Raw genomic sequence first — 136,556 nt, 5'->3', positions numbered from 1 at the left:
GGAGAGAGTCAAGTGTGTATCACCGAGATAGGACACACACGGACCAAAGACAGCTTCCATCCAGAACAGCTTTGCAAACCAATGATGCTTTAAAATCTTCAAACTTATTTTCCTGAAGGCATTTTATCTATCTATATCTATCTGTCATCTATCTATCTATATCTATCTATCTATCTATTTATCTATCTATCTATCTATCATCTATCAATCTATCTATCATCTGTCTATCTATCAATCATCTGTCTATCATCTATCTGTCTATCTATCATCTATCTACTATCTATCTATCTATCTATCTATCTATCTATCTATCTATCTGTTTTTATTTTGAGACAGAACCTCTCTGTCTAACCCTGGCTATTCTAGGACTTACTGTAGCTCAGGCTGGCCTCAACCCTCCTGCCTCTGCAGTACAAGGAATACGGTCCATGCAGAGCTACATCTCACATGGTCCAGCGTGTCCCTTGGAATTCCTCACAGGCGCATAGGCTACTCAGGCAGCTGGCCCACAAGGCAGTTCCACCCCCGTGTCATGGCCAATGCATCGACAGTTGTGTCACCAGAGTCCCAACCGCGAGGCAGCAGTGTTCCTCTCGTGCACCCTGCACACCAAGAGTGGTGCAGAGAGGGTGTCCAGTGCCATGGATGAAGACCTCACAAGAACTCAGTGGGGTAAGGGCTTGCATGCAAGCATACAGACCTGAGCCTGAATCCCCAACACCCGAGTTAAAGGCCAGACATAGTGATACACAGGGAGAGCTAGGGGATGGAGAAAAGGAATCCTGGGGCTCACTGATCAGCAGTCTAGCAATCAGTGAGCTCTGGAGAGGTGGAGAGACTGAGGAACACAGCTGCTCTCAGCCTCTGGCCTCCACACGGAACACACGTGGCAAAGGGAGCTATGAGCCATGCAGCCCCACCCCCTGCCTCTGAATATCTACTCGAGGAGGGCATGATGGCCTCCACAATTGGATTGGAATAAGACCCCCCCAGAACAAGTAAAAGCTTTCCCCCAAATCTGACAATATCCATTCGTCATCAAGTTGTCTCTTGGAAGGTCGGAAGGGCTATAGATGGTGGCTCCTGAGCCGGTTTTTCCAGTTCTCCAGTTCCTCTCTGAGAGGAGGGGTGGGCTCCTACAGGGAGCTTTAAGAAAATTACACTCCAGCCGGGCAATGGTGGCGCACGCCTTTAATCCCAGCACTCGGGAGGCAGAGGCAGGCGGATCTCTGTGAGTTTGAGACCAGCCTGGTCTACAGAGCTAGTTCCAGGACAGGCTCCAAAGCCACAGAGAAACCCTGTCTCGAAAAAACCAAAAAAAAAAAAAAAAAAAAAAAGAAAGAAAATTGCACTCCACAGGCCTGTGTGTCTTGAAGGACACTCACAAAACCCAGGCTCAGGATGGTGACATGAGACCACCCCTATACCCAAGCAAGACGACATTGGTGAGTTATCACCCATGCCCATATGGGCTGTCAGGTTGCCTGGTCCCCAAATGCTCCCGTAAGTAGCCCCAATATGCTGATTTGGTCTCTACACAAATGAGCAAATAAATAATGTAATAAGCTGGGCGGTGGTGGCACAGCCTTTAACCCCAGCACTCAGCAGAGGCAGGCGGATCTCTGAGTTTGAGGCCAGCCTGGTCTACAGACTGAGTTCCAGGACAGCCAGGGCTACACAGCAAGACTCTGTCTCAACAAAAACAAAAACGTAATTAAAAGAAAAAAACTTTTTGAGACAATTTCTCACTCTGATTTGCTGGCTGACTCTGAACTCACTACATAGACTGGCGTGGCCTGGAACCACCTGGGGTCTTCCTGCTTCTGTCCCCTTACATCCTGGGATTAAAATCATGTGCCACTAATAAACACTTAATAAGTGTAGTAAAAGTCCTTTTAAGGAAACAGATGTCCTAGGATCAGCAATACCAAGTCCCCTGACTCTGACAAAGACCTCCCCAACACAGCAGGCAACTGTCACCCTTTTCATTGCCAACGACATGCTATCAAACATCACCCGGAAGTGAGGCTCACTGAGGGATGGTCTGGATCTGGCCCACCTATGGGTGTTGTTGTTCTTTCTGCGGGTTGGAAAGGAAACATGAGACGCACGGGGGTCCCACGTGGGTAAACTTTAATGGGGGGGGGTGACGACAAGTGAGGGACCGGGGTGAAGAGACGAAAAAGGGGGCGAGTTAAGGCGTCCCCCGTTTTTAAGGGGGATCCAGGTGCGTTGGGAAAATGCCCTGCGCATGCGTGGCTTTTTGTCGAATTGGGAATTGTAGTCCGGTGGGATGCTGTATCCTCTGCTGCCTCTGGGAATTGTAGTCCGGTGATCCTTCTGCGCACGTGCGATTTTTTTTCACCAACCCCCCAAAAGGAACAACAGGTGTGTCCTTCAGGGAGCCTCCGGGTTATACTAACAGACATAGAGATCCAGCCCACTACCAGCGGAGTCATTCCCTAAGCAGGTTGGCCCTGAGCTCTATAAGAAAGGACAAACTCAGCTGAGGACCCTGCTGGCAAGCCTTGTTCTCTGACTGGATGGTTGCTTCAACTTCTGTTGCCTTAAGAACCCTGCAGTGGGCCGGGAGGGAGAGGCGCACACCTTTAATCCCGGCACTGGGGGGCAGAGGCAGGCGGATCTCTGTGAGATTGAGGTCAGCTTGGTCTACAAGAGTGAGTTTTAGGACAGACTTCAAAACTACAGAGAAACCCTGTCTGGAAAAACAAACAGACAGACAGACAAACAGAACCCTGCAGTGATGGACTGGAACCCGGAACCAAATAAACCCTTCCTCTGTCTGCTGCCTTTTCTCGGGGTCATTTATCACAGTGGCAGCAAGGGAATTAATACACTGGCCAAGGATACAGGCTGATGAGGAAGGTCCAAAGAGATGAGAAAAAACTCTTCCTGTTGAAGGGCAGGGTCATGTGGGCAGGGGTGTGTGGGGGCCGGGTGTCCTTGGGCGGGTTCCGCTCTCTGCAGGACACACGGGGCCCTCACCTCGGAGCCAGTGGGGTGTGCTGTGGAAAGAGTGAGGGAACGCTGCTCTGGCTGAGGGCCTGAGAATGCACCCACTCACTTTTGCCGGAATTTATCATTCTGGGAAGAACTCCAACTTATAGGTGGCAAAAAAACTCTCCCTTGTTCATGTCAGGCTATACCAGGCCAGCAGCGTGTGTGAGGTGTGAGCCGGGCCTGCCAACAGGTGTCTAGGGTTGGAACCCGTCTCTTCTTACCTCACCGACTGAGCAACCCTGACCTTTCTTCTCGCCCAAAGAAAATCTCACCCATTAGGGGTACAGCCTTTAAGGATTTGTTTGGGTTTTTTGTTGTTGTTTGTTTTGGTTTTTGGTTTTTTTGTACCTCAAGGGATGGATGGTCTTGTGCATGCAATGTGGGGTAACTCTACCCCAGACCACGCCCACAGCCCCTCACTAGAGATTCTAGGCGGGGCTCCACCCTGACCACGCCCTCAGCCCCCTCACTGGTTGATTCTAGGCGGGGCTCCACTGACCACGCCCCAACCCCTTCACTGGGGATTCTAGGCGGGGCTCCACCCTGACCACGCCCCCAGCCCCCTCACTGGGGGATTCTAGGCGGGGCTCCACTGACCACGCCCCAGCCCGTTACTGGGGGATTCCAGGTGGGCTCCTCTCTTGGCAGGTGCCCTCTGTGGTCACAGACACTGGATTATCATTTCCCGGAGCTTGAGTGAGTGCTTGTAATAAAAACTGTGTCCTCTCTTGCAGTGACCAGTACGGTTCACTGTGTTGAACACGGTGACCCCGCCCCCCATCATCTTTCACCTCCCTCCACCCTGCTGTCTCACTGTCCTCACAATGGTCCTGAGGTGGAGGCAGGAGGACAAGGAATCTGAGGTCATCCTCAGATTCAGAGTGAGTTTGAGGCCAGCCTGTTTGAGGTGGACCAGAGCTGACTTCCGCATCTGGCTTCCTCTACACTTCCGGTCGTTTTCTCTGAAGATGCGCGGTCTGGGGCCCTGCCAGGGCTGCGCAAGGTGCTAGTTTCCTTTCTCCGAAGCCCCTGCCCTGGTGGGGATGGCAGCGGGCCTTGGCGCCACAAACTCCCTCCCGTCCTGCTTCCGGGAGCCAGGCTCTTTGCAGCTGAGGAGCAACTTCAGGGGTCTGGGTACACCCACGATCTGGGGGCTGCTCAGGAGCCAGGCTAGGGACATTCTCAAAAGGCAGGGCAGATTAGCCAAGGAGCCTCCTGGGATTACAGGTGTGTGCTGCTGCACCCGGCTTTTTATGTGGGTGCTGGGGTCCGAACTCACAAAGCAGTGGCTTTACGGATTCAGCCATATTGCTGCCCTCCCCAGATTGTTATTTTCATGGGATCATGGTGGTGCCCTTGTCATCCAGGCACCCTGGAGGTAGAAGCAGGAGGCTGGCCACAAGTTCCAGAGTACACACGCGCTCTAGCCGCCCCCCCACCCCCAGCAAGACTGTCTCGAAATAAAGCGAACCGGCAGTTCTGCGCATGAACACTGAGGACAGGTCCGCCACCACTTACGGCAGAGTGAGCTGGTGGCCACGGGCCTCTGCTAAGCAAGACCGCATGGCTACAGAATGACCAGGACAGCCCTGTCATATGGTGTAGGTCACCACCAAGGGCCATCCAGGAGCATGTGCTGGCCTATGTGTCACCAGTCATGAGACCCTAGGAGCCAATTCCTGGGCCTCAGCTTCCTGCTCTGTGATATGGGCTTGATCCCATCAGCCTCACAGATTAGTGAAGCTGGGGAACCCCAAATGATCCCCTCCTAGCAGCTTCAGGTCTAGGTACTTGGGCACTGGAACTCAGCTGCACTTCCTAACTGCATCCTGCCTAAGCCTCTGGCTCAGTCCTCCACGTGAGTCCTATCCTAAGAGAGTCACTGACAAAATCAGGTCATATCCTGAAAAGAGGCCCAGAGAGGTGAAGAAAATATCAAGATACAGCATTTAGAAGTAGGGTGGGTGGAGATAAAATTATATCTCCCCTGCCCCATCCCCCAACTTCCTCTATGCCTCAGTTTACCCTCACCATGCAGCCCACCTATAGGGACAAGGTATCCCCAAGTCAAAGGAGATGTTGGGCATTCTTAACAACCCCAGAATTAGGTGAAAGGTTAGAGCCAGGGGAGCCCCGCCCTGTCCTGGAGGCGGATTTTGGGTGTGGGGTGTCACAGATTCCTGGAGGCTGGAAGGCCTTGCTCACTGGGATCCTGGGCCTGCCCCTCCCCCCCCAGAGAACAGCATGATGTCCCCTCCCTGAGGCTGGCAGCAGGGCAGTGGGGCTGTGAGACCAACCTCGGGTCAGCTGGCTAGGAGAGGAGGAGGAGGAGGAGTCATCAGCTAGGCTGGGTGGAGGAATCCCCAAAGAAGCTGAAAATAGCCATGGGAAGTACTACGTGTCTCCAAATAGAAAGAACCAGCCTGGCCCAGCAGAAGGCCAGGGCAGGCTGGAGAGAGGTGCCTAGGGGAACCTTCCACCAAGGCTCTCCCCCACCCTCTCCCTCCTCCAGTCCTTCACAGCCCTCCTCCCAGAGCCGGCTGTCCCCAAGCCTGCACAGAGTTTAGGCACCTCAGAAAATGAAGCAAACCTCCTCCCTTCCCCCAGGTCCTGGCTGGCCTCAAGACTGCTGACCTGGGAACTGGGAGGGCCCAAGCCGCCCGGTCTAAAAGTAGCTCTCACCTCCTCCCAGGCTATATTTAGAGTCAGCAGGAGCCAGTGGGCACACCCACCCGACCAGGCCAGCCAGGCATTCTGGCTCCCATGTGGGCAGGGCCTCAGGCCACAGCAGAGGACAGCAATCAAGAGCAGTCAACACTGGGTTACAGGTTTGACACCGGTTGTGGTGTGTGGAGCCCTGTCCCCCAAAGACCCTCTCTGAGCCAACTTGTGCAGAATGCAGGATGGGAGGGAGGGGCCGGCTTGCAGAGAGCATTAGTGTGGTCCTTTGTAGCCCAGGCTGACCTCAAACTCACTGGGTAGCCAGCCGAGGATGGCCTTGAACTCCTAACCCTTCTCACTCTCCCAAGTGCTTGTGCCACATCCCCGGGTTATGTGGGGTGCTTGGACGGAAACCCGGGCCCTGTACACTGAACTTCAACCTCAACCCTGGCTTTTTGTTTCCTTTTGTTTTGTGTTTTTGAGACAGGGTCCCCTATGTAGCTCCAGGTGGTTTCAAGCTCAGAGCAATTCTCCTGTCTCAGCCTCCTGAGCTGTTTGCGTGAGAGTCATGCATCACTATGCCAGCAGGTTTATGTTTGCTGAGGGTGGAACCCAGATTTCTTCAGCCAGGAAGGCGCTGTACTCACGGAGCCCGGCCCAGTCTCACCTGCTTTGGAATAAAGATACTTCCAGCCGGAAATAAGTCTGGATCAGGTGCCAAGACCCCAGTCTGCAACTCTGTTGCACAGAGATGAGCTGCTAAGGCAGGCAGGACAAGCCTCGTTTTTCCCCATATGTAAAATAAGGATCACATAGCATAAGGCCAGACCCATCTTACTTACTCAAATGCACAAAAGCACACACAAAAACACAATGGCAAACCCAGGGACACTTTTTATTTCTTTACCATGAGCCCGGCCTGCGCAGAATCAAACGTAGGGCTGATGTCATCCGAGCCCGGGTCCAGCGTGGCCCACGCAAGCCGGCGCCACCGCCACTGGCGTTCTCGGCCAGGGAATCCCCGCCCGGGTGGAAACCCGTGACGCCCTCGCAGATCTTCCGGCTCCTGGCGCGGCGGGCGTGGCCACTGGCCGGGGCGTGGCCTCGTTCTCTAACAGCTGCAAAGCGGGTGCCCCGTGCCTGCATGCCCGGGGTGAGTGCAAGCACCCGTGGGTTTGTGGCATCCCCGAAACTCCCACGGGCTGTGATCCCGCGTGGAATGCACTGTGGAATTAGAGTCTATGCACCCGCAGGCTGTGCGAGACCCGAACCATGGCTCAGTCGATACTAAGCCCTGAGTACCGCCCTCAGTCAGTACCACCACATAAACTGAGCCCGGTGCGTGCCTGTCGTCGTCGTCCCAGCACACGGGTACTGGGCAGGAGGGTTAGAAGTTCAAGGTCATCCTAAGCTGTACAGTGAGTTTGAGGCCATCTTGGTCTAAGTGAGACCTTTCCAAGACCTAGTCTGATTTTTCAAGACCTTCAAGGGGGCAAGAATGGAGAGGAGGTCCCCCAAAGTATTCCCTCCCCTGACTGGATACGTGCGTGCACACACCCTGCAGGTGCTCCAGGCCTGTGGGCGTGGGGCCACCACTATGACTGGCAAGCTGTTCACTGTCTCCCCACCAGTCTGGGATCTAATTACGGTCCGGGTGAGACGGACTGGCTGGAAAGATGAACACATCCCAGTATGTCTGCAGCCTGTCTGGGTCTCCCTGGCCCTTCAGAGTCAGTTTCCCGGGCTGTGGGGGAGAGGAGAGAGTGGGTGCGGCTGGAACGACCTTGGTGTGGTCACTTGGAAGGGGGACCTTTCGTTTCTGTGTGGATCCTAGAAGGTGGGGCATCGCTGCCTGACCTGGGCTCTTCATCCACTGAGGGTGCATGTCCCCGGCAGGCAGATGGAAGGAGCTCAGCATGTTCTTATTGATAGGAGAAAGCCAGAACCGGCTCCCACAAGTTAGTCCTCTGTCACCCACATATACTCAGTGACACCTGTGCATCCTGCCCAAAATAAATAGAATTAAAACCATTTTTGTTTTTTTTTGTTTTGTTTTTTTGTTTTTTTTTTTGGTTTTTCGAGACAGGGTTTCTCTGTGGCTTTGGAGCCTGTCCTGGAACTAGCTCTTGTAGACCAGGCTGGTCTCGAACTCACAGAGATCCGCCTGCCTCTGCCTCCCGGGTGCTGGGATTAAAGGCGTGCACCACCACCGCCCGGCTAAAACCATTTTTAAGGAGAAAGGAAGACAAGATATACTTCTGGGTATGTGGATGGATGCCCCAACTGCATCCTCTCAACTCCACGCTGGAACTCAGCCTCCTCCTCCCTCAGGGTCTCACTGCTGTCCTCCCAGCAGGGTCCCTGCCAGTGGGAGAGGGAGACACTCCCCTCCTGGGGCCTTGTTTTCCCACTGTGAAATGAGAGGCTTCTGAGGGTGGCTGGATGTCAGTTTCCCAAGACAATGATTGACCCCTAGCCGACTCTGCCACCACCATCCCCGCCCATGCTGGTTGTTCTTTTCTGGAATGTTCTGCAAGCAAAGGAAATCTCAAATCATGAAAATACTTGTAGGGGTATGGGACTGACCACACCCTAGATGTCCCTCCAAACCCAGATCTGGGTGCCCCAGTGGCCTTGGAGGGAAGACCAGGGGAACTGTGAGCCAGGAAGGTGAGGGATGGAGCATTGGAGAAGATGGAGCCTTGCGTGTCCCCGGCTCTAATTTCTGCCAGGGAGAGAGTTGAAGTGTAGGTAGGTGCTTACGTGCGCAGACTGTTCGTTCCAGAGATTTTTTTTTCTTGTTTGTGATGTACAAGTGCCGGTGCATAATTACTGTGCATTTACAAACCGAAGTGTCTGTGTGTTCTGTACCGGTGCATTTAACAAATATGTACCGGGTGCTGATAAGTCACCCAGAACTAGGGGACCTACTAGTTTCTCCCACATATACAGACGTCTCTGCCCGGGACCCACAGTTAGTGTACAGCTAGGGGTGGCGTGCACACTTGGGCATCGGCTTTAGGGTGCGTGCGTAGCCTTCCCACCCTGTGGACCCTAGAGTGTACACACGCAGGTCCGGCCTCTGTGTTTCTTGTGCAGACCTGCTCAGGCTGAGCACGGTGCCTCTTGGATGCCAGCCTTCCAGCCCCACCCATCTCCGAGAGTGCCCCGGGCCAGGTGGGGCTGGGCAGGCCCCGGAAACCTCTCCCAGCTGCTGTGCCCAGTTTCAGGGAAGCCAAGGACTGGCACCTTGCCCACGGAGACTGTTTGCCCTTGCACTTGCCTCTGGGGCTTCCTGGAAGAAGCCTGGAGGCCCAACCCCCACCCCACAGCCCAGCGTGCCCGACCCGTGGGGAAGCGGCGCCTCATTTCCAGCCACATCTCCAAGAGTAAGGTGCACCCCTCAAAGTTAGAACCAGACTCAAGCAAGGCAGTGCTCTCCAACGACAGAACCCGGAAGTAAAAACACTACCGTTGTTTTTATTTTCCTAAACTCAAGGGCGGCCTGCCTGTGCAAAGGCCACGTATGCTTCCTGCGCTACGCCCCAGCCAGATGGGATATTTAAACTTAGGGACATCTGTAACTCGTGTCCTGGGTATTGCACGTGGTGCACACACTGGGAGTTTCACACAAGAGCGCTGGCTAAGGCAGGGATTTTTGGCGATGTAGGAGGCTCTGCAGGTGGCTGTCTGGTTCTGCCATGCCCAGAAACAGAGCTTCTAGCTGTGTGTCTGCTCTCTACTGGTGTTTGTATGTGTGGGTCCTGCACACCGTGTGTAGCCGGTCAGTGAATGCACACAGTAGGAGCCGAGTGTGGCATATGGGTGGCTGCACACAGTAGGCTTCACGTGCACACCGAGGGCTCTGCATGCCCTCAAGTCATACACAACAGGCGAGTGTGTACACACAGACAATGGGGCTGCACATACTAGACGCTGAATGTGCTCAGGGACTGCGCACAGTAGGTTCTGCAATGCTCAGGGGGCCATGCACGGTTTTTTCAGGAAGCAGAAGCTGAACACAGTAGACTGTACACGAACGGGGTGGGGGGAGGAGGCGGGCAGTACAAGGCTTTATCACTTTAGACATCCTCAGGAGTTAAACAGCAGGCTCGGCAAGCATTCAGGGGCTGCACTCAGTAGGCCCTGCATTTGTTCAGGGGTTGCACAAAGTAGATTTTTGCATTCCGAATGCACTCAGGAGCGGCACACAGTAGATTATGCACGAGTAGTGGGATTGCACACAGTAGGCTTTGCACTTTAGCTGCCTAGGGGCCTGAACATAGTAGGTTGTGCATTACACTCAGAGGCTGCACACAGGTTCTGCACAAACTCAGAGACTCCACACAGTAGGCTCTCCAGGATGGCCCCGGGGCAAGCCAAGCCGCTGGGGCTGCGGCACGCGGCCCAAGGCTGTTCCCTGCGCTGGCTCCCTGCCCGGCCATGAGCGCCAGGCGGCCCAGGGAAGGCGCCGCTCACAAAGGGAGGGTCTGTGCGGACGCCCCGCCCTCCCGCCGCCTGGACGGACCCCCCACCCCCGCGGGCCGCAGACACCCGGCCTGGCGGGCACCAGAGCGAGGCTGGCACCGGCGCTCTCTGGAGGAGGTCGGCGGCGTGCACCTAGGGCGCACGCGAGACGGGCTCTGGAGAGGGTCGGGGTGACCCCAGGTTGGGGAGCTAAGCGCCTGCACAATCGCCCACTAGCACTGTGACTCCAGCAACCGCCTCTGTCTCCAATTATCCAATTTAAGGACCAGGGAACCCGGGACTCCTGCCTGCTGGGGAGGGAGGGAGGGAGGGACGTCTAGGGTCTGGGTCAGAGACCCACTCCACCCCCCAGAATGTCTGGTGAGAGGGTGGGGTGGCTACAAGCTGTAATGAGCGTTCTGGAAGCAACTCGTTTTTTTGCTGAGCTCTCAGCAACCCACGGAGTTCACCTTAACCGTGGGAGGGCCCTTGCACTTTCCCTTTTATGGGTGGGGAAACTGAGTCACAGCTGGCTGGACTCTCCTGGCTCTAGTAACCCATCAGTGTGCGGCAAGAGTCAACTGGCCTTCTTCTCCTGTAGGGGTGCTGAGCTCTGCCGCCTTGGAGCCAGCAGAGAATGGCGCGCCTGCTGTGTACACGAATTCATAAACGTCACTCCCACGCACTCTACGCCGGGTGATCTCAAATTTGGCCTCTTAGGTGCATGCGTGCATGCGTGCGTGCTCGGGCCTGGAGCGCGCACTCCACAAGAACACTAAAGGTCTTGGTTTCTGCCCCCGGAAGCTGCTGTCTCCACCCACTCCCAGGGTCCTGGGAACCGCAGAGTCGGAGAGGGGGTGGGGTGGGAACAGTGTAGGAAAAGAATAGGGACAGCAGAGAGAGGAAACCCTCCTGTGGGTTCTGCAGATGTGGATTGGTGGGGGAGACCAAGCCTTTTCGGTCCCCGGTGGAGGAGCCATTTCCAGGTTGTAGGCCGTGGGTTTGGGGGAGAGATTGCTTTGGGTATTTGGAAGGAATCCTGGGTTGTCAGGGTCTCTGGGGAGACTGATACGGCTTTGGGCTGGAAGGTGTTTCCCAGTTTGAGGAACCCCAGTTGACCCAAATCTATCTCTCTGAGCTCTTCTGCTTCTTGCTCCAGGGCTGGGTAACTCCTAGGGACCGGATGAACAATGAGGCCCCTGCAGTGGTGGGGTGCTAGGAGAGAATTGATCTCCTCTGTGGACCGGGTGGAGCCCAGGATGACGTTTCCAGAGCTGAGGGCGGGAAGAAAGTTCTGAACTGTCTGGGGCGCAGTGACACACAGCCTTGGGATCTCAGGATCTGCAGGGACTTTCAGGCCTGTCTGACGACAGCGTGGGAGACGGGTTTAGAGGGTGAAGGGGCTTGTGGCCAAGCTTGAGCACCTGAGTTCAATCCCAGGACTCACAGCGAACCAACTCCCCAAAGTTGTCTTCTGACCTCCACATGCAAAAAATAAATAGAATATATTTCTTAAGAAAAAAATAAAAAGCTAGTTTATGACGGCACAAGTGTGCTGTGCCAGCATTGGGGATCTCTGTGAGTTCGAGGCCAACCTGATCTACACAGCAGGTTCCAGGTCGGCCAGGGCTACACAGAGAAACCCTGTCTCAAACACAAAATGAGGGGCTGGAGAGAAGGCTCCACGGTTAAAATCAGCTCCCGGCACCCATATGGCAGCTCACAACCAGAGCACCAGGAACACGAGTGGTGGGCCTGAGGATCACATTCTAGAAAGGTTTAATTGGTCCTGAGACTCCCATCATCGGAAGCCCTGGGCTAAGGCCCGCCCCCTTTCTAGCCACGCCCCCGCAGCCCTTTTGCGCTGAAAAAGGCATATTGAATCGTGATACTTCTGGCCTCTTTGCTAACTGCACATCCCAGAAGGGCAGGAAAGGGCAGAGTCACATAAAACAGATGCAGGTCACATCAAAGAAGGGTTTGACGCATAGGTGACTTTCTGTGTTCCAGCCTCAGGACAGACTGTTTTGTCCCTCGGGGATTCATGTTAGCCTGCAGCTTGTTGTGTCCTTGCCAAGTCTTGTGAACTTAGCTTAGGGAACCCTGTCCTGTGGAGGTGACCAGTCACAGGACCTTGGGCAGGTGGCTCCACCTTCTTGAATCGCTTCTCTGTGAAATAGGGACACTAATCCTGATGCCTATCTCCTGGGGACGTCCTGAGCAGTCGGCTAATTAAAATTGAATAGGCTAGTTGGGCTGGGGGCGTGGTCAGGGTGGAGCCCCACACAGAATACCCCCAGTGAGGAGCTGGGGGCGTGGTCAGGGTGGAACCCTGACTCGAATCGGGGCCAGGGGCGTGGTCAGGGTGGAGCCCCGCCTAGAATCCCCCAGTGAGGGGCTGGGGGCTTGGTCAGGGTGGATCCCTGCCTAGAAGGTTCCGGGATGGTCTGGAGGCGTGGCCAGTGAGTGGACCCACCCCCACCCCTACCGCCTGGACGCCCCCAGTGAGGGTCAGGGTGGAGCCCAGGGAGCAGATCATTTTCAGACCCTGAATTCTTCTCCCTTCCACCCCTAGCACCACCCTCACCTCGGACCCTTCACCATGCAAGAACAAAATCAAATATAAAAGCAGCTGTGTCGTATTCTTTCACCCAGCATCGCTGTGTATTCGATCCGCCCTGCACCTGCCCCAGCCTGCTCCTTCAGTACAGCTGAACGGGCGCACAGAGCCCTCATCACCTGTGCCTGGAAAGAGGGGCTTCAGGGAAAGAGCTAGAACCTCGTTGCTACTGAGGTGTCACCAGGGGTCTGTCCACCAAGGCTGAGTTTCAAGGGATGCCGGCCAGGGTGAACACACACCTGTTTTACCTGCACGTCACGCAGGAGAGCCAGCTCAGAGAGATGGAGCAACTCGGTCAAGAGGAACAGGAAGTGCCCAGGTGCAGGGGTTTGTGTTCCTATAACCGAGTCCGGGGACTGCGTGTGCAAGCGTGCGTGTGCGTGTGTGCCACGCCCATCTGCCTGCAGCCCGCATTGCCAAGTTTTTCCTGCTTAACCTCCAAGGAACACACCCACGTTTCCTGGCACACGATGGTATCCCTAAGGGGACCAGCAGCCCAGAGCAGGACCGTAGCTCGGTGACCTGGGACAGCTTCTCTCTATTGACTGAGGATGGCTCAGTCTCCCCTCAGCTGCCTAAAGTTTTCCTCTCTTCCACCCATAATTCCAGACTCCAAGCCAGGTTGTGGCTTCTCTTCTTTTTCTGGGAGCCAATGAGGCTGGGGCAGTTTTGAGCGTGGAATGAAGACCCTGGGCTGGTATGGCAGAATCAGGGGGCCAGGTATTCAAAGTGATTCCACACCAGGAAGACTTCAGAACCTTCAGGTCCTGGCTTGAGAGCGCAGTAACTCCTCCCTCAACTCACTCCTGCTGGTCGGGGCCTGTCAGTCTTGTGGACACCTGGGTAGGGAACCCAAGAAGCCACCAGGTCAGGGAAGGGACAGCAGGTTCCAGGTCCAAAGAATAGAGCAACATAGACTTGCTAGGGGCCACTGTCTGCAGGCAAGACTGTGTCCCCCGCCCCAATATTCCCACGCCAGGGAAGCCTCACCCTGTGACCCCCTGGCTCTCTGTCCCTCAGGTGCCATCTCAGGGCCCCATCTCCCTCCTACCCCTTCAATCTGTTTACTTCTCCACCCAAATGCTTCTGGGTGCCCCTGCCATGGTGACCTTCCTCCCCCCAGGTGTAATTCAAAGACTGTTGAATCTATAGCCTAACTCCTAGTCCTCCCCACCTACCTGCATCTCCCCAAACCCGTGACTACCCTGGGCCCCTCGCGCCAGGGCTCTTGTCGTGACCTCTCATCCCGGACACTCTGCTCCCAGGTAGCCTTCCCCTCCCCCATCCTCGGGGGACTCCCCTCCTGCTGCTCCCCCGCCCTGCGCGTGACCCCCAGGGCGCCCCTGGGGATTTCCTCCACCCACCAAGTGCTCGGTGGAAAGGTCGCGGCTGCTGGGAACGGGTAAACTGAGGCCGACAGGGTAAAAGAGCCCTGGGAGGAGCCGTACGGTTTCGGTTTGGAGTGAGATGCAGAGCGTGATAAGGGTTCCAGGGTGTTTTCCTACCGTTGATTTTAGTTCAGGGGAGAATGAAAAAAAATATATTCTTTCCCTTTTGTGCATCCACAGGGCCCATCCCAGGAAGGAGAGCTTTGGTGCGTCGCAGGGGAGGTCGGGGATCCCCCCACCCCCACAAGGACCCTTGGTGTGTGACCTCAGGTGCCCTCACAACCTCCCTGGTCTCTGGGCAGTGGCGGTCGGCTGGGAGGGGTATTGCAGCCACTTTCCGGTGAGTAGAGACCCAGGGCCTGGGCTCCAGCACAGCGGGTAACAGGCGGGGCGGGCTGGGCCGCCAGGTTTCGTAATAAACCCGCCTCTTAATTGCTGTGATGCAGCAGGACTTGGGTGGTGGCGCCTGCAGCAGAGCAGAGGTGTCTAGAGCTGCCGAGCTCAGAGCTCCTGACAAGGCTGGGTGGCCGTGGGGCGACATAGGGGGGCACCTGGAGGGACCGGTGGAAGGGGGGAAACACAACAAGAACCCCGGAGGCTTAACAAGTTTATTTGAAAGTCTCTGTACTAGAAACTTTAAAAAAATAAGCAAGCAAGCGACCTGTCTTGCTCAGCACAATAACAAAATAGATTTGTATCAGAGTAGCAGAGTCCCGGGCTCGTCCGGGCTCCCGCGGCGACGGTCGCCGCTCTCCTTGTGCACAGTTCACTGTCCTGCAGGGTCGGACACCTCGCCGACCCTGTGGCGTCGAATCCAGACCCTCCGCGCTCCTGGCTGAGGCTGCATGCAGAGGCTGGGCTGCAGGATTCCCAGGCCTGGACTCCAAGGTTCCGTCTCTTCCGGCCCGGGGTCCCCTTCTTCCTGTCTCGGCGACCACCTGTGGTGCTGCTCCGGGTTCCACCGCGCGCCTGGGCGGGCAGGCGCACACTCCCCTCTCCTCTCGGTATCAGTGACTCCGCCCCTCCCGGAAGGTCTCACGGGTAGGGAGGCTTTTGAGGGATTGTTCTTGGGGATGAGGGAGGGTCAAATATGTATTTTATTTAACTTTTTTTAGGGGACAGCAACTCAACAGCTGCTTTAGATGTTTGGAGAGGGCCTCAGCGTTCTTCTAAAGAGATATAGGGGACCCATTGGTTATTTCCCCTGCTCTCTTCACAATAACTGGCCACCTCCACCAAGCCTTGGCTTTTCCAGGTATCTGTGTGACAGTTCTGTGAAGGGGGACAAAAAGGAAGGGTTTAGTGGGAGCTCTAGGAGTTTGGTACGGAGCCTCCCTCCAGCGCCCTGGGGCCCCTTTGGGGAACAAACAGGCTGGCTCAAAATAGCTGCCAGGGTGACGAGGCAGCCCACGGGACATGCCGAGCATGGCTGGGCAGTGAGCTGGTGACCGACTAGCCAGCCCAGTTATGTTGACAAACTCGGTACCTAGGTGCCCGGGGCGGGCGGGGTCGGGCAATGAGCACACACACACACACACACACACACACACACACACACACACGGCTTACCGTGACCAGAAGACAGTGCAGGTCCCTGGCCTCAGTGGTGCCCAGTGTCTCTGCCGGTTCTCCCAGGAGCTGCGCCAGCCTCTGCATGCCGGATACCCTGACGATGTCAATGTCATTGTCACAGCAGAACGACTGGATCAGGGTGAAGTGGATCTGCAAGGCGATGTCATCCTCCTCCTCTTCATCTATGGCGAGGAGGCACAAGACCACGCTGTCAGGGTCCCTGCAGGAGAGAGGGGGTGTCAGGGGGAGGCTAGACACGGAGGGGATGGCACCGTGCACGAGCTCGGGGACCACAGGCGGGAGAGAAGTGACAAGACCCACGGTGCACCAGGAGTGTGCAAAAACAAGTCCCCCCTCCCCCCCAGCTGCACGGTTGCCAGGGAGGCCGACTATGCAAATGCTGATGGCAGTGGGGGAGGGGGCGCAGGGTTCAGAGTTAATGGGGTTGCCTTGTCAAAACAAAAGCCACAAAACCTCAAACTTGCAATGTCAGGGTTCTGCAGCGAGTCTCCCCCCCAAAAAAAAAGAAATCTCAGAGAAATGTCACCCTCCACTCCCCAATACCGAGAGCACTGGGAAAGCCCCCTAAGACCCGTGCCCTACAGGGGTGTTGGGAGCGCGCGTGCATCAGAGGGGCGCCCCCACCCACGCGCGAACAAGGGGGGTGCTGACTCACACATTCATCAGTTTAGCCGCCTCGTACACCCCCACGGTGAGGCGATCCTGACGCTGCGCGGCCACCAGCAGCTGCTCCACCGCGGCGGTCACTGCCTGCATCCTAAGAGGTCAAGGGAGAGGAGGCGATTAGCCGATGACAGCCGGCCGACCTCAGGCGGCGGGTGGTGAGACCTCGGGCCCCGTACTCACTTCTGAGCCGCGTTGTCGCTCGCCACCAGCTCTTCCAGCGTCATGGTGCAGTCACACTCCACAGCGGACCCTCACGAAAGATCCCCAAGGGCAAAAATTATGCGTCCAGATCCGACTCAAGAGGAAAAATACCTTCCCGGGCGATCAGAAAATCCAAGGTCTTCCAAAGGCAGTGGGACTTCCCTTCCCAAGAAAAAGGCAAGAGAAGAAAAAAAAGAAGATTGCAAAAATCCTCACGAAAATTAATCCAAGAGTCCCAAGGGTGAGCGCAGGTCCAAGGCTGCTGCGGAGTAAAAGCGCGGCCGCCGGGAGCCACGTATATAGACTCTCCGAGTGGGGCGTGGCCTCGAGGGACCTGTGCCGCACTCCCATTGGTGGGTACACAAAGAGACGAGTGGCCTGTGCTGCGATTGGCTGGTAGTGTGGAAAGGGCGGAGCTCAAGCGCGGGCTGCCCCACGTGGGGACTTGGGCTGGGAGGAGCGCGTACCCGGGAAGCCGCGAGTGCCAGAAAAGCGAGAAAGAAAAAAAAAAAAAAAAAAACCACACACACAGACCCAAAAAAACAGAAGTTTCTCTCCTGATTTCCCGGCAGCCGCGCTACGCAGGCCGCGCGCGGGGTTTCCAGCGCGCGAGGCTGGCCTGGACTTTCGGGGAGGGCTGTCTGGAATCCCCTCCCAGTCCCGGGGAGAGTCCCCAGCCTTTCCCAGGCTCAGCCCAGGGAAAGGCTGTGCAGGCGCCCGGGACCTCGGTCTGCAGCCCTAATCTTCCCAGGATGGAGACTTTTTGTGGGTGGGGAGGTCCTGCCCATCTTCGGAGACCCCAGACCTTGAGTAACCGAACTTCTCGCGTGAATGCAATCCCGGCCTTGGAGGGTTGTACAGTGTTCTAAATCAGTAAGCGCTTTAGTAACTTCGAGGACGCTGGGATTCTCACCGCAAAGTGAGAAATACCAAGGCACCCACCACCGCCACTGCGACGGTGCTTCTAGAACGCAATGCCCGCTCCCGGGGGTTGGGGGTGGGGGTCTCACAGAAAGCTACAGCTATCCGGCGGTCTTGGCAGATAGCTTAGGGGTCTCCCCGGAGGCCACTGCTGCATAGCACCAAGGGATTGCTGGGGGCAGATCAGGAACCCTTTCCCCCTCCCGGCACCCAGAGAGTTTCAGGGTGGGGTGCGCGTGGGAGGCGCAGGTGAAGAGAGCTGCAGGCTCTGCGCTGCGGCCCCGCCTCCTGCCTGACGGTCTAGCCTCGGACCGCTTCCCTACACCTGACCTTTGTGGTGGGACCGACGCAAAGCGAAAGTCAGCTGCCCCTGGGACAAGGTGCATGGATGGCAGCCACTCTTTTGTCACTAGCATTTTTGCAGTGCGCAACATGAGCCATAGACCCTTTCCGCCACGCATTTATCTCGTCCACCCTTTGGCTAGCAAAGGGACTAATAATCTGCATTACACAAAAGGGAAACTGAGGCTTCCGAGGTCGTTAGTGGCTGCTGGGGGCAGAGCGAGACAGCAAGAACACGAGGCGGGCGCGCGGGCAGACCCCGCGTGGGGCTCTCCCACGGTCCACGGGGGCTCCTGGTGACTCACACTGCGTCCCCTCCTCCGCCAGCCTGGGTAGCCTGGCCCCGGCAGCGCAGCACGGTTCCCCCGGATTCCCAGCCCCCGGGTCCAGTGACGCATCGCGCCTCCTCCGCGCCGCCCACCGAGAGCGCGAAATGTCCCTGGCGTGAGAGGCGCGCTGGCGACACCTGGCGGCCTCAAGAGGTCTCTGCGCGCGCAGCTTCCGGAAAGGGAGGGGAAGAGAACACTTGCAATAGGTTTTTGGGTTTTGTTTTGTTTTGTATTTTCCCGATGCTGGGAATGAATCCAGGGTTTCGTGATGCCAGGCATGCGCTCACCACCGATATCTGTATATACTAGATCCCAACCCGACATATGCTATACATACAATATTTTAAATATCAACCATGAAGGGCGGGAAAGATGGCAGTAGGGAAAGGAGCTCGTTGGCCGGCATGACTTTGATCCGCGGAACCCACAGGGTGGAAGAAGAGAACATCTGACCCCCATAAGTGCTCCAAGGCGTACTAGTGCCCGCACACACAAATGACTTTATTAGATGCTTGTTTGAATTGGTCTCCCTACTGTGGCTGTGGTTCCGTGGGTAGAGCACTCCCGCATGCCCGAGACCCTGGCTCCCTTCCTCTGTACCACATGATATGGTGGTACACACTTGTCATCCTGGGATTGACAATACTGGGGACGCAGAGGCAGAAGGATCAGTCAGCAGTTCAGAATCACTCAGGGCTATGCAGTAAGTCTGAGGCTAGCCTGGGCTTCGTGAGTTTCAAAGGGGGCGGGGCCGGAGAGGCAGTAGCTAAGAGCACTGGCTGCTCTTCCGGAGGACCTGGGTTTAATTTCCAGCACCCACACTGTGACTCCAGTCCCAGGGAATCTGACGCCCTCTCCTGGCCTCTAAGGCTCCAGGCAAGCACCAGGTGCATAGGCGGCACAAAACCAATAAATGTACGATTTTTTTAATTAAAAAAAAGAAAAGTCGGGCTGGAGAGATGGCTCAGTGGTTAAGAGCATTGCCTGCTCTTCCAAGGGTCCTGAGTTCAATTCCCGGCAACCACATGGTGGCTCACAACCATCTGTAAGGAGGTCTGGTGCCCTCTTCTGGCCTGCAGACATGCACACAGACAGAATATTCTATACATAATAAATAAATAAATATTTAAAAAAAAAAAAGAAATATCAAGAAAAGTCAAAGTAAGAGTAGGGGACATGCGTTTAATCCCAGCAGTCAGAAGGCAGAGACAGCCTGGTCTACAGAGCGAGTTCCAGATAGCCAGGGCTACACAGAGAAACCCCGTCTTGAAAAACAAAACAAACAAAAAGCCCAGGAAGATGCCTTGAATCAGAGCTGGGCCACACCAAGACCTAGCATTTGGGTTCTAGACAGAGAAGGATTGGGAGGGGCGATCCGAGTCTATGCCCACTAAGGAGAGGCCTGTGGGATGAGCTGGGCTCTCAAAAATCAGGACCAGCATGAGGGCAGTGGAAACTGCTGGCAAAGGCCAGGCTCCCGGGAGAGGCTGTTGTGGCTGCTGTCAGGAAGCACCAGGAAGGGCCTGGGCTCCTAGAAACATCATGGTGCTTCCCTGCTTTCCCTTCTCCTTCCTGCCTTTCTTTTCCTTTTTGTTTGTTTGTTTGTTTTGAGACAGGACTCATGTAGTCCAGGATGGCCATGGGCTCCTGACATTCCTGTCAACATCACAGCTGGCTTATGCCATGCTCCAGCACCTTGGGGACACTAGGCCAGCGTTCTACCAACTGAGGCCCAGTCAGGGTCCCCCACCTTGTAAGATGACAACCAGTGTTAATGTCAACCAGCAAACTCTAGAATCACCTGGCATACAGGGCTGTGGGGTTGCTTGTAGGACACTCTTTTGCCTGCGTTAATTGATGTGGGGAGATGCCTCTTAATGTGGGGGGCACCATCCCCCAGCTGAGACCCTGGACTACAGGCCTACAGAAAGCCTGCCTGGACTCTCCCACCAGGACCGGCGGTCTCTGGGCCTGTGAGCTCCCTTACTGCTTGCCCAGGAGAGGACGAGACAGTGTGTGCACCAAGGACAACCTGTGTGCTCTCCTGTGCGTCCTTCCACATTGTGCTGGCTACAGTGCCTCACAGGCCTCACAGATCCCCCGGCTGGCCAGTGAGAGACAGGATCCCTGCTTCTGCCTCCCTTCTCCAGGGCCCGGGGCTGACAGGCTGGGGAGGACCAGCCCCCACATCGGGATGCTTCAAACTGCCTGTCACTCCAGCTCCTCTGGGCTCCGTGGGCAGTGCACTCACACACACATATACACACACAATTAAGATGTCTTTTCAGACAGGTTGTGGTGGCACAAGCCTTTAATCCCAGCACTGTGGAGGCAGGGGGATCTCTGTGAGTTCAAGGTCAGCCTGGTCTACAGAGGGCTACATAAATAAATTCTGTCTTAAAAATTTTTTTTTTTAAATTATGGGTAAGGATATGAGTCAATTGCTGAGTTCAATCCCAGGAATCATCAAATAAAAGAATCTTAAAAACCAGAAATCAGAAATAAAAGCATGGTCTTAATTCCAGGCATGAAGTGGGCAAATTCCTTCTCTAAAAGGTCATATGCCAAAAAAAAAAAAAAAAAAAAAAAAAAAAAAGACCATGTTTATGCAAAGGTCCTGCCACAAGGTGGGGAGCTATCAGCTGACCTTTGATACTCCTGTGGGTGATGAGGTCACGGCTTTGTCAAACGGTGCAGTCATGGTGGGCTCCCTTAAGGAGGTAGCATCTAGCCGGGCGGTGGTGGCACACGCCTTCAATCCCAGCACTCGGGAGGCAGAGCAGGCAGATCTCTGTGAGTTCGAGGCCAGCCTGGTCTACAAGAGCTAGTTCCAGGACAGGAACCAAAAGCTACAGAGATGAGTTCGAGACCAGCCTGGTCTACAAGAGCTAGTTCCAGAACAGGCTCCAAAACCACAGAGAAACCCTGTCTCGAAAAACCGAAAAAAAAAAAAAAAAAAAAAAAAAGCTACAGAGAAACCCTGACTTGAAAATCAAAAAAAAAAAAAAAAAGGTAGCATCTAAATTGAGCTTGGAAAATGAAAGCGCCAAGAAGACAGAGCAACCTGTACAAAGGTCGTGCAGGCCAGAGTTTGGCGTGTTGGGAGAGCATCCAGGAGGTCTGTGTGATTAGAGCCGAGGGAGGAGGGAGGCAGAAGGGGGGCAGCAGGAGGGAGGCAGAGGCCATTCTGGGATCAGGGACTCGAACTCTGAACCAGAGGAAGGTGGCAGCCCATGGGCAGAGGCAGTCAGAGAGAGCAGAATGGGAGACAGGGAGCCAGGCCAGCCAAGTGGCTCTGGATGACCCCGCCCCCACGGAGGCCAGGAACTTGAGAGCGAGGCTCTGACGTCACGTTTTCTCACAGGGTGCAACAGGACTCTGGTCCTGTCCCCAAGGAGAATTTTCGGGGCAGTGACTCAGGCTCTCATCCTCTGAGCGGCCAGACATTTGTAAGACAGGAAACAGCCGGCAGCAGGTGGGGTTGGCGCAGGTGCGGGCGACACACAGAACAGCTGGGGGCAGGAGGCCACTGTCTCCCTACTTGTGGGGACAGGACATCTGACGGCTTCAGCTTCCCAACTCTCCCTGTCTCAATTTGGGAAGAGATTTCGGCCCTGCATCCTCAAGCGACTGGCCTGATCTCTCTGAAAGTCTGTCTGCACCGAAAATCTTTTCTCAAAATGGTTACATAGGCTGGGCTTGCAACAAAACGCCATTCACCCCACACCTTCCCCACCTCACCTGCAGGACAGTCACCAGGTAGCCCTCCTTCCCCGTAAGCTTTATTGTTTTGCTTTGAGACAGGAATTCTGGACCCAAGATAGTTTCAAATGTATAATCCTAATAATTCTGCGTCTCAGATTCTAGGTTAGGCTAGATTATAAGGAGGTCAGCCTGGGTAATAAACGGACACACTGTCTCAAAAAAAAGTGTGTGTGGTTGATGTGTGAAAGTCTTTTCTAGAAGCCCATAGTGGCTCATGGGTGGAGCACCCCCAAAAATCCCACAGGGAGGAGCTGGGAGCATGGTAGGATGGAGCCCTGCATAGAATCCCCCAGTGAGGGGGATGGGGGCGTGGTCAGGGTGGAGCCCCGCCTAGAATCCCCTAGTGAGGGACTGAGGGCGTGGCCAGGGATAAAGAACTTTTTATTATGCTCCAGGCTTTGGGTTTTATCTCCAGTAGTGGGAAAACAAAATAAGGGAGGACAAGGCTTAGTGGTTAGGTGCCGGCTGTGAAAGACTAAAGAACTGCAGCACTTGATCCACAGAACGGACCCACGTAAAGATGGAAGGAGGTGAAGTTACCCTCTGATGACCTCCACCAAGGTCATGTCAAGGGGCTCTTGCATGAGCCCATACTGTTGTAGGAGCCTACCGCTGCTTGTTGTCCCGGCCGGCTGCCCAGAACCAAAATAACCTCACAGAAACTTTATTTAAAACACTGTTTGGCCCATTAGCTCTTCTTTTTTTAAAAAAATATTTATTTATTTATTATGTATACAATATTCTGTCTGTGTGTATGTCTGCAGGCCAGAAGAGGGCACTAGATCTCATTACAGATGGTTGTGAGCCACCATGTGGTTGCTGGGAATTGAACTCAGGACCTTTGGAAGAGCAGGCAATGCTCTTAATCACTGAGCCATCTCTCCAGCCCTAGCTCTTACTTCTTATTGACTAACTTTCACATCTTAATTTAACCCATTTTTATTAATCTGTGTATTGCCACGTGGCTGTGGCTTATCATCTAAAATTCTGTCTGGCTCCGGAGGGGCTACATGGCTTTTCTCTTTTTTTCACCTCCCTTTTCCCAGCACTTTGTTTAGTTTTCCCTGCCTAGCTCGGTTCTTTTGCCCCATCAGGCAAGCCAGTTTTCTTTATTAATTAACCAATCGTATTCACAGCATTCATCAGCACAGCTCGTGTAGAATGCACACGTGTACACACACAAAGAAAGACACAATTAAAACAAAATTTCAGTTAAGCTTTGACACTGCCCCCATGCTGGAGGAAAATGAATTTCTGCCCTGGATGCACTGATGATGCACCTGATGCAGCACCGGAACCCACTCTGCTGCACAGTACAACTTTCCTACACGTATGAAGTTAGATTAATTTCCAGGGCTGGTGCCATGGCTCAAAGGATAAGGGGGCTTGCTGCCAAGCCTGTTTATCTGACTGAATTCAATCCCAGGATCTGAACAGTGGAAGGCAAAGACAGAGAGGCTCCCTCTGTCTTCTAACCCTCACTGTTACACGGGTACAACACCCATGCATATTAAAATAATTTCAGATGTAACAAAAATTGTAGTTTAGGGGGCTGGAGAGATGGCTCAGCGGTTAAGAGCACTGACTGCTCTTCCAAAGGTCCTGAGTTAAATTCCCAGCAAGCACAGGCAGAATATTGTATACATAATAAATTTAAAAAAATATTTTTTAAAGATTTATATATTTATTTAGTTAGTTAGTTATTATGTATACAGCATTCTCAGTACTCTGCCTGCATGTATGCCTGGAGGGTACCAGGACTCAATACAGATGGTTGTGAAGCCACCATGTGGTTGCTGGGAATAGAACTCAGGACCTTTGGAAGAGCAGGCAGTGCTCTTAACTGCTGAGCCATCTCTCCATCCCTAAAAAAAAAAAAATTTAAAAATTTTAGTTTAATTCCTAAATTGGGGATAGAAAAAGATTGTTGAGGACTCCTCTTAATAAGATTGTAAATGTGGTCTGTCTCAAAATATCTCCTTTTTTTGTTGACAGTGGTATTAACATAACTGTTAAATATTCAATTAAAGTGTATATATTATATTTTGTTTTTTGTGGAGGGCTTGTAGGTGTGAGGTGCGCACGTGCTACAATGTGGCAGTCAGAGGCTCCCAAGTGGGTCATCAGGCTTGGCAGCCAGTCCTAAGTGTATGTTTTGAGAGGGTGTTTGTTACACAGCAAAGCTGACTAATACCTACGCATATCTTTTACTCTTTATTTTTACCTGTTTTTCTGAACTTGCCCAGTGGGACTCCTCAGGGCCGGCTCCTTTTAGTGCCGATTTAGCACCTGTGCTTCTCCTCCTCTGTCCAGATAGGTGCTCTGTGGACATGGCTGCCCTCCCAGTGCCCACAAGGAAGCCTCCCCACCCTGCTTGATTCACCATGAAGCTCACGGTGTTCTAACCCACTTAGAACTTATCCCTGTTAGCTATTCTCGAGTCTCTGTCCTCTCTAGTGACAGACTCACAGAAAAATGTCCCCATCTGTGGAGCTCATTGTCCAGTGAGTGTCCAACTGACCCCAGGATTTTGTTCTCAGACAGGGTCTTCTATATCTTGGTTGGCTTGGAGCTCACTATGTACACCAGGCTGATCTCAGACTCACAGAATCCCCCTGTCTCTGCTCCCCATCGCCAGTCACAGTCACAGGCTGTTAAATTATACTAGAGGTGCTGGAGAGAAGGCTCAGAGGTTAAGAACACTGACTGTCCTGAGTTCAATTCCCAGCAAACACATGTTGGCTCACAACCATCTGTAATGAGATCTGGTGCCCTCTTCTGGCCTGCAGGCATACATGCAGTCAGAAAACTGTATACATTATAAACAAATAAAGTCTTTTAAAAAATTATGATAGGGCTGGGCGGTGGTGGCGCTCGCCTTTAATCCCAGCACTCGGGAGGCAGAGGCAGGCGGATCTCTGTGAGTTTGAGGCCAGCCTGGTCTACAAGAGCTAGTTCCAGGACAGGAACCAAAAGCTACGAAGAATCCCTGTCTCGAAAATCAAAAAAACAAATAAATAAAATAAAATAAATAAAAAAAATTATGATACTAATCGTAGGTTGAGTCCCCAAATTCTGGGAGTGAGCTTGGCACAGCTCCAGAATCGAAATTCCTAAATAGGCCTCTCTCAAATACAGAATTCAGTACCCAGTCTCCCCACCAGTCCAGAAAAGACAGTTTACACTCCAGATTCCTGAATCTAGCATCTGGAAATACAGAATTCCACAATTTGGAACCCAAACTCAGGACCAAAATCTTCCTGAAATCCAGGCTCCGAATTTCACCTTCTCCAGAGAGCCAAGCTCCGGAATTTCGAATACAGCCCAATGGGCTAGAAGCCAGCCAAGTCCTTTGGAATGCAATTTATTTATTTTTATTATTATTTAAAACTGGCGCCAAAATCCAGCCTAGGCGGGGACAGTGGCGCCAGGATATGGAGGGTAGAGGGATGGGCACAGAGCAGTGAGTTCCAGGGCTGAGGGTCCAGAGGTCCGGATTTCCTGTTCACAGCCCTGTACCCCCAAAGCAGACAGCAAGCAGCCACTTTGTAGCGCCCCAGGCACGGGGGCGGGGATAGCCCAGCTTCGTCTTCTGCTGTTGGAGGGGTATTCTCCAGGCCAGTCCTCGATTAACATGGGTCTCAGTTTTCGCTCCTGGAACCCCGGGTCCTCTACTCCCCATCCTCTGTTTTCAGAGCCGGTGGGATGGGTAAGCCAGCAGGTCCGGGCAGTGAGGGGACACCTCGGCTGCAGCTGTCACTGCAGCTGTCACCGCCCCATCCGCTAAGCGCCAAAATTTGAAAATCGCAGGACAGCTTCCAAAGTGCACGTGGGAGGAGAGGGTCCCGCCCCATCCAAGGCACCGCGGGGTTTTCTGGGACTTAGAGTCCAGAAGTGCAGGGGTGGGGTGACCCAAGAACCCCGCCCCGTGCTGAGAGAAGTCAACCGCAAGCCTTGGCTTTGCAAAGTACAGCATGCCAACAAGTGGGGGGAAACACACTTGGGAGGGAACAAGCCCTGAAGCTCAGAGTACAGCAAGGGCCGAAATGGGTGAGGGCCCAGTAAAGAAACGGAAACGGCCGCTTTGTGTACGGAAAAGGAAAAGTTTATTCCAAACTGTTTCTTGGGCTGTCACCCAAAGAAAGCAGAGAGGCGCGACAGGGGGAATAGATCTGAAGGATTACAAAGAGAAGGGGTACCAGGAGAGGAGAGGGGCCAGTGAGCTCGAGGAGGAGATGAGGGTGGTTGGAAAAGTGAGTGGAAGCTGGGAGAGTCTAGAGGCCGTTGTGGACTTTGATGTGTTGTTAGGCACCACCGGGAGGTATTAATTGGAGAGCCACATGTCCCTTCTGCCAGAGACAAGGAAAATTACTCCTTTTGGCAGATGGGAACAGGCTTCAGAAGTTCCTGAGAAATGCTGGCTTTTCATCTAACTGCCAGAAATCCCCCTACAGCTCAGGGTGAGGTGGGCCTAGACTCAATTTCGAGTCATTGGGCCTGTCCTTTTATTGGAGCGGGGAGTTGGGTCGCCATTCCCTTTGGGTCTGAGAAGAGGAAATGCATGCAGGCCAGTGGGAATCAGATAGGAAAAGAAAATGTTTTGTTTTCCAGGAGATGAAACCTAGAGCCGCCCATTGCTCTGTTTTTGCTTTGCTTTTTCTCTTTTTCTTTTCTTTCCTTTTTCTTTCCTTCCTTTCCTTCCTTCCTTTCTTCCTTTTTTTTTTTTTTTTCTTTTTGAGAAAGGGTTTCTCTGTAGCTTTGGAGTCTCTCACTAGAACTTGCTCTATAGACCAGACTGGCCTGGAACTCACAGAGATCTTCCTGTCTCTCTCTCCTGAGTGCTGGGATTAAAGGGGTGAGCCACCACCGCCCGGAGGGCCTACTGCTCTTTAGGTAAACTCTCATCTACACTGGGGCATTCTAGGAGAGGCTTTACCCTGACCACGACCACTCCCCCAACCCATTTTTTTAATGTTTTATCTATCTATCTATCTATCTATCTATTTATTTTATTTTTAGTTTTTTCGAGACAGGGTTTCTCTGTAGCTTTGGTGCCTGCCCTGGAACTAGCTCTTGTAGACCAGGCTGGCCTCGAACTCACAGAGATCCGCCTGCCTCTGCCTCCCGAGTGTTGGGATTAAAGGCGTGTGCCACCACCGCCAGGCTATCTATTTATTTTTATGTTGATTGATATTTTGTATGTATGAGGGTGTTGGATCTTCAGGAGGGAGTTCTGAGCTGCCACGTGGGTGCTGGGAATTGAACCCAGGACCTCTTGGAAGAGCAACCAGTGCCCTTAACTGCTGAACCTCTCCAGTTCCTCCCCTAGTTACATTTTGCAAATTAGTAGCTTTAATTGTAAAAAAATGAAAAACAGTAGCAGGTCCTTTGACACTAAGTAGCTCTTAGGCTAGGTGAGCTCAGGGCTAGTTCTTCCCGTCCTGACTTCAGAGGCTGGCTGCAGCTGAGCCTGCTAGAGGTGCACAGAAACAGGCTGGGCTCCTGATGGTGCCCTACAGGGGACAGTAGGACTGATTGGAGAAGAGCGGTACCGTCTGAGTCACATTCATAGCCTTGCTATGCTGTCTTCAATCCTCCTGTCTCAACCTTCCCAGTGCTGGGAAGACAGTGGATATTTGCTTTGAAATGGTTCTTTCAAGTTTTTAAAAAATTCCATTTCTTTGTGTTTCTGTATTTGTGGAGGTCGGGGAACAACTTGTGTGAGTCAGTTTTCTTCTGTGTAGACCGAGGGATTGAGCTTTGATCATAGACTTGGCAGCATGTTCCTAACATCTGAGACATTTCGCCCGCCCTTGCTGTCTTTTTGTTTGATTACTTTGCATTTATTTAATTTACCATTTATTTCTGTGTGTGCGTGTTACATGCGCTCATGTGGAAGTCATAACTCTGAACCCATCCCCTACAAGGGACTGAACCCGGAGGCGAGGAGGCCGGACCCTGGAAACTACATCTCCTGGCATGCCTCGCACGCAGCCTCATAGACTACCTCTCCCAACGTGCTCCGTGCCCGGGAGAAGACTACAAGTCCCGGCGAACCACGCGCGGCGGGCAGCGGCGCCATCTTCCGCGGCGCGGATTGAATGAGCGCGCCGCACCGGGGCAGCCGAGGGGATCCGCGCGCCGCCGCCTCCGCCATGGCGTCCCTGCCTCCCCGCGCAGGGCCCGCCACGCCGCTTTCGCCCGCGCGCCTGTCTCGGCTGCAGGAGAAGGAGGAGCTGCGCGAGCTCAACGACCGCCTGGCGCACTACATTGACCGCGTCCGCGCTCTCGAGCTGGAGAACGATCGGCTGCTGCTACGGATCTCCGAGAAGGAGGAGGTGACCACGCGCGAGGTACGTGGGTCGGCACCGGGGACGCGGGGAGCCGACAGACGGATTCCGGTGACAGGTGCAATAAGCTGAGCCCTGCCCACCGGGGACCCCAGGGACGGGTGCATAGGGCTGAGCCCTGCCCACCGGGGACCTCAGGGACGGACGCGTAGGGCTGAGCCCTGCCCATCGGGGACCCCAGGGTGCATAGGGCTGCACCCCGCCCACCGGGAACCTCAGGGACGGACGCATAGGGCTGAGCCCTGCCTATCGGGGACCCCAGGGTGCATAGGGCTGCACCCCGCCCACCGGGAACCTCAGGGACGGACGCATAGGGCTGAGCCCTGCCTATCGGGGAACCCAGGGTGCATAGGGCTGCACCCCGCCCACCGGAGACCTCAGGGCCAGGGCCTGATATCTGAGTCTTGACCAATGCAGATCCCCTGGGGCAAGTGCAGACAGCCAAGCTTTGCCCACGAGAGGACCTCAGGGACAGGTGCATAGGGCCTGTCCATCAGGAGACCCCAGGAACAATTGTAGAGCGCCAAGCTCCGCCCACTGGGAGTTGGGATGGAGACGCCTCTCTCACTGGTGCAAACAACTAAGCCCCACCCACCAAGGGACCGCCCAGGAACTGGTGCAGACCGCTAAGTCCCGCCCACTAGGAGATCAGCAACTAGTGCAAACAGCATAGCCATGCCCACTGGGGTGGGGGAGTCGGGTATGGGGCTGAGGTGGGTGTGGGGTGCAGATGGGTCCAAGTCCCTCTCAACTGAGGGACATTAGGGACAGGTGACAAACAGGTGTAAACAAAGTTAGTCCCCGCCCCCTGAAGCTCCATCCACCCTGGGACTATTGGGGGACAGGTGCTGATGGAGTTAATCCATTCCCTCTCCTCGGGCACCCTGAAAGACAAGTGTAGACTGAGCTAAGACTCCCAATAAGGGGTCAAGAGATTTAGGGGAATGCTCCGCAGGTGGCCTCAAGGACCTTGGGACCCCTTCACAGTCAGGAAAGCCCCGCCCACCCAGGGTCTTAGGTTTAAAGGACCCTGGGTGATTCCTATGACTCCCCAGATATATATGCAGAGACTGAACAAGTCCCCCCGAATTAGGGGCTCATGAGACCCTTGGGGACCCTAAGTCAGTGCTGACTGGAGGCTGTCCTGGGGGCCTTTGGGAGAATCCCTTAGGGACAGACTCCACCTACTGAGGGGTTCACAGGTCTCTGGGACCCCCAGTAAGGGATCAGCTGTAGATTGTTCTGGGAACCTCTGATGAACAACTCCACTTTAGGCAAAGCTAGCCTTAATTGGAGTGTGAGATTCGGGGCCCCCGGAGGAGGGGTGCAGACTAAGTGAAGTCTTTCATCCAAGAGATCCTGGGAGGGAGTTTTGATGAGGGACCCTGAAAAAGAAGTGTCGGTCAGGGGTCATCCTTCAGAGAAATTCAGACTTTTGGGGACCCACTGGGTAAGGGCACATTAGGCGCAGTTCTGGGAGACCCCTGAGGAGTGCATGTTGGGGGGCTGTCTGGGGTTCTAGAGTTTGAATGGTGGAACTGTTGCTCGGGGTGACCATTGGACAGGGTTAGGGGCTGGGCAGGATCCACCCACTGCAGGGTTCAAGGATATCTTGGGGTGCCCCTGATGAAGGGTCCAGCAATGAATGGCACAGAATGAGCCACCCACCCACTTAGAGTTGCTAGGGTATTTGAAGGCACTACAAGGGGAAGTATGGGAACCAGTGGCTGAGGGTCATGATGGGAGGACCGGGTTTGCCTCAGCAGTGAAATGTCTCCCACCTACAGGGATGGGGGGATGGATATGGGGATGGCCTCTTGTCCTTGTGTAGGGTAGGAAACTCAAGTCCACTAAGAGGGGGTGAGGGGTCTTGTTGGGGTGTCTCTCAGACAAATCATGGATGGGTCCCAGGTGGTCAGGGATATAACTGGGGTAGGACAGGAACCGCTGTGTCCCTCCAAAGTCTGGGGTGAGGGTCTGAGAAGACATTCTCATGTCTTAGGAGTTAACAGGATGCCCAGAACGGGGGTGCTTGGGCTGGGGTGCTGTTTGCCAGGTAGGCTCCAGATGTGGGGGCGTGTTGTATAAAATCTACTAGGTATTGGGGACCCTGGAAGCCCCCAGGACTTCACTCGCTCAAGAGACAGGAGGTTGTTTCATCAGGACCCCTGGTGGGTGCTTGGACCTGGGGATAGGACCCTAGCCTCAGATAAGAACTTCTAGTGGTCAGGGTGGAGCTCCACCTAGAATCCCCAGTGAGGGGGCTGGGGGTGGTCAGGGTGGAGCCCCGCCTAGAATCCCCAGTGAGGGGCTGGGGGCGTGGTGGGGTGGAGCCCCGCCTAGAATCCCCAGTGAGGGGCTGGGGGCGTGGTCAGGGTGGATCCCGCCTAGAATCCCCAGTGAGGGGCTGGGGGCGTGGTGGGGTGGAGCCCCGCCTAGAATCCCCAGTGAGGGGCTGGGGGCGTGGTGGGGTGGAGCCCCGCCTATAATCCCAAGTGAGGGGCTGGGGGTGTGGTGGGGTGGATCCCGCCTAGAGGTTTTGTCATCTATGCAGTGGAACAGCAGTGACCCTTAGGAGTGTCACCTGCCTGGACAGCACTCAGCATTCTAGGATTAGGATGGTTGATTGATGCGTGTGTGTGTGTGTGTGCGCGCGCGCGCGCGCGCGGTTGTATGTATGTGGAGACCAGAGGTCAATTTTGGGTGTCTCTTCAGTCATTCTTTTTTGTTTTTGAAGATCTACTTATTTTAGTTCTTTGAAACAGGATTTCTCTTTGTAGCCCAGGCTGTCCTGGAACTCACAGAGATCCGCCTGCCTCTGCCTGGCTTCTTCCCGGTTTTGTTTTGTTTTTAAACACAGCTCAGTGGCCTAGAGCTGGCTGATTCAGCCTTGTCGGCTATCTCAGCTAGCCATCCCGCAAGTCCCAGCTGTCCTCCTGCTTCTGCCATTGCATTGCTGAGATTAGAAGCGTGTGCCACCACATCCAATTGTTTTTTTTAAAGATTTATTTATTTATGTATACAACATTCTGCCTCCATGTCTGCATGCCAGAAGAGGGCGCCAGCTCTTATTACAGATGGTTGTGAACCATCACGTGGTTGTAAGCCACCATGTGGTTGCTGGGAATTGAACTCGGGAGCTCTGGAAGAGCAACCAGTGCTCTTAACCACTGAGTCATCTCTCCAGCCCCCACATCCGATTTTTTATGTTGGTGCCGGGGATCGGAATGCTGGTCCTCAGACTTGTGTGGCAGACGCTACTCACTGAGCCATCTTCCCGACTCTGGCTGTTTGTCCCACAGACATCTGGAGCTCCCGGGATCTGCGAGCATGTGCGGTGCCCGCCCTAGTGGATGCCACCTGTCCACACATGCCACTTCAGTTCCTCGGTTTGCAAACATGGTCGGAACACAGGGCTGATTTTGGACTTAAGTGTGAGACAGCGTGGTAGCAGCAAGTGTCAGGCACACCGCCCTTCCGGAAGTCAGCCTGCCTAGTTTCTCCGTGTCATGTAGCCTGAGGACAGCTGGCTGGGTGGCCGGGCGACAGGGGGTGGGGGAGGAGTGGTTACAAAGGACACCCCCAGGCAGCACAGGCCCACCTGTCAGGGTTGTCTTCCGGGCAGCTTGGCAAGGGCAGGGACAGCTGCGGTTGGAGACACCACTGGCACTTAGTGGGCGTGCCCGGCGGGGCAGGCGCAGAGATGGGGGATGGCGGGCACGCGAGGAAGGCATTTGAAGGTGCCACTGAGGGCTGGTAGCTGCTGCCTGCTGGGCACGAGGTGGCCTTGGCCTTCCTGCCCCACTTAGGCCACGCAGGCTAACTGGGGCCACGTGTGGCGACATTGGTGTCTGTGGGGCCGTGGACAGTGCGGTGGTGTGTGGGTGGGGGACACTGAGCTGGCTGTCCAGGGAGGTGGTGCTTGGAGAAAGGTTGAAGGAGGGGGATGCAGGGAGGCTGCACCGTGGCCTCTGGAGGCTGGGGTATAAAGTTCCCCACAAAGAAACTCAACCTCACTAACTTCCTGCCCGGTGTCCTATTGCTGGGCTAGTGTGTCTTGGGGACAGGGAGCCCTGGAGGGGCCAAACTCTCCCATCAAGGGCACTGAGGCGATGGCAGATGTGTGGCGGAGTCTGTGGCTGCGCACCGCAGCGTCCCCACAGGCCCAGTCTTCCTGCTCTCCAGGCACGTGGCCTCCGGCTACACGGGGTGGGAGGCAGCGTTGCTGAGCCGCACCCACCTGAGATGACACCGCACACGCAGTTGAGCACACACAGTTGACCGTGTGCCAGGGAAGCTTTGTTGAGAATGCTGTCAAGTTAGGCCACACACCCCAGCCCTGTTCAGATGCTTCCAGATCTAGAAACTGCCTTTAATCCCAGCAGTCACAGGAGGCAGAAGCAGGCAGAGCTCTGTGAGTTCCAGGACAGCTGGGGCTGCACAGAGATACTTTGTCTCAAAAATAAAAAATACAAATGCAGAAGCCATCTTAGATAGGTAGTAGGTTCAGCAAGGGTTGCAGGCCTAGAAGAGACCAGGCTGGTCCACCCATGGGGTCCAAGTGGAACAAGGCGTGGAGCAGGCCCGTGTTGCATGCTTTCGCCCGATTCCCCAGTGTCCTTTCTGCCCCACAGCCCATCCAGGAACCAGCAGGATTTCAGCTGGCGCACAGGTGTCTGGTGTGAACTAATCCTCCTGCCCTGAAGCGCACATCACTGTCACCTCACCCCACCCATTTCTCCTTTGACATGTGTGGCAGCCCAGTGGTCACCTCTGTTGCTAGCTTCATGGAGCTGTTGTATTCTGCTCCCCTGGGTGCCTAGCGAGTGCTCACCTTGTAAGAAGTGACCTGGCAGTAGGCGGGGTTTAGGGTCACATGTCAGTGTGCATGCGTGCGTGCCTGTGTGTATGTCTGTGTGTGCATGTCTGTGTGTGCACACGCATGAGTGTATGTGTGAGCATGTATGTCTGTGTGCGCACACATGAGTTGTGTGAGCATGTATGTCTGTATGTGCATGTATATGTGTGTGCGTGTCTGTGTGTGCGCATGAGTGTGTGTGTGTGCACGCGCGTGTGTGTGTGTATACGTGTCTGTGTGTGCGCATTGAGTGTGTGTGTGCATGTATGTGTGTGCGCGCGTGTGTGTGTTGTCTATAACACCTCTGCACCTGCATCCGTCGTAGAAAATGCTGGAGTGCACACTTGTGAAGATGGAAGATTTATCTGGGCTGGAAGTCTTGGCTTTGGCCTGAGGTTGATTTGGGATGTTGGGGTACAGAAGGGTCACGTCTCAAGCTGTCTCCTTCAAGGGCACTCCACACACTAGGCCCTGCCTATCCGTTCTGGGGTGAGGGGAGGTGGCAGGCACAGCCCAGATGAGAGGGTGCATTTTATTGCCCCCACACCCTCCTCACCCCAGCCCGAGTGGCAGACTTTACCCGATGTTCAGAGTCCAGGGCAGGGGCCGCCATAGGCTCACACGCACAACACGTGCGTCCCATTGTGCTCTGTGCCCCGAGTCCCACCTCCACTCGGCCATCTCTGGATCGCTTTGGACATTTCCTGTCTGTCTGGGTCCCCCGACTGTCTCGTCAGGGTTGGTAATAGTCCAGCTAAAGGGCAACTGGTAGCTTGTGCTATCCTTTGCCTGAGTGCTGGGGACGCTGGGCTGCCCCCTAGTGTCGGCTGGTGGCACTGTGCATGATGTACGGATTTCCATGGGAAGTGTGGTGCTGGGTCAGGCAGTGACCCTGGCTGCCTTGGGAGGCTCTGTGATGCTGGGGTCATGGGAGGTCCCTCCTGACCTGCTTGTCCCTCTGACATCCTCGGGTGTAAAGAGCTGCCTCCCTGCCGTCTGTCCCCACGTGTCGTTAAACACATTAAACTCATAGAACAATAGGAGGGAAGAGGGCCAGGGAGAAATCCGACTCTTGAGACCCCCTGGTGTGTCCTGGGCAGCTCTGGGTGGCATGTGGGCAGCAGGTGGCAACCATCTTCACAGCGGGGTCAGTGGAGAGGCCAAAGCACATGTGCACCAAAGAGCCCTTGCTAGGGATGTGGGGGGTGACCCCTGTGGATGTGGGGGGTGACCCCTGTGGATGTGGGGGGTGACCCCTGTGGATGTGGGGGGGTGACCCCTGTGGATGTGGGGGGTGACCCCTGTGGATGTGGGGGGTGGCCCCTGCGGATGGGTGAGGGGGGTGACCCCTGTGGATGTGGGGGGTGGCCCCTGCGGATGGGTGAGGGGGGTGACCCCTGTGGATGTATGTGGACAGCTGGAGGGCCTTCATCTCCCAGCCTTTGTTCTCATGGTGCTGATGAATAGAAGGCAGATTCAAGGGCTCCAAAATTACCATAATAGGGACAGGAGTGTGACCCTGCGGAGCCCCAGGAAGGCTCCCTGTGACCATGTGTGAAATGATCAACACTAAAGAGGCCACAGCTGTGGCACTGGCTCAGTGGGGAAGTGCCTGCTGGCACTGGGCACCTGTCATCTCAGAACTGGGCCATTAGGGCAAAGAGAACACATTCAACCAGGAATTCTAGCCTGGGTCATGGGGTTCTGCGTGCCTGCTGACCCGAGTGAGGCAGGGTTGTCCCACAACAGAATCCTCTGGCCCCGAGCCGATGGTGCCCAGTGGGCTAGCTGGCTTTGGCTAGATGTTCCCATCCAGGCTCAAGGGTCTGTGGCCTGTCCTTGCCATCCCGATAGGCTAAGCTATGGAGAAGGGAAAGTCCTGACTCCTTCCGGAAAGAGCCCGGACTCCTCTGAATATGTAAGACGATGACATGGGGTGGGCAAGGGCAGTTCTGTCTCCACCGTCACCCCCCGCCCTGTCTCCCCAGGTGAGTGGCATCAAGGCCCTGTATGAGTCGGAGCTGGCTGATGCCCGGCGCGTGCTGGATGAGACAGCCCGGGAGCGCGCACGGCTGCAGATTGAGATGGGGAAGCTGCAGTCTGAACTGGACGAGGCCAGGAAGAGGTGGGGACCCGGCTTGGTGGCTGAAGTGCTTGTCCCACAGGAGTAGGATGAGTCTGGATCCTCACAACCCACTGGCAATGCCAGCACGGGGATGGGTGAACCTGCCTCCACCAAGAAAGTGGGGAGCGACTGAGGAAGGACCCCCATGCACACGCATGTAAACATGAGAACACACATCAGAGGACACTAGAAAGGACAATGGTCATGCCTCGGGTACACAGGTCCAGTAGACCTGGCCCACAGCGGCCAGGGATGGGATGGTCGTGGGGTCAAAATGGAGCCCCATGTCCGCCAGCCTGGAGCTGCTGCAGATGGCCTGGCATGGGCACATGCGTTTTCTGACTGGGCGCCTCAGGACAGGTGAAACCCCTCTGAGGCTCTTGAGCCTTCGCAGACATGCTGCTCAGGAACAGCAGGCTCAAGCCTCTCTGCTCTCCTTAGCCTGTGTGATTGTCCCCTGTGGTCCCAAGTGTCCCTCACCAGAAGCCCTCCTCTTCCCTGTGCCCGGCAGCCCCTGGCACTCCACACCCGGGACTGGAGGTTCACCCAGGATGGTGGCGCAAGGATGAATTGCAGTCAGTGTTCTATGGCTGAGCGGCTTCCTGGGCCCCAACCAGAGCTGGCTTCTGGGTGCTGCACTTCTGTAGGCAACTAGGCAAGGTGTGGGCACCTTCAGCCCTGACAAACACGGCTGGTGTAGCCCACTATGGCCAGTAGCTTCGGTAGGGTTAGGTTTGGTTTGAGTTTGCTAGTTTTGTTGTTTTTGAGACAAGGTCACACTCTGTAGACCAGGATGGTCTCAAACTTGAAGCCATCCTCCTGCCTCAGCCTCCCAGTCCGCCTGTAGTAACTGACAGGGACCGTGGTGATGTTACACTTGGCCTCCCTGGAGCTTCTGACCGCTCACCCTCCTTTCAGTGCCAAGAAGCGGGAAGGTGAACTCACGGTGGCCCAGGGCCGCGTGAAGGACCTGGAGTCCCTGTTCCACCGGAGCGAGGCAGAGCTGGCCTCAGCCCTCAGTGACAAACATGGGCTGGAGACCGATGTAGCTGAGCTCCGAGCACAGCTGGCAAAGGTGGGTCTGGCGATGCTGATGTCCTGCTTCCCGGTTGACATGGAGAAGCCCAGGTGGCATCCGAGCCAGGTGACTGTCCCCTCAGTTTGCTGCCCTGTCTCTCCCAGGCAGAGGATGGTCACGCTGTGGCCAAGAAGCAGCTGGAGAAGGAGACGCTGATGCGTGTGGACCTGGAGAACCGCTGCCAAAGCCTGCAGGAGGAGCTGGGCTTCAGCAAGAGCGTGTTCGAGGAGGTGAGCATGTGTCAGCTGGACAGACACCCTCCCCAGCTCCTGGAAACCACAGGGCTGCCTCTTGGTGTCTGCTCCAGTGCTTCCTGTCCCCTGCAGCTTCTTACGGATTCCCTCTCTTGGGTTTTATTTGGTCGTTTTTGTGTTTCTTCGTTTCCTCTGGGGTGGGAGGAGGGCTCATGTAGCCAGAATAACGCAGGCCTTCAGATTTGGAGCAGCCATCTTCACCTGAGGGGCCATCTTGCCAGCCCTGGGTCTCTCTTGACATTGGTCACTGGGTTTCCAGGCCATCTGAGTCATCGAGAATCTCATATCAAAAATGTGAAACTTAGTTGGGTACAGTATCGCATGTCTTTAGTCCCAGCATGAGGGCAGAGGGCAGAGGCATGCCCGGGGAGTTCCAGGACAGCCGGGGCTCTTGAAAGACTAAACAAACAAACAGACCAAATCCAGCTTAAACTGGGTCAGCAAGGGACTGGAGAGCCAGCTCAGCAGTTAAGAGCACTGGCTGCTCTTCCAGAGGTCCTGAGTTCAATTCCCAGCAACCACATGGTGGCTCACAACCATCTGTAATGAGATCTGGCACTGTATCCTGGAAAGTGTATATATAATAAATAATTAAAAAAAAAAAAAACTGGGTCAGCAAGATGGCTCAGTGGTTAAAGGCGTGTGCTGCCAAGACTCACAACCTCAGATGAACCCCCAGAAACCACATAGTAGAAGAAAACTGACCCCACAAATTGTCCTCTGATCTCTACAGCCATATCCTGGCACAATAACACCCCCACAAATACACACTCATAAAAATCAATGTCAAAAGAACCTTAATTTAGCCTGTCTACTTAAGGTCACCATCCCAGGTCTGAGGAACAGGAAGTGACCTTGATTTATGAAGACCTCATTCAGCCAACGTTGGGGTCTCACCCTAACCTTCTAGCACTCTGGGGTGCTGAGCATGGTTGGAGTGACCAAGCCTAGATGCAGCTCTGCCCCACAGGCTCCCAGGGACCAGCCATCACACTGCCCATTGTGTCATCACAGCCCAGAGCAGTGGCCCCGGCCCTGCCTGTGGTCACTGCTGAGGAAGAGCCTGGACAGGAGACATGCCTGTGGAGGTGTGGGGCCACAGGCAGTTCTAGCCAGGGCCAACCAGAGGGGCCGCTGCCCTACCATCCCCAGAGGCCGTGTGAGCTTCAGTGGGGCCCTGTGAGGGGAGCTGGAGAGGGACCTCCGAGGGTGTTCACAGACCACGGCCCTGTGACAGGACCCAGGAGACAGACCCAGCCTGCAGATGGCCCTAAGAGGAACTGCCTGACGGCAGCCAGGCCTTTGAAGGAGACTGTGGAGAGCTGTGGGAGGGAGCTCAGCCCAAGACCACTGAGGGGGTGCGTGAGGCAGAGCCTGAGGGGGCTTGCGAGGACCCCTGGGAAGACACTCTCAGAAGGAGCCCTAGGGGCTCCCAGGACTTGGAAGAGACACCTCCAGGTCCCTGCGAGAAGGCAGATGAGGGGTGCACAGCCAGGAGCCGCCTCTCGAGCAGCCGTTCGGGGCACCAGGAAGGTATGTGTTCTGTCCTGAGAAGCTTGTGGGAGGCCGCTTCATCCTAGATCCCTGTGCTAGAGGCTGTTTTGTAGGGAAACTAAGATCTAGCCAGGCGGTGGTGGTCACACCTTTAATCCTAGTAATTGGGAGGCAGAGGCAGGCAGATCTCTGTGAGTTCCAGGATAGTCAGGGCCCTGTCTCAAAAAAAAAAACAAGAAACAAAACAGCTCCACCCAAGTTGATCCCCACCTTCCCACGTCAGCCGTCTTCCTGTGGACGCTGCTGTCACGGCACGCCTCCCCACTGTCCTGCTGTCTGGGGCCGCTCTGCTCCCAGCTGGATCTGGAACTCCAGGCACCTGGGTAGGCTCTGTCATTGGCTACCTTAGATGTCTTATTATCATTTGGAGGCAGGGTCTCACTATGTAGCCCTGGTTAGTCTGAAACTTAGCGTGTAGACCAGGCTGGCCTGGAACTCACAGAGATCCGCCTGCCTCTGCCTCCCGAGTGCTGGGATTAAAGGTGTGCTCCCTCACCACCCAGCTCCTGGCATTCTTTAAAAATTTTTAAGATAGGCTCTGCCTATGACTATGAGCCCAGGCTGACCTTGAGGTTGCAGCCATCTCTTGTCTTTGGCTCGCGAGTCCTGGGATCTCTTGACCTTTCATGCCCGGTTCTCTCTCGGCACGACCCGTTTCATCAGGGTTCCTCCGTGCTATAGACTGTATCAGAGCCTCGCTCCTCCTGTTCATGCCTGTATACTCTTCCAGTGTGTTCACGGCCCAGGCTGTTGTCCATCGTGGCTGGGGCATCCACACGCTTGATCATTGGTGAGTTGCATGCAGCCTGGCACAGCCGGGTCATCTCCTTCCTGCTCATAGGAGGTGCGGGAGACCCGGCGGAGGCATGAGAGGCGCTTGGTGGAGGTGGACAGCAGCCGGCAGCAGGAGTACGACTTCAAGATGGCGCAGGCCCTGGAGGAGCTGCGCAGCCAGCATGATGAGCAAGTGCGGTTGTATCGGCTAGAGCTGGAGCAGACCTACCAGGCCAAGGTACAGCCATGGAGGAGAGGGAAGGGGAGCCCGATTCTCTGCCACCTGTGCTCATACTCCCCAACTTCTCCAGCTGGACAATGCCAAGCTGAGCTCGGACCAGAATGACAAGGCGGCTAGTGCGGCCCGTGAGGAGCTCAAGGAAGCCCGCATGCGCATGGAATCCCTCAGCTACCAGCTCTCAGGCCTCCAAAAGAAGGTGATGGAACCTAGCCCTGCCCGCCAAGGCCTCTGTGACTCCATGACTCTAGTCCTCCCCCATCCTGCCCATCCCGTCCCTCCACCCACCCTTCTGGTCCCTCACATCTGAGGCTGCAGAGGCCACACTGTGACCCTGCCACACCCTTCCCCAGGCCAGCGCTGCAGAGGACAGGATCCGCGAGCTGGAGGAGGCCGTGGCTGGGGAGCGTGACAAATTCCGCAAGATGCTGGACGCCAAGGAGCAGGAGATGACGGAGGTGCGCAACGCCATGCAGCAGCAGCTGGCTGAGTACCAGGAGCTGCTGGACATCAAGCTGGCCCTGGACATGGAGATCAGCGCCTACCGCAAGCTACTGGAGGGCGAGGAGGAGAGGTGTGTGACACCAGGGGCCTGGAGATGAGGGGAGGGGCCAGGAGAGTGGGTGGAGTTCCTGAAAACTGGGGGTGGGTCTGGCTGGCTGGTGGTGGAGGCCTGGAAGTGGGCGGGGCTCCTCAGGCCAGGCCATGCCTTGCCTCCTGGCTACTCTCACACTTCCCTCCCTGCAGACTGAAACTGTCCCCTAGCCCGTCTTCCCGGGTCACCATCTCTCAAGCCACGTCAAGCAGCAGCAGCAGCAGCGGGGTTGGCATGTCTGTGGGGCGGGGCCGGGGCAAGCGCCGACGGCTGGAGACTGAGGACACCCAGGGTTCACGCAGCAGTGCCTCGGGCGTGGGCGTGGGCAGTGGCTCCCGCCTGGCACAGCAGGCCGCAGTCACAGGTGTTGTGAGCATTGACGAGGTGGACCTGGAGGGCAGGTTCGTGCGACTCAAGAACTCCTCGGACAAAGTGAGTGAGGGGCTGGGTGGCTAGGGCCCACGCTCCCATCCCGGAGGCGGGGGTCAAGAACATGCCTGGGTTTCAGGACCAGTCTTTAGGGAACTGGAGGATCAAGAGACAGGTCCTGGAGGGTGAAGACATCGCCTACAAGTTCACGCCCAAGTACGTCTTGCGGGCCGGCCAGACAGTCACGGTAGGTGCCAGGGAATTTGGGGCTTGGGTGGTTCCCAACACTGAGTCCCACGGTGGGAGGCATTGTGTGAACTCCACCTGTTCTGAGACCAGCCCCGTGGCCACTAGCTGCCATGTATGACTGCCACACCCCTCAGGGTACCTTACTGTCCAAATGGTATCCTGTGTCTGAGGCCTGGCAGTTTAGTTTGGGGTGGAACATCTGGGCCCCAAGGTACTTGGGATTGCAGTGTGGCTCCGCAGCCTAGTGTCTGGGCCACTGTGAACCTGTCTCTCTGTCCACGTCCCGGGGCCACTGTGAACCTGTCTGTCCATGTCCTGGGGCCATCCTGCAGGGACAAAACCACTGAAGGGCTTCATTGTGTACAGCCATTGGCTGGCCCAGGCCCTGAGGTGTCTGACAAGGGCCATCTTGGGTCCTCAGGTGTGGGCAGCTGGCTCAGGGGTCACCCACAGTCCCCCATCAACCCTTGTGTGGAAAAGCCAGAGCAGCTGGGGCTCTGGGGAGAGCTTCCGCACTGTGCTGGTCAACGCAGATGGAGAGGTACGAACATGGCGGGGTGAACTCGGTCCTGGCGTCCCCTTTCCCTCACGGCAGCTGTGACTGAGCTGAAGCCTAGGGTGGCCCCTAGCGGGGGTATCCAGCACATGGCAACCCTTCTGTAGGAGGTGGCTGTGCAGGCCGTGAAGCAGGCATCTGTTCCGGTGAGCGAGAATGGGGAGGAGGAGGAAGAGGAGGCCGAATTCGGTGAGGAAGACCTTTTCCACCAGCAGGTAAGGCGTGCGGCGTCACACCTAGTGGGGCTTCAGACCCGGGTCCCACAGTCCTGCCTCAGACAGCCAGGACACCCTCTCCTCGGCTGGGGGGGGGAAGAGGAGACTCCAGCCGAGTCTGTGCTGGGGACAAAGTGTGTGGGACCTGTCTGCTTGCTTGGGAGCAGGCTGCCTAACTCCAGCCCTCATCTTTGCAGGGGGACCCAAGGACTACCTCAAGGGGTTGCCGGCTGATGTGAGACCTGCCCCACGGTCACCAAGGTCTCCACAAAAGTCCCTGAAATTATTTTTTATAGTCAGCTCTCATAGTCCTTGGTCCATTTCTAGATGACTGTTGAGCGGCCGTGAGAATGTGGGGGGCTCTCCCTGCAGGCTTCACCCCTCCTGTGTCACCTGGTTGATATAGAGGCCTGGGTCAGAAGCCTGCAGGCTGAGGGCCTTGGGCCTGTGGCCGATGCGGGAGGGTCAGGAGCATGGCTGCCTGTTGAGGGTGGACCTTGTGATGCTACAGTGATTCACTAGTTGAGTTTTCTTTGAAGCTTTTTAAATCAAATCAAATCAAATCAGGTTGCAGAGGGCTGTGGTGATCACCAGCAGCCTATCAGAAGTCGGTAGCTCTTCAGACACAGGGCAGTCCCTCTACTCCTGGGGTTGGTCAGAGGGGCTCCAGCTCTGCCCTGAGCCAGCCTCAGGGCATCGGGTCCCTTCTAAAGGTGAGGACCAAGAAGGAGGAAATCCATACAGGATTGCCACTCCAGTAGACCAAAGGGGACAGATGATGGATGCCCCAGCCAGTGTCTACTCACACGAGTGTGGCCAAACCAGCTGTGTTCATAGTCCCACGTGTACACACACTGCATGGCCCCTCTGTGCCCCCCACCCTGCTGGCTTGGCCTGGATGCTTGCTGTGGCAGAACATAGTTCCACAAGCTCCTGGTGCCAGCTGTCACCTGTCACCTTCACTTCCCCATCACAGACACACGGTATTTTTTTAACGGATATTTATTTTTTTACATTAGCAATGCAGCTCACTGGGACGCTGCTCTGGGGGTTTTCAGGCCCAAGGCTGCCAGGAATGGAGATCACTGAAGTTCAGCTTTCTTGACTGAGCCGCGGGGAGTGGGGTGTGTGTGTTTGTGTGTGTGCTGGCTGTCTGCTGGCACAGCAGGTGGTAGCAGTAGTTCAGGCCCAGACTCCCCAAGGCAAGATCTCTAGGCCACAGGATGCCACTGCTGCCCCCGACCCCTCAGAAGATAGCTCCATTTTCTTTGTGACACGTGTGGGATCCCGGACTGTGTGTCTAGTTGGTTTCAGGAGTGTGGGCAGGCTGCGGTCTCCACGCAGCTGCACCTGCCCAGGTGCCCTCTGCTGCACCCGGCTGGAGCTGTCTTCCATCTGTTTGCCAGCTGGGCTGGAGTAACCCTCAACCCCACAGGGGTCCTGTTTTGGCGCCAGCAGGCGAGGCAGTTACAGGGGTGGCACTGCGGCTGGGGAGCAGCCTGCACTACGCACATCGCTCAGCTTTACAGGTTCTGTTTCTTTTCTAAGATGCATGCCAAACATGTGTTTCGCCTTTTTCTTCCCCCTCCTATCATTTGTAATATTCATTTTACGACTGGAAACTTTTGTACACTCAAATAAAAATTTTGATTTTAACCACAGCCTCTGAGTTGATTTTTCTGGCCCCCAGAGCGCCGAGCGCCTGCGAGGATTTCATGTAATAGTGCGGGTGCTTGGGCGACACGTGCACATGCGCGGCGGAGACTTGATAAAGTCATTTTGCGCCTGCAAGAAAATGTACAACCTTTTGGGAGTTGTAGTCTAGGTTTCATTATCCGCGATACCCCAATGGACACTCTGGGTTTTTCCTAGGGACGGCGCGCAACGTCTTGTGGGAACTGTAGTTTGAACTTTACCACAGCACCGCGGACGATCGCTTGTCGGGGAGCGCTCGGAATTGTGGGAGATGTAGTTTGGTTCGTTTCCATGGTGACTCGTACTACAGCTTCCTATGGGACTGGTGACGTCGCGCGCAGCCTTATGGGAACCGACGCGGCCTCCGTTTCCCGTGGTTCCCCGGCTTCCGGCGCTTGCGGGTCGGCGCGCGCTACCGCGGCCCGGTTGACTGCGCAGCCATGGAGAGCGGCTTCGGTTCGGACTTCGGCGGCTCGGGCAGCGGGAAGCTGGACCCAGGGGTCATCATGGAGCAGGTGAAAGTGCAGATCGCCGTGGCCAACGCGCAGGAACTGCTGCAGGTGCGGGGCGCGCCGGGATTGGTGATGGGGTCCCCCCGGGTGGGTCCCCCCTGAGGCCTCGCGTGTGTCCACAGAGGATGACGGACAAATGTTTCCGGAAGTGCATCGGGAAGCCCGGGGGCTCCTTGGATAACTCGGAGCAGGTGAGACTCCCCGGGAACGGCGGGATGGTGAGGGGCGCGGGGTCACGAACCGCAGGGAGTGAGGGACTTGGCGCGTGCGCAACCCGGAGCCGCAGCCTGGCTAGGAGTTCTGCGCGTGCGCAGGAGTGAGGGCAAAGGCTTCTGCGCATGTGTAATTGTAGTCCTAGTGGGTGATTAATTCCGGGTCATGTGACGCTAACTCAAGCTGGAGTCTCCTCCACTGCAGAAATGCATCGCCATGTGCATGGACCGCTACATGGACGCCTGGAACACCGTGTCCCGCGCCTACAACTCTAGACTGCAGCGGGAACGAGCTAACATGTGACCGGCACCTGTTCCTCGGGACACCGTGTGCTTGCCCACGGTCGGAACTGTTTCCATACCCGCAAGGGCAGCTTGTGTCCGGTGACCCCAAGTTATCAGCATGGAGGGCTCGGAGGTCGAGGCCTCTCCTGGGCTGCGCTGCCCAGCTCGGTCTCAGAAGAGAGAGAGGACCAGTTTGAGCGCCGGGATCTGGCTGCCCCCACCTGAGCTGCGCTGAGAGCAGGCCAATAAATGGTTGCTGGGGCAGAGAAGCTGGCGTGTCATTCTGCTGCCTCAGGTCCCCTCTGCATAACATAGTAGGCCTCCCAGGGTATTTTCCCTTCGGTGTCCGTAGCCTGCAAACTCCCAGGGAAGGGAGCGGCCTTGTGCATGACTGAGCGTGGTCTCGGGTGCCCATCATCTTGGGATACAGAGCGTGGTTCCCTGGCTCTGTAGAGCCATGCATGAGCCATCCCTGGCTCTGCATCAACCAAGGGTGGTGCACGCCTGTCATCCCAGCGGGGGCGGGGGAGTGTGACAACGACGGACCGACAGGACAGAAGGATGAAATTTGAGGTTAGCCTTGGGTACATAAGACTGTCTCCCACAAAAACAAAGGCACCGGTGGGCCCGTTCAGAGACACGTTCTTGCCGAGACAGGTCCTGAGCCAGAGCTAGGGAGAGGAGCTCTTTATTGGAACAATATATACAGCCACGGGTAGTTCCCATGAGACCCCTGTGTCTGCCGGCACCAGCTCCCCCGGTAGGTTGTGTCCAGTCCAGGCTTGGGTCGCCAGCTGCACGGTGGTCACTCCTGGATGTTCTGGCCTATCCATCCCAGCACGGCAGCCACTCGAGTGTAGACACCTGGGAAGTGGGGCCTGCCGCAGCCATAGCCCCAGCTGGTGACTCCCGTCAGCACCCACTGGCCAGATGGCTCCCTGCAGGCCAAGGGTCCTCCAGCATCGCCCTGAAGGGAAAAGCGCTCTCAGACCGGCAGCCCTCTGGGACCAGGGAGGACCCCACGTGAAAAGATGCCAACCAAGGTGCCTCACTTTTGCTATGTGCGGAATGGGTTCGGTGCTAGTGTGTCCGGGTCCCCAGGACCCAGTGTGTGTGCTGTGCCCATGAAAGCCAGTCAGGTGCTAGGTGATCGCCAGTATTCTCCCACCTGGCCATCTTGTTCACCCGCATAGGGAGCTGTGTGTATGCGTTGTCAGCGAGGCCGACTCTGGCCTCAAACTCGGTGATCCTCAGTCTCCTAACTTTGAGCTACTTAACCCGGTCAGGACCCTCCTTCCAGTAGGATGCAGGGGTTGGGAAGCCCCCATATTGTCTTTGAACAAGCAGTTGTGACAAGTGATGTCCCCAGAGTCAAGGGTGGCTGGGCCGGAGAGACTCTTTGGCAGACTTGATAGGAAGGTGCTTGTCACACAAGCCTGAGGACCTGAATTAAATCCCAGAACCCAGGTGAAAATCCCCTGCTCGCGGCAGAGACAGGAGGGTTCCTGGGACTTAGGGATTCTCCCGGTGCATTGAGACCCTGCCTCAAAAGACCATAGTATGGCAAGGCCTGGGCTATGGAGAGAGCCCTGGGCCCCACCCACTCACCGAGCAGCTGTCCACACCCCCCTGCGGGAAGCCTGCACACAGCATGCGGCTGCTGATCTGTACCGGGTAGAAGCGACGACACGTCTGCTCGCTGAGGACGCGTACTGCGGCCTTCTGCAGCTGTCGAGCCATGGATCCTGCGGCAGCGAGGGAGGGAGTGGGGTCGTGCCCGCATGTCCCCCTCCACCACCACCACCCCACCCCTTCCCAGCGCGCACTTACCTCCCTCCCGTAGCGAGCCCCAGCCTGTGATGACACAGCGCGCGCCTTCTGGGGGCCGCGCGGGCCCCGGCAGGCAGATTGGTCGCACCAGACGGCTGCGGCGCACTGGACCTGCCAGCTCCAGCAAAGCCACGTCGTAGTCCAGGGTGTAGAGGTTGTAGAACGGGTGGCGGTAGATGCGCGCCACGCGCTCCAGCTGGCCCTCGGCGCTGCTCAGGAACGGGGTGCCCAGGAAGGCTGCCCACTGCATAGGGTCCCCGTAACTGCAGGGTGCGTGTGGGCAGAGTCACTGTCCCAGTGGAAATGGGTCTCTCTGTCCCCCTACCCAATTCGGGTTCACACAGCCACGAGGTGTGTCCCTCTGAGGGAACATCCATCAGCTGGCACCATATCCAGCGCTGAGGATGGTCCCCCCATTCCTGCCCTCCAAACCCTCTGGAGACCTGACACAAGGCTCTTGACCCCTCTCAGCCACCCAGTAGAAATGGGGCTGCTGTGTGTGTTCACACATGCGCGCGCGCACACACACACCACAGTCCGACCAGCACAGAGCCGAGGGAATACCCCAGCCTCCATGGCGCTCAGCCCTCCAGAGTGGAGCCTGCTGGCCAGCACCTCAGACACAGCATGGGAACGTGTCCCTTTCACCCTGTGCCCCACAAGCACATGAGCACACAATGGGGGTTCCCTTTAGGAAATACACCCTCTACGTCTAGAGCCCTGCCAGGGAGATGGTGCCTTCTGTCCGGTGGCCTTGGGGACTGGAGCCGAATTGCAGAGGTGGGCTGGGAACGGGCAGATGGACCCCTCAGATGGACCCCTCACCGAGACAGGACTCACACGTCAAAGCAGTGTGCCGCGGACAGAAGCCATCTTTCGGCCACTAGTACGGCCCCGCAGCGGTGCTCCCTGCGCCGCAACCACAGACTCACTTGCCAGGGCCACTCCCCACGCGAGGCCGAGGTGCCGCCCACGATCCGGGTCAGAGCCCCTGGGGGTGCCAGGCCACAGTCTGCGGAGAGCAGGGATCCTGTGAGCTCCCTCCGGGCAGAGGGTCTTCTCCCGCTCTGTGACTCCGGGTGACCTGCCCCAGCTCTCCCATACCCACTGGCCTCTCAACGAATCCAGCACAGAGCTATCCCCAGTGTCCTGTGGGAGGGGCAAAGGGTGGCTTCATGTCCCCCCAGCTGGCTCCTCTTTCCCAGAGCTGGCCCAGCCTCAACGAATTTAAAAGGAGCCCAGGGAAAGGTAGATCCACCGGCCCCAGAGGAGCTCCAGGAAAGACACAGGAGGCAGACTTAAGTCCCTCAGCCCTTCCCATAGTGAGTGGCCAGCGCTGGGGTCCCATCTTGGGGCTTCCCAAATCTCCAGCCAAGGCGCTTAAAGGTCACTGTATTGCCAGGTTCAAGGTCAGATTGAGTTGAAGGCAGTGTGGAGTCACCTGAGCTGTGGCTGTTCCCTAATTCCAAAAGGTGGGACCGTCACCTTCACCAGGGATCCTGAGGCACAGGGAGCGCTTCTGGTAAAAGCCCTGCTGTGACCCCAATGACCCACGCCTTCTGCATGTGACCCCAACTCTGCCCTTGTAGAAATGTCACAGTGGAGTTAGGAGCAGCGCCCCAGCCATAGCTGGAGTTAGAATAGGACGTGCTTGGAACCAATGAGGTCTCCCCCAGGACCTTCCAGAACCCAGCCTGAGCCAGCGCCCCAGCAGGGAGCCACGGCTGAGGTGGCTAGACGTGGGAGCACTTGGAGGACTGGAACTTTGCGAGAAGGAGAGACAAACATGGCCCCCTTACCAACTGTCCAGGGACCCAAGGAAGGGGACCCTGGGGCCTCTAGATCAGTGTTTCTCAACCTGTGGGTCGACCCCTTTGGGAGTCTACTGACCCTTCCACAGGGTCACCTAAGACCATCAGAAAACACAGATGAGGGACTGGAGAGATGGCTCAGAGGTTAAGAGCACTGACTGCTCTTCCAGAGGTTCTCAGTTCAATTCCCAGCAACCACATGGTGGCTCACAACCATCTGTAATGAGGTCTGGTGCCCTCTTCTGGCATGCAAGCATACATGGAAGGAATGTTGTATACATAATAAATAAATAAATAAATAAATAAATAAATAAATAAATAAATAAATAAATAAATAAATAGAAAACACAGATGATACATTGCGACCATAAGAGTAGGGAAATGACAGTTATAAAGTAGCAATGGAAATAATTTCATGGCTGAGGTCACCACAGCCTGAGGACCTGCATTAAAGGGTTGCGGGGTCAGGAAAGCTGAGAGCCACTGCTCTGGATGCTCATACCACCCATGCAAGAGAGGGGTGGGATGGGACCACAGAGCGGACGCTGGCCATGTTGTGCTCTGCGCTGGGTCTTATTTAATTTGATCATTCCTAGCCATGATGAAGGCCAGAGACTCCAGTACCCTGACCACGCCCCCAGCCCCTCACTGGGGATTCTAGGCGGGGCTCCACCCTGACCACGCCCCCAGCCCCTCGCTGGAGGATTCTAGGCGGGGCTCCACCCTGACCACGCCCTCAGCCCCCTCACTGGGGGATTCTAGGCGGGGCTCCACCCTGACCACGCCCTCAGCCCCCTCACTGGGGGATTCTAGGCGGGGCTCCACCTCCAAATCAAGCCTTCATCCTTCTTGGTGGCCAGTTGCCCATACTAGCCTTCAATGCCTCTCATAGCCCAGACTGGCTTTGGATGCTACCGTCAAGTGGCTGAGACAACAGGTGTTTCCAACAGGCCCAGCCCAATGTTTTCTTTCTTTTTTCTTTCTTTCTTTCTTTTTTTTTTTTTTTTTTTTTTGAGACAGGGTTTCTCTGTAGCTTTGGAGCCTGTCTTGGAACTAGCTCTTGTAGACCAGGCTGGGCTCGAACTCACAGAGATCTGCCTGCCTCTGCCTCCTAAATGCTGGGATTAAAGGCATGCGCTACCATCGCCCGGTTGCCTGATGTTTTCTTATCAGGACAGTTTACACTGGGGAACCTGCCTCAGGGACCTCTTTTTACTAAAATGCCTATGTATAGACTGTCTTCAAACAGTCACATTCTGCGGTCTTGGGGGTTGAGTGAATCTGGGTCATGTGACAGCCCTTGTAGGTCTGACTGTCACAGGCCTGTGGAGCTTATGCATGGCGGCAAGTGAAAAAAATATTGGATCCTACCACCGCTACCAGGGCCCTGGGACTGGCAAGAGCCCTGGTGGGTGGAGGGTCATCCTCCATGGCATTTCCCGTTGGCGCTGCCTCTTTTGGAGAGTTGGAGGAGTTCAGGACGCAAGCTCCTGATGACAAACTGCAGTAGGCCAGGACTGACAGAGGGGTGGAGCGGACACGGGGTTCATGGGTCCCCAGTGGCTCTAACACTAGACCCTAAGAGGTGCGTGCAGCAGCTTTGACCATAAGCGGTGGCCACAGTAATGCTGGCGCCCGGTGGCCCCGTAGCCTTTTTCTCGGCAGAGGGTGATTTTATCGCCTTCCAACTCTGCAGCTCTGCCACATTGGAGCTGAAATCCAAGTCCCCCACTGCAGGCCCATCCATGGAGCTCCAGCTGACCATGACCCCAGGGTGTGGCTCAGCAGGAGGGTGCCCCCCCAATGCCCGCCAGGCCCTGGGGTCTATGCCCTGTGCTAACAGAATGAAGAGAGAGAGAGAGAGAGAGAGAGAGAGAGAGAGAGAGAGAGAGAGAGGTAGCCTGGTGTGAAAGCAGGCTGTCACCTCAGGACTCAGGAGTTCAAGGTCAGCCTTGAGTTGTTTGATCTTGCACAAGCCTCTGACCCCAGCACGGAAGGCAGCAGAGACAGGAGGATGGCTGGGACTCGTCTGCTGCAGCTAAAGCCCAGAAGCTCCATGCTCAATGAGATACCTAGCCTCTTTGGTGGAGGGGGATACAGACGCCCCCCTTTGGCCTCTGCATGCACACACATGTGCGCACACAAATGGGCACGAGACATCTTCACACAGGCACACACAGTGGGACGTGGGGAAAGGGCCCTCTGAAGGCCTGGCAGGCAGCCACAGGGCTCTGGAATTTGGGACAATATGTCTTCAGGGCCATCATGTCTAACCCCAGCAGTGCCAGGGACCCGCTGGCATTACACCACGTGGTGTCACCGTACCTGGCAGCTGGGAATGTGTGGTGGTGCCCAGGACATTCAGATCTGGCGTCTGTGCCCTGGTGGTGGTACTCCAGGCAGATAGTGTTGTGTTGGATGTGCTAGTGGTCACCCTGCTGGTGGCCCTGGGGGTTGCAGGTCTGCTGGTGGTAGCCTCTTGGAGAGTGAGGCCAGCCGTTCTGGGGGGCTGGTTTGGGATAAGCCCTGTGCTGGAGGTGTGGGGGCGAGGTGTGGAGCTGGGGCCTGAGGACATGGCCTTCAGGATCCAGTCCTTGAGGCGTGTGATACGTGCGTAGACGCCGGGCTTCTTAGCTTGGGCGCAGCCAATGCCCCAGCTCACGATGCCGGCCAGGTAAAAAACACCGGGTGTCTCCTCACATGCCAGCGGGCCACCAGAGTCACCCTGCAGGAGAAGGACACCACCAGGCCTTTGTGGGACACCCATCCAAGGAATAGCAAGGCTCCACTCCCATCGGACTTCAGGCTTTGCTGGGTGACCTTAGATCCCGCCTCCCCCCCCAAGCCTTCATCATTCAACTCTTGCTTTTTTGAGTGCCGGGGGTAGGATCCAGGGCCTCACACACGCTAGGCAAGTACTCATCACTGAGCTGTGCCACCCACCTGGCAAGAGTCGACTCTGCCCTCCAGGAAGCCAGCACAGAGCATGCGGTCCGTGAGGGAGAAGTTGTACAGGGCCCCACACATCTTCTGCTCTATGATGCCCACAGACGCCTTCTGCAGGATGTCGGGCTTGGTGGCTGCCAGGAAAGAGAGCTCAGAATGCCATCTGTGACTCCTCCCAAGCAGGGCCACCAGGTGCTGGCCCTGTCCTGGAAACAATGACCATATCCTACAGGAATGTTTGTTTGAGACAGGGTCTCACTGTGTAGCTCTGGCTGTCCCAGAACTCACAGTGATCCTCCTGCCTCTGCTTCCCAGGTGCTGGGATTGAAGGAGTGCGCCACAACCGCCCGGCTATCATTTTCTCCTTGTGGGGCTTTGCATATGTTAGGTGAGCGCTCAGAACACCCCTAACTCTTGGGCTTTTGAGGGTCTCACTATGTAACGCAGGTTGGCCTTTGATGCCCCGGCTCTGAGACTGAGGACTGGGAAGACAGCTGCAGGCCACCATTCCATTGTGACACAACTGTTTCACAAAGGGTTAGAGTAAGGGTCCTCACCCCACGGGTCATAACAGTAGTGAAATTACACTGATGAAGTAGCAACAAAGTAACTTCATGGTTGGGGTCACTCAACATGAGCAACTGTGTTAAAGGTCACAGCACGAGGAGGGTTGGGAACCACGGACCTAGAGCATAAATATTTTCAGCTTATTCTGTTAGTGAATGGAGGTGCAGGGAGCCACGTGACAATAAAGCTTTATTCATACCCAGTCATGTGGCTAATGTGTCAGCACAGATATTTTTTTTGCAGTCATGGACACCTGGTCGACGAATATGTAAATTTATTTATTTATTTTTGTTTTTGTTTTTGTTTTTTTTTTGAGACAGGGTCTCTCTACGTAGCCCTGGCTGTCCTAGAACTCAGTATGTAGACCAGGCTAGCCTTGAACTCAGAGATCTGCCTGACTCTGCCTCCTTAATGCTGGGATTAAAAGGCTTGAGCCACCACTGCCTGGTGAATGTGTCAATAAAATGCTATTTGTGAGCAGAAATGAGGGTTCATATGTAGCCCCCAGGAGACACTGAGTGCCTCTTAGGATATGGAATCAGCACAGCCAAACGCCATCCTTCCCAGACCCTCTGGACCCTGCTCACCATTTCCCTCCTGCATGTTGCCCCAGCCTGAGATCATGCACTTCCGGCCCACAGGGAACTTGTGGATGGCCAGAGGGAGACAGATGGGCTGGATGTATTTGTTGAAGACCAGTGGCTGGGCCAACTCCAGCAAGGCAACATCAAAGTCCAGGATGCCTGGGTTGTAGCGGGGATGCAGGGCCACCCTTCGCAGCCCCAGCTTCACGGGGCTCCCGCCAACACCCAGCAGGGACGTGGTGCCCAGGTGCGCCTGCACCTGTTCTGCCTTGGTGCTGTAGAGACAGGACCTCAAGATGCCTGCCCTGCCCCCTCCCAGCCCACACCCACACCCATGGAGGGTCCCTAGGAAGGAGACCCGATGGAGGGTGCATTCTTAGGGCTTTGCTTTTGGTCACTTTGGCCAAGACCCTAGCAACTTCTTTGTTCTGCTTTTCCAGACAGGGTTTCTCTGTAGCTTTGGAGCCTGTCCTGGAATTTGCTCTATAGACCAGGCTGGCCTCGAACTCACAGAGATCCCCCTGTCCCTGCCTCCCGAGTGCTGGGATTAAAAGTGTGCACCACCACTGCCCGGCTGACCCTAGCAGCTTTATCGGTGTCATAGGTCAGACTACAGGCCTCAGCTGCAGAGCCCAGAGGGCGCAGGTTTTGGCCTGAGACACCCCTGTAATTCAGGCAGTCAGGAGTAAGGGCTGCCTGGTTTGGCTCTGTCTGGTGGTTTATTCTGAGAGAGAGTGTCTGCTATCAGGGCTCTGGGGACGCCTTACTGATTGAAACAGTGGGCGGCAGAGAGCAGCCAGCGGTCTCCCACCACGGTAGCCCCACAGAAATGTTTGGATCCTTCCTTCAGGCTGGCCTGCCAGGGCACCTCCCCAGACACGGCGCTGAGCCCACCCACAATCCGAGTGGGCTTGTCCATCGCGGGTCTGGCCCCACACTCTGCAAGAGAGGAGAGAGGAGAATGGGGTCACCCGTTCTGGCCCCCGAGAGACCTACATACAGACAAACAGACAGACAGACAGACATCAGCCAGGTCACCCAGGGTGACGGGGCTGGGGGTATACAAGGGAAACAGGACAACACCCAGCGGGAGTCACAGGACCCACAGAGTCAGTCACATCTACATGGTGGCACATGCCTGTCATTCCAGCACTCAGAAGCTGAGGCAGGAGGATTGTTCTGAGTTTGCTGTCCAAGAAGGGAGAGAAGGAGAAAAGAGAGGGAAATGGGGCTGGCTGGGGTAAGGGAGAGTCACAGGCTGCTGAAAAACAGGAACAAACCACAGGGAGAAATCCTGACCATGAAGGAGGCAGAACTCACAGTCCGAGTGCACCAGGCCCGGGTCCCCGCCCCCAGCACCACAGAATAGACACACCACACACACACACACACTGATGAAACCAGAAGAGGCATATAGAGACGGTGCCCAGCAGGGCCACACTGGTCACTTCTTGCGGACCCCGTGGGTCACTCTGACTATGTTGTCTTTGCGACTTCATTTTCAAATGCACCTACATTACACTTTCAAAACTTAAAAAATGAAGCCAAGAATCGTAGTGGAGGCCTTTAATCCCAGCACCTGGAGACTGACTGAGGCAGGAGGATCTCTGTGAGTTCAAAGTGAGTTCAAAGTCAGCCTGGTCTACAAAGTGAGCTCCAGGTCAGCCAGGGCTACATAGTGAGACCCTGCCTCAAAAAAAAAAATTAAATTTAAATTTAAAATGTATGCCTGAAGAATGGCCACCCTACAAGGTTGTGCTCTTGACAGACATCAGCAATCAATTGCCAATCCCCTAGCTAGTGCTTCACGGTGTTGGACTAGATGTCCAAACATCCGAGAGGAGTTGCTCCGGACACCACTCACACAGGCGCAATTGATGCAAAAGCAAGAGGATTTTTGTTCTGTCATGACAGGCCCTTCAGGTTCGGGATATGAAGGACAACGAGAGCCGTTACAGTTCATCTTTTAAAGCAAAAGCCACAGACACAAGGGGGGGACCTGGAGGTTGTTTTCCAACTTATTGGATTGACTTATTCAAAGGGTTACTAGGAGTGATTGGTCTATTCCAGGGCAGGAGAAGAGCTGCGTGGTCAGGTGATAAGGGAGAGCATCTGTGGTCCATCCTGACCTTGGTACAGTGACTAAATCAATACATCAGGAACTGAGTCAACATCTGTGGGTTGTCTTTGCCTCAGTTCCCAGAATGGAGTTATGTTTGAGATTATTCACAAGGACACAGGGGGATGAGCAGTCCAGCATGTGTGTGTGGGCGACTGTCCAGTTTTCAAATGTTAAGATGCCTCAGACAATGTCTTTAGAGCGGAGAGGCCTCAGAAATGCATTCAGAGTCTTTCGATGGTAGATGTCAATAACCAACCACCATTTCCCTCCCAGTCTCAATAGTGATACCAATAATAAATCGTTTATCTCCCATCGAGCGCTTTCACGGCAGACATCAATATTCAGTCACCAATTTCTCACTGAGGATTCAAGGCAGGCATTGTCAATCAATCGCCAATCCTCCATCTGAGGCACTAGTCATCAAACCTGATAAATTTTGCTGAGTTCAATTCCCTGGAACCAGAGCAGTGCATGGAGAAAGCCAATTCCTGCAAGTTGTCCTCTGACCTACACAGGCACTTCCCCCTTTCCCCCCAAAAGAAACCAGGAACCAGCTGCCAATCTCCCACAGTGTAAAACCAGACAGCAGCAGCTGATCACAGCTGGGCCTGATGGTACACGCCTTCAATCCCAGTCAGAGACAGGCACATCTCTATGAGTTCGAAGCCATCCTTGCACACGAAGAGTTCCAGAGCAGCCAGGGTTACACAGAGAGACTCTGTCTCAATTCCATCAAAAATATCACCAATTACTTGCTGTCTATCATGACAGACATTGGCAGTCGATTACCTACCCCTCACCTGGTGCCTCAAGATGGGCAATTAAATGCCCATCAGACATTGATAGTCAATTACAGATCTCCCTAATTTATGCAACCCCTCCTGGGAGGGGCCTGTCGCCCCGTAGTACCTTGTGGCTTGGCTGCGGTGCTGGGGTGTCGTGGTGCTGTGCTGGGGGCAGCCGTGGGTTTGGCAGAGGTGCTGGGCACTGGACTCTCGGAACTGGTCTGCCAGGGAGAGCTGGGGGTGACAGGCGCAGGGGCCGCCGTGGGACCCACAGCTGTGCTGGTCACCTCCAAGATCCAGTCCCGCAGCCTGGTGACGCGGGTGTAGACTCCCGGCCGCCGAGCTTCCGCGCAGCCGATCCCCCAACTCACTATGCCAGCAAGGAAGAATCTTCCAGAAGGCTCCTCGCAAACCAGAGGTCCTCCCGAGTCACCCTGGAAAACAGCATGAATGGGGGGGAGGTCCACAAGGGTCGCCAATGCACACACAAGCCAGAAGCGCGGCGCCAGGGCTGAGGCTGTGCCCACAAGGCCCACGGCGACACCGGCTCTGTGGCCCGCAGTGGGGACTCCCGGCAGAACCACGGTTGCAGGTCTCCACGCAGAGCAAGGATAGCGAAAGTAAAGTCATCGTCATTCGTGCTGGGTGCCGTGCACACCTTTATTGATTCATTTATTTAGATATTTGATGCATGAATATTTCATCTGCCTGTCTGTGCACCGCCTTTGTGCCTGGTGTCCTCAGAGGCCAGAAGGCATCATATCCCCTAAAACTCTTAACCAGGGAGTCGTCCCTCCAGGAGGCAGAGGCAAGAGGATCTCTGTGAGTTTGAGGCTAGCCTGGGCTACAGAGCAACGCCAGCCAGAACTGCACAGAGAAACCCTGTCTCAAACACAACAGTAAAAACAGTGACTTCCATTTTCATAACACACAGTCAGCCGCAAGAGTTCAGACAGGGGATTGAGACAGAGCCTCAAGTAGCTCAGGCTGGCCTCAAACTCCCGGTGTAGTTCAGGATGACCGTGAGAAGGCCTGGCAGCCCACCTGGCACGAGTCCACCTTCCCGTCCAGGTACCCGGCACACACCATCCTGTCGGTAAGAGAGGGGCCGTACAGACTGGCACACAAGCTCTGGTCCAGCAGCTCCACCGTGGCTTTCTGAAGGACCTCTGGCTTCACCACTACCCAGAAGGTGACAGAGAAAAGCAGGCTGAGAACTCAGGACCCCAGCAGGCTCTCTGAGCCCGGAGACTGGAGACCACTTCCTGTTCGCTTTCCCAAGCTTCCCGGGGCCACCCGCTCCTCACCCAGAGGCAGCGTCCACCCGAGGATTGGGCTCCTCATCACTTCTCCCCACTGGTGCTCTCTGCTCCCGTGACATCTGCTTCCTCCTGCCAGGCCCTCAACTCCGACTTACCCAAGGGAGAACTCACTCTCAGCCCCAGTAAAGGGCACTCACTCTTGTTCTCCTGGCTATAAGCTTTTTTTTAAATTTTTTGTTGTTTTCTTTATGAGATGGGGTCTCTTGTAGCCCAGGCTGACCTTGAACTCACTTCCTAGCCAGAGTGACCTTGGACTTCATCTTCCTGATTTAAATTCTTAAATTCGGGGATGACAGTTGTGTGCTTTACAGAATTTTTTTTTTCTTTTTCCTTACCTGAGGTATTGAACCCACACACTTCCACATGGTAGATAGCTACCCTGACCATGCCCCCAGCCCCTCACTGGGGGATTCTAGGCGGGGTCCCACCCTGACCACGCCCCACCATGCGTTTAGTTTTCTTTCTCAAGGTCTTGCTGGGCCACAAGCTCCTATTTCTGGGCTGGACAGTGGCAGTAGGGGGTGGGAGGATGCAGGAGGGCTTACAGAAGTCCTCCTTCAGGTAACCCCAGCCCGAGATCAGGCACTTCTTGCGTGGCGGGAAGACGTGAGTGGCCGCGGGGAGGCACGCGGGCTGTACGTAGCGACCGAAGGGTAGCGGGCGAGCCAGCTCCAGCACCGCCACGTCGAAGTCCGCGGTGTCCGCGTCGTAGGCAGGATGCTTGGAGATGTGGAGCACGCGCGCGCGCACGGTGCTGGCCTCTGAGCCGCTCAGGTGCACGCTACCCGCCTGGGCCGCCCACTGCGCAGGGTCCTGGAATCTGGGGAGCAGCTTAAATGAGGGGGGAGCTCAGAGCAGTAGGCAAGGAAAGACAGTCAAGGATGCGGGACTGCGATTGCGGACATCTCTGTCCTCAGCCCAATATCAGGATGCAAGACTAGCCAGAGGCCTCCGTGTACACAGACGGTTACGGCCAAGCCTGTTTACAGCCAAGCCTGTCGGCCTGAGTTCGATTCCACATTGGGTGGAAGAAACGCATCAGCTACTGCAAGCTGTCCTCTTACACACACGCGCGCGCGTGCTCTGGCACGTGCACCCACACGCATACAGACAAAAAAACAAACAAATGAAAAACTGAGTAGGATTGCACACGCCCTTGATACCAGGACCTGTTAGCTCAGGGACAGCCTGGTCTACAGAATGAGTTCCCCGACAGTTACATAGTGAGACCCTGTCTCAAAATTAAATAAGTAATAAATGAAAACGAATGTAGACTGGGATATGGGTGGGTACCTGTAACCCCAGCACTCAGGAGCTGAGGCAGGAGGATTATGAACTCCTGGGAAACCTAGTGAGCCTTGTCTTTTTTTTCTTTCTCAAGACAGGGTTTCTCAGCTGGGCGATGGTGGCGCACGCCTTTAATCCCAGCACTAGGGAGGCAGAGGCAGGCGGATCTCTGTGAGTTCGAGACCAGCCTGGTCTACAGAGTAGTTCCAGGACGGGCTCCAAAGCCACAGAGAAACCCTGTCTCGAAAAACCAAAAAAAAAAAAAAAAAAAAAGACAGGGTTTCTCTGTGTAAGAGTCCAGGTGGTGTGCCACCACCGCCCGGCTCTGAGGTCTTTCAAAATTAATTAATTAATCAAAAAAAGAAAAGAGGACCTGGAGAGACTGCTCAGTGGTTAGCACACCAGTTGCTCCTGCAGAGACCTGCTGTTCAATTCTCCACACCCTCGTACTGGCTCACGACCATCTGTAACTCCAGTTCTAGGGGATCCAACGCCCCCTTCTGGCCTCTGTGAGCATCAGGAATGCACATGGTGCACAGACAGACTGACAGGCAAAACGTCCAAACGCTTAAAAATAGATAAACCAGGGGGCTGGAGGTTAAGAGCACTGGCTGCTCTTCCAGAGGTCCTGAGTTCAATTCCCAGCAACCACATGGTGGCTCACAACCATCTGTACTGAGATCTGGCGCCCTGCTCTGGCGTGCGGGCATACATTGAGGCAAAATGTTGCATACATAATAAATAAATAAATCTTAAAAAAAATAGATAAACCAGAAGAGAAGAGGAGGGGAGGGAATGGAAGAAGGAGGAGTGGACTTTAAAAAAAAGAAGACTGTGAGGGGAGGAGCAAGGAGGGGGAGAAGCAGATGGGCGGGGCTAAGTGGTGGGACTCACTCATTGAAGCAGTGCGCAGCAGACACCAGCCACCTGGCGCCGATGATGGTGGCCCCGCAGAAGTGTTCATGGTTCTCGCGAAGGCTGACCTGCCAGGGGAACTCCCCGGGGGCTGCCTCTACACCACCCACGATCCTGCCAGCCGACCTCCAGGCAGGCTGCCAGCCGCAGTCTGCAAGACACAAGGCCACTGACTGTAGCTCTGGCTGTCTTGGAACTCGCCTCTAACTCATAGAGATCCGCCTGCCTCTACCTCCCGAGTGCTGGGATTAAAGGCGTGTGCCACCACCACCCAACATAATGTCTTTCTTTTAAAACAGACTCTTCCCAGCCCAAGCTTCCTTGATGCTCTTCCCTCAGCTCCTGAGAGCGTGGATGACGATGTCTGCACCACCAAGCACCGTGGGGCACTTTCTTGACTCATAGCTGTTGATGCTGGAGGACTGAGCCTTTTATCACAGCGGCAGGGAGCAGACTAGAACGCCGCTGTCGTCTTCCCGCACAGGCTGAAATTGCCAGACACAGTGATGACCACTCCTTGCTCAGATCTGACCAGTCCTTGTTCCTGGCACCATAGAGCTCCAGGCTGCCTACACCTGCTTGAGTCTGAGGATGGTCCCCTCTGGATAGCCATGCTTAGCTAGCGGGTGGCTTCCTGCCCTTTACATCGCCAGCCTTCCCTTTGACCCTCCCATTCAGCGCGAGCCCAGAGCGCCCCAGGCCCCAGGCACCACGCACTGATTGCACTGAGCCGCGACAGAGCAGGGCGAGCACAGAGCACCCCAGGCCCCGGGCACGATGCACTCACTGACCGCACTGAGCCTCGTCAGACCGGTCAGAGCAGTCCACTCTGTCATCACACTCCGGGTTCTCTCGGCTCACGCACTGACTGTTTGCACAGGAGAAGGTGTTGGCGGGGCAGCGGCCTGGGGACAAAGAACCCAGCTGGGGGCAGCAACTCACAGTGTCCACTGGGAACCCCCACAGCGGGAAAACCTCTGAGCTCTTTGCTTATCTCTGGGGACAGGGCAGGGCTAGACACCACGGCTGGGTGTAAGCCCTGAGCAATTTGTGTGAGGCTTGTAGACCAGGCTAGTCCTGAACCCGCTACATAGACCAGGCTGGCCCGGAACTCAGAGACCTGCCCGCCTCTGCCTCCTAAGTGCTGGGATAGAAGATGTATGCCACTATGCCAGGCTAGGGCCACCTCTCTCTGTTTCCTGACTGCGGACTCAATGTGACCAGCTGCCTGCCACTGTGCCCTCCCTGCCGTGATGGACGGTGCTAACTGTGGTCAGAGCAAACCCCTGCTCCTTTAAGCCGCTGTGTCACCATAACAGACCAGTGACGGAGACAACTTTCAAAACAAATACTGGCCGGACATGGGGGTGCATATTTAACCTGAGCACTCAGGGGGCAGAGGCAGAGCTCTGAGTTTGGGGTCAGCCTGGGCTACAGAGTGAGACCCTGCCTTAGAAACAAAGCAATAGCATTCGCTGAGGCAGGGATGGCTGTGGACAATACTTGGTACCTCGCTAAAGTCGGCCCCCCACCCCGGCCCACGCCTGCGATGTTATGGTCCCCAGGAAGCAGGGGCCCGCAGAGGTCACACGCGGGATTACTGGAGAGAAGTTTTAGGGATCTTCGCGGGAAGCGGAGCTGCGGGCAGAGGCCAGTCCTACCTGACTTTAAGTCCCTTTCGGTCACCTGACTGTCACACCTTCCTGAAGCAGAACAGACAAAATCAAGTGAGAGCCAGGCTGAGGCAGGAGGACTGTGCCTTTGAGTCAGCCTGGGCTATATGCAGAGTTCCTGTCCAGCTTCCCCTCCCTCGGAGGTCAGCTGTGTGAGTGCAGCCGGCTGCAGTCACCTAAGCTCCAACACTAAGTCTGGCCTCAGCCTGGCTGGTCTGGCACTAAAGAGCCACATGAGGCTAGCGGCCACCCTCCTAGTGGGGAACACGCTGTCACTGAGGAATGTTCTAGAAGATGGCACTGAGGTGGTGGTCACCAAGACCCCAGCGATCATGTCAGGGCCAGGGGACAGTAAGGTCTAGGTGACAAGCGTCTCTAATTGACTCTCCCCTTCTTTTTTGTTTGTTCGTTTTTGTTTTTTTGAGACAGGGTCTCTCTGTGTACTCTGGCTGTCCTGGAACTCACTCTGTAGACCAGGCTGGCCTCAAACTCACAGAGATCCTCCTGCCTCAGCCTCCCGAGTGCTGGATTAAAGGCGTGAAGTCATCATGCCCACTTAATTCCGGAGTTTTCTGTATGTCTTTGACCATAACGAACCAAGGACGAGTAAACCAGGGATGCGAGGGGGCTCTTACTGCCAGCCGCAGGGACCACAAAAGTAAGGTGTTTACAGTCTGCCCCATACACAAAGGCAGCTGACCTCTATCTCCAAGGGTGTGGGAAGCCGGGTGTTTTCCCTCCTTCCATCAGAGGGGGAGATTTTTTTTTAAAAAAAAAATTACAACAATTATGCAATTTGAGCTACATCACACACACACACACACACACACGCACACTTTTATCTCCCAGACAGGGGCTGCCACCCACTTACCTGTCAGCTCCACTGACACAATGGTGCCGTAGGCAGCAAGGGAAAGACCGTGGCCCTGCAGCCTTGCTTGGATGCCTTTTTGCAAGATGTCCTCCTCCTGGTCCAGGCTCAGTGGTTGGAAGGCTCGGAACAAAAAGTGGAGCCGGAAATGCACAAAGATGCTGGAATTTCCATCCCTGCAAACATGACAGGGCCTTGGAAGCAGAATGCATGCTTGCTGCCAGAGTTTTCCAGAATCTTCTGGGATCTTCTAGAAGGTTCTAGAATTATCTAGAATCTCCATAGTGTCCACCAAGCTTGCTGTGCACTCACAGAAGGCCTGACTCACCTGTAACTGAGCACAGTGCAGCCTGTGCAGCTTGACTCTAACTGTGTTTCGTGGAAACTGCTCACAAACTGAAACAGACAAGATCGGGGGGATGCTGAGCCACGGTGAACCGGGGCCACAGCACCACCTACAGGGTGGGGAGAAGCACTGGGAAGGTAGTCATGAGGAAACACTCTTCCATTAATAAATTAACAAACACACACAGTGCAGTCTATGCACACAATTGAGTATTACTCAGCCCTGGAAAAGAATATAAGACTATACACCACTTCCATGTTATAAACTCAAAGATTGAAAGCAACGACTCAATTACAGACACCCCATAGGTGCACAGGGCACAGCACCGCGAGGCAAGACCAGCTGAGTATCTGTGTCCACAGAGATGGTTTACGGAATGGATGGCTGGGTGGGTGGATGGATGGGTGGGTGGATGGGTGGATGGATGGATGGATGGATGGATGGGTGGGTGGGTGGGTGGGTGGGTGGGTGGGTGGATGGGTGGGTGGGTGGGTGGATGGATGGATGGATGGATGGATGGATGGATGGATGGGTGGGTGGACGGGTGGGTGGATGGATGGATGGGTGAATGAAGGAATGGATGAGTGGGGGTGGATGGAGAGTGGATGGTAGATACACAACATGGTCCATTCCCACACTAAACTGGCATGCAGCAATGAACCGATCAAGGCTCTGACACATGACATGGCATGTTAGAGACCCACACAGCATGGACTCCATGACAGGAAATGTCCCACAGAAGCACTACACGTGACACATGACCACAGCATTTAGCAGATAGAGTCTGTCCATCCCACAGACTGACCTCCCCTGTTGCACACCCACCCAGCTGCCTCCTTCTCTGTCCCGGCTGCACTCACCAGTGTCTGCAGAGCAGGCGTGAGGAGGCGGTAGTAGTCCGAGGTCTCCTGCTGGAGAGAGCTGCTGAAATGGATTCCATGCAGCTGCGCCGTGTGCTCCACATGCACCCCCTGGGCAGAGAGGAAGGCTGCGGGCGAGAGGGACCCCCCGTGAGCCTCACCTGCTGAGCCTCCACACACAGGAGACCTGACCACACCAGTGTGCCTTTCCCGAAGGACTCTGGGAGACTTCTCCTGGGACCCCAGATATAGCACAATGCTTATAGAGGCCAAGGGACCTCGGGTGCCCCAAAGTCAGTGACACGATAGTTGATGGTCCCACAGGAGGCCTTGCAGTGTCTCCTGACCACTTTCCTAGGATGGGACTGCAATCACTGTGAAGCACAGAGCAAATCAGGGGACCTCAGAACCTCTGCCCTGTTCATCCGTAGCCACACTCCCGGATGCCTGCCTTCTTTGATGACAGTCACGTGTGTGAATGTCAGGCCGCCAACTGACTGGTTCTCTCGGTCCTCATCTTATTCTGAGGTGGGGTCTCTTACTGAACACAGGGCTCACAGATTCTCCTGTGTGTTCCCGCTACCCCAGCTCCGAGACTGCAAGAGCCTGTCAGTACAGCGTGCTTTTTCCGTGATGGCTGTAGATTGGAACTCAGTGTCTTGCAAGGCAGACAGTCTACAGACCTAGCGATCTCTGTCCCCTCTTTTGAAGCAGGACTTTGCTTTGTACCCTGTGCAGACTTGAATATTACTGTCTTCCCGTCACAGCCGTCCCTGCCTGTGTCACCATGCTTCCTAAATGGAGTGTCTAACTGTGACTTACACCAAACAAAAAGAAGTAAAGCACAACACAACTGGAAGAGGTGGGGTGCTCTGTGTGGCAGCCTTTCTGGAACTCCAGTTCCAGGGGGCTGACCTCTCTTCTGGCCTCTGTAGGCACTGTACATTCATGGTGCACACACACATGCAGGCAAAACCCTCACACACGGTCCCAGGTTCCAACAGTCTCAAAATTCTTGCAGCCAGGCACAAGGGCACACACAAGGACAAGGTGAGGGATAGGTCCAGCCACTAGAGGGCAGAAGTCAGCCATGTCAGGCTGCAATAACAACCCATAAGGACCAGAAAAGTTTAGGAAATACTATGTATAATTGGAGAGCAATTAGTTTATTCTTTTGCCAAACAAAAAGGTATCCCAACTTGTGATCATCATCACACTCACACAGAATAACCATTTTAACAGGCTGTGGCTGAGCCACGCCCTAGGCAGGGACTGCATCCTGACCACACCCCCAGCCCTCTCTGGGGATTCTAGGCGGGGCTCCTCCCTGACCACGCCCCCAGCCCTCACTGGAGGATTCTAGGCGGGGCTCCACCCTGACCACACCCCCAGCCCCTCACTGGAAGTCTCCAGGTGGGAGCTCGACCCCTAAACCACACCTTTGTTGCCCTGACTGATCAGGAACTCGGGATCCTTCTGTCGCGGCCTCTCTGGTTCCGCCACCCCAAGCAGCTGTCACGACTGGCACACGACCATCCCTACTCCATTTGCCCCCAATGCTGACCACTTCTGGATTCCTTCCAGGTGGGAAAACATCACCCACTGCCACTTCTCACTCACCCAGCACATTCTTGGACTTCGGAGCCTGTCCTTGCCGGCTGCTGGCTCTAGTTGGATGCTCAGGACACCTAGGATTGTCCTTTGGAGCGTCCCCTACTCCTGCCACTTACCCAAAAGAACTCCTAGGGAGAGGACAACCATAGTGATGGCCACGACTGTGGTGACAGCCGTCCGACGGCAGCCAGAGTACAGAGCAGGGACAGGAACGTGCTTCGTCATCTCCGACACAAGTTGTAAGTCTGGTGCAGTGGGCTCCATGGCTCGGCAAACTCAGGGCTCCAGCTAGAAGCCTGCAAAAAATGGATGGAGCCACCCTTGGTTTGCGCCTACTGGGAGGCCAGGGACAGGACAGGCCCATCCTAGCCACTGTAGCCCAGTGAGGCCAGGGAGGAGAGATGGAGGACACACCCAGAAAAACGTGCCAATTATTTGGGGGTGCAAGAGATATCAGATGGCTGTGCTCTCAGAGGAAGGGAGTTCAGTTCCCAGCATGCACAGGGAAGCTCACAACTGCCTGTAACTCCGGTTCTGGAGGATCCGACGCCTCCTTCTGGCCTCTGTGAAAACTGCACTCATGTGCACACAGACACATTAAAACACGTTGGTTAATTTCTCACTTACTGACCAGGTGAGTGTGGCTGTCACATGCAGCAGACACAGCTCTGTAGGTAAACTTCGTCCTGCAGTGCATCTGCACCTGTATCAGACTCTCGTGAGGCGGTGGGGACTTTTTTTTTTTTTGGTCAAAAATTACTCTAGCTGGTTTCATCCCAGCGTTTGGAGGCCGAGGCAAGAGGATCTCTGTGCGTTCAAGGACTAGTTCCAGGACAGGCTCCAAGAAAAAAAAAAAAAAAGAACAAACTCCCCTCCCCCTTTCGAGACAGGGTTTCTCTGTAGCTTTGGTGCCTTTCCCGGAACTAGCTCTTGTAGACCAGGCTGGTCTCGAACTCACAGAGATCTGCCTGCCTCTGCCTCCCAAGTGCTGGGATTAAAGGCGTGTGCCACCACCGGCCGGCTCCCCCCCCTTTATTTTTTAAAAGACAGAGTTTCTCTGTGTAGCCCTGGCTGTCCTGGAACTCATTCTGTTGACCAGGCTGACCTCAAAGTCAGAGATCCTCCTGTCTCTGCCTCCTGAGTGCTGGGATTAAAGGCGTGCACCACCACCACCACCTGGCTAAAACAACAAACTTAATAAAACAGATAAACACATGAATACTCCTTTCTTTCTTTCTTTTTTTTTTTTTTTTTTTGGTTTTTCGAGACAGGGTTTCTCTGTGGTTTTGGAGCCTGTCCTGGAACTAGCTCTTGTAGACCAGGCTGGTCTCGAACTCACAGAGATCCACCTGCCTCTGCCTCCTGAGTGCTGGGATTAAAGGCGTGCGCCACCACCGGCCGGCCTTGAATACTCCTTTCTTAAAGACATAAAAGAGCTGTCAAATTTCATCCCGAGACCCACGTGGTGGAGGGAGAGCGCTGACTCTTGTCCTCTGAGCCCTGACACTCACGGTAAAGAAACAAACGGCATCTCGCCCAGAGGAACCACACTTGGGCCCCGGTGTCCCCCAGTCTTCTGGAAAAATGCACACGCACTCGAGGAATTGTCCTGTTTTCTCTTTCTGGGTGCCTCTCTTTCACGTAGCTCATGCTGGCCTCAAACTCACAATCCCCTCCCCTCAGCACAAATTTTTATTGCATTTGTTGGGTGTGGTGGGGCACACCTTTAACCCCAGCACTCAGAGGTAGAGGCAGGCGGACCTCTGTGAGCTCCAGGCTAGCAAGGATTCTACTGGGAGATTCGACCACAAAAGAAAAGAAGAGAATTAATCATTTCATTTCGAGACAGGGTCTCATCCATCACATGTTGACAGAAGTTTCTGTCCCACTTGGTCCTGCAGCTGTTCAGTCATAGAAACACACAGAGGTCTACATTAATCATAAACTGGTTGACCTTTTAGCTCAGGCTTCTTATTAACTCTTACATCCTACATTAACGCATTAGTCACGTCTGTGTTACCCACGTGGCTTGGCTATCAGTGAGGCATTCTCATCTTGCTTCCTCTGTGTCTGGGTGATAACTGCAGACTGAACCTTTCCTCTTGCCAGAATTCTCCTGTTCTGGTCACCCCACCTGTACTTCATGCCTGGCTACTGGCCAATCAGCATTTTATTAAACCAGTACAACCGACAAACCTTTACAGGGTACAAGACCCTTGTCCCACAGCAAGTGCAGGCTCCCTTTAGGGTCTTGATCGTCCTGATTCTACCTCCAGAGCACTGGAAAGACAGGAGCGCCCCCTCTGATCCTGCCATCTCCAGGCTGAAGCCCATCCTGAAGGAACCCTGTCTCTGATGCCTGGCAGAGGGCACAGGGCAGCAGCCTGGCTGTGGCAATACTTATATCTTCACATTTAAACCACACTACTTATGGAGGAGAAAACACTATCTCTGTGAATCTCTGGATAAAGTGGAGAGTAACAAAAGCTACAGAGAAGCCCTGAGCAGCGGTGCTGCGGCCTTGGATTACTGGAGAAAGCGTCGATGATCCTAACACCCATGCATTCATGCATGCACCTGCACACACACACACACTTGCACATGCACAAACACACATGTACACATTCATGCACATACATACACAAACATAGGCATGCATGCTTGCAAGCACACATACACATGGATACACCAACACAGTCACACATGTTCACGCACACACACACCTGCACACGCACAAACACACATGTACACATGCACACACATACATACACAAACATAGGCACGCATGCTTGTAAGCACGCATACACATGCATACACCAACACAGTCACACATGCACGCACACACGCGCACACACGGACACACCCACATGCTGTGCTCACCTGTCGCGTCCCTACAGCCTCCACACCGTCCTGCCAACAGTGGCCCTGCTCACAGAGGACTTGCTGCCATTGAGCACTAAGTACAGAGGTGCCATTGAGCACTCTGTCTTCGTGGTAATTACCGCGAGGCCACCCTGACTGCAAAACACACGGCCCAGAAAGGGGCAGATCAAACTGTGAACCTTGGGAAACCTGGGCCGGGGAGACCAGGCTACCAGGCTCCACAAAGACAGGTGACATGGCACACATCTGTCATCCTATCACTCAGGAAGCTGAGGCAGGGGGATTGCTGTAAATTCAAGGCTAGCCTGGGCTACATAGCAAGATCAAGGCTAACATGAGACACCCCTTTCAAACAACACTACCCAGCCATGGTGACACATGTCTATAACCCCTGTACTTGGATGAAGGGATCACCAACAAGGAATCCAAAGTCATCCTTGGGTACAGAGCGAGTTCCAGGCTAGTTCCGAGCATGGGCCACCAAGTGAGGCATTGTCACTAAGAATGAGGGGAATAAATAAATAAAACTTAATTTTTTTGTTTGTTTTGTTTTTCAAGACAGGGTTTCTCTGTGTAGCCCTGGCTGTGCTGGAACTCACTCTTTAGACCAGGCTGGCCTTGAACTCTCAGATCTGCCTGCCTCTGCCTCCCGAGTGCCGGGATTAAAGGCTGCGCTACCATTGCCTGGCAAAATATAAGATTACAAACGAGTACAGCTGGTAGGGTGGCTTGGTGGGTGAGGGACTTGACGTCAAGACTGGCGCGTTCCATCCTGGAGCCCACAGTGGGGGCCACTGCTGTGCATTTTCCTTTGACCACATGGCCTCAGTGACACACTAACACACACACACGGATAAACATACGGCCTCAGTGGCACGCTCACACACACAAACACACACACACACACACGGATAAACACACGGCCTCAGTGGCACTCTCCCACACAAATACACATGGATAAACACATGGCCTCGGTGGCACACTCCCACACTAACACACATGGATAAACAAACATAGAATCAAAACAAAATAAAAATGTAAAAGCCAGCCGTGGCGGCACACATACTCAATCCCGGCACTCGGGAGACGGAGGCAAGAGGATTGGGAGTTCTAGGACGGCCTCAGCCACAAAGCAAGTTTAGAGGTAGCTTTGGTTACATGAGAGAGACCCTCATCTCAAAATGCAAAATGATTTTTAAAAAGCAAAAAAGCAAAAAAAAAAAAAAAAAAAGGACAAGGTGCAGACTCACAGGCACCAGAGACTGCACTCTGAAGAGATGGAGCAGCAGAAGGTGATATGAGGCCCAGGACCGTGCAGCCAACAGTCACCCCACTGTGGGCACGCCTGGCTTGTTTCCACCCATGTGGTGCCAGGAGTGGGTATCGATGGCTACGGAAGGCCCAGAGCAGCGCGCGGGCACGGCTCGCACCAGAGCTGCTCCAGGCCTCACATTTTCTGTGAGGCTCCAACAGACAAAACAGCGTGTGACTGCTCTGGCCAAATCCAGCCAGGGCCTCTCGGAGGGCATGGAAATGGCCTCCCAGAAGCCGCGAGACTTGGCACAGAGGGAGCAAAAATCCAGCTAGCCTCACCTCTGCTTGAACCAGAGATGATAGGAGAAGCCAGAAGCTCCCGGCAAACCCTGCCCATGTGGGCCCTTGAATGGCATTTTTAGGGGTTTCGGGGGCTGTGTCCTCTGAAGATGTCTGCACTGGCTGTGCCCCAGTCCCCAGAGTCTGTGACTATATCACCTCATGTGGGGAAAAACATCTCTGCCCATAGTTCTGGGTTGGTAACTTAGCTGGGAACCACCCTGGGTTATTAGGGATCTACTTTCACCATGAGGTCCTTAGAGCAAGGCAGGAGGGTGACCAGCATTGGAGGAAGGGATTTTAAGTCAAGAGGTGTGAGTCCCCTACCTGCTTTGATGGATGGGATCTGGGGACTTCTTGAGGCTCTGAGAAGGAGTGTCCCTGCCCCATGGGAAGTGGAGTGGGAGAGCCTGGTTCCTGGCAGAGTGCTTTTGGTTGTTGATTGGTTTTTGTTTTGTTTTGTATTTTGTTTTTGACAGACTCTAGGTCAGAGGCCTGGAATTTGTGATTCCTGAAGTCCACCCCCAGGGGAGAGTCAAGTACCTGCACACGTGCACCGTGGCACGCTTACAGGCACGTGTGTACAAGTAAAATAAATAAATATATTGGCAGAGCCGAGGGCAGCAAACAGATCACCACTTCCACCCCTCTGGATGCATGGGGACAGGTCGCCTCTGCTAAGCTAGTGTTTTAGCTTCAGAGAAGGTTACGAGATAATCGGTGCTGCAAGAATCTCAGGCTACAAAGATGTGCTCTAGAATGGGTTTTTACTCTCACTGCTTTTCGAAGATTACGTGTGGGGCGGGAAATAAAAGATGGAGTGGGCAGTGAGATGTGACAGGAGCCGGGCGGTGGAGGCGCACGCCTTTAATCCCAGCACTCGGGAGGCAGAGGCAGGCGGATCTCTGGGAGTCCGAGACCAGCCTGGTCTACAAGAGCTAGTTCCAGGACAGCTAGGACTGTTACACAGAGTAAACCAGAGAACCCCTGTCTCGGGGAAAAAAGTAGTGAAGAGGGAAGCCCTGGTCAGCAGCTCAGGGAGATGTGGAACACCCCAGACACACAGGCCCACACATCAGCAGTTGGAGAAATCTCCCACAGGCCAAGAATGGCCACGAAAAGCTTCCAGACGATTCCTCTAAGATTCCCACAATAGCTAACTGGACCATAGTCACAAGGGGTCAGATTGATGTCTGAGCCTGCAGTGAACACTTTCTGGGAAGCAGAAGGGGCTCAGAGACTGAGACAGGGGGATCGTGAGTTTGAGGCCTGCTAGGACTGCGTAAGACCCTGGGGCTCAGTGCATTCAGTGCTCATCTTGCACACAGGAAGCCAGGGCTCCATTCCCAGCACCCCACAAGGCATGGGGTACATGCCTTCCCTCTACTGGAGGCAGAGGATAAAGGAATCATTCTCAGCTACAAGGAGGCCAACTGATCTCACATACGAGACCCTGTCTCAAGAAGAACTAAACAAGAGAGTAGGCTGACATTCCAGCCAGACGCAGGAAACAATGAGTGTTCACCGCTAGCTACCCAGGGTCTCGGAGCCGGGCCAGTCTGACTCTCCAAGCCAAGCCGGGACATCATCCGGCCAGCCCTTTCTTCACCTACCTGAACCGGTGAGTAGGGGTCAGGAATGAATCTGGGGTTCCCAGAATGTGCAAAGTGGGAGGGCTGTGGACAGGGCTGTGTTTCCAGACTCCTGGGCACGCCAGGGGAGTCTCAGTTTCCAGCCAGCTTGTCCTCAATGCCACCCTGATACTTGGCAGTGTCAGTTCTGCAAAGACAGTAGAGCAAGCAACAAACAAGGAGCCGGAGGCTAGGCCTGGGCTGGATGGAAGGCACTGCTCAGTTATTAAGACAGCAGATCCAGCTGCAGTCTGTGGGCGTGGCAGCAGGGAGGTTTCCTAAAGTGTGCTCCCAGCCCCTCACTGGGGATTCTAGGCGGGGCTCCGCCCTGACCACGCCCCCAGCCCTCTCACTGGAGGATTCTAGGTGGAGCTCTTCCTTGACCACGCCCCCAGCCCCTCACTGGGGATTCTAGGCGGGGCTCCATTCTAACCACACCCCCAGCCCCTCACTGGGGATTCTAGGTGGGACTCCACCATGACCACACCCCCAGCCCCTCACTGGGGATTCTAGGCGGGGCTCTTTAGTGGAATATTGTGTTTTAATAAATAAAGCTTGCCTGAAGATCAGAGTGCAAAGCAGTCACACTAGTCAGCTGTAGAGGCTGGGCAGTGGTGCACACCTTTAATCCCAGCACTAGAGAGGAACATGAGACAGGAGGAGACAGGTCTCAGAGACAGACTCAGTCTGGGCATTCGTGGGGGAAGGGCCACACATTTCGGCCTGAGGTAGGGGTAAGAGCCCACTGGCCACTTTGCTTTTCTGATCTTCAGCTTGAACCCTGATATCTGTTTCTTGATTTTTATTATTTGTGCTGCATTTATATTATACTGTGCTCCATCCTGACCACACTGGAATTTTAAGTGGGGGCTCTGAGCACACTTCTAGCCCTGTTTTAACTTTTTACCTTGAGGCAGACTCTCACTCTGGTCCATGGGGGCCTTGAACCCCCCATTCTGCTTGCCTTGGCTCCTTGAGGAGTCGGGCTGACAGGTCAGGCAGCAGCGCTCTTATCCTGCCCTGCTCTTTCCCAGCTCCACCCCCGTCCTGGCCCCAATCACGAAGTAAATCACTCAGCAAGCATAAAAGAAATGCAATAAGCTTGTTCTTTTTCTATCTCTCTTTTTGTCTCCAGCGTTTTTGTTAGCCTCGCAAGGGAAGAGATGTTTGGGAAAAAGACCATTGATGCGACCTCTGGAGCTCTTTCAGGACTGTAATGTGCTGGGAAGAAAGAGAAGCCACTGATGGTGTGGGAGGCACAGGAAGCTGAGAGACAGGGCGGTGTCAAAGCTGGAGACTCAGCTGCCCAGGGCTCTGAGGGAAGGTGTTCACACAGACCTAAACGCAGCAGGGGCTCACTGTCAGGACATTAGTGAGATAGACTGTCACTTCACATCAGTTCTTTCTGTCTCTGTCCCTATCTCTCTCTGTACCTCTCTGTCTCTACTGACTATTTCTGTCTGTCTCTGTGTCTGTCTGTCCCAGGTCTCTCTGTATCTCTGTGTATCTCTCTCTCTCTCTCTCTCTCTCTCTCTCTCTCTCTCTCTCTCTCTCTCTCTCTCTCTCTTCCCTCCACTCTCCACACTGAGTTCAGGAAGCTCACACATTCACAACAGCCCACTTGGTCCCAGAATCACAGCGAGGGGCCATCAGAGTCCTCCTGCTCTAGCTTCTGAGAGCCACAGGTGGGACAGGCATGGATGGAACCTGGCAGCTCTGAGCCCTGCTCCCACACTTCTCCATGGGTCACACCACACCTGTGACGTGTGTCCTGTGGGTGACCAGGAATGAACGGCCCTCACAGCCTCTGCAGTTATGACACTCAGCCACCAAAGCCCCACACGGTTGTGCCCTGCGATCGACGGCCACTAATGCAGTCAGTCCCCGTGGACACATGAGAAGCACCACACACAGTCACCACACAGATCTCACCTGACCACGGAAGCGGTCACACAGCCACACACAGGAACACTCACGGAGCCGCACGGAGCCTCCACTGCACACCCTCAGTCAGTCTGGGCCACATGAGATGGCATGGGCATGGCAGGTGCCAGTCTGGGGTGGCGTGTGGCACTTGGAGACCATCAAGGAGGTGGCCAGCACTTGCCCCCTCAGCCATCTTCCTTGGAGTCTGCTTGGGCTGGGTTAGCCCTGAAGCACAGATCTACCTAGGCGGGGTCTCGGAGCCTCAGTGTAACACGGGTGATGGGGGAAGGGAATGAGAGACCCCAAACCATCAGGGACTCTGGAGCATAGCCTTTGTCAGGCCCCCACAAGTGATTTCTGACCAGATCCACTGTGAACCACTGATCCCCAAACAGCCATCACCCCCCTGTCACACAACAAACAAAACATTAAAGACCCTACTTGGGGAGCATAGGACCCCTTCAATGTCACACCTATGACTGCAGCGTCCTTGCACACACACACACACACCCCACCACCGCCGCTGCCACCTCCCTCTCTCGACATAGGACCTCACTCTGTTGCCCTGGCTGTCCCAGAACTCACTCTTGTAGACCAGGCTGGCCTTGAACTCACAGAGATCCGCCTGCCTCTGCCTCCTGAGTGCTGGGATTTAGGACAGCGCCACCACCGCCCTGCACTCTCCCTGCCCACCAGGAGGACTTTGAACACCCAGCACTTCTCAGTTCTATCATGGAGAAAGAGCCTGGGAAGCTGGAGTGGGAGAGGAAGGGTGGGGTCCCCGGTCCTCTACCCAGCCATAGCAATGCACCCTAATTGAGACACCTTTGCTTAGCCCCGGCTCTTCCCACTCTGCCCAGGGGCAGTTCCCAAGCTTGACTGCCTGCACACCAAGGGAGTCTTCAGGGCACCCCCAGACTTTCCGCCCTTTACAATGCATCCCCCCGGACCAGACGGTGCACCCTCACCCCCCAGAGCTTTTCAAACTGCATATTCCATCTTCCCAAGGGAAATCTGAGCCCTAAGGGGACCCCAGCTCACCGAGTTCCAGCCTTCCAGCCTAGGAGAGCTGAAGCTGAAGGAGACACCCAGACACCTGGGAGCCAGGGCTGAGCTGGGCCGGCAGGGAGGGTGGGGCTTACCACAGGTGGGAGTCACCCGAGTAGAGCACCACCCTCCCAAATGGCCACACACCCCAAGCCCCCTCTCCTGAGGTCAGCGACTGGAGATAGGCCCTGCCCACACCTGCAAGAAGGGTACCTGGGATCAAGAGGGGGTCCGACCACAAGGGAGGGTCCCTGATCAACTGTGGGGAGGGGGGCTGCACATGAGGGCGGCTCTGTAGGCAGCTGAGGCTCCTGGGCAGGGTAAGATAGAGGAAGTAGGCCTGAGCCTCTAGGTACTGAGTGTATACTTGTGATTCCTGGTTTGTGTGAGTTTCTCCCTCCCTCCCTCCCTCCCTCCCTCCCTCCCTCCCTCCCTCCCTCCCTCCCTCCCTCCCTCCCTCCCTCCCTCCTTTTCCTTTCTTCTTCTCTTCTGATAGGATCTCACACAGCCCCAGTGGTCTTCAAACTCACTTTATAGCCAAGAATGACCTTGGACTCCTGATCCTGCTGCCTTGTGACAGGCTTAGGACAGACACTGACTGAAGCTAGAACCTACGGTTTCCTGCAGGCAGTCAGCTCTCTGCCAAAGCAGCACTCTAAATTGGTTTTTCCTTTGCTTGCTTGCTTGAGATAGGGTCTCATTATGTAGCCCTGGCTGTCCTGGAACTCACCTGTAGACCAGGCTGGCCTTGAACTCACAGAGATCTGCCATGCCCAGGTTTTTCTGTGGTTCTGTGTCAGTACCCATGGTGGCCATGGCCAGAGACATTGCATTACCCGGAAAGCTGGGCACTGAACTCAGGCCCTCTGCAAGAGCAGTAGGTGCTCTTAACCCTCACTCGTGTCTCTGACCTGTTTGCGCTGGGATTCGCTCCCAGGCTGGAAGTACAGCAAGGCAGCCATGTGGTCTTTGTGCTTACACAGCACGAGTGCCTTGACTACTGGGCATCTCCCCTGCCTGGGACCATTTCCCAAGTGACTGGTGACAGCATGTCCGTGCCTTCTCTTGTGGTTTATCTGGGAGGAGTGGCTGCAAACCAGGGCTGGAGCAGGGGCATCTTCGAAGCCTCCCCTGACCTCCCAACCCCCTGCTCAACTTGTGCCCCCTGGCTCTGGCCTCACCCTACAGAAAGGTCCAGCAGATGGACGAGGTGCAGTGTGCACTGGGCAGGGCTCCCGATGACCCACGCCATGGCACAGCGGGGCTGCTCTTTCCAGGCAGGGCAGGTGTGACCCAAGCTGGGCTCCAAACCTCACCATCCCGAGGGGCCTCCCGTCTGCAGGGAGGTGTCCGCTCACTTCTCAGGGATTGTGTGCACTACCCTGTGGCTACACTCCTCATTCTAGAACCCACTGCCTTGACTTCTTACAGCTCACTAGACCCTGTCAGGGAGAAACAAGTACCCTGACTCCCGCTGACCTTAAGGCTGCTGACACCCATCTTTCTAACTGGGCACCTGGCATTCAGACTCTCCTCCTGGGTCACTTACACTTCAGGGACCTCACTCCAATGGTCACCTCCTCCAGACAGCCTGCCCTAACACTCCAGTCCCTCAGTTCAGAGCCAGTGACATCTCCAATGTGGATCAGCCCGGGGCCCTCGTCTGCTTCACTAGGCTGTTTGGGACAGAAATGGGTCTAGGACTCACCCACGATACATCTGCAATCCTAGCACAGTGTGTGTGCTGCAGATGCTCCATGGGATGGTGCACGGAAAGACTGACGGACGCTTGCATGCACACATTAGCAGGTGGATGACGGACGGTGGGCAGGTGGGAGGAGATGGGTCAGTAGGTGGTGGCAGGTGGGTGAATGTAGGTATGGATGGTAGCTATGCATCTGGCTGGTGAGGAAGAATGGAGGTCAACATGTGTGGTCTGACTGTCTCAGTGAGGACATTCCTTCTCGGTCACTATTTTATTCTTTGTACCTAACACTCACAGCCCTGCAGTCGGCTCCTTTTTCTGCCTCCTCCTCCCTCCCCAGGCTGTAGGTGGGCCCTCACGTCCTCGGTCATCTACCCACAGGCTTGCAGCCCACCTCAATGCCCCAACTTGTCTCTGAGCAGCAACAGCACTTCCAGGCACCTGCTAGATGCTGTTGTTAACCCTGCTGCGAACTCAGATCACTGCCTCTGGCTTCAGCTTGCACCTCAGGGGCTGCTTTCTGCAGGTGCATTGCCTGCAGGAGGGGGCCTGCGAGCTGAGCGAAAGGGCACACACTCCATCCTCAACATGGAGGAAAGTTAGCTTAAATCCAAATGCTGCAAAGACGCTTGCCACCATGCCTGAGTCTGACCTCCAAGTGGAGGGGCCCAAAGAACCTAAACCTACTTTGTTTGGTTTCTGAAGCAGTCTATGTCACCCGGATGAATGGGAGGAGCTGGAGCTCCTGCCCTTCCCGAGGGCGGGTGTGGCAGGTGTGTGCCTCTAGCACTGGCAATGGGTCCAGCGCTGGCAATGGGAGAGAACTCTACATGGTGCGGCACAACCTAGCTCCCACCGCCATGAGCCTCATGTCCCAAGCCCCAAAACTTCAACTTGGGCTGCTTTTTTTTTTTAAAGATTTTAATTATGAGGGCTAGGGAGATGGCTCAGTGGTTAAGAGCACTGGTTGCTCTTCCAGAGGTCCTGAGTTCAATTCCCAGCAACCACATGGTGGCTCACAACCGTCTGAAATGAGGTCTGGTGCCCTCCTCTGGTGTGCAGGCATACATGGAGGCAGAATGTTGTATACATAATAAATAAATAAATCTTTAAAAAAAGATTTTAATTATGGCCATTGTGACATCGGTCTTTAATCCCAGCACTCTGAAGGCAGATCCCAAGTGAGTTCAAGGCCAGCCTGATCTACAAAGTAAGTTCCAGAACAGCCATGGCTGTTACACAAAGAAGCCCCCCCCCAAAAAAAACCCCACAAAAATAAATGAAAAAAAGTACATAAATGCATGAATAAAATATTTAAATTGTGTGTGCATGTCCGTGTGTGGGTCCCTCCAGAACTGTCTTCAGGCCATGCTGAGCCACATGCGTGCTGGCGACCCACCCAGACCCCCAGGAAGAGCTGGGAGGACTCCTAACTGCAGCCTCCGGGACTGTGTCCTTCTTTCTGTGTATTTTCTCTTTTCTAAGACAAGCTCTAGCGCTAACACCCTGGCAGGCCTGGGACCGACAGACAGACAAGGCTGGCCCTGAACTCCCGATGCTCCTGCCTCTGCTGCCCGCCCGGCTAGGACTATGCAGCTGGCAGGGCAGCTCACTAGGAGGTTGGGGACCACACACATCTGGTTCCCACACAGCTAAGGCACGCCCTTCTTGCAAAGGGAACCAGGGCATCATGGGCACAAGGAGGGAGGAGAGTTGGACCCTTGGGTTCTGGCCATCCCATGCCTCTGTCAGGACCCAATGCCACTCGGGAATCTAAAGCAGGGCACTCAAGTGTCCAGGTTAGACCTCGCAGAATAGGAGGCCAAGGCGAGTATGAAAAGCTGTTTAATCCCCTGACAACCTAAAGTCAGGGCGTCAGGTGGCACTGCCCAAAGCCCCTCTAACCAACTCAGAGACGGAAGAACTGTTTGGAAACCCAGTACAAAATGGCTTAAGTTAAGGCGTAGTCCAAGTGGCAGAAGCAGGTGGCTGGGCCCCCACGTTCATGTCTCTGTGCACTCTGGTAGGACAGGGGTGCCTTGGGAGAGTCCTCCTCCCTCCCTCTTCCCGTCCCTCCCTCCCTCCCTCTGTCCCTCCCCAAAGCTCCAGGAGGACTGCCCAGGTGCTGCTGCCTGTCACCCTTCCATGCAAGTGAGTGGACACAGGTCCCAGGCTACATCGGGACATGCAGGCAGACCGTGGTGGGGTCATGTGCGGTCGCTCCCTGCAGGCAGACCGTGGTGGGGTCACGTGCGGTCGCTCCCTGCAGGCAGACCGTGGTGGGGTCATGTGCGGTCGCTCCCTGCAGGCAGACCGTGGTGGGGTCACGTGCGGTCGCTCCCTGCAGGCAGTCCGTGGTGGGGTCATGTGCGGTCGCTCCCTGCAGGCAGACCGTGGTGGGGTCCAGAGCCTGGCTGGTGAGGTAGAGGACAAATGCCTGGTCCAGAAGCCACTGTCGGGGCAGGGGCCGTGCGTGACAGGGGCCGTGGCATGGAAGACTTGCAGGCCTGAGCTGGGGCTATGGACCATCTGGGCCTGGCCGGGTCCCACTACGCCACAAACTGCAGAACCTGGGGCAGGAGCCATTTACTGCTTGGAGCGACGAGCAGCATTCTCAACTCCATCTCGGCACGAACCTCCCAATGGCGTGTGGACTCCTCGTGCTGAGCCAGGCTCTTGGGGTGTCTATATCTAGGCCTCATGCTGCTCCCAACACAGGAACCTGCGTGATAAGGATGTCGCTCCTGCCCCACAGAGCCCTGCCCTGTGGAAGGCGCAGCCGGCCTCAGGGCGAGTGCTGGCGAAGCACCAGAGGCGCAGCCTTGCATGGAGAGGGGGGCAGGCAAAGCTCACAGCCTGGTGTTGTGGTAGGAAGACAAGCGCGAGGCCTCAAAGGGCTGAGCACCATGTTAGGGAGGGCACAGCGCAGGTCTGCTGCCCAGGAGGGTGGCAGCTGTTCCCTGCACGTCCCCGGTGGCCTGCATCTGTATGGCATGGAAGGCTGCAAGGGCCCAGCTCGTGCGCCTTCTCTTCCTAGGCCGAAGTCCCTGGCTGCACCACAGAGCTGGGCTGGACCTGGTCCCCATTTGTGGGGCTGGAAGTGCTAGCCATGGGGCTATGGTGATCCCCGGCAGAGTCTGCAACTCCTGCCTCCTCAGGCAGGGCTGCCTCCTCAGCGGGCAGGGGTCTCTTGGCTAAGTCTTCACCTGCAGGCTGCTGGGAAAGGGGGTCATCTGAGTCCGTGGGAGGTGCAGGACTTGTGGGTGCTGGAGCCCATGAGGTCTGAGGTACATCCTTCTGTAGAGAGGAGGAAGTTGTGATGCTGGGACCCCAATGGGGTGGAACCCAACACAAATACAGGATGCTTAGAGCACGCACCACCCAGCACCACCCAGCACCACCCAGCACCACCCAGCACACAGGCTGCAGGAGCCCAGTCCTGGGAGTGGCCGTGTGGGACCCCTGCTCTCCTTCTGCACCTCTCGCCTCCCTGATGCTCCTCCAGAGCCCAAGAGCAAGCTCACTCACTCCTATGGTCAACTCCACCCAAGGGAACCGGAGGCCCTGAGACCCGAGAGCAAGCTCATTCACTCCTATGGCCTGAGCATAAAGCTGGCCCTGGGCAGATCCCTGCCTACCCCAGCAGCTGCCTCAGTAACACCAAGGAAGTCCTGGGACACAGGGCCCACAGGAAGATGCATACAAGAAGCAAGGCTCCTTTTGGGGAGCCACACGTCATCCACTGTCTGAGGCAGGGGCACCTCTCATTCCCTTACAGTCCTGCACTGTACCCCTCCACGCTCTCTGGCTGGAACAGGGCCATGGGGGGAGGGCTTTGGCAAGGCAGCAGGAGTGTTCACAGTCTCAGGTCACACCCAGTGGGTCCCCACAGGGAACCACAAGCCCAAAGTGTGACCTTCCAGAAGCAAGGGCCCCAGGCCAGGGGCTCAGTGGGAGCACAGGAGGTTGAACTCAACTTGACCTGGTGGCCTTAGGGGTTATCACCGCAGTCATAGCAAACCGGTATTCACCGCAAAGCCGCTGCCCGTCCAGAAGGCACCCAGTTCCCGGCGCCACAGTGCCACGGTGCAGCTGGTCATCAATGTGCAGGGGACCAGGTAGAGCAGTGCGGGCTGGCCACGCTGCATGAGGACAAGCGCCACGAACGTCACCAGGAGACCCAGGCCGTAGGCTGTAAGAACACAGGTCAGACAATGGCAAGGGCCACTGTGAACAATGGAGGGGACCAAGGACAGGGTTCAGGCAAGCATGAACTGTGGTAGCGGAGGCAGGAGGATTGCAAACTCCAGGCCAGCTGAGCAACATGAGGCACAGAGAGAGCCACAGGGCTGTGCAGGCTGGGGAGGAAGACAGGAGGCCGTGGGAGCCTGTGTGGAAAGATGCTACCACTAGCCCGGGGAACCTGGGTCAAGCACATGCCAGGCACCCGACTACTCATGCCCAGCCCTACTGAGTGGCATTTAAAACCAGCATGGGAGCAGAGGCACATGGGACTGGGGGGCCTGTGGTGAGAGACAAAAGGCAGAGGAGGACAGGACAGCAGCACCGTCACCTACCAATGGTACAGGCCACGAAGTAGATCCTGGAAGACTGTACCTGGATGTCGAACCTGTGGCAGTAAGCCACCAGCAGCCCTGGGGGTACAGAGTCACCAAAGCTATGGCACGGCCATGGGAGCCCAGTGTGACAGGGTGGCCACAGGGTTAATAAGGACCTGGAGGGTCCTGCCATGGTGTGTGGGGGGAGCGCTTGGCAGGCGTGGCCACACAGCCACGCATCACCCAGGAGGCCATCTTGCTCCCAAACCATTCCTGAACTCCAGGCATGGGTACCACGCCCCACAGGCCACCTGCTAGCCCCACCCCATGCACTCAGTCCACACCTGGCACCAAGATGTCTCCAAAGCCCAGGAGGGAGAAGGGTCGGTCACACAGGGACAGTGGTGAGGTGTTCAGCCTGGGCACCTTCAGCACCATGGGCAGCTGGGGAGAAAACAGGGCTTACGCTGGGGGCCAATGGCCACCACCCCTGCTGGGCTCTTTCTTAGTCTATGGTCCACAGGGGGAGCAGCGTACCTTCTCATGAGTGGATGAGTTCGAGGGCCCAGTGGCCACCTCCACCATGATGCTGTTCCCACTCTGCACAAGACAGGCCTGTCAGCCAGGGTGGGGTGGGGTGGGCAGCTGGGAGGGCAGAGGGGACCTACCTTGGTCAGAAAGGGGGTGATGAAGACAAAAAAGACATCGTAGACGAAGAGCACCAGCAGCAGCAGCGTGCAGGCCTGCAAGAGACAGGGGCTGCACCCACGGCCTGTGCCAGGACCCCTGCCTCCACACCCAATCCTCAGTCCTCCACCTGGGACTGCCTGGCACGCTCCCTGGCAGCCTCACCTTGAAGGTGGGCAGGCGGATGGTCTTCAGCATGTACAGGCAGAAGGCAATGCCCAAGACGTCCTGCAGAACCCAGGCCCACCTGGGAGAAAAGCGGTCAACAACTCGGAGCTCTGCCCGCCTCATCCTACACCAGATGGCTACCGCGGGCCTGCCGTCAAACCACGAGCTGCCCCCACCCTGCCCACAGTGGGCCTCACACCCCAGAAGTGGCAACGTCACCAAGCGGTAGCAGGGCCCAGAAGCAAGGTCCATGCACTGGTCCCAAACAGATGTGGTATGGGCTCCAGGTGAGTGTGAGGCAGAGGGATGGCTCCTGTACCATTTCAACTTTTCCAGACACACAAGAGTAGAATTTAGGAGTCAGGGCTGCACAGGTGGGGCTGTGCAGTCAGAGGAGAGCAGGAGCTGCTGCTACGGTGACACAGCTCTCCCGTTCCCCACACCACTCCAGCCACCATGGGGACACGTGCGGACAGCAGGGACAGGCGAGGTCAGAGCCCCCGTCTCTCACGCACATGACTTGGAGTACCTGCTCCTCCCCTAGTGATGTCTGCTAGAGCACCAAGCTGCATGGAAGCCAGGGTGCCCAGATGCCTGGGGAGAGGCCTGGGCTGAGTCAGATTGGGGCCAGTGATGACTAGGAGCCAGGTGGGGACAGGCATCTGGGCCACGGCGCCAGGCCTCTGCCTTAAAGGGGAGTATACATGCATAAGAACCCCGTGGGAATTCAGTACAGGAGAAAATGGGGCCTCCCATCACCATGGGGGCAGACGGCAAGCGGCACCCAGGTATCAGGTGCTGCCTAAGCCCACACCAAGACAGTGGGTGACAAATAGTGGCTCTTGTCCAGCATGTCCCCTTCCCTGCGAGGAGATGAATGGAGGATGGACAGCACCCTTATCTAGATTCCAATCAGGGTATGGGCTCTGGGCCAGGCCTGAATGAAATGCGACACGGGGAGGTGGCGCTGTGGTGTGCAGCCCTCCAGAGGGGTAGCAGTGGGCCAGGCGGGGCAGCGGGGGCACCCAAGGACAGCAGGGCCTAGAACACGGTAGCACTTACTGGTCCTCATTGCGGAAGACACCCCACACCACGGTGACAGCGACACAGAACACTGCCAGCAGCAGCATGCGGGCCTGGGGGCGCTTGTGGAAGTACGGCAGGTTGTTGTCGGGGACCCTGGAGGGGACCACCCGTCAGCGTCCCTCCTTTCCACACCGCCCTGAGCCATGGCTCCTGGCTTGTGCCCGCCAGCCTCTCCTCTCCCGGAGCAGAGACCCCTGACTGTGGCTGGGTTTCCTTCTCATCGGCCAGGCCCCTCTGGTTTCCGGATAGCAGCCCCCAAAGGGTCCCCATCCTGTTACTGCTGGCCTGCAGTGCCCGGGGCCCTCATGTGGCCCATGTGGCTGTGAGCAGCAGTCAGTCCCCTGGGACCCCAGGGCTGGGAGACCCTTGGGGCTGCGGTGTTCTCACTGCTCCTCCCATCTGCCCCTTGCAGTCACCTCACTCCCTAGGCCCCAAGCCATGGCTCAGCTGGACAGGAAGAGGCACAGTGCCCGCATGGTGAGCTCTTAGGGGGCATCTGCCGTCTCTCTGAATGTGCTACCAGGAGAGGGATGGGAGGGCTCACCTGCAGGTGCAGAAGGGCAGCTTGCGCACACAGGGTGCCAAGCAGCTGTAGAGACCGGTGGAGGAGGCCAAGCAAAAGATGCCGATGATCACATAGACTGTGGGACAGGGCAGGGTGGGGCAGGAAGGGGCAGAAGTCAGGAGAGCAGCTATGGGGGCGAAGCTCTTGGGCGGGGTGGGTGGGGCTCTGGCGGGTGGGCGGGGCTCTGGCGGGTGGGCGGGGCTCTGGCGGAGGGCGGGCAGCACACCCAGGTGGTCGTAGAAGTAGTAGAGCAGCACCAGCATGACGCAGCACATGACGACAAACACGCAGATCATGACGGGTGTCACATCCACCGCCTCGTCCTCCTGCTTTTCAGGCCCATCATCTCGCTTATGCTTCATGTACCTTCTTAGAAAACCTTGGGGTCACCCAGGATCCGATCCCGGTGGCTCGGCCCCACCCACTCGGCCCCACCAACGGGGTCTGTAGTCAGCACTCACTTCTTCACATCGCGGCTGCCGGCCCAGTAGCCACCAAGGGCGACAGTGCCCACGGCCATGATGAAGATGATAACCATGTTGTAGTCCATCGCTGGCTCGCCCGGCGCATACAATGCCACCATCACCGCTCGGCCGAAGCGCTGTCCCCAAGAGGAGAGTGGGCTCAAGGCGTGGAAGGCACTATGCCCAGCTTCACTCAGGACCCCATCTTGAACCAATACTTAGAACCAAGACCCTGAATCTGAACCGACAGCACCTACTCCTAGGACCCAGGGCGCAGACTCCAAGCCCCATTCACCTGCCATGCCCTGGTACCTACCCTGAAGATGTCTCGCAGGTCCCTGTGACTAAGCAGGGCCACGGGGATGCTTATCTCCTCATATTGTGTCTTGTTGCCTCCTGGAGGGACCTGCAGCGGACGAGAGACACAGGATCATATGGCCTTCTGGCAGGACAATGCCAATCCTCTTCCCAGAATCCCTTGTGCCCAGCTCTGCACCAGAGCATGTGTGCAGGAGCGCAGGAAGGCCCGGAGTTCAGGCTGGCAGTGCCAGGCATCAAGCCCTGGGACTCATGGCTCCAAAAGGAGAGCAGGGTCTGGAGGCTCCTCTGAACTGGCCCAGCACGGTGGCCACTCTAAAGGTCCCCAACCCATTAGCTACTGGCCAGATCACAACTCACAAGCGAGGCCTCTGGGACTCAGTGCTAGGCTCCTGGACACTGTACCACCACCCCACAGGTAACAGGGATGGGGCACCCTACCAGCTTCTCCTTGCTGACAATCAGCAGCGCATGCGCCCCACTGCCCTGAGCCAGCCGCACTTTCTCGTAGAAGGTACAGTTGCCCCGGGCCACCAGTGCAATCTGGTTGGTGAGGTCTTCCACAGGAAGGTCAAGGTAGGAGCACAGCTGGGTTGAGCTTAAGTCTCGAAGCTTCAAAAGAGACTGCAGCAGGGGATGACATCAGGACCCCCAGTCCCACAGAAAACAGGGGGGAGCACACGCTCACTATCCCTACAGGCTACTTGAGGACACTGTGAGGGACGCGTCCACACAGCATGCAAAGCTAGGAACTGGTACCTGGGCCTGACAAAGCCCTCACCGCACACAATGCATAGCCTCCAAAGGCCTAGCAAGTGTCCTGGCCTCAGTGTTGGTCACAATGGCATGAGCATCACTCAAGGCTGAAAAGGCATGCGGGAACACCATGGGAAGAGGCATGCTGACCACGGTGGGCATGCGGGAACACCATGGGAAGAGGCATGCTGACCGACAGCATGACTTTGGGCCTAGAGGCTGGGGCCACTCACACACACAAAGTACACAGAAGTTCACGCACACACCATTAAGTGTAGATGTGAAGGGGCGAAGGGGCCCACTTGGAAGACAGGCATCTCCCTGGAACTAGCATTGGGGCACAAGTAGACATGAGGGGCCCTGCCTGACCAGGCTCCCCACAGCCTTCAGGCAGCATGAGAACCCAGGCTGGGGAGCTCCAGGTGAGTGGCAGGAGGCAGACTGCAGGACCCTTGTCGTCAGCAGGTCACAGGCACATGCACCACTCACCACTTTGCTGAGGTCGCGCGGCAGGTGGGCCCACTGCGGGTTGTAGAGGATGCAATAGTCCTTGCCCCGGATGCCACCGTTCTGGGAGACCACGCGCAACAGGCCGAACTCACAGGCCACCTGAAATGACAAGGCAGGGTCAGGACCCCCAGGGCAGAGGCAAGCACACCTCAGAAAGGGGTGCCCATGTCCTAGTCTTGGTGAGGACACCAGTGAGGAAGACAGACAAGGACTGGGCACCTTCCTGAGCAAGGCATGCTGGGGCGCAGGCCTGTTATCCTGCACTCAGGGGGCCGAGGCAGGATAGCCATGAGTTGGAAGCCAGCCTGGGCTATAGGCACCCTGTCTCAAAGAAGGGTGAGCTCCCTCCCTTCCGTCCTCCTGATGCTGGCCATGTCCCCAGGTGCAGCATGTCACAGAACGGTTCTACAGAAGGGACCTCTGAAGTAGGGAGCCACAGGGAGGTGGCCAATTCCAGAGCCGGCCGTGCGACCCCAGCACTTCATAGTGCCGTGGGGTGGTCTTTCTGTGCACTGGGAATACATATTGCTCCCGTTGGTTAATAATAAAAGGGCAAGGCAGGATAAGGGTAGGTGGAGCAATCAAACTCAGTCAGCAGAGCAACAGACGCATTGGAGCATTGGTAAAGGCACGAGACACGTGGAAAACTTAGGTTAATTAACAAGAGCTAGTTAGCAATAAACTTGAGCTGTTCAGCCAGGCATTTGTAACTAATTGCCTCTTGAGTGATTCTTGAGAAGCAGCTGGGGGACAGGAAACCTCTGCTCACACACAGTTGCCCTGCAGTCCTCTCCTGCTCCCGTCCGCTCCCCCAGCTTCCAGTGATCAGCACCTATAAGGATCACCTCCACCTGTCCCTAGGCTTGCTATTGGGGATGCACAGGGCCCCAAGGAAGCAGGCATCTCTCTGGGCTGCAGCAGAGACGGGGGACCCCAGTAGAGTAACAATGGCTGCTTGTATGCCCTAGACCCCCAGGCATGGTCTTGAGCTGGGTATGCCCTCGAAACCACACCTGGAGTTAGGGACGCACGCAACCCGTAAGAGCAGCACATGGCATGGGATCAAAGGCGGCCGCAGTCAGCTGTCTGTCCAGAAGGAGGCCAATGCTCTGAGTAAGGCAGGAGCGGGGGAGGGGGAGAGCCTGGGCTAATGAGTGCTTCCCAGGCTCCAAAGACACAAACTCGTGGGAAGAAGTAGACAGTGGAGGCACAGGGGCTAGGAAAAGATGAGTGAGGGCACCCCAGGTCCACCCTAGCATGCGGGGCTAGGCATGGTGGAACATGCCCTTACGCCCACCACTTGAGGTAGCGGCCAGCCTGGTCTACACAGGGAGTCCCGCCACGGAGCCCGAGTGGGTCCAGGCTGGTCCGGCAGTCTCACAGCTGCAGCGCCATGAATGAAGAGGAAGAGGCTCATGGGAACGACTGGGGTGGACGGCTGCACAGGCTGTCCCCATCCATGCTGCCGAAACCAGCCTTTCCCTCCTCAGGGGTCACCAGCTCTGAGCTTGGACCTGGCCAGTGTTTCCTGTTGATATCCTTCTAGCCACCAAGCCCAGCTGGGAGAGAGTGAGCTCCAGCCCTGGGACCCACAGGGTAGGGGAGAAGAGATTCACAAGTCAGAGCATGTGCGTGCAAACACACCCCCAAACACAACAGAAGTGTCTAAAAAAAGGAGTTTCAGGGGGCTAAGAGATGGCTCAGTGGTTAAGAGCACTGACTGCTCTTCCAGCAGACCCAGGTTCGATTCTCAGCACCCACATGGTAGCTCACAACTGTATGAAAATCCAGTTCCAGGGGATCTGACACCTTCACACCAATGCACATAAAATAAAGATAAATAAATCATAAAAAAATTTAAAAAAGGAGTTTCATCACATAATGCTAACCTTTCAGAGTCTGACAGAGTCCCACAGATCTGAAAAAGCACAATAAAGTGTATCACCACTGTGGCCGCTCTCACGCCACAGCGGGTCCTTGATGCCAGCGATGCTATGCTACAAACCGGCTGCAGAAGACAGAGAAATCAATCTGGGGCTGGGGTAGCGGCCCACTCTCTGGGAGCTGGCTGAGGGGAAGACTTATCTCCCACAGAACGGCTGGGACAACGGGCCCTGTGTGCCACACCACAGATGCCACGGGGGCCAGGCTGGCCAGCGACGACAGGGCTCTCACAGATGTCAGCTACTTCAGGTTGGCGGGAGCTGCCCGCTGCCCGCTTGTGCTGGGAGATCACGGGTCGCAGCAGGGACGCAGCTGCTATTGTAGGCAGGGTGTCATGGCGCCCGGGCTGACATCAGATTCTTTGTAGCTGAGGATCGCCCTAACTTCTGACCCACCTCCCGAGTGCTGGGACAAGAAGCACACACCTGGTTTTGCGGTGCCAGAGACAGGATGTAGTCAGGGCTCTGTGCACACTGCGGTTCTGGGGAATGTCTGCGGAGTGCCCGTCAGGACGCAGACAGCGGTTCTGGGGAATGTCTGCGGAGTGCCCGTCAGGACGCACACTGCGGTTCTGGGGGATGTCTGCGGAGTGCCCGTCAGGACACCTTCTACACATCATGGCGGATGCAGGTCTGGTCAGCCACAGAGGGAAACCAGCCAGGCTCCTGAGGAGAGCTGACCATGGCTGTGGCACAGTGGACCGATGGTTAGCCTTCACTGGAGAAACACCACATTTAGCTCCTAGGCTCAGGGCGTGTCACGGAAGAGGAAAGAGTGGAGGGTCTTGAGGTGTCTGAGGCTGGAACTCCGCCATAACTTTCCTAAATTCAGGGAGCATAAGCTCACAGACCCGCTGCCAGGGCCACACACAGCACTTGCTGGGGTAGACAGCCAGCCCAGCGCCGCCAAGCCTATCAAGAGTCAGCTTCTTGGTGATGAGCACCCCCACAGTCCTAAGGGCTCCCCACGAGTCCACTGCTTCACTACACTCAACCTGGGTGGAGTCATTTCTGTCGTGTGGGTGATATATCTGGGGCACAGAGATTTGTTTTCTATCTCCCCACAAGTCACTCAGCATCTGGGCTCTCAGAGCTCACTCCTCCTGGTGGCAGACTCCTCAGGGAGAGACTGGATGTCGCCAGAGGACCTGCCGTGGAAGCAGACGAGGAGCCACACTGGCCTGAAGACATGGATGGACAGTAGTTTGCAGCAGGACTGGCAGGGTCCGCACTAGGATGCCTGGGTCTCTCACACAGACCTGGCCTGGCCTGCCCCCTTTTAACTCAGCCTACACCCTGCAAGAGGCCCTGACCTCTAGGGAGTGGCATGGGGAGGCCCAGGCTGCCCTAGCCCCAGCTCCTGGAGGCCCTAGACAGAGGGCAAGCAGCTGTGGGCCTTGTTTCCAAGCCAGCACCGCGGGGGTCAGTGTTGTCACCTCAGGAGAGCTGTGTCCTTGGCACCAACTGCCCACCCATGGTCCCCACAATATCATCTCTGCCTCTCCAGGCTGCTGGGTGTGTCCAGCTCAGGGGAGGGAAGGGGCAGAGAGCGGCAGAGTCCAGACTCCTCCTCCCATCTGTGCTCAGAAAGCCGCATCGCACACACTAAGTCCATTCCTGTGTGGCAGCCACGGCTCCTCCCCGTCCCCACAGCAGGGCAGCTGTGACAGGGGCCAGCAGAGCCCTGCTCTGTGGGCTCGGGACGGGGCTGTCTTTGTGAAAACCGGCGATCGAGAGAACTGCCTCTCTCACAGCGGCCATTTATGACCACAAAGGCGCATTCATGGTCACCAGCTCCACAGCGCACACGGCAGCCTTTCTACTCCACCAGCACAGAACAGCACGGTGGCTCTTCTAAGAACCAGTTCCTAAGGCTCCGTGTCCCAGTGACACCTGAGTGCCGAAGCCCCGACAGCAAGTTTACTTAGAGACATCTGGGCACCATGAGCCCACCTCAGAGAGGTGGGCAACCAAGACAACGAGGAGTAGAACATCGGGGGCCTCGGGACACCAGAGGCCTGACGGGGAGCCGGGAGTGGGGCTCAGGGACAACAGAGCCTGTCACAGTGCCATGTAGTCTGTCTGCACACTCCTCTCCTGGGAATGGAGACAGGGTATAACTGGGGACATCCGGTCTTTGAGGCAGAGTCACAAAACAGCAGGGGTCCAAGCCTGCCACCAAGCCACCTCCTGCTCAGAGAGCCAGCTTCACAACTGGCATTGGGAGCAAGCTGTTGTGACCCAGCCAAGAATGCCACCTCTGCCTGTTCCCCACCAGATGTGGGAATGGCAGGGACAGCTGCTTTTGAGCAGGATAAAGTCCAGGTGACACCCATCGCCTGCCCAGGTAAAGTCCGCAGGCACACAGGTTCACTGTCCCAGGCCCCAGGCCCTTCTGCTCCACTGTCTCCAACCTTGAGAGGAAAGCTGGCCTCACCCTTTTGTCTAAACAGCTCCCCTGGGGGGGAAACACTCCCCAGGTGACAACTCCGACTCATCCCCAGGGAAAACGTTACTTCTCACAGCCTGGCCAGCACCTGCTGCCCACAGCGCCCTTCCTTGCCCACCCCTGGCAAACTATTCACCCTTCAGAAGCTCCCAGTGTCACTGAGCCTGAAAAGTCCTCCATCGGGGAGAACAGATCAGAAAGAAAGCAAGACTGGCCAAGGCAGGTTCAATCATGAAGTCAAAGACAAGACAGGAAAAAGTAGAAAAGCCGCAGTGGGCATCACCTGCCCAAAGAGGGCTATTTCCAGAGGCAGACCAGTTGAAGGCTCACACAATGTCTGGCTCTATGAGGCACAACTGCCCTTCCACACAGGAGTTGACTGCCCGGCTCTTTACAGTAAACAACCTGAGCCACCTGAGCAATAGGCCAGGATATGCTAATGTCCTTCTGCTCCTTGCCTGGGGAAGAGGTGTTTTTCAGGAGGCACACACAGACAAAGAGGTGACCTAAGTCACCCCCCCACCTAGAAAACAATTGCCAATGAAGTTTTTTGTTAAGCTTCCTGCTCAGTTTACCTTGATATAAAAGCTGTTTGGAAAATAAACGCAGGTGATTTCAGGATCTGAATTATCTCTGAAACTCCCTCCCGATACTGTGTGAATTGGAATTGTGTCTTCATTTATTCCCACGCCTCCACTCTAGTACAAGAAATGATTTATGTCTGGGCTTGTCCCTGACACCAGGAAAACGTGGCACAGAGTCCCTGGACCACTGGCAGGATGCAGCAAGCCCTGGCACACTTTCCAAAGCTCATGTCCAGCCAAGAGCTGGATGTGGGGATAGAACTGGCCAAAGGGAGATGTGGGCCCCATGGTGGAGCAGCTAGGAACCACAGGCCTGGGGAATGCTTTAACCTCTTAGCCAATCATGGAAGGGCATGCCAGGCATGCCAGAGCTGGGGAGGCTGAGGCAGTTACAAGCCCAAAGCTAGTCTGGGCTATAAGGGGAGACTTGTCATAAAATTTTGTAATCTCAAAAAACAAAAAACAAAAAAAGGAAAGAAAAAAGAACTTAAAGAAACAACCCCAGAATCCACGAGAGAAGAGGTACATATAGTATAATGTGCACTTAGGACAGTAGCACAGGCTACCCTGTGGCCGTCCCCAGTAGAACCCAGCAGCTGCCTCGTGTGCCTGAGGCTACAGCCCTCCAGGATCCACCGAGGCTGATGCCAAAGAGACAAACACGACAAGGAATCTAACAAGCCAGGGGTGTGACACAGAGCTGTCATCCCGGCGCTCGGGATACTGAGTTCCAGGCTACAGTGAGTGCAAGGCCAGCATGCCACCGCATCTCAGAAAGAAAGCACCCCAAAAGCCAGGCTCCTGCCTGGGCACCAGGCCGGGGCGCATCCAGCGCACAACCTGAGGTCCCCGCGTTTTGCACTGACCCAGAGATGGGGACCCCCTGCCCAAGGTCACGGAGCAGAAGCCGGGGCGCAAGGCTGCAAGCACCGGGGGAGGAGCGCGGGGACTCGCCCCATTCTACAGAAGGGGAAACTGAGGTTGGCAGGGGGCGGCGGTGGCGGTTGGGGCCCCGGAGCGCAGGGCGGGCTGAGCCCGGCCGGAAGTGTGCGGTGGCGAGAACGAGGGGACGACAGCAAGGTCACGGTCGCGAGTGGCGCGGCCGAGCCGACCCGCCGCAGCGCTCACCTGGGCCGCGAGCAGCAGCAGGGCCGCGGCCAGCCGCGCCGCCGCCATGTCCGCCGGTTCCACCGCAGCTCTAGGCGGAAGGTTTCCCGGCAACGCCTTCGGGGCCGCGCGACGCGCAGGCGCCGACTCTGCGCGTGCGCGGACTGTCCCCTCGCGGTAAGGGGCGGGGCGGCGCCTGCGCAGAGCGGCACGCGGCGGCAAGATGGCGGTGAGCGTAGCTGGATCGCGGGGTATAGCAGGGATCCGTGCACGAGGGATTGTGGAAGCGAGAGCCGGGAACACAGGAGGACCGATGAGAGGGCGGCGGACGCCCGAAGACGGACAGGGCGACAAGAACGCGGAGGAATGGGGATTACGTGGGACTGCAGACCGGGCGACATGGGGATAACAGACCGAGCGTTATGGGGATGCTGACGGGGGACATGGGGTGCAGACATGGAACATGGGGATAACAGACCGAGCGTCGTGGGGATGCTGACGGGGGACATGGGGTGCAGACATGGAACATGGGGATAACAGACCGAGCGTCATGGGGATGCTGACAGGGGACATGGGGGGGGTAACAGGCTGGGCGATATGTGGATGCAGACGTGGGGGACTTGGGGATAAAGACAGAGATGCAGACTCAGGGATGTGAAATTCAGGTAGGGGAAATGGGACATGGAAATGAGGGTGCATACGGGATTATGGAAGCTGTGGGGTGGTGGAAAGGAAGCCCTGGGTGCCGGGTCCAGGCAGCAGAGATGTGGGAAGACTGCGCCTCACTCTTGAACCCCGCCACTCTCCAGCAGGACAAAGAGAAAAAGAAGAAAGAAAGTATCTTGGACTTGTCTAAGTACATTGACAAGACCATCCGAGTGAAGTTCCAGGGTGGCCGGGAAGGTGAGTAAGTACAGCAGGCCCCTAAGACAGAATCAGGGTGTTGGCAAGCAAGGGAAGCCACACAGGGCAGACATTTTAACTCTTAACAAGGACTAAGCTTGGGCCATCCTGTAACACTGAGAGGTACCAGTCTGCCCCAATTGCGGGTTGGGAAACTGTCCCAGGGAAAGAGCCAGGTGGGGTAGCACGCAGACCATCATTGGTGATCCTTGTAGAAAGAGGAAGGAGTCCCACCAAGAGCCTGGAGGTAGCAGGGGCATCGAAAGTTCCAGGCCAGTCTGAGCTGTGTAGCAAGGCCCCGTCTTCCTGAAAATCAACTGGGTCGGAGGCTGTAGCTGAGCAGGTAGAGCACTGCTATCGTTGCCGTGGCACCAGGTGTGGTTGTGCAAGCCCGACTATTCCAACACTAGGGAGTAAAGGGAGTTCAGGCTGTTTTTAGGCTACCCTGGGCAAATGAGACCCCCCCAAAAAAATGAAATAAATAAATATTGACACTTGACCCACCATGAACTCACTATCTGTGGCTCCTTCCACACTGAAAAGAAGAGGGTTGGAGTCACAGTCACCAAGCCACCACACAGGGACACGCCTCCCCATGAGTTCTGTAGTGGCAGCTGTCTTTGAAGTGACCCTATGCCTGGGTCTGCAGTGGAGGAAAGTGACAGCATCCTTCCCCATTTCTCTCCCCCCCATACTTCTCAAGCCAGCGGGATCCTGAAAGGGTTTGACCCACTGCTTAACCTGGTGCTGGACGGAACCATCGAGTACATGCGAGGTGAGCTGACTGTGGTTGCTGCAGGGATGCCACCAAGCCCTGCTCCTACCCCACACCTGTGGGATCACATTGCAGCCGGTGGTGACCTAGGGTTTCGGTCCCTCCCTGACCACCAGAGAGGTCACAAGCCTGCCATGATGGCCCCAGGCTTGAGACTTCAGCTCATTTCCATCAGGTGACCTCTGGAATGTTAGCCTCTGTCAGTGGCTCCAGGGCCCATAAGATCTCCACTTACTCCAGAACAATGGCTGCGGTGCTCGCAGAGTGCCCCCTCCCCAGCACCCATGACACTTTCTGACTGCTGTCTCCACCTCCTGTCCACACTCTCCCGGGCATTTGCGTCCTCTGCAGAGCACCCCTTGGTGTTCATGGGGTGATCATCTGCCCTTTAGGGTTCTTGTAGAATTCCAGGTGTCCATGTCCACAGTGAGCTCTGAGAGCCAAGTGCCCGGGTACTGTCTGCCCCTAAAGAGAGCTGTGTGAGACGGGACGGCCCCTCTGAGGTCCTGGTTGTGGCGTAGTAGGTGGAAGGACACCCCTTCAGTTCCTCTTGCCTGTCACCCCCCCAGACCCCGATGACCAGTACAAGCTGACGGAGGACACACGGCAGCTGGGGCTCGTGGTGTGCCGCGGCACCTCGGTGGTGCTTATCTGTCCCCAGGACGGCATGGAGGCCATCCCCAACCCGTTCGTGCAGCAGCAGGATGCTTAGAAGGCGGGGCAGCCTCACCCTGGGGCCCTCCCTTCTTGTGTGAGCTTCCGTTTGGTGTTTTGGTTTCTGTTTTTCTATTTTATTTTTTAATAAAATTGCCGACTTGAGCATCCACGTCTCCTACCCCTTCCACTTTGTCACTTTGGTCTTCTGAGAAGCCAGGGGTTGGGTGGAAGACCCATGTTCAAGGCAGAGCACAGCCCAAGACCAGCAAAGGGGTTGGAGAAGCCTGAGTGTCTGAGGTCACCTCCGCCAGGCCAGCCTCATCTCACAGCCTCCTCCGATCCTTCCCCGCCCAGGGCGACAGAGGACGTGACACAGGAGACTCATGGGGAGATGGATGAGCAGCTGCTGAGCTCAGGGCCCCGAAAGGGACCAGGGCAGGTTCAACCTCTGGCAGGCCAGCAGACTGTCCTGTAGCTGGCATAAGGCAACCATAAATTAGCCCTCAGCGCTCCTAATCCCTTCTCATCACCGGAGCTGGAGCCCACATCACAGTCCCCAGAGACAATCAGCCATTCTTAAGTTTGGGGAGCCCAAGCAGCGGAAGCCTGGCTCCCTGAAGATGTGACCCAAGGCCAGAGTCAGCCATGGTCCCACTTCTCAGTGGTAAAAACAAGCCAGCCAGCCCTGCTTAGTGCCTCTGGAAGCCGTGAAGGAAATTAAGTCAGTGCTGCTGGCCCTCCCCTAAGCTTCCCCAAAGTCAGCAAGCCTTGTCCCTGACACCCCTCGAAACAGCCACCTGTGCTCCACTTCCCCCACCCCTGCCGAGCTGTAGTCTTGAGAGAGTGTGGACCAGCAGCCCTGCCTGGCCACAAACAGCCGTGTGCCCTGGCCCTGGAGTTAGCGCTCACAAACTGACATGCGATCAGTCACTTCACCTGAGAGCTGACTGGGCTGCCCCTCAGAGGCCGACCTGCACAAAGTGGGTGTCCCCCATGAGTTTCCAGGCTACTTTCCGTTACAGACCTCATCCTGCAAGCGGTACCTGTGTCCTGACTGCCCTACACCACAGAAGTATGGTGGACTTAATGCCGGTAGAGAGTCCCCTGCTGTCGAAGGGCCTGTAAGCCGCGGCCCTGGATGTGTGTGGGTGGGGGGGACGAGAAGGGGGGGGCTGGCCTAGCACCTGTTGCCTGGAGACAGGGAAGCGCAGGCTACCTCCTCGGGGCCCCAAGGCTAAGGCATGGAGAGGTGGTCCATACCTATTAGTCCCGCCCACACTTCGAAGTCCCGCCCCACCCGATGGCCCTGCCCACATCTATGACCAAGACCTCAATGGCACAAAAACAGAGCCAGTGAGAGGGAGGGGCCAGGAAAGGCCCTTGCCTTCAAGCCTGGTGATCTCAGCTTGGTTCCCAGAACCTCCAGAGGGAGAAAACGACCGCAAGTTGCCCTCTGACCTCCAGACACAGGCCATGGCACTTGTCCCCACAGACACAAACTTGAAAGCACATACCGGGTGGTGGTGGCGCAGGCCTTTCTCAGTACTCAGGAGATAGAAGCAGGAGGTTCTCTGTGAGTTTGAGGCTAGGTCAGGCTTTAAAGCTACACAAAGAAACCCTGTCTGGGGGAAAAAAAAAAACAAGAAGGAAGAAAAACACAGTGGACAGCCTAGGTGAGATTTTCCACATACTCACCTAAAATAACAAGGGGCTTCATGTTACTAAGTTTGGGAACGTTCGTTACACAGTGTAACATCACAGAAACTTGCTGACACAGCCCTGGAACAATTGCAGAGTGAAGACTCAGCGTACACAGTATGTATTGAAGAATCCTATTTGTGTTGAGTATTTTGATTTTTGTTTTGTTTTTTTGAGACAGGGTTTCTCTGTGTTGCCCTGCCTATCCTGGAACTCACTCTGTAGCCCAGGCTGGCCTTGACTCACAGAGAAGCACCTGCCTCTGCCTCCTGAGTGCTGGGATCAAAGGTGTGCGCCACCGCCGCCCCTGATTTTTATTTTAAACGCTGTTTTGCATCTGGGTGACTGCGAGTTTTGTAGACAAGCATGTACTGTCACAAAGTCAAAAGGCTGACTATGTCCGTAGAGTCCCTTGCCACCTTAGCATGGGAGAAAATGGTCTAAGAATTTGGGGAGTCAAATCCAACTCTGGGTGTTTTAATATTTTAAAAAGGAGAAATTTAATATTTAATGTTTTCCCTTAATATTACACTGAAGATTTAATATTTCACTAGGAGTCGGAGGGGAGAAAGGCAGACATGGACGGGGAGAGACGGAGCTTTAAAGAGATGAAGAGGTTGAGGGGGCGGGGACAGCAGGAGGAACCAGGCCACCAGCCACCCTGACACAGGATCCCTGCCTCCTGCCCCTCCACCGCTGCTCACCATGCCGACCGGCCGGCCCCTCACCCCGGCCCAGATCCCGCGCTTCCAGCTTCCCAGCCTGGGCCAGCGCAGCCCTGGGGGCTGCGGCCGGGGGCTCCGGCCATCGGCGCAGGGACCCGGCCTGTTGCACGTGCCCGTGCTCACCACGGCCCTCGGCTTCCAGGTCTTCGCGGAGAGGCCGCGTGTCTTGTGCCAAGAGGCCCCTCTCTGGGAGACCTTGCCTGGAGACCCTGCGGATGAGGAACGGACAGGTCACAGCCTGACCCCAGATCGGCAGGACACCTCTGAGACACCACCTCCTGGCAGCTTCCAGAAGCTTCCGAAAGTGGACCAGATCCTCTGGGTACTGAGGTCAACAGCAGCTCTGCCCCTCCCCCACTCATCCACCCTTTGCTTTAGCCCCAGTTCCGCATTTTGAAGACGCAGCCGAGGCCCAGAGAGGGGAAGGAAGTTCCACAAGGTCATCCACAGGGCCCCATAGGTTGCTCAGATGCCCGCCCCTCTCTAACCTCCCTCTCCTCTGTGGCATCGAGCCCTTTTCTAACCACCCAATCCTCATGGTGCTACGATGGGAGGGGCGTCCTAGTGTAAAGGGCCTGGTGCTGTAGCTGGAAGGCAGGGTGCTTGCCTACATACCTCTGGCTCCGGGGTCCATTCCCGTCCCCACAAAAACAGCCTGTGCTGGTGCAATCCTGTCCTTGCTGCACTGGGGGCGTGGAGGCAGGAGGATCAGAAGAAGTTCAAGGTTGTCCTTGGCTTCAAGGGGATGGGGGGGTCAAGGACGTGGGAACCAGAGAAAAGAAACATCTCTCTCATGTGACAGGTTCATCCCAGACTGCCAAAGGGGGGCCGGGATGGCTCTGCTTAGAGCGGGACATTTAGTCACCCAGTCCCAACCAGCCTGCTCCTGAGACTGCTGCTCTCTGCTCAGACCACCGGACAGATGAGGCCTGAGCCTACCTGAGAGAGGAGGATTCCTACAGGATCGATCCCGGGGCTGATGGCAGCTGGAGAGCCTCGTCCCCCATCCCCACGAAGGGGGTGAGTTCAGACGCCCAGGGAATCCAGCCCTGCGTCACAATCTGAAGCTCCCAGGTCTCTCCGCAGCTCTTTCGGGGGGGACCCAGTAACCTGCTCCCCATGGGCTCTCTAGCTGTCCCTATTAGAAAGGAGGAGACCCGGGTCGCTCCCACAATAAAGTCTCTAGTCTAGTGGGCGAGCACGCAGACTCTGGTCCCGAATGCTTGCATGCCTCCAGCCATTGCTCACTCCCATTTCCAGCAGGGTTGACCCTGAGCAGCCCGGACACAAATCTTCCAGGCCCGAAGGCCCTGTGGCCACCAACATCCCCATGCGAGGCAGAAAAGTGGCTGTGAACCCAAAGGGACAGAGCAGAGAGCAAAGGCAGAAGGAGATGGCTGTTGAGTGGATAACTATGGGGTCACAGAGGCCGGGAGTACAAAACACGGGCTGGCCGGATGGTCCAGTGGTTTGTGGCACTTGCTGACAAGCCTGGTGGCGTGCGTCCCATCCCAGGACCCACACGGTGAAAGGACGGAACCGACTCGCACAAGTTCCCTATGATCCGGATATGAGCACAGTGCCAGAAACCAGATCCACAACCACTTGGGGAACTTAGAATCAAACAAAGCCCCAGACGGATCCATACTCCCCCTTCTACCCAGTGCCTCCCTGGCTGCAGCTGTCAAAAATAGGCCTGTGATTCAGTCGTACCGTGGGCTACCTCACACCACTCACCCCTACCTCCACCCTCCAAGAGATGCAGAATCTACTCCTACACAAGTGACATGGCAGGCTTGGGGCGTGGTCAGGGTGGAGCCCCGCCTAGAATCCCCAGTGAGGGGCTGGGGGCGTGGTCAGGGTGGAGCCCCGCCTAGAATCCCCAGAGATGGGCTAGGGGCGTGGTCAGGGTGGAGCCCCGCCTAGAATCCCCAGTGAGGGGGCTGGGGGCGTGGTCAGGGTGGAGCCCCGCCTAGAATCCCCAGTGAGGGGCTGGGGGAGTGGTCAGGGTGGAGCCCCGCCTAGAATCCCCAGAGATGGGCTGGGGGCGTGGTCAGGGTGGAGCCCCCGCCTAGAATCCCAGTGGGGGCAGGGCTCAGAGGTGAGGACTTAAGTGCTCACTGTGCCAAGCCTTGGGTGCCCAGCTCCATAAACCGCAGAAATCGAATCTATCTGGAAGCTTCTTAGGAACGCATGCCCCCAATTCTTCCAGAAACCAGAGGCAAAAGGAATATTTTCCAGCTAGTTTCTGAGACTGCAGGTCCCACTGGATGAGGATGTGGTGGAGACAGAAGTCAGAGACTACATCCCCTCCCCACCTGAGCAGACAGCCTTCACTTCTCAGGCAACTGACCCCAGCCCGGTGTGCAGGGATGTGGAAAGGGATGCCCACGAGCCTGTGGTCCTGGCTCTTCAGATCACAGCAGGTGGAGGTCTGTCGTGATACAGTCTCAGGAAAAAAAAAAAAAAAAAGCTTTATTCTCAGGTTGCCAGGCCTAATGAACCCATCCTAGAGTCCCAGTGAGGCAGGAGGATGACAAGCTGCAGGCTGGTTTGAGCTGCATAGATAGATCCTGTCCAAACATGGGTAGTATTGAGTCTGTCCTTGCCACCCAGCCTGATGGACTGAGTTCTGTCCTGGGACTCTCACAAGTTGACCTCTGACCTCTGCATGTGCCAAGGGTGCATACATAAAATAAATGTGTGCAGGCTGGAGAGATGGCTCAGCAATTAAGAGCACTGACTGCTCTTCCAGAGTCCTGAGTTCAATTCCCAGCACCTACATGGCGGATCACAACCATCTGGTGCCCTCTTCTGGTCTAAAGGCAGACATAAACGCAGAACACTATATAAAATAAAAATAAACAAATTTTTTTTTTTTTTTTGGTTTTTTCGAGACAGGGTTTCTTTGTGGTTTTGGAGCCTGTCCTGGAACTAGCTCTTGTAGACCAGGCTGGTCTCGAACTCACAGAGATCCGCCTGCCTCTGCCTCCCGAGTGCTGGGATTAAAGGCGTGCGCCACCACCGCCGGCTAAAATAAACAAATCTTAAGAAAAATATCTTTTTTTTTAAAAAAAGAGCCAGTTATGTTTTAAATTTTTTTAAATGTATGAAATATAGTTTTTAAAAACCTGATGCTGGTCGGTGGTGGCGCACACCTTTAATCCCAGCACTCTGGAGGCAGAGGCAGGTAGATCTCTGTGAGTTCTTAGATTAGTCTGGTCTACAGAGCGAGTTCCAGGACAGCCAGGAATACACAGGGAAACCCCGTCACAAAAAGAAAGTGTGTGTGTGTGTGTCCCAGCTTTTGAATTCTGGGGATTTGAACTCAGGTCCTCATACTTGAGAGCAGGCATCTTTACCTGCTGAGCTATCCGGTGGCCCTAGAGACCATTTCTTTTCTTTTCTTTGTATATAAGTGTGTGCTACCTACATGTCTGTCTGCGTAGGACAGACAGCAGTGTCGGGTCCCTGTAGTGGACAGTTATTAGCCGCCCTGTGGGTGCTGGGAACTGAACCCGGGGCCCCTGTGGGAGCAGTCAGTGCTCTAAACACTTGGCAGTCCCTCTAGAGCCAAGAGGCCACCTTCTTTCTTCCTTCTGTTCTTTCTTTTGTGCTTTGAGACAGGGTCCCTATGTAGTCCTGGCTGACCTGGAACAAGAGGCCATTTTTAGATATTTCTAGTCCCTTCTGGGAGTGGGAGTCCCCTTACCGAGGAGTACGACGGATGCTCCCACAATCCTGGGCAAGCTGGACTGAAATCCTCTCTGCTTAGAACTCCCCTTAGGGAGTGTCGGTGCCTTTTCCGACATCACCCCCTCCTGTAAGTGCCCAAACATTTGTTGTTGATCACTGGCAGCCACGTAAACACCACATGTGCTCAGGACTGCAGGGCCGATAGTGTGACTCACAATCTGCAGACAGAGGTATTAGGGCTCAGAGAGGATTGTCACTGGCCTGAGGATGCACAGCGAAGCCTGCCAATCTGGGGTGACTTCACATGTTAGTAATTGACAAGTCACCCTCTAGTTACCAGGGAGGCCCCTGGTCAGGCGTTGGGGGTACAGCTGCCTTCACCTGCTTGGAAGGTGCCACACAACTGTGTCAGTCATAATCCAGAAAGGAAGAGACCTGAGGCATTTATTTCAAAATGCCTTGCTGTGCTTCGGGGTTCCCACCAAGTTCATCATGGGATCCCCATGCTGTCCCCAGGCCACACAGAACTGAGCGTTCCCGCCCCTCCCAGGCAGTCACTCACACTCCTAGCCACACCCACGCTCCTCCATCAGCAGGAGCCACCCTTGCCACCCAGGTGGCCCATCTCCATGGCAACGTCCCATCCACAGGTGGTCGTAACCTTGGCAACCAGGTGCTCACCGGCCCACTGCTTGGAAGGCTGTGACCCTCCTGCGGCTCTCCCAGACAGCCTCCCATCAGAGGCGGCTGTGAGGAGTTGTGGGGTGGGGGGGTGGGGGAACCTGCAGGGACGCCGAGCTCAGAGAGGGCAGCGGACAGCCCCTCAGCACCACAGACCTCACACACGTCTGGTAGCCATTAAGCATCAACGGCATCCGTGGCTCAAGCGTGTCTCTGTCCTCAGCCGATTCCCACATGGGGCAGAGGGTGACACACTGGCTGGGGGATGAGGGAAGAGAATGCCCTGGTCTTCGGAAGCCCCCGCCCCAACTCTCTCCTCAGACCACTCCATCCAGATGTCAGCCACCTATGTCGCTAGTTCAAGACGAGCCTATTGGCTGCTGGGTGCATGCACGGAGGCCGCGCTGCAGAGTAAAGGGGGAAGAGCAGACATAAATAGGAGGAATGAGTAAATTATAGGATATCTTAGGAAATTGCAGGGAGGCTGAGAACGGGGACAGAAGGCACCCGGGTGGGGATGTGAGTCAGGAGGAAGCAGGGGCGGGCGGGGCAGACAGCTGAGGAAGGCTCTCTGCTGGGCAGGAGATCAGCACATGCAAAGGTCCTGAGCTGGGAACCGGTCCCATCTGCCATGAGCTGGCCCTGCTCCCTCTCCACTCCAGAGCAATAAAAGGAAGCTGGATAGAGCCCCCCAGCACCCTGGGGTCCCCCAGTCATTAGAGGTCTACAGCACTAGACACGGGAGCTCCCAGATCCTCAGATTTGAGTGCTAACCCTGGACTCGGACAAGTGGGAAGGAGGTTGAATGGGCCAGGCAGTCCGCGTGGCCTTGAGCCCACATGGATCCACATGTGGCTTTGGCACTAGCTCTTCCCACCCATGGAAAGTTCAGTATACCATGTAGTTTTGTACACAGTAGGCACTCAAGAAATTCCTCCCCCAGGAGTCCCCCGAATCAGGCTATCACAACCTTGGGGACTCAGAGCACATCAGTACACAAAACAGGGCAGACCTGGTGTGGAGCTGGGGCCTAAATCCAAAAATATTGAGGTGTCACTTTTTTTCTAGACTTTTGCATGGATTGGGAGAGAGCTTCTCACCAGTGGCTTGGGGGGGTGGGGGGGGGGACCTGGTTCATGGTCTCCCAGGATGCAGTTTCTGGGCCTCAGGCCAAGATGACAGTCTGGGAAAGGAGCCTGCTGGAGTCACAGGTGGCCAACACCAGGCTGCCACTAACTGCTGGAGGACACAGAGGGCGGACAAGATGGGGGTTGGGGCGGACATGCACCCTAGCTCCCTCAGGTCACCCCTCACTGGGGACAAAGGCAGCTGAGTCAGAAGCAGCCAGCCCCTCCTCAGGATGGATGCCCACTGGGCCTCCGCTCTGGGGGACTGCCAGCCTCCTTCTCTCCTGTCACACGGGGGAGCCCTGGTTCCAGCTGACCACTCATCGGGCAGGGACACGAACGCTCCTCACCCCTGTTTTGACAGATTGATCTTATTTTTAACTCTGCATGTGTGCATACAGGAATCCACAGACCAGAAGGGGGCGTCGGGTCCCTGGAGCTGGAATTACAGCTGGTTGTGCGCTTCCATGCGGGTGCTGGGAATAAAACCCCTGTCCTCTGAGAGAGCAGCCAGGGCTCTAACTTCTGTGCTATCTCTCTGACTCTCCCTCTTATCTCGGGGTTCTCTTCATGTTCCCCTATGTGTGCGTCCATCTATCTACACCAGGCTGTGCGTGCTGAGGTGCACAGCGTGGTCCCAGGCGCAGGGAAAGGCTCCGGAAAGAAGGGGAGATGGTGGCAGCCATAGCTCTGAGTAGCGTGTGGAAGAAGGCGGGCAGGGGCGCAGTGGGGAGCTATGACAGGCTCTGAAACTCCCTGGGGGACAGGGCCACTCAGGGATGAGGCTTGACAAATCGGTCAGGTGTGTAGTGAGTGCAGATGGTGGAGGACTGGTCTGAGAGGGAGGGGATAGCGGAGGAGTTGGCGGTTTCCAGAAGGTTCCAGCGGGACAACTTGCCTTATCTGGGGAGCCCCCAAGCATTTCCGGGAACTCAGTGTCTGCGGAGGCCCCTAGGACCAGGAGGTGCCAGGCACGCGGAGTGCCCGGGGGCTGCGTCCCCATCTGCCCCCGACCTGCTCCAACACGTGTCGCGCGCGCCCTTTGCAGCTCGCGCGCGCCCTAGCCATGCGCACGGGGATGCGCGGCGGGAACGCGCACGGCAGTGCCCGAAAGGCGGCGGTGGCGGCGGTGGCAGCGGTGGCGGCGGTGGCGGCGGCTCGTGGCTGCTCAGAGCGGCCCCCGCGCCCTGTCCGAGGCGGAGCCGCCCAGGTGAGTGGCATCACTGCAGCCCGGAGACCCCCCTCCGGACTCCCCTCGCATGCTCCTCTTCAGCCGCTCTGCGCCCCCGGGAAACTTCGGGGTTGTCCCCGCCTCCGGGAATGCAGTCTAGGGGATTGAGGGGCGCATCTCGGGGAGCACCCTGGGGGACGCGGAACGGATATGCGCACTGCGGCAGGGGGACACCCGGGATGGAGTCAAGGCTCAGCGCCCTGCAATCCCCCGCCAGCCAATGCAGGGTGAGGCGCGCGAGATAAATTGAGGGGTCTACACGCGTGACTCGCGCATATTTGAGGTCCCCGTTGGGAGGAACTGGGATGCTAGGCAGACCCGGCAGATACACTCTGCAGGCCTGTGTCCCGGTAGCAGCCACGGTGGTGGCCCCGTCCATCCATCCCATCTCAGAGGCCAGGCCTGGTATCTCCTGGGGCCTGGCCAGGGAGGCCACTGGGCCCCATTCAACAAGTTGGGAGACGCAGAGCTTGGGTTCCAGTTGGACACAGGTGCATGTTCCCACTCCATCTCACAAGTGAGGGCTCCCAACGCCAGAGTCCCCGAGACACAGGTGTCCCTCCTCCCAGTGGGGAGAACTCAGAACTTGGGGGGTCTGATGCATTTGGGAACCTCTACTGGTGCCAGGCAGCTTCTTGTGGGGGGGACATCCCATCTCAGAGCCCAAGCCAGACCTGAGACACCCCCCCTTATTTCCAGTGGCACTGGGGAGGGGACATCCGGTGCCTGCCGGTTGATGGCTGGGATGGGGTGATTGGGACTTGGAACCTGGTGGGGATTTTTAGCAAGAACAGACCTGTCAGAGCGAAGGCAACCTGAGAGGGCTCCCCGGAGGAAGCATTCAGCCCGCAAAGGCAGGTGTTAAGGGGTGAAGGACAGAAGGCAGGGCGGCTCCACTGGGAACGGAGGGTTTCAAAAGCTCAGTCCTGGTCCCTCTGAGCTGTAGCAGCTGTTTGGATGGTCTCAGGTGACCCCATGGGTGACCCCTCCACAGACTCTCAATGAGTTGTGGAAAGTGGAAGAAGGCACCCAAAATGGGGTGGGGGACCCAGTGGGGGCCCCCTTAGCCTCCTAATTGCTCTTCTGTCCCTTGTCCCTTCCTACAATTGACACTCTATCCAGGCAGCCACTTCCCCCCAGGATCAAGCACTATGATGGGTGTCATCAGCTCCCATCCGTGCAGAATACATGCGTGGCCGGCCTCAGTGTTTCCATCTGTAGAGTGGGGGTGGCCGTTGCCATCCACCCCCAGATGCAGCCAGGCTGTGATCGCTCCTCAAAGGGTGGGAGCACACAAGGTCCCAAACCCGAGGTTTTTGTGCCTCTACCCACAGGGCTGTCACTCCCAGGCACTCATGAGTCACAAGCGACTCACCAGGTAGGAAGGTTTTTAGCAGAACTTCCCAGCAAGCTTCAGAATGAGGGGTGGGCAGCCCGGGCAAGCCACCTACCACCTCTCCGGTCAATCTTGAGAACACCAAGAAGTCGGCTTTAGTAAAATCAGAGCTGGCTCAGGTGACCCCCGGTGACCTCCCTGCTCTCCAAATGCTGCCGTTTCTACTTTCAGGGCAAGCGGTGAGCAGATACAGTATATACCGGGGGCTCAAATGTTTGCCAGTCTAGAAGCTTCCTCAACTTTTCTGCTGCGGCGGGTGGTGGGGAGTCTGCTCCTCCTCTCAGGCACAGGCTACTAAAGAAATTGGGTCAGGAGGCCCCCCTGCCCCCCAAAATGGTGGACAGGGACCCATGGCAGATGGGAGGTTAATTAGGGCTTTAATGAATTGTCATGGATTAAAAGCCCCAGGAGGACCTAGATCTAGGACGGGAGAATGAACCAGCCCTGGAGTCGGGGGGGGGGGGCTGGGAGAGTGTCCCCAAAAATGCACTCAGAGAGGAGGGTGCTCATGGGAGTGTACCAAGCCTGTCCTCACCCCACTTTACCCTATACTCTTTTTTTTAATATTTATTTATTAATTTATTTATTATGTATACAATACTCTGTCTGTGTGTGTTTGCAGACCAGAAGAGGTCAGCAGACCTCGTTACAGATGGTTGTGAGCCACCATGTAGTTGCCGGGAATTGAACTCATGACCTTTGGAAGAGCAGGCAATGCTCTTAACCACTGAGCCACGAGACAGGGTTTCTCTATGGTTTTGGTTCCTGTCCTGGAACTAGCTCTTGTAGACCAGGCTGGTCTCGAACTCACAGAGATCCACCTGCCTCTGCCTCCCAAGTGCTAGGATTAAAGGCGTGCGCCACCACCGCCCGACTACCCTATACTCTTATTGTGGTGAGGGGACCCAGGGATGACAGACAGGAGCCTGTTTCCCCCCCCAGCACGCAGCTTCATTCTTTCCCAGGATGGCCTGAGTGTCCTGTGGCCGAAGAGGGGACAAGGGACCCCGGATTCCCAGCACACCTTGTCTTCTCTTGGACCGAACACTTCTTTGTCAAATTCCCTCAGAATCTGTAGCCAGAGAGAGTTGGGAGGGGTGGCAGGAGAGGCCTCTGTTTCCCAGACTGCTCCTGGGGGTCCCACAGCACGGCTCAGGCAGATGTCAGACCCCAGGGAGGGCAGTTGAGAGCCTCCATCCTCCAGCAACCCCTGGCTGCCAGGCAGCCACATACCAGTCCTCCTCCAAACCACGGTGACCCTGGGTGAGAACCCCCCCCCCAGGCTGCTGGAGGAAGCCACCACCTGCCACAGGGACACATGTCTTCCTCAGACCCAGAGAGCACGGAGGCCCCTTCCTCCCTCTGCCAGCCAGTGTCACAGAATCTTCCTGTTTTCCTGCCTGCCTCCTCTGACTATCTCGAGGTGACACCAGGTCACAGTGGATCCAGGATAGTCCCATAGGCAGGGCCCTGCTCCACAGGAGGTGACCTATCCTAGGCCCAGGATGGTCCTATTTCCATAGATTGAGGGCAGCCACTAAATGCTTGCTGAACGAGGGAGTGAGGGAGATCTTCTCCTAACCTAGGCAGCACCTGGTGGAAACTTCTGGAAGCAAGCCAGCCCAGGAGTTCTGCTTGGTCTCCAGGAAAATAGGGAACTGAGGCTCAAGGGAGACGAACAGGGATGTGGCTGAGCAGACCTCTGTGTGTGCACATATGTGAACACACGTGTGGCAGTCAGGGACTCTGAGCTGGTACTTCCGACCATGCCTCCTCTTGCTCTGTATTCCTTGGCTCCCTATCGCCAGGAATGTTCCTCAGTCCACCTGGGCACTGGCACAGGGCTGGCCCGATCACACGGTGCTGCCCTTCCCTTCGCTGGCCCTGCAGCCTCCACTCCCCTCCTTCAGGAAGGTTCTCCAAACCTTCAGCTGATTTACTCACATTTTTTCTGTCCGTTCATCCTCAGCGAGCGACAGGGACAGGACACAGTCGACCATCAAGTGTAGGACTCCATGATAGGAAGTGTTCAGAAAGGGGGAATTCAGAGACAGGACAGATTTGTGGGTACCCAGGAACTGAGGAAGGGGAAGGGGTAATGGAGGTTTAGTTGGAGGCGTTTTTAGATGTACCGAGAGGCCCTGGGAGTCCACTGGAAACCGTGGGCCTTCAGCTCAGGGGTGGCAGGAGCCAAGGATTAGAAGGACGGTGACTGGGCAGGCTGGACCCCTTGCAGCCCGCCCAGGCTCCCAGGTCTTGCCAAGGCCGCAGCGGTGGCTTCTCATGCATATTAATCAGTCGTGTCCTTGAAGCCTTAGGTAGGGCTCTTCCTTGGGGGGCGGGGGCGGGTATCCATATGGGGCTTGTCAGACCCTAAAGCCCCATGAGGGCTATCTCAAGGGTTCTACCATGGGGTAGGAGTGAGGAGAGGCCAGAAGGTTCCAGATTCTGGTACAGGAGGCAGTTGTCTGCTCCTATTGTCTGCTGCAGAGCCTCAGAGGGGCCTTTGGGGACAAAACTGTCTTTTTGTTGATCCTTTATTTTTGCAGTGTTAGGAATGAAACCCAGGATCTCTCACGTGCTAGACCAGTGCCCCACCCCGACCACGCCCCCAGCCCCTCACTGGGGATTCTAGGCGGGGCTCCACCCTGAGTCACACTCTAGTCCTATTTTCCTATTTTACATTTTTGATTTGTTTGTTTGCCTGTTTGTTTTTTGAGACAGGGTTTTCCTTTTTTTAACATTTTTATTGGTTTTTATTGAGCTCTACATTTTTCTCTGCTCTCCTTCCTGCTTCTCCCCTCCCTTTCAGCCCTCTCCCAAGATTCCCATGCTCCCAATTTATTCAAGAGATCTTGTCTTTCTCTTCTACTTCCCATGTAGATTAGATCTATGTATGTCCTCTTCGGGTCGAGACAGGCTTTTGTGTGTGTGTGTGTGTGTGTAGCTCTGGCTGTGTTGGAACTCATTCTATAGGCCAGGTTGGCCTCGAACTCTCAGAGATCTTCCTGCCTCTGCCTCCCAAGTGCTGGGGTTAAAGGAATGCACCGTCACGCTTGGCTAATTTTCCCCCAGATTTGTTTATTTTATATGTACAGTATGTTGCCTGTATGATGTCTGAATCGCTTGTGCGCAGTGTTCCAGGAAACCCGAAGAGAGTCGGATCCCAGGGAACAGAGTTACAGGGGGTTGTGAGCCCCTACATGGGTGCTGGGACCCAAACTCGGCGAGCATCTGGAACTAATCACTGAGCTATCTCTCTAGCCCTGTACCCTTTTTTATTTTGAGAGAGGGTTGCACTAAATTACATCTTGTACTGAAATTTACAATCCTCCTGCCTCAGCTTTTGGGGCACTGGGATAACAGGCCTGTGATACTGCTCCCAGTAGGTTTGGGATATCTTTTTATTTTTAGCTTTCTGACAGAGCTGCCAGCACCTGGTGGGGTGTCTGGCGGTTGAGCAAAGCACCCCCTTTTCTGCCTGTACCACCAAGCGTGAGACTGGGGTGCCAGGCGCCAGTCTGGGAGACACCAGAGACTGGCCTCTGTCCCTGGAGTGGGACTGAGGGGAGCCTGGGTGACGCCCACAGGAGGGCAAAAGATGACCACTGAGCCAGTCCTACTGCCTCACTCTTGCCAGCACTAGAGACAGAGTCAGGATTGCTGACAGTCTGAGGGCTCAAGTGGCTCAGAATCCACAGCGAGAACAAAAAGGCCACATAGTAGTTTAGTCCTCAGAAGGTGAGGGATGCTCCAAGAGGAACCAGGACCTGGAGCAGACGGTTTTGTGGTGGCCCTCCCCAAGGCCACAGAACAGCTCAGGACCCCAAGACCAAGCTCTCAGCACAAAGGAGATTCATTTTCCCCAAAGGGACAGAGGACAGGAGATAGAGGAAGGGACATTTGTCCCTGAGGGACAAAGGGCTGCCGCCTCTGGATAGAGGGGAGACAGGCGTGGCCCCTGGGCGTGCTAACTAGGTGAGAGGGGAGGGAGACTGCTCCCTGGCCCTTCTCCTCAGCCTCAGGGAGGGGGACAGACTTTGGGAGCTAGCTTTGGGAACTTAATCTTGGGCAGAGGGGATGGGGGAAGGGCAAGGTCTGCCAGAGCCCTGCTCCCCCTGCTCTGGAGGGCTAGTGAACCTTCAGAGGAGAAGAGAGGGAACAGAGAAACCAGCCCATCCAGTGACATCCTCCCTGTACCTCACAACCCACTGCCCAGTGCCCTGGACCCCAGGGACCTCAGCCCAGAGGCCCAGGACCTGGAGCCGCCCTGGAATTCCAATTCCCCACTGTCATCAGGGACCAGGGATTGGAGCCTTCGGCCCCTACAGTATGTTCAGGATTTCAGAGGCTCAGAGAGGGTTTCCTCTTGCCTGGGGCGTGAGATGGGAAGGGGCTTCCGAAACCTGCAATTCCCTCTTACCTCCGTAAACGTCCAGAAAGGACAGTAAGTTCCTTCAGGCACCGAGTAATAAGAGGCAGGGTCCAGGCTGAAGAGCTGGTGGCTTCAGAGAGCTGCCATTCACGCGCCCCGCCCCCCACGGCTTCTCTAACACACCCTGCGGAGATGACAGGGCCAGGCCTGCCGGGGAGGTTAGAGTTGAAAAACTAGGTCGTCCTTTGAGTGGCCCCTGCCGGGCTGGCTCAAGAGCCCTGCTGTCCCTGAGCGGTGGAGTAATTATAGAGAGAGCCCTCGCCCGCGCCCTGCTCGCCGGTGCCCTGCTCGCCCGCGCCCTGCTCGCCCGCGCCCTGCTCGCCCGCGCCCTGCTCGCCTGCGCCCTGCTCGCCCGTGCCCTGGACGGATTTGGCGGCTGAGCTTTGAGAAGCCAGAAGCAGAGAGGGTGCAGGGGCCATCAGGGATTGCACAGTGAGGCTGTGGTTCAGTGGCTGCGACCAGAGACTCCGGACCTGTCAGTCCATGGCATCATCTATGAGAACTGGAGGTTCTTTACTGAGAGGATGCAGAGACAAACAACGAGTAGTAGGTGTTCAAAACCACCCACATAGCCGGCTCCGGGCCACCCTGGGCTATCTGAAGAGGTGATGGGGATGGCCCAGCCATGACGTGCTCATGGCATAAGTCAGATCTGAGCTCAGATCCCCACCACCCTCATGAGAAGCTGGCACAAGGGCACACTTCTGCATCTCAGCGCTGAGAAGCAGGAGATCCTGGGGGCTTGTGGCTGGACAACCTACCTAGTCAGCAGACTTCGGATCCCCTGAGGGACCTTGTCTCAAAACACAAAGTGGAGAATGAATGCCTAGGACTGCATCCCACTCTGGGCTCCACATGTGTGAACACACACCACAGAAAGACAGCTGGAAAGAGAAGGCAAGATTCTAGGCAAGGGCTCCACCCTGACTACGCCCCCAGCCCCTCACTGGGGATTCTAGACAAGGGCTCCACCCTGACTACGCCCCCAGCCCCTCACTGGGGATTCTAAGTAAGGACTCCACCCCGACCACACCCCCAGCCCGTCACTGGGGTATTGGCAGGGGCTCCATCCTGACCATGCCCCCAATTCTTCACTGGGGGATTGGCAGGGGTTCCACCCTGACCACGCCCCCAGCCCCTCACTGGGGGATTCTAGGCGGGGGCTCTTCTTTGCATCTGTGCCTTCCAGTCTCTGTCCTCACAAGCCTGGCATACTCAGTCACCAGGGTTGCCAGTCTCAGGGAACATTGAGAAGACAGGAAGGCTGGCACAGACTGCGAGGTCTTGCCTGGGGGCTTCAGCTGCTAACATGCTATAAATAGTTGCCTGGCAGATGGGAAACTATTGTAACAGAGGCCTGGCAGCCCCGGTCCAGCTGTCTCTTCCCCACCCCGACCCCTGGGTCTGGGCTATAGTCAGGCTGTCGGGGAAACCCTGGTCCAGCTGAGGCACTACAGGAAGTCTCTGCGTCTCTCCCACTCAGGGTCTTTGTCCTGGCCATTACACCTAGAGTACCTTTCCCATAGCCACGGGGGTCACCACGAGTGACCAACTAGGTGTCCTCAGAGGGAGATGTCCTCCGTCACAGTTCCAGACTGCATATAGTCAAACCAGGGTATCCGCTAGGCCTGGCATACTTAGGTCCCCCACCCCAGGCCCTGGGCAAGGTCCTTCCCGTCTCTCTTAGTTCTCAGGCTCAGGTATCTATCACCTTGCTCTGCTTCTTCTCTTCAAGGTTAGCGTCAACTGCTGGTGAGTTGGAGGCCGACCTGAGCTATAAAGGTGTTTGTTTGTTTTAACCTCGTCTACCTGTGCCGGGTGTTGCACGGGGTCCTGCTGAGTGGGCTTGTGGGAGCTGGTCTTTCATTGAGCACAGCGCCCTCAACGGCCCTGCAGGCTGCAGCATATGTCAGAGCCTATTCCATGGCTGAGTAACACTCAGTGTGGATGGCCCATGCTGTTTCTGCTGCTTGGTCGTGGGCAGTGGGTTTCCGTCATGCATACTGTACCGTGGGTATCCGACTGGAGATCTCCTCGTTGTGCAGTCACGGGTCAGCGTCTCTGGTCATGTCTGGCTGGGATTACAAGTGTCCAGGTGCCATGCATGGATAATAATGTCACACTCCCCCTTCCCATTCCAGGTGTCCTGGACGATGCTGGCGTGGCCCTAGGCCCAGACCCTACACCATGACCTGCTGGCTGCCTATGCTGGGCTTGCAACTGCTACTGTTGCCCACAGCGCCTCCTCTGGCCGCTGGCTGCCCTGCCCGCTGCGAATGCTCCGCATCCACACGCACAGTGGCCTGTGGGCGCCGCCGGCTGACTGCCATCCCCGACGGCATCCCAGCCGAGACGCGCCTGCTGGAGCTCAACCGCAACCGCATCCGCTGCCTGAACCCTGGGGACCTGGCCTCGCTGCCCAACCTGGAGGAGCTGGACCTCAACCACAACGTGATCGCACACGTGGAGCCTGGGGCGTTTGCCAACCTGCCCCGGCTGCGCATCCTGCGTCTCCGTGGCAACCAACTGAAGCTTATCCCACCCGGCGTGTTCACGCACCTGGACAGCCTCACGCTGCTGGACCTCAGCGAGAACAAGCTGGTCATCCTGTTAGATTTCAGCTTCCAGGACCTGCGCAGCCTCCGGCGGCTGGAGGTGGGCGACAATGACTTGGTGTTCATCTCCCGCAGGGCCTTCGCGGGGCTGCTGGGGCTGGCCGAGCTCACCCTGGAGCGCTGCAACCTCACGTCGCTGTCCCCGGAGTCTCTGGGCCACCTGCGGGGCCTGGGCGCTCTGCGCCTGCGCCACCTGGCTATCGCCGCCCTGGAAGACCAGAACTTCCAGAAGCTTCCGGGCCTCCTGCATCTGGAGATCGACAACTGGCCGCTGCTGGAGGAGGTGGCCCCGGGCAGCCTCCGTGGGCTGAACCTCACGTCGCTGTCCATCACGCACACCAACATCACGGCCGTACCGGCCGCCGCGCTGCGACAGCAGGCCCACCTCACGTGCCTCAACCTGTCGCACAACCCCATCAGCACGGTGCCGCGGGGCTCCTTCCGGGACCTGGTGCGCCTGCGCGAGCTGCACCTAGCCGGGGCGCTGCTGGCCGTCATCGAGCCGCAGGCCTTCGTGGGGCTGCGGCAGATCCGCCTGCTCAACCTCTCGGACAACCTGCTGTCCACGCTGGAGGAGAACACGTTCCACTCCGTGAACACGCTCGAGACGCTACGCGTGGACGGCAACCCGCTGGCCTGTGACTGTCGCCTGCTGTGGATCGTGCAGAGGCGGAAGACCCTGAACTTCGACGGCAGGCTCCCCGCATGCGCCACCCCGGCCGAGGTGCGTGGCGATGCCCTGCACAACCTCCCTGATTCCGTGCTCTTTGAGTACTTCGTGTGTCGCAAGCCCAAGATCCGGGAGAGGCGGCTGCAGCACGTAACGGCCACCGAGGGGGACGACGTGCGCTTCCTGTGCCGGGCCGAGGGAGAGCCCATGCCCACGGTGGCCTGGGTGACGCCCCAGCACCACACGGTGACGGCCGCCAGCCGGGGCCGCGCACGCGTGCTGCCTGGGGGCACGCTGGCAGTCGCGGACACGAGGCCCCAAGACAGTGGCACCTACACGTGCGTGGCCAGCAACGCCGGAGGCAATGACACGTATTTCGCCACCTTGACCGTCCAGCCGGCCGCCAACCGGACCCAGGGCAATGGGCTCAATGAAACCCAGGTGGGCGTCCGGTTCCCGCTGGACCTCACCACCATCCTGGTGTCCACCGCCATGGGGTGCATCACCTTCCTGGGCGTGGTCCTCTTCTGCTTCCTGCTGCTTTTTGTGTGGAGTCGCGGCCGAGGGCAGCACAAGAATAACTTCTCCGTGGAATATTCCTTCCGTAAGGTGGACGGTCCAGCAGCCGCGACCGGCCAGGGCGGCGCACGCAAGTTCAACATGAAGATGATCTGAGTCGGCCCCACGGTGGGCTGGTGGGGACCTCTCAGACCTCCATCCAGTCCCGGATAATCTCCACCTATGCATATTTGTGTTCCGGGGGGTAAGCATGGAGGCCGAACGTCCTCGGTTTTTGTAGACATCTATTGGACTGTTTTTGAGCAGATCACACACCTTTTGCAGTTCCTGGCTTGTTTTCTAATGGTTTCAACCTGTCTTTTCCACCCTCTGCTGTGGCTCCTGGGCTGAGACCCAAAGCGGCTGGGGACACTCAGGGTCCAAGGTTCCCTATGCAGGTGCAGGCTGTGGCCCAAAAGCCCCTACTCGGCAGTCAGGTTCCCCAGATGCCTATGGTGGGAGGCCCCTGGGGACACTGGACAGACACAGTGCTTACAGTGGATGCCGCTTTGGCTCAATGGGCACACACAGGGACCAAGGCTGCGGGGACCCTGGGAGGACAGGGTGTGCACTGGCTCCTGTTCACTGCTACTTGGCCAATGGCCAACCTGGGGCTGCCCCAGGCCCTGCTGAGTGGGAGCCCCATCCCCCACCAGAAACTTCTACCTGCTTGGAGAAGCCATGTCCCCTACAGGACCCTCCGTCCTGCCTTGCTGTATTCCTAGATATCTGCCCGCAAGAGTGGCTGCCCCAGTCCTAGGAGAGCCTCTGCAGATGTAGTCCCCTGGGGGCAGCTTGAGCAGCAGGGGCTCAGAGGGCAGACCCAGTCACCTATCCCAACTAGTTTCCTCCCCCAGCATCCACCTCTGTCCCTTCACTTAGGGACAACAGACTGCAGCTCTCCTCCTGCCCAGCTGTGACATCTGTGGTTTCCTGGGCCCTCGGTGTCTTCCTTTACAGAACATATCTGAGCCTGCAACCTTTGCCCAGAGAGTCCAGAGAGAAACACAACTTCATGCAATCAAAGCTCAGACCAAGCTTGGCTGGGAACATGGGGACCCTTTGGTCCTGTACTCCCTCCTTAACCTCTGCATCACACGCAAACTGGTCAACAAGACACAGGGACTGGGCGGAATGGCATTCTCCAGACTCCATCCCTGAGCCATGGCAACCCTGAGGGCCCTCAAAACAACAACCAACGCTATCCAAGTGCCTTTAGAATCATTAAAAGACAGGAGGGGTACACTCCCGGCAGGGCTAGTGGTCACAAAGTGTCAGAACGTTACAGTGGGGTTCCCCATTCCCAACCTCTATCCTCACCCACTGCGTTGAACTGAAATCCAATAAAACAAACTGATTTAATACAAAAGTCAGGTTTTTATTATTATTATTCCCATAGGAGGTGGGACACAGAGCGGCTGCGTTCCTCCCTCAAGGTTAGGGAGCTGGGTGGCTCTGGCTGCAAGGGTGACCGAGATGGAAGTTGGAGGTGGCAGAGGCTGAGGCAGGAGGATCAGGAGTTCAAGGTCAGCCTCAGGTACTGTAACTGTCTGTAGACCTCAGCGCTGGGCCTCACCCGGCATGCAGGAAGTCTTAATTCTACCTCACCTCAGACACAGGGTGTCACCAGCAGCTGTGGGATGGCTCTCATCTCAGCAGGAGCTTCAGGAGCTCAAAGGCAGGTGGGCTGCAGGCGGAGACAGTTTCTATGATTGGGAAAGTGTAGGTGGCTGTGGCAGGATGTGGGAGACATTTTTACTGTGAACAGAGATGGACAGTGATTTTCCCCTGGCCATACAGCAGGCAGAATGTATAACAAATTCTAATTAGTCTTAAATAAAGCCCAGAGTCAGATATTAGGGGTGAAAGCTGAAGGATCAGAGGAGCAGTGAGACCAGCCACTGACCTTTGACCTCTACTGCACTGAGCTCCTTTTTTTATTTTTTTATTTTTTTATTTTTTATTTTTTGGTTTTTCGAGACAGGGTTTCTCTGTGGTTTTGGAGCCTGTCCTGGAACTAGCTCTTGTAGACCAGGCTGGTCTCGAACTCACAGAGATCCGCCTGCTTCTGCCTCCCAAGTGCTGGGATTAAAGGCGTGCGCCACCATCGCCCGGCTCAGCTCCTTTTTTTATTATGTATAGTGATCTGTCTAAGGCCAGAAGAGGGCGCCAGATCTCATTAGAGATGGTTGTGAGCCACCAAGTGGGTGCTGGGAATTGAACTCAGGACCTCTGGAAGAGCAGCCAGTGCTCTTAACTTCTGAGCCAACTCTCCAGCCCACTGAGCTCCTCTTTACGCCCAGCCATACACTCCTGTCTTCACCTACTAGTGCTGGGTGGGATTAAAGGCGTGGGATCCCAAGTGCTGGGATCTTTGTGTGAGCTGTTTCTCCTTTAGACCCAGACCCTGTAGCTCAGGGTGGCCTTGAAGTAACAGAGATCCCTTGGCCTCTGTCCCCGAGTCCACCACTCCCTGGCCTCTAGTGGCTTAGCTCCGCATTCTGATCCACAGGGCAGCTTTATTTGCTAAGCCATAAACAAATATCACTCCAGCAGAACAGGGCTGGAGAGTTCTCTGGACAGTGACCCCACCGAGGACATGAGCCTCAGAGAAGGCCCCAGGATGTGTTGCCTCATCTGTAGGTCTGTAGACCCCCTGAAGAGAAGTAGACACTTCTCTTGGCTGAGACACTAGCCTGTCTTTTTATAATTTATTCTTTATCTATTATTTAACAGAATCTCATGTAGCCCAGGTGGTTTTCACGAGTGCTATCTAGCTGAGGGTGACCTTGAATTTGGGATCTTCTGCCTCCCCCCCCCCCAATGCTGGGAGAGCCGCCTGCTCATCTTTGCGCCTCCCTTACCCCTACCCCAGGGCTTGCTCACTTCAGGGTCTCAATTCCTGACTTCTGTCCTCGAGGGTGCTAGAGGTGAGGGGTGTCCCTGGGAAGGAAGGCCCCTGCCCCACCCTGGCAGGGGCCAGGCCCATGTACTTTCTTCCCTTGTCAAGGGGCCCGGGCTAGCTTTGGGGGCTGAGTTCTTGGGGACTTACTACCTGTGTCCTCCTGATGTCCTCTGGGCTGGACATTATCCCAGTGTCCCGGGGAGATGACTGACACATCTTATTTATTTTTAATATTTATTATGTATACAATATTCTGTCTGTGTGTATGCCTGCAGGCCAGAAGAGGGCACCAAACTCCATTACAGATGGTTGTGAGCCACCGTGTGGTTGCTGGGAATTAAACTCAGAACCTTTGGAAGAACAGGCAATGCTCTTAACCACTGAGCCATCTCTCCAGCCCCGACTGACACATCTTATTTCCTAGGGGAGAGGTAGTCCAGGGAAAACAAACAGTCACGAGGACCACACAGCACCATTAAGGTGGGGTCACAGAACTACACAGGTGTCACCTCCATCTCAGGGGGTTCTCAGAGCAAAAGGCTTCAGTTCCTTCATAAGGCACCCTACCTGTGCATGTGCTCTCCCAACAAGTACCCCCAAATCCCCACAACAGCAAGAGTAACTCTAGTCACCCACTGGGGGCTGCTGAAGCAAGCGCTCTCACCTGGCGGCTCAACCCTCAGCAACCAGCCGCTGGGGTCTACTCAGGTCCAGGAAGAAACCACAGCCCAGAGGCTCCACACAGGGCACTTTAAAGTCCAAACAAAAAGAAAACATATTCTCAACTTGTGGTCCAAGTCTGTGATTCCAGCTACTTGGGAAGCTAAGGCAGTATTATCTCAAGGCCAACTTGTGTTGTGAAATCCTGCTTCAAAACAAAAGTGAAAATAGGCCTGGCTCGTGGGTGGAGGCCATGCCTAGAATCCCCAAGAAGGGGGCTGAGGGTGTGGTCATTGGCAAGCAGTTGCCTAGCCTGTGAAACCCTAAGTCCATCCTCAGCAGGAGGGAGATAGCTCAGTGGTTAAGAACACGCATGGGTTTACAGGATCTGGGTTTGGCCCAGCACCCATGTTGGCTGGCTTACAATGGCATCTAACTCCAGGGAATCCAATGCCCACGGTCCCTCAGGCAACCCCACATATGTGGTGCACACATTCTTGCATATATAATTCAAACAAATAAAAGTAGTAAGGCATGGTGGCATTCACCTTTAAACCCTGTACCTGAGAGGCAGAGGCAAGAGGAGCTTTGCAGCAGCCAGTTACAGTGAGATGCTGTCTCAACAGTGAAGGAAGTGCAATGGTCTCGGCCTTGCTGGGGTGGCCGGCTGTCACTAGAAGGCCTGGTAATTTGTGCACACATGGACTGTTTACCTCAGTAAAGCTACTTGGCACACCTGTGAGCACACCTTTATGGGAACAGAAACCATGAATGTGTGGTGGCAGTGATTATCTCCCCTCCTAAGGGGTTCCCCAAGGGAAAGGGGCTGTCAGGCTAGTGTGGTACTTATGATACTGCCTTCTGCTTTTGAGAGTGGCTGTGTAAACCAGGCCAGCTCGTACTTCCTCTGGGCAGTAGGAAGACGGGCATGGCCTTGTTGCTGTTTCCTAAGAAGGCTATGGTCAGGGAGAGCTGGCTCAGGGAAACGGGGAGCCTGGAGCCCGATCCCATCCCACAAGGCCTGCACTATCAGGTCCCCAACGCACCCCATCCCACCTCCCTCAGGGTGTGGGTGGTGGCAAATGTACGGGTCACCCTAACACCACACTCTAAGCCTGGTGGCTCTCCCAGCCGAGTTCCTGAAACCCCAGAATGTACAATTAATGAAAACCCAGAGACAGATATTGGGGCTCTACCTGAAGGTCAGAAAAGCCTAACAGCCAGCCACTGGCTCTAACCTCTCTCTGAAGTGGCGATTCTGCCCCAGGAATCCTCAGAATGAGACTGTGACTAAGAGCTGTCTCCTCCCATTTTATATTCCTCTCTATGCCTGGTTTCTATGGCAAATTAGCATGGCCACTGGGATTGGAGGTGTCACCACTGCCTGCCCTGCTAAGGCTGATGCGGGACTGTTTTACTCTGACCTTCAGGCAAGTTATTAAAATACAAACATCAGGGGCTGGAGAGATGGCTCAGTGGTTAAGAGCACCGCCTGCTCTTCCAAAGGTCCTGAGTTCAATTCCCGGCAACCACATGGTGGCTCACATCTGTAATGAGGTCTGGTGCCCTCTTCTGGCCTGCAGGCATACACACAGACAGAATATTGTATACATAATAAATAAATATTTAAAAAAAAATACAAACATCACTACATTGGAAGCTCAAGAAACTGCTTTTGGTGGTCCAGTGGGACATATGACCCCAGGACCCCTATGAGGGTGGCTGTCATTAGCTGAATCTACCTGGGTCCCCAAGCAAACCATACGTTCATACGTCACTACTAGAACAAAACCTAGGACAGTAGCACCAGCCAGTCAGCCCAGAAATCATGAGAAGAGCAGCAAGACCATGAAATTCTAAGACATCCTTGGCTACATAGGGAGTTCAAGGCTGGCCTGGGGTATGAAAGACCCTACTTGAGAAATAACAGGATGGAATTATGTTGCTAGCAGGGGAAATCAGGTCTCCATAAAGGCAGGCAGCTATTTCTGTGAGCTTGTGTAACCCCACAGCACCCCATGTGCCCAAGAGGGAAAGGTATTTCAAGGATGGCTGATGCTGGAACGTGGGGCTGCCTGGCCACTGCCAAGGCCTAACCTTCCTCCCTGCAACCCCTGACCCTGCCATGCACACACTCTAGACCACCCACATTCACCTGCTGCACGGGTGCTGTTACTTTAACTCCTATGTCCTATTTACAACCCAGCCCCAACCCCACTCCAGTGGCAGGAGTACCCATGTCCACCCCGGACAGCTGAACAGGCAGCTTTGGCCCAGCCTGTCCCTCACACTCCACCGTAGCCAGCAGGAGACACTTCAGCCCTTTCAAAGTACACGGTAGTCACCTTTAGTCAGGTGCCTGAGGAGCAGTCAGACCCCACAGCTTCACAACTGTCTAGGACACCCCAGCCCCACCACCCACTTGGGTGGCTTAGTAGTGCCTGGAGGGCAGGACTTCAATATCCCAGAGCCCTCCCTGGTTCTGTGCAAACACCACCCACAGTCACCCAGTAGACTGGAGCCCAACCCAGGCCCCAGGGCAGGACACAGACACAAGACACTAAGCGAGATCACTTTATTGGATTTGAGCCAGGGAGGTGACACTATCTATCTCTGCCAGGATTCAAAAAAGGCTGCTCTAGCACAGGGCACCTGATCACCTTAAACATCAATAAAAAAAGTAAAATAGAAACCTTTATTTAGAATTAAAGCCAACACTTGAGTGTGACAAACACAGCATTCAGTTCGAAGAAGCACCCCACTAGTGGAGTGAGTGTTTATTCTGCACAATCACGACATGTGGACAAACCCGGGAGAGCACAGGGACACTGGGCAGGGCTGGCACCTAGTCTTCCTCGCCCGGGTCCTCTCTCTCCAGCGTGTAGACCATGAAGCAAGCATCGGGTCTCTTGGGGACGAGGGGATGCCCGGGTCTCACAATCTCAAAGCCAAGAAAGCTGAAGGTTCGGAGCAGGGTGGCTGTGGGGGACACACAGTCAGAGCCTGGGGTGCCAGAGCTTCCCTCCCTGGGGAGCCCACAGCAACACCCACCTCTGTCCTCACGGTTCTTGGGGAAGCAGATGAAAACATGGTCGGCCCGGAGCTGCTCCTCTGCAAACTCCAGAAGAGCTGTGAAACTGAGGGGAGCAGGTGGCCATTAGCCACCTGGGCCCAGACCCCAGATCCCCGATAGTCCCAGAGAGAAGTGGCCCACCTGTCCTTGCTGCCCTCAGGCAGGGGCCCAGCTGGGAGCTCGATGTAGAGGCCACCACCGTTCCACACTGCCCTCCAGGTGACCTGCGTGGTCTCCGTGAGTGTGGACTGGATGCTCAGGACCCTGGTCTTGTCGTTAGACGTTGGCTCCTCTGTCACATTCAGCCGCTCGTCCTGGGGAAGCAGGGCTTTCAGGATGGCCAGCTCAGCATGCAGAGGCAGGCACCAGGGCTCCCCACGGGTACTCACAGAGTAGAGGACGCTAGCTGAAAGACTGTGATCCCGCTGACTGTTCCCTCGCCCACCTGGGATCTTCAGGGGTGGGTGAGGGACATCAGGAGCACCACCGAGGCCCTGGACCCAGGTTACTACAGCAATGGAGGGCAACCCTAGAACTGCAGGAGACAGTGCGTAAGTGCAGGAAGTGGTGGGACCCCAGGGCTTTCAACTCAAAAAGCCACTGAGGACAGTGGTCCCAGCTCACTGACCCTCACCTCTGTGGCTCTGCCTCTTCTGGAGCAAAGTAGGGCCCCATCAGGGCCTCAGGCTGTGTCATCTCGGCACTGTGGTCCACAGCAGGGAGCTGGGCCATCCCTCTCCCCTTGCTGCCAAGGCAACCCACCATATACCAGGCCACCTCGCTCCTTTCTGAAGCTCAGGCCTAGAGCTTCCCACTCTCCTCTCCAGCTACCAGTGGTCCCTGAACTTCACCTCAACCAAGTCCCCTCCCCTTCCCACTGTCACCCAATAGGACCCATCACAGCCCTTATCAGTTCAGTCACCCCAAAGCCCTCCCTCCACTACCCGCACCCTTCCCAAACTAGTTCCCATCCTGCACCCTTTAGGTGAGACCCCCACACACATCCCAACCAAGTCACTGCACAGACCAACTGCTAAGTGGGCCCAGAATCCACACACCCTGCCCAGAACCAGGCTCTTCCACCCGCTGCCACCCCAACCCACTCCATGTCCCCCAACACCTGGCCACTTTCAAGGCTCTCCCAAAACTGATCCAAGTCCATTCACAGTACTGGAATCCTCAACAGGCAAACACCAAATCCAACCTAAACCCTAAATCTAATCCCAACCTCTCCCCTACCTGCGACCCTCTAAACCCACACAAGCTCCTCCCCCAAACCCCACCAGATCCCACCATAAAATGAGTCCTCGATGTGGAGTCAAATCTAACTCCAGTGCCTCCAACAGTACCCCAAATTCGAGTCTTCCGTTAACACCTTTCAGATGGAAACACAGACCCTCCCCTCTAGAGGACACACGGCTTGTCAACCCACGTCCCCCCAACCTAACCCCATATCCTCCACCACCTGGCATCAGATCCGAAACGCAAATCTCAAAAAATCAAGTCTCCAATCCCCTTCCCGGATCCTCCCCAAATCTTGGGCTCAGCTCGCAAACCCCGGAATCCGATTAGAACTCCAGGTCTGACCCATCTTCGGGCAAATATTGACGCACCCCATTCTTCAACCAAACCAATCCCTAGTCCTCAACCTGAGACTCCCTAATCCCACTCGAATCCCAAATCCGCATCCGTGACCCGCGCCTCTGGCCCCGCCCCGTCCCACCCCCGGCGCGATTGTGGCCTCCACAAAGGGGCGGATCTCGCGCTGCCGAGACTTATCTGGCGCCCCGAGGCCGACCCCGCTCCGGGCCTGCGCGCACTGCGCCTCCCTCTACGGCCTGCGCGGACGCCGCTTCTGGGAGCTTCGCCGTGGCGGGGACAGGGACCTCACCTTTCGCTGCTGCAGCCGCCGCGGCTGTACTGACTAAGAAGCGGCATGGTGCGGCTAGCGTGGAGCGTGGCGCTGCGTTTATCCCCTTCCTTCTCTCTGGCGAAGCAGTGGCTGTTGAGAATCCGCTGCAGGGAGGATTTCACCATCCGGCCGCTGGGGTCCGAAACCAGCAAAACCTCCGCAGCACTCTCCGCGCCGCCGCCGCTGCTCGCCGTTCGCAAAATGGCGCCGGCGCTGACGCCCGCATTTATATGCGTCGTCACCGGAGGCCACGCCCCTACACGCAGGCGTGAACGCGGCTGCGTGCGCTGTTGGAGGAACGGGGTGGGGCCATGACGGCCGCCGCGAAAAAAAAAAAAAACCAACCGCGTCCCGCCTCCTCCGATCTCTGATTGGAGAAGATGGGAAAACAGACGGAAGGTTTCCGTTGATGATTAGCTGTCGCCTGGAGAATCCCGCCCTCGAGTGTTTGCGTCACTCTGCAGCAGGCAAGACAGGAAGAAGCAGACGCGTCCCGCCCCTGAAAGACTCTGATTGGTCAGTGTACGAAAATGGACAGACTTGGTCCCATTGAGTATTGGCTGGCACTCTAACGAGCCCGCCTCGAGCTTTTGTGACGTAAGGGGAGGAGCCTTGGTGACGCCACAAAGCCCCGCCCGCCCGGGCCCCACGGCTAGGCCGCTGGGTACCTAGGCCTTGCGCGGTGGTGCGGTCCGCGCTTCCTCCACCTCTTCCCGTGGTCGCTACGCCCTGGGGACCCCGGCCCCAGAGTGATTGGTTGGTAACTCCCGAGGGTGTCTGAGGCTGAGATACGCCGCTGGCTGGGCGCCCATCCCCCTACCCGACGGAATCATCTAATGACCTTGTAATAACGGATAATTACGTTCTAAATTGGGACTCGTTGTTTTGAAAACAATTTACAATTTAAAAGAAAATTAAGTTAAATATTTAAAAAGTTAAGATATTCCAAACTAGAGAAATATTTCAAGTCAAATTTAAGCAAAATTTTAAAACAAAAATGGAAAAAATTAAACAAAAAATTCATAGATCCAGTTTGAAGGGTTTTCCCTGTTTTCTTTCTTATTTTCATCTCCTTTCTGTCTTTCTCTCTCCCCTCTCCTCCTCCTCCCTCCCCCAGGATTTCTTTGTGTAGCCCTGGCTGTCCTGGAACTCGCTCTGTAGAGCAGGCTGGCCTTGAACTTGGAGATCCACCAGCCTCTGCCACTACTTTGTGTGTGTATGTGACACAGAGAGAGAGAGAGAGAGAGAGAGAGAGAGAGAGAGAGAGAGAGAGAGAGAGAGCGCACACACAAATTACAGTGTGAGCCAATTCAGGAAAAGTCTGTGGTAGTGATGTCCAAGCTGAGGTAAGAGGATTGCTGAGTTCCAAATAATCCTGTACTGAAAAAAATTCCACGTCTTTAAATGACCGAATAAAATCCAGGAAGCTGGGCAGTAGTGACTGTGCTTTTAACCCCAGTCCTCAGAAGGCAGAGGCAGGTGAATCTCTGTGAGTTTCAGGCCAGCCTGGTCTACAGAGTGAGTTCCAGAATAGCCAGGGCTACACAGAGAGACCCTGTCTCAAAAAACAACAAAAATTCAGCCATTTCTAGAGATGACTTAGTGGCTGAGTTCTTCCTGCTCGTGTAAACTCAAGTTTGGTTCCCTGCGTCCCTGCAGGGAGCCAGCATCATTGTAGTCTTGCTTCCAAGAGTACCTGCGCACACATGTGCACACACACACAATTTTTTTAATCAAATTGAAAAAGTGGCTCACCAGAGAGTGCCTGCTGCTCCTGCAAAGGACCGAGTTCAGTTCCCAGCACCCACATCAGGTCAGCTGAGCTCCGTCTTCTGTCTGCCTCACACCGACACGCCCAGGTGTGTACTCACACTCAGCCACACAGAGATAACCTATGAAACCGGGAAGGACTGGGTGCAGAGAGAAGCCCAGGGGCAGAGCTGGCTCTTCCAGAGGACCTGTATTCACATGCAGCTCACAGCTGACTGGAGTTCCAGTTCTAGGAGATCTGACCCCCATTCTGACCTTTGTGGGCACCTGTACCCACATGGTGCACAGACATGCATGCAGACAAAACATTTATTATTTTTATTTTTCAAGACAGGATTTCTCTGTAGCCCCAGCTGTCCTGGAGTTTATTCAGTAGACCAGGCTAGCCTACTACTGTGTCTTTTGAGACTAAACTTGGTCAAATATAGCCTATTTGAACAGCACCTTGACTTAAACAGCCATATTTCACTTCCAGGTTAAAATCAGAACGAGGTTCATGTTTGGAATGCGTAGCTGTGGGAAGGAAAGTCAGTGGTCTCTGCTGGTCAGTGGGGACAGCTTCGGATGGAGTCCAAACCTCGTCCTCACCAAGCCAAAGACTCCCTTCACCCCATGCCAAGTCAGTAAAGTCCATTCTTGTGGGGCTGCCTTTCACACTGCGTAAACAAACGTGCACTTTCCTGCGGCTGGAGAAAGGGCTCAGCAGTTGAGCATTTATCGCTCTTGCAGAGGATGCGGGATCAGTTTCCAGCATCCACAGCAGTGACCTAAGAGCACCTGCACCCGCACAGTGAACATAAACTCACACATGAAAAAGCTTAACTCTTAGACCACACTTCCTTGCACAGTTCTGTGATGCCGTGTGCTGGGGTTGAACACAGGGTCCCATATACAGAAGTGTACTCCTGAGTGACCTTCAGTCAGAAGGTCACTGGTTTTCTTCAAACTCCTCTGTGGCGGGCTCAGGGGCAGAGCCCCGCCCAGAATCCCCAGTGAGGGGCTGGGGGCGTGGTCAGGGTGGAGCCCCGCCTAGAATCCCCTGACCCTGGGTTCCCCACCCAGTACTATAGAAGAGTAAAACCCACAGCAGTGGCCCTCTTGAGTTCTAGTACAGACTCTCCCGGTCACAGAAGATTCTGCCCATTTTGTACTTACAAGTTGAGGCACTGTGATTACGAAAAACAAATCCTGCAGGAGAAACCAACCCAATTTCTGGTAAATGCTTCCTCTTTTCTGTTGCCAATTTTAGCAGAGGCTCGCACCCCCCACAAGTAGCATGGAAGCCTTAACTTCCGCGATACTCATTTGGGTTTCTTTTTTCTTTCTTCCTTTTTTTTTTTTTTTTTTTGGTGAAGCTAGAGCCTTTATTCACCGCTTAGGCAGTCTGGGATTGTCCTCCCCTCCCGAGGATTCCAGGGTGACATCAGAACTGTTCTAGACCATAGCTGTCTTCTCCGGGTGGCTGAAGGCGGAGCTCTGTTCTCGGGTGGCCACAAGCACCGTTTCTAGATGTCCAGTGTCCGGTGCTGATAATCACCCAACCCTGCCATGGCTTCCAACGTTGCCTCCGGAGACGGCTACTTAAACCATGGGGTCCCCGTATGTGCCGGCCTCCTCGATGGCCAGGCTGTAGCTGCCACCTGCGCCTCCCTAGTTGGTGCTGGTTAGGATCCTCATCCAGCCCCTCTCACCCCAAGGTTCGCCCCATGAATTACGTCAGTCACGGAGATGATGATGTCTGGTCGTGGTGCTGCTCAGCGTAGATGCCTCCAGTGTAGTCCACCATCTTCTCCGATGGGACCGTTGGTGTAGATCTCTGCCGTCATCTTCTCCCTACCAGACAGGGAGCCATAGTCACCCACTCTCCAGAGGGTGTAATTCTGGGTGGGATGGCACTCTGAATTTGGTACAGATCCCACACTGGTTAAAGTTGTTGCAGGTCTCATCGGGGATGCCATGCTTACGGGCATATGCGGGTTGCACACTGGAAGGTCATTGCCACAGTCGATGGGGGGGGGGGTCGATGTTGATGGGTCTGCCATGGCGCTGCTGCTACCATCGGCCCAGGAGGAGCCACAGTACTGTGGGACATGCTGGTTCCTGGTGACGCTGACATGGTTGACACCGTCCACACTTCTCCAGCCCTAGTTCTTGGGGATGTCCGATGCAGCCGAGGATAAGTCCTGCGCCCTAGCTGGGCCTGGGGGTCCCCGCGAAGGGGCCATAGCAGGTCTGGCCCGCGCCGCACCGTCAGCAACAACAGCACCAGCCACGGCTGCAGCAGCGACCCGACGAAGCCATGCTCCTGCTCCTCGGCCTGCTTGGATCCGGGATCATGCACCGGACCTTCGACCCCTTGACCTGACCAGCGACCCACTCATTTGGGTTCCTTATTCTATTACATTTTATGTCTTTGTTGTGTGTACTGTGTGTGTCCATGTGCAGAGGTCAGAGGGCAATCAGCGATCAGTCTGACCACCCACCATGTGGGTCCCTGAGATCAAATTCAGGTTGCCACCGTGGCCTGAAAGCACCTTTACTCACTAAGCCATCTTGCCAGCCCCCAAAGAGGAGCGTGTGCCAATGTAACACACCTAGCTGGCTGGGACCAAGCAGGAATCTGACTGGGCCTGGGAGGTCAGAAGAGGGCAGCGGATCCCCCAGAATTGTGTTTACAGATGTTTGTGGAAAGCTATATGGGTGCTGAAACTGAACCCCAGGCACAGTTTCAGGCCAACCTGGTCTACAAGGTGAGTTCCAGGACAGCCAGGGCTACACAGAAAAGCCCTGTCTCTAAAAAACAAACAATACGAAAAAGAAAGAAAGGAAGGAAGGAAGGAAGGAAGGAAGGAAGGAAGGAAGGAAGGAAGGAAGGAAGGAAGGAAGGAAAAGAAAAGAAAAGAAAAGAAAAGAGAAAGAAGAGTTAGCACTCTTAAGCACCAAGCATCGGCTGAAATCTTGATCCTCTAGCTTCTCAGATCACATCTTGGGGTGTGAGCCACTTTACACGGTTGTGTATTCCAGCCTCCTGATATTGGTCATTGCTGCGGAGAGAATCCCGGGCCGCTGGTGTGCGAGACTGGCTTCTACCCACTTTGCTATTTTTAAAATTTTTTTTGATACAGAGTCTCAAGTAGCGGGTGTGGGGGGGTCCTCAAACTCACTAAGTAGCAGAGAATGGCCTTGAATTACTGAACTTCCTATCACAGCCTCCCAAGTAGTAAGAGATTTAAAATTCTGAGTTTATTCTCTGCTGGGGTTGGACCTTCCTGGTGGGGCTCCACCTGTGACCATGCACCCACGGCACACACCTGTGGGCAGTCAGAGGCGAGCTTGGGTGAGAGGTTCAGTTCTTACATCTGGTGGACCCTGGGGACTAAACTCAGGTGAGCAGGTTTAGCGAGAGCACTAAGCCATCTTTTCTGCCTGTAGTTTGTGTTTTGAACAGGACTTGCTCTTGCGCCCAGGTTGGCTTGAAGATCTTTTTGCCTCAGCCCCCCAAAGGATCCACGATGCCCAGCTGCCGAGGAACCTTCGGGACCTGGTATTCAGTATGTAGACTGCTGAGCTGAGTCCCTGTGTCCGTGTGTCAACAAGCAGGACTCCGGACGCAAAGGACAAGGGTCAGAAGCATAGAGGCTTGCTCCAGGGTAGAAGGAGAAAACTGACTTCCGAAGTAGTCCTTTGACCCTCCAAGGATACCAGTCCCCACTCCCCCAATCCCCACTCCCAGACAAGCACACACAGGATGAATAAAACGACATTTAAATTGTTAAGTGAATTTAAGAATAAGCAAGCATGATACCACACAACTGTCAGTCCAGTACTCAGGGAACTGAGACAGGAGGATTGGTGTTAAGTTAGAGTTTAGCCTGGGCTACAGTGTGGAACTGTCTGAAAACAGCCAAGACAAGAGGCAGTTCATAATGGCACAGCCTTTAGTTCCAGCACTCAGGAGGCAGAGACAGGCAGATCTCTGTGAGTTCGAGGCCAGCCTGGGATACATAGGGAGTTCCAGGACAGCTAGGGCTACACAGAGAAACCCTGACTCAAATAACAGCAGCTGTTAGCATTCAGGCATTGATGCTGCCTGCTCTCAGGGACCAACAGGGCCCTGAGCAGCTGCAGTTGGCAACACTGTAGCTTCCACAGCCCCCAGGAAGAGCTCTTCCTTTTTTTTTTTTTTTTGGTTTTTCGAGACAGGGTTTCTCTGTAGTTTTTGGAGCCTGTCCTGGAACTAGCTCTGTAGACCAGGCTGGTCTCGAACTCACAGAGATCCGCCTGCCTCTGCCTCCCGAGTGCTGGGATTAAAGGCGTGCGCCACCACCGCCCGGCGAAGAGCTCTTCCTATGCACCTGTGCGTGCAACATCCCTGTAGAACAAGCAAGTCCTTCTCCCCTCTCTCTGCTCTCCCTCGGAGACTGTCTCTGCCCCGCCACTAGCCCTCCCACATGAGCCCCTTTGCATGGCGTGGTTTTGCAGCTGTCCCTTGGCTCCAACCTGCCAAGGTCGCCTTTCACTGCTAAACTATTACAACAACAACAAACATCAATAACTAACAAGTTTTAACAGGGGGAGGAAGGCCGGACAGATGGTTCAGCTGTTAAAGGCTGGGCTCACAAACAACGTGGGGCTCCCCATCTCCGCGCTCCAGCGGGCCTGACTCAGCACGGCCGAAGCCTGCGGAAAACTCTTGTGGCCACCGTCTCCACCACAGCTGCTGCTCAGCGATAATGCCCAGCCCCTGCCACTGCCCAGGGTTGGGCCAGGACAGCATGCAGAGGCAGGGAATGAGTCCTGTAGGGCCATACTGAACTGGCCGATCTTAGAGTGGGAGTTCTTTTCCAGTAGATACTGCTTCCGTTTTTTTCAAGTATTTATATTAATGAACTATAGAAATGAACCCTGAAAATATAGTCTTTATATTTATAATATTTTATTTAAAAATATATATAGCCAGGCAGTGGTGGTGCATGCGTTTAATCCCAGCGCTCGGGCGGTAGAGATCTCTGTGAGTTCGAGGTCAGCCTGGTCTATAGAGTGAGTTCCAGGACAGGCTTCAAAGCTACAGAGAAACCCTGTCTCAAAACAAACAAAGAAAAAAAAAAGAGAAAGGAGAACATAGTTGTTAAGGACAAAGATGGGTCAGTGGCTGGAGCACCGGCCACTCCTGCAGAGGACCTGGGTTCGATTCCCAGCACCCACGTTGCAGCTCACAGTTAATTGCCTGTAACTCCAGCTCCCTAGGATGGAACACCTCACACAGACACATGTGTGGGTCAAACACAAACTCATTTTAAAAATAGAAATAAGGCTGGGCGGTGGTGGCAGGCACCTTTAATCCCAGCACTCGGGAGGCAGAGGCAAGCAGATCTCTGTGAGTTCAAGGCCAGCCTGGTATACAAGAGTTAGTTCTAGGACAGGCCCAAAAGCTACAGAGAAATCCTGTCTCGAAAAAACAAACAAAGCCGGGCGTGGTGGCGCACGCCTTTAATCCCAGCACTCGGGAGGCAGAGGCAGGCGGATCTCTGTGAGTTCGAGACCAGCCTGGTCTACAAGAGCTAGTTCCAGGACAGGCTCCAAAGCCACAGAGAAACCCTGTCTCGAAAAACCAAAAAAAAAAAAAAAAAAAAAGAATTCTCCATACAGGTTTCAGAGGACCCAGGACTTCTAGAGAGACACAGGAAGTAGGAGGGAGAGACAGAAAGATTCCTGGGCCCTTTGGAATCAGAGAAGGAGAGAAACAGGAGGTCTCTGGTCGCTTCTCAGCAGCGTCTCTGATCATTCAGGTTCTTACCCCAATATTTGATTCCCGAGTTTTTATTAATGGTCGAAAAATCTAGATAAATGCCGGGCGGTGGTGGCGCACGCCTTTAATCCCAGCACTCAGGAGGCAGAGGCAGGCGGATCTCTGTGAGTTCGAGACAAGCCTGGTCTACAAGAGCTAGTTCCAGGATAGGCTCCAAAACCACAGAGAAACCCTGTCTCGAAAAACCAAAAAAAAAAAAAAAAAAAAAAAAAAATCTAGATAAACTCATCATCTTGTGCCCAACACAGGAGAAGATCACAAGACAGCTGTGCACCTTCAGCTTTGTAGCCTCTGGAGTTAGACCCCGACCAGTGTTCTCCCCTCCTGGCATGTGGGTTTCTCCTGCCTGTTCCCCCGCCTCCGTCCGCTTTATAGCCTCTGGAGTTACCACCCCAGACCCAGTGTCCTCCCCTCATGTGGGTTTTTCCCGCCTGTCCCCTGCTTGCTCTCTCTCACCGCGGGTTGCAGGCTTTCCCTGAACTGCCCTCCCTGGGCTGCACCCGCTAGCACCTGCTCAGGTTTCTACTGCTTCCCCCAAGGCCACACACCCTCATCCCTGGCAGCAGGTAAGCTGCTCAGGTGCCCTAGGCCAGGCCTGTGCAGTGCAGCGGCAGCGAGCTGCGACCCCAGCTCCTGACTGGGCAACCCCCTCCCCCTCTCCCCCCATCTCACCCCATCACCCCCCCATCCCCGCCCCCCACCCCACACTCTGCCCTACCTAGAACTGCTGCTACTGCTGCTGCCTCCATCCCTCCCACCCTCCTGCACAGCTCTGCTGTTGCCAGACAGGGTTTCTCTGTAGCTTTGGAGCCTGTCCTGGAACTAGCTCTTGTAGACCAGGCTGGTCTCGAACTTACAGAGATCGCCTGCCTCTGCCTCCCGAGTGCTAGGATTAAAGGTGGGCGCCGTCACTACCAGCAAAGCAACACCTGAGAATTCTCAAGAAGGGAATTAGATTTGTTTGTTTGTTTGTGGTGTGTGTGTGTGTGTGTTTGTGTGCTGAGTTCGATTCCCAGCAATGACGTGGTGGCTCACAAACATCCGTATTGAGATTTGGTGCCCTCTTCTGGCCTGCAGGTGTACATGTCAGAATACTTTATACATTTAAAAAAGTTGTTCGATATTTGCACCAAGTATGAAAAATTGGCTGAGAAGATACAAGCCTTAGGGGGGCTGGAGAGATGGCTCAGAGGGTAAGAACACTGGCTGCTCTTCCGGAGGTTCCGAGTTCAATTACCAGCAACCACATGGTGGCTCACAACCATCTGTAATGAGACCTGGTGCCTTCCTTGCCAGCATTGTATGCTTAATAAATAAATAAATCTAAAAAAAAAAAATAAGATACAAGCCTTAGAAAGAACTGCTGATGAAATGGAGAAAGATTTTCACACACAGAGGACTCTAGAGCAGAACCATCGCATGAAACTGGAGAGGAGCATCCAAGGTTTCTAGAAGACCAATGTTGTTTCTTTTTTTAAAAAAAAATATTTATTTATTTATTTATTATGTATACAATATTCTGTTTGTATGACTGAAGGCCAGAAGAGGGCGCCAGACCTCTTTAGAGGTGGTTGTGAGCCACCATGTGGTTGCTGGGAATTGAACTCAGGACCTTTGGAAGAGCAGGCAATGCTCTTAACCACTGAGCCATCTCTCCAGCCCCCCAACGTTGTTTCTTTTTTATAATTTATTTAATTTTATTTTATCTGCATTGGTGTGAAGATGTCAGATCTCCTGGAATGGGAGCTACAGACAGTTATGAGCTGCCATGTGGTTCCTGGGAAATGAACTCAGGTCCTCTGGAAGAGCAGCCAGTGCTCCTAACCCCTGAGACATCTCTCCAGCCCCCAACTTTTTTTTTAAGTGTGCCTCACCACCACGTGGTTATTTATTTATTTATCTATTTATTTATTATGTATACAATAGTCTGTCTGTGTGTATGCCTGCAGGCCAGAAGAGGGCACCAGACCTCATTACAGATGGTTGTGAGCCACCATGTGGTTGCTGGGACTTGAACTCAGGACCTTTGGAAGAGCAGGCAATGCTCTTAACCTTTGAGCCATCTCTCCAGCCCCCTCCAGCACCCAACTTTATTTTTTTTTTCCAAGACAGGGTTTCTCTGTGGTTTTGGAGCCTGTCCTGGAACTAGCTCTTGTAGACCAGGCTGGTCTCGAACTCACAGAGATCCGCCTGCCTCTGCCTCCCAAGTGCTGGGATTAAAGGAGTGCGCCACCACCGCCCGGCTCTATTGAAAATTAAAGCCGACTTTGGAGTTGGAGCGTGGTTTTCCTCTTCACTAAACCCAAGCATGCGTGTTAGAGGAAAATCCAGTCTCCGTCTCATGGCAGAAGAGTCGCCTGGCGTGGGACAAGAGAAAAACCAAGAATAAGGGACTATTCTGTTGCTACTAATTCATAGTCCTTTGGTTTTATTTTAAGGAATAAATATTATCTCAATTTTCTCAGAGTCCCCTACAGATGTTGCCTCCAGACAGTGGAAAGTAATTTTAAGAGCACAATGCCCACATTCCCAAGAGGTTGGGCGGGTGGGTTTTGGTTGGTTGGTGCATTATGGATGTTTAACATCATTTGGGGGGTTGGTTAAAAGTTATTATTGTTCATGGTCAGGGAGAAAACTAAACAAAAGAGGTTAGATTTTAAAAAAAAAAAGCCAGGCAGTGGTGGCACACGCCTTTAATCCCAGCACTTGGGAGGCAGAGGCAGGCAGATCTCTGTGAGTTCGAGGCCAGCCTGGTCTACAAGAGCTAGTTCTGGGACAGGCACCAAAGCTACAGAGAAACCCTGCCTAGAAAAACCAAAAAAAAAAAAAAAAAAAAAAAGAAGAAGAAAAGAAAAACCAAAAAATTAATTAATTAATTAATTCGATTTAATTAAATAAAAAAAGAATCTCTTTCTAAGAAGATTTAAAAAGGGGGAGAAATATAAGAATGATTGGATAAAAATATTTATTATTGAATCTACTTTTAAACTAAACAGCAACTATTAATCTCAAATGTTTTATATTGGTATGAATTTTTATATATTGATACAAATTTAAGGGTTTTTCCTTACAATATACTGTATATATGTTTTTACTCTTTTTAAAATATTGCACCTATGAAGCTCATTTGAAACTGTAATGTAAAGTTCTAGGACTTGAAATCTATTATTACAAACTATTTAAGATAATTGAATGCAGGGAAGTCGTTAGTCATCTGTAACAATCAAATTTATAGTCATGTTCGGTATGTTTTCAAGGCTAAACAGATATATTTTAGGTAGACAGGTGGCCTTCAAGTACTTCAGAGACCTACAGAATATGGTATTTAAACTATTTTAATAACATAAGGCTTTGTATGACAGATGTCTGCTCTTGGCAGCACCAATTTACTTCAAAAATGGATGCTAGGCATAAAAGAGCTTCCTTGGGGAGTTTTCTTTCATTTGTGGAAAAGTTAGCTACTGGGCAAGAAAGTGCCCTTGCCTTGACTGCTGACAGTATGCTGTACAAACTGGACAAGCAGGACACAAAGGAAAAAGGCTGCTGAACTTTACCAAAACAAGGTGGGGAAGTCCTTCAAAAATTCCTGTTTCACAGAAAAGCCTGTCAGATATTCTAGGCCCGTAGGTTGGAGACAGATGACCCAACATTGCAGAGGAACCTTGGGAAACTGTCCAGGTAGGTAATCAGCTGTCTCTGTCATCTCTAAAGCTTTGAAAATTACTTGTTCTGCATTTCATTGTTTACTCAGGCATTGTTATATCCTTCTGGGATCTTTGGTGAGATTGAAGAATAGATATTGTTACAATTTTCCTTGTTAACAAAGTTGGAAAAGACACCCACAAAAGATACGTAAAGTTTATAATGGTGAAGAGACATAAGAGCTTCAATTGTTTATGAAAGAATATGTCTTAAGGTCTAGGTTGGAAATACAAGCTACGTTAAAAAGTTAATTAGGTATAAAACTTTGACCTCACCAAGATAGAATAGATAGCAGACCATTTTCTCCAAAACTGCCAAACACAAGTGGACTGGACATTGTGAATGTAATTGTACCTGATAATTGTTCTTATTGTATATATTTTTATTATGTTTAGAGTTAAAACCTTTCTTTCCACTTTAGTCAAAAGAGAGGAATGTTGTGGCACATTTGTTCACACAGATATCCCGAGGACTTTTTATAATTTATTTAACTTTTATGTGCACTAGTGTGAAGGTGTCGGATTCCCCAGAACTGGAGCTACAGACAGTGTGAGTCGCCGTGCGGGTGCTGGGAATTGAACTTGGGTGCTCTGGAAGAGTAGCCACTTCTCTTAACTATTGAGCCTTCTCTCCAGTCCCACCCTGAGATTGTTAATAAAGTTTACCTTAAATCAAGAGGGCAGAGATAGCAACAAGCTGACCAGAATTAGCCATAGAGTGTTCTAGGAGCTGCTCGCTTGTTCCTGGCTGCTTAGCCCAAAATAACCACACAGAAACCATATTATTTAAATGACTGCTTGGCCTATTAGCTCTAGCTTCTTATTGGCTAACTCTTCAATCTTAATTTAACCTATTTCTATTAATCTCTGTATCGTCATGTGGCTGTGGCTTACTGGCAAGGTTCTGGCATGTCTGTTCCTGGTGGTGGCTACATGACATCTCCCTGACTCCGCCTTCTTTCTCCCAGCATTCAGTTTAGTTTTCCCACCTAGCTCTGTTCTGCCCTTCCAGGACCAAGACAGATTCTTTATTCATTAACCAATAAAAGCAGCACATATTCAGGAGGACCTCCCACACCAATAGAGGTTCTGGACGACCCAGGATAGAGAGATACAGGAAGCAATAGAGAAGGCCTTAGAGAGTTTTGCAGGCCCTTTTGCATTGGGGAAGGAGAGAGAGAGGAGGACAATCAGGCTTTTTTGTTTTGTTTTTGTTTTTTTGCTGGGTGGTGGTGGTGCACGCCTTTAATCCCAGCACTCAGAAGGCAGAGGCAGGCGGATCTCTGGGAGTTCGAAGTCAGCCTGGTCTACAGAATATAGTTCCAGGACAGGCTCCCTGTCTCAAAAAAAAACAAAACAAAACAAAACAAAAAAACAAAACAAACAAACAAAAAACCCATTTTTTACTCAAATATTTCACTCCTGAGGTTTTTTTGGGTTTTTTGTTTGTTCATTTCTTTGTTGTTTTTTTTTAATATTTATTTATTTATTATGTATACAATATTCTGTCTGTGTGTGTGCCTCCAGGCCAGAAGAGGGCACCAGACCTCATTACAGATGGTTGTGAGCCACCATGTGGTTGCTGGGAATTGAACTCAGGACCTTTGGAAGAGCAGGCAATGCTCTTAACCGCTGGATCCATCTCTCCAGCCCCCATTTCTTTGTTTTTAAGACAGGACTTCTCTGTGTAGTTTTGGAATGTGTCCTGGTGTTCTGTAAACCAGGCTGGCCTTGAACTCACAAAGATTTCGCCTGCCCCTGCCTCCCAAGTGCTGAAATTAAAGGTGTGCACTACCACTGCCTGGTTCCAAGTTTTTTTTTAAATTTACTTTTATTTATTATTTTATTTATTAGTTTATTATGTATTCAGTGTTCTGCCTGCATGTATCCCTGCAGGCCAGAAGAGGGCACCAGATCAGATGGTTGTGAGCCACCAGGTGGTTCCTCAGAATTGAACTCAGGACCTCTGGAAGAGCAGGCAATGCTCCTAAGCTCTGAGCCATCTCTCCAGCCCCTTGTAAAGGGTTTATAAAGACAAAAACCACAAAGCAGTCACAAGATTACAGTCTCAAAATACAAAATTCCTTATCCTGTATCTCAATTGGCTAACGGTGAGGGAAAGCTCAGCTGTTGGTTCCTGATAGGCTGTTAGTATCTAAGGGGGCTAGCACAGCACCCCGTTACGTCCTCACACATCTGCTGACCCTGTGCTAACCCAGCTGATGGGGGAAGTAGGGTGGGGGAGTGGGCTGCAGCCGGCGACTTTGTTCTCTGTTAGCTAATACTTCCCCTAAAGAGGGGTCTTACGGCCTTAGCTTATCCTGGGGGCCCAGCCTTTCACTTTACACCCTGTCCCAAAACAAAAGCTGGCGGCTATGCAACTGAAGAGGCAAAAGTGTCAGGTTCAAAGTCAGCCTGGTTCCAGGCCATCCAGGATTACGGACTGCACCTGTCATCGAGCGTCTTTACCCAGTGATGCCCGACGACCGAGTTCAGTCCACGTGGTGGGAGGCCAGTACCAGGGAACAGACCCTGCAAGCTTCGTAGTGTGGGTGCCTGCCTACACACACACACACACACACACACACACACACACACGCACACACACACGCACACCCCTACACAAAAGAAATAATTGTTAAAAAAAGTAACAACTATACTATTGATAACAGTAACAGTAATTTCCATATTGCTGGGGTGCGCTGCGCTGTGTTTGTTGACTGACTAAGTGACTACATAGGCAGATAATAAAGTCATGGATAAAATGTGTCACCAGTCTGATCCTCAGTTCCGTGAGGCAATGCGATGCAGAAATGCAGGTCCCCCAGCAGGTGGCACTATTTCCGCTGGAGGAAATCAGTTCCTAAGGAAGTGATCCCGTTTCTATCTCAGTACCACCTAGGAAGAAATCTCACTTTGCTCAGGAGGAAACTCAGGCTCTGGACCGGGTTGTTCCAGAATTAGGATTCCTCACAGAAGCTTGTTTACCAGTCACTGTAGGATGATTTCAGCTCAGGAAGTCTAGCCCTGACTCCAGTCCCTCACTCCCTGCTACATTAGTGATGACATTTTCTGTCACTGTGCCCACAATATCTACCTAGCATTACCTGCTCTTCCAAAGATTCTGAGTTCAATTCCCAGCAACCACATGTAATGAGGTCTGGTGCCCTCTTCTGGCCAGCAGACATGCACACAGACAGAATATTGCATACATAATAAATAAATAAATAAATAAATAAATAAATAAATAAATAAATAAAAACCTTGAGCAAAATTTAAAAAAAAAAATCTACCTAGAATCCCCCAGTGAGGGGCTGGGGGCGCGGTCAGGGTGGAGCCCCGCCCAGAATCCTCTAGTGTGGGACTGAGGTCCTGGATTCAATCCTCATTACCACAAAAATAAATAAATTAAATCGAACAGTCTAAAAAGAAACCGGGAGCCACCGGAAAATAGTTGAGTCAGCCTAGAACTCAGGGCAGAGGTAAGCCAGCCACGCTTCAGAAGCCTCAAGTCACAGATGCGGCCACTGAGGCTGCGACCTCGGACAGTAGAGCAGCAAACAAGGTCTCTGGGTTCATTGCAGGAGGCGGCTGTGGGTGGCGGCCACCCTCCCAGTGACCCCGTGAAAAGCCCTCCTCCTGGCTCCTTGGCGCTCTCCAATTGGTCCCCAGCAGCTGTCTCTGGCCATCTGTTGCTGTCCATCACAGACCACCGGTCCGTGCGCTTTCTTGTTTGTCAGGCCCAGCTCCGAGACTGTAGGGTAAGAGGGGCTGGGGGGAACCTGGATAGGGCTGTGGTTCTAGAGCTTGGTAAGGGATCCCTGAGGTCCACTAGGGTCCCCTATTCCGATGACCACCCCCCCATACAGGGAGGGGCCAAATTCCCTGCCTCACCTGTGTTCTGGTACCCTCCCCCAAGAGGGGAAACTTCTATGGTTTTACTTATATTTCATTTTTAAATGATATTTTAAAATTTTTAGTTTTTGTAAGTGGACAAGTGAAGGTATGTGCTGAGGGGTACGCGTGGTCAGCAGAAGACAACCCGAGGACTCCAGCCTTGCCTTCCAGCTGAAGCGCCCGGCCGCGGCTAGCCTTTAATCCCAGCACTCGGGAGGCAGAGGCAGGCGGATCTCCGTGAGTTCGAGACCAGCCTGGTCTACAGCGTGAGTTCCAGGACAGCCAGCGCTACACAGGGAAACCCTGTCTCGAAACCACGCCACCCACAAAGGGAGGTGATTGGAGGATTGAATTCAGATCATCAGGTTTGGCTACAAGCTCTCCTACCTGATGAGCCATCTTGCGGGCTCATACCCTCCCTGTTTTTAAAGTATTTCTGTCGGGGCGTGGAGGTACGGGGGCAGTCAGTGGCCATGGATGGTCCCCTCCTCCCCATAAACTAAACCTGTGTCTGGCATCCAGCTCAGCAGAGCCCCTGGTCCCAGTTTCTCTGTGTGCCCTATAAAAACAGGGGCAAGAAGGCTGGTGTCGTGACTGGAAACCCCTCACGACCCCGTCTGCCCTGCCTCCGCTGTCACACTGAGGGCTAGACCAGGCGGGCTGTTGAGGCTTCAGCCCCCTGAATCCTGGGTCAGCTAGGGGATTCGGCGCTAGGATGCCTACTCTGTTAGACTGGGAGCAAGAGTCTGGGGAGGGGTTGGGCTGCCAGACTGACCTCTCCTGCTGGCGTGAGACACCCGATAAAAATAGTCTATGGCCTCAGAGAATTTGAGCTGGCTCTGCAGAGCAGGGCTCCAGCATGGGCCTTGGGTTCATTCCTGTGTAGCCCTGGGTGAGCTCTGGGCCTGGGTGAGCTCTGGGCCTCTCGGGGACTTGATTTTGTTCCTTGCTGTATTGATAGACTCTGGGTGTCTTCCCATGGTTGGGCTATGGGGAAGGGGTCCCAAGGAAATGCTGAAGTCATGCAAGAGTATGAATTTCTGCCCAGCATGTGGCTCACACCTTTAATCCTAGCACTCGGGAGGCAGAGGCAGGTGGATCTCTGCGAGTTGAGGTCAGCCTGGTCTACAGAGAGAGTTCCAGGACAGCCAGGCTACACAGAGAAACCCTGTCTTGAAAAAAACAAAATGAAAGGAGCATGAATTCCTCAGTGAAGGCGAAGATTAGGTAAGACGATGCCCTGACTCCCTGCCCATCCTGCAGTCTTCATGACAGCCAGAGGCTTGGAGGATCTGGATGGGGGCCTGGGCAGCTGCCTCCCCAGCGATGACTTCTCGTTACTGGAGGAGCCAAGCTCAGGCCGACGGCCAGACGGCAAGGCACAAGGTACCGTGATTGATGCGAGAGCCTGGTGGCTCCGCTTTGGAGACCAACACTTAATCTCCCAGCCTGGGCCTAGGCAAGCGGCTTTAGGGGTTGATTCCTCGGTTCTGGGTTGGAAGCTTCTAGGAGACACTGCTGCATGTCTCTGAGCCCCATGTCCCTTGTCATTTGCATAGGAAGCTGCAAATTGCCTTTCGGTGTGGGGTGGGGTGGAGTTGGTCATGGTGGTAATACCCTGCTATTTCGATTCTTCATCTGTTTCAACAACAGGGTCATCCAGGCTGGCTGACTCTTGTCGCTGGACACCTGTGAGTAGCTGGCTCCGCGATCGGGACAGCCTGCTAAAGGAATGGTGGTCTCCCATTCTTCTCCACCTCTCTTCCTCCCTCCCTCCCTCCCTCCCTCCCTCCCTCCCTCCCTCCCTCCCTCCCTTCCTCCCTTCCTTTTTTCTTTTTATTTTTGAGTTAGGGTCTCATGTAGCCCAGGCTGTCTTCGAACTCAAATTTCAGGAATGACCCTGAACTCGGAGCCTCGCACCCCCCTTTCCAAGTCCTGGAGTGACAGGCGAGCACTGTCAGACCTGCTGTGTATAGAGCTGGGGGAGCTACAACCCCAGCTTCCTTTCAAAATTTGTTTCAGGGCCTGGAGAGATGGCTCAGAGGTTAAGAGCATTGCCTGCTCTTCCAAAGGTCCTGAGTTCAATTCCCAGCAACCACATGGTGGCTCACAACCATCTGTAATGGGGTCTGGTGCCCTCTTTTGGCCTGCAGGCATACACACAGACAGAATATTGTATACATAATAAATAAATAAATAAATAAATAAATAAAATTTGTTTCAGTTGGGCAGTGGTGGTGCACACTTTTAATCCC

At 55.0% G+C, this 136,556-nt stretch overlaps 8 protein-coding genes, 1 long non-coding RNA gene and 2 pseudogenes across 17 annotated transcripts; 6 read left to right on the top strand and 5 right to left on the bottom strand.

Moving 5' to 3' along the window:
• Positions 1 to 14,751: 14,751 nt before the first annotated feature.
• LOC130875973 (growth arrest and DNA damage-inducible protein GADD45 beta) lies at positions 14,752 to 16,874 on the bottom strand. The gene is made up of 4 exons (XM_057772325.1): positions 16,597 to 16,874; positions 16,406 to 16,507; positions 15,727 to 15,949; positions 14,752 to 15,429 (listed from the first exon to the last, which is right to left on the bottom strand). Exons 1-4 carry the CDS (start codon positions 16,638 to 16,640, stop codon positions 15,316 to 15,318), a joined length of 483 nt encoding a protein of 160 aa, XP_057628308.1. The 5' UTR covers positions 16,641 to 16,874; the 3' UTR covers positions 14,752 to 15,315.
• Positions 16,875 to 28,059: 11,185 nt separating this feature from the next.
• LOC130875805 (lamin-B2) lies at positions 28,060 to 42,850 on the top strand. 2 transcript variants are annotated; one of them, XM_057772034.1, is made up of 12 exons: positions 28,060 to 28,327; positions 35,171 to 35,307; positions 36,226 to 36,382; positions 36,490 to 36,615; positions 39,035 to 39,205; positions 39,279 to 39,404; positions 39,559 to 39,779; positions 39,953 to 40,232; positions 40,309 to 40,416; positions 40,840 to 40,959; positions 41,082 to 41,189; positions 41,387 to 42,850. In XM_057772034.1, exons 1-12 carry the CDS (start codon positions 28,076 to 28,078, stop codon positions 41,426 to 41,428), a joined length of 1,848 nt encoding a protein of 615 aa, XP_057628017.1. In that variant the 5' UTR covers positions 28,060 to 28,075; the 3' UTR covers positions 41,429 to 42,850. The 2 variants fall into 2 exon arrangements, with proteins under 2 accessions (XP_057628017.1, XP_057628018.1); XM_057772035.1 differs by lacking the exons at positions 28,060 to 28,327; positions 35,171 to 35,307; positions 36,226 to 36,382; positions 36,490 to 36,615 and adding an exon at positions 36,625 to 38,124.
• A 396-nt stretch (positions 42,851 to 43,246) lies between these two features.
• LOC130875806 (mitochondrial import inner membrane translocase subunit Tim13) lies at positions 43,247 to 44,163 on the top strand. Its single transcript, XM_057772036.1, has 3 exons — positions 43,247 to 43,444; positions 43,519 to 43,587; positions 43,814 to 44,163. Exons 1-3 carry the CDS (start codon positions 43,325 to 43,327, stop codon positions 43,910 to 43,912), a joined length of 288 nt encoding a protein of 95 aa, XP_057628019.1. The 5' UTR covers positions 43,247 to 43,324; the 3' UTR covers positions 43,913 to 44,163.
• A 535-nt stretch (positions 44,164 to 44,698) lies between these two features.
• Positions 44,699 to 63,690, bottom strand: LOC130876254 (transmembrane protease serine 9). 2 transcript variants are annotated; one of them, XM_057772753.1, is made up of 18 exons: positions 63,543 to 63,690; positions 61,813 to 61,940; positions 60,935 to 61,002; positions 60,607 to 60,782; positions 59,724 to 59,765; positions 58,854 to 58,967; positions 58,042 to 58,213; positions 56,406 to 56,680; positions 55,583 to 55,719; positions 54,663 to 54,972; positions 52,399 to 52,570; positions 51,635 to 51,906; positions 50,478 to 50,614; positions 49,860 to 50,259; positions 46,564 to 46,735; positions 45,724 to 45,986; positions 45,502 to 45,638; positions 44,699 to 44,860 (listed from the first exon to the last, which is right to left on the bottom strand). In XM_057772753.1, the coding sequence occupies exons 1-18, from the start codon at positions 63,688 to 63,690 to the stop codon at positions 44,699 to 44,701; spliced, it is 3,285 nt and encodes a 1,094-aa protein (XP_057628736.1). The 2 variants fall into 2 exon arrangements, with proteins under 2 accessions (XP_057628736.1, XP_057628737.1); XM_057772754.1 differs by lacking the exon at positions 60,935 to 61,002 and having other exon boundaries at positions 60,607 to 60,749; positions 61,814 to 61,940.
• A 12,618-nt stretch (positions 63,691 to 76,308) lies between these two features.
• Positions 76,309 to 89,546, bottom strand: LOC130875774 (signal peptide peptidase-like 2B). Of its 5 annotated transcripts, none has more exons than XM_057771944.1 (15): positions 89,429 to 89,546; positions 83,304 to 83,423; positions 82,500 to 82,682; positions 82,057 to 82,146; positions 81,738 to 81,877; positions 81,503 to 81,645; positions 81,256 to 81,352; positions 80,688 to 80,804; positions 79,623 to 79,704; positions 79,439 to 79,513; positions 79,308 to 79,370; positions 79,115 to 79,214; positions 78,789 to 78,866; positions 78,243 to 78,403; positions 76,309 to 77,508 (listed from the first exon to the last, which is right to left on the bottom strand). In XM_057771944.1, the coding sequence occupies exons 1-15, from the start codon at positions 89,474 to 89,476 to the stop codon at positions 77,245 to 77,247; spliced, it is 1,761 nt and encodes a 586-aa protein (XP_057627927.1). In that variant the 5' UTR covers positions 89,477 to 89,546; the 3' UTR covers positions 76,309 to 77,244. The 5 variants fall into 5 exon arrangements, with proteins under 5 accessions (XP_057627927.1, XP_057627928.1, XP_057627931.1 ...); XM_057771945.1 differs by having other exon boundaries at positions 81,503 to 81,642; XM_057771946.1 differs by having other exon boundaries at positions 77,368 to 77,508; positions 78,189 to 78,403.
• A 10-nt stretch (positions 89,547 to 89,556) lies between these two features.
• On the top strand, positions 89,557 to 91,920 carry LOC130875773 (U6 snRNA-associated Sm-like protein LSm7). 3 transcript variants are annotated; one of them, XM_057771941.1, is made up of 4 exons: positions 89,557 to 89,636; positions 90,217 to 90,310; positions 91,014 to 91,085; positions 91,655 to 91,920. In XM_057771941.1, exons 1-4 carry the CDS (start codon positions 89,631 to 89,633, stop codon positions 91,795 to 91,797), a joined length of 315 nt encoding a protein of 104 aa, XP_057627924.1. In that variant the 5' UTR covers positions 89,557 to 89,630; the 3' UTR covers positions 91,798 to 91,920. The 3 variants fall into 3 exon arrangements, with proteins under 3 accessions (XP_057627924.1, XP_057627925.1, XP_057627923.1); XM_057771942.1 differs by having other exon boundaries at positions 89,602 to 89,636; positions 90,220 to 90,310; XM_057771940.1 differs by lacking the exon at positions 89,557 to 89,636 and having other exon boundaries at positions 90,029 to 90,310.
• An 8,857-nt stretch (positions 91,921 to 100,777) lies between these two features.
• On the top strand, positions 100,778 to 111,922 carry LOC130875934 (leucine-rich repeat and immunoglobulin-like domain-containing nogo receptor-interacting protein 3). The gene is made up of 2 exons (XM_057772245.1): positions 100,778 to 100,879; positions 108,873 to 111,922. Exon 2 carries the CDS (start codon positions 108,919 to 108,921, stop codon positions 110,689 to 110,691), a length of 1,773 nt encoding a protein of 590 aa, XP_057628228.1. The 5' UTR covers positions 100,778 to 100,879; positions 108,873 to 108,918; the 3' UTR covers positions 110,692 to 111,922.
• A 4,777-nt stretch (positions 111,923 to 116,699) lies between these two features.
• LOC130875870 (ornithine decarboxylase antizyme 1-like) lies at positions 116,700 to 119,313 on the bottom strand. The gene is given in 6 exon segments (XM_057772146.1): positions 116,700 to 117,118; positions 117,191 to 117,276; positions 117,354 to 117,526; positions 117,602 to 117,688; positions 117,690 to 117,747; positions 119,104 to 119,313. Coding segments are annotated over 6 exon segments (684 nt in total). The 5' UTR covers positions 119,250 to 119,313; the 3' UTR covers positions 116,700 to 116,984.
• Positions 119,314 to 122,475: 3,162 nt separating this feature from the next.
• On the bottom strand, positions 122,476 to 125,703 carry LOC130875639 (cathepsin Z-like; annotated as a pseudogene).
• Positions 125,704 to 134,116: 8,413 nt separating this feature from the next.
• LOC130876216 (uncharacterized) lies at positions 134,117 to 135,682 on the top strand. Its single transcript, XR_009057278.1, has 3 exons — positions 134,117 to 134,165; positions 134,385 to 134,666; positions 135,565 to 135,682. It is a non-coding gene; the product is annotated as an uncharacterized LOC130876216 (long non-coding RNA).
• A 223-nt stretch (positions 135,683 to 135,905) lies between these two features.
• Positions 135,906 to 136,556, top strand: part of LOC130875637 (junctional sarcoplasmic reticulum protein 1-like) — a 3,500-nt pseudogene continuing 2,849 nt past the window's right edge.

Source organism: Chionomys nivalis, chromosome 6 (genome assembly GCF_950005125.1).
Source record: "Chionomys nivalis chromosome 6, mChiNiv1.1, whole genome shotgun sequence".
Classification (NCBI taxonomy): domain Eukaryota; kingdom Metazoa; phylum Chordata; class Mammalia; order Rodentia; family Cricetidae; genus Chionomys; species Chionomys nivalis.
Note: the sequence above shows the minus strand (reverse complement) of the source record. Positions and strands in the feature narration are given on the sequence as shown.

Coding starts and splice junctions, on each gene's coding strand:
- LOC130875973 (XM_057772325.1), bottom strand. CDS start 16,640: ATGACGCTGGAAGAGCTGGTGGCGAGCGACAACGCGGCTCAGAA. Junction 15,950..16,405: donor GCGGCTAAACTGATGAATGT/GTGAGTCAGCAC, acceptor TCTCTCCTGCAG/GGACCCTGACAGCGTGGTCT. Junction 15,430..15,726: donor TGCACTGTCTTCTGGTCACG/GTAAGCCGTGTG, acceptor CCCCCTTCACAG/AACTGTCACACAGATACCTG.
- LOC130875805 (XM_057772034.1), top strand. CDS start 28,076: ATGAGCGCGCCGCACCGGGGCAGCCGAGGGGATCCGCGCGCCGCCGCC. Junction 35,308..36,225: donor CTGGACGAGGCCAGGAAGAG/GTGGGGACCCGG, acceptor CCCTCCTTTCAG/TGCCAAGAAGCGGGAAGGTG. Junction 36,383..36,489: donor TCCGAGCACAGCTGGCAAAG/GTGGGTCTGGCG, acceptor TGTCTCTCCCAG/GCAGAGGATGGTCACGCTGT.
- LOC130875806 (XM_057772036.1), top strand. CDS start 43,325: ATGGAGAGCGGCTTCGGTTCGGACTTCGGCGGCTCGGGCAGCGGGAAG. Junction 43,445..43,518: donor ACGCGCAGGAACTGCTGCAG/GTGCGGGGCGCG, acceptor GTGTGTCCACAG/AGGATGACGGACAAATGTTT. Junction 43,588..43,813: donor CCTTGGATAACTCGGAGCAG/GTGAGACTCCCC, acceptor CCTCCACTGCAG/AAATGCATCGCCATGTGCAT.
- LOC130876254 (XM_057772753.1), bottom strand. CDS start 63,690: ATGGAGCCCACTGCACCAGACTTACAACTTGTGTCGGAGATGACGAAG. Junction 56,681..58,041: donor GCTGCGCACTGCTTCAATGA/GTGAGTCCCACC, acceptor GCTGCTCCCCAG/ATTCCAGGACCCTGCGCAGT. Junction 45,987..46,563: donor GCGGCACACTGCTTTGACGT/GTGAGTCCTGTC, acceptor CGCACCCTGCAG/TTACGGGGACCCTATGCAGT.
- LOC130875774 (XM_057771944.1), bottom strand. CDS start 89,476: ATGGCGGCGGCGCGGCTGGCCGCGGCCCTGCTGCTGCTCGCGGCCCAG. Junction 83,424..89,428: donor TGCTGCTGCTCGCGGCCCAG/GTGAGCGCTGCG, acceptor TTGTCATTTCAG/GTGGCCTGTGAGTTCGGCCT. Junction 80,805..81,255: donor CTGCCCTTCTGCACCTGCAG/GTGAGCCCTCCC, acceptor GGTCCCCTCCAG/GGTCCCCGACAACAACCTGC.
- LOC130875773 (XM_057771940.1), top strand. CDS start 90,046: ATGCAGACTCAGGGATGTGAAATTCAGGTAGGGGAAATGGGACATGGA. Junction 90,311..91,013: donor GTTCCAGGGTGGCCGGGAAG/GTGAGTAAGTAC, acceptor ATACTTCTCAAG/CCAGCGGGATCCTGAAAGGG. Junction 91,086..91,654: donor AACCATCGAGTACATGCGAG/GTGAGCTGACTG, acceptor TCACCCCCCCAG/ACCCCGATGACCAGTACAAG.
- LOC130875934 (XM_057772245.1), top strand. CDS start 108,919: ATGACCTGCTGGCTGCCTATGCTGGGCTTGCAACTGCTACTGTTGCCC.